A 117,628-nucleotide genomic window follows, 5' to 3' on the forward strand; every position below is an offset into this window, starting at 1 on the left:
TTTAAATAATTATAAAGAACTGGGCATTGCTCCAGAACTGGGATGAGGCCCAGTCCAAGCTTCCTGGTCCTCTGCAGTTTGGTTTCTGCTGAGCCTAGGATCTGCAAGGTGACTTCTAGGCTACACTGGCTGTAGACATGATAGTGAAAGAAGATTCCTAGTCCTTTTCCTCGGAGTGGAAAGATAAAAAAGGAGTGGCCACGCCCAGCAGCAGCTTCAGGGAAGAAAAAAGGCAGGTGCTAGGAGACATTAACTGCCATCTTCTTTACAAAGAAAACTGGTTGAGGAGCTACTTCCTGAACTGTGCCGTTTTTCCTTTTCTTTTTTTCTTTGTTTTTCCAGACAGGGTTTCCCTTTGTAGCTCTGGCTGTCCTGGAACTTGCTGTGTAGGCCCGGTAGGCCTCAAACTCCCTGTCTCTTTCTCCTGAGTTCTGGGATTGAAAGTATGCACCACCACAGCAGGCTGTGGACCGTGCATTTCTGAAAACAGGTGATGGCGACCATAGTAACCACCTCTTCCTCCAGCAGCAGCAAATTTAAAACTCAGATATTCAGCCTTGGGTAGAAAATGGCTAGTATAATTTAACACTTCAAAATTCCTAAGACCTTCTGCTTCAGTGGTGAAGGATGGGTCTCTGGGCTGTGGATAGTTAACGTCCGTGGCCCCGTTCTGAAATAGCACTTCTACTGTTTCTCCCAAATACCAAACAAATCCAAGACCTATAGGGAGCTCTCTTTCCACTGGGGGAAAAAAAATCCTGGTTGTTGGTTGGTTTTCTAATGAGTGGCCAGGATAACAGTATCCTCAGGCTCCTCCTCACCCACCCACCCTGTTCTCATCTGGCACAAGAAGTGAGCCATGGAAAAGCCATTCCTCATGGCTTCTCTTGTTGCTCCCCTCCCTCCTCCCTCCCATCAGTTTCAGCACATGCCTCACTGTTCTGCGTGGGGATGGGGAAGGGATGCTGCAGATGATAACCTGGTTTTCATAAGAGAACTTCAGAGGGAGGAAATAAAGCAGCAGCCCAGCATGACAGCTCGGTTCGCTCCCGGTTCTTGGCCACGCCTCTCCTGGCCTCCTTACAAGCAGTGAGTCCGAGTGAATTCTAAGGCTCTCTTGATTACTGCAGTCCCTAAGACTTAAAGCTCTAGCTAGCCCTGGCCCCCTGTTCAAAAGGTCTGTTGTTGGATGGGGAAATGTGCTAATTGTTACTTGTCTACTTCTTTTACCGGTCTTGCACTCTCCAAAGTTCAAATCAAGTGCTTGTGTTAGTTTTTCCTCCCTGTCAAGCTGATTGGGAAGGGTCATGCCAAGAAAATGGCTCTCCAGATCCGCAGGAGCAGAGTTGGCAGGCCAGTCACACAAGTCTTCCAAACATCGTGACTATGTGAAACCTAAGGGCATTATGCTAAGTGAAAGGAGCCAGACAGAAGGATCAATATTAGATGATTCTGCTTACCTTACAATCAGCAACTGCTGAGTCTGAGATGGGAAAGGGCCAGTTTCCATCTTGGACTAGAGAGAAAGTTCCGGCAATCTGGACTGGGCACTTGTAAACATATTCTACCACGTAAACTATTATGTGTGCTGTATGGAGGTCAGAGGACAACCTGCACTGTTGGTCCTCCTTCTGCCTTGTGGATTCTGGGGTTTAAACACAGGCTTGATGGCATTTACCTTTACCTGCAGAGCCATCCTGGAGTACTGGGATTAATGGCATGTAAACTTTTTGTTGTTTAAGATAAGGTCTCATGCTGTGACCTAGTCTATCTATTCTGGAGCTCATGGCAATTCTCCTGCTTCAGCTGCTTCAGTGTTGTGATTGCAGGAGGTGGTACCATCATGATTTCCTGCTAAACACTGTTTAAGAGTTTCATAAGCCATGTCAAACCTCAAAATCAGTGTTAGCTTTCCATTCTCTAGAGAATAGTCTAATGATGGCGTAGTCATTCCAGAACTAGAGAAGCATGTACCGTTCCCTGCCCCTCGACACTGGTTCTCACTGCATCTCTCTATGCACCTATTTACCTGCTTCAAAAGCATAGGACTAGCTGGGATGTTGTCAGCAGCTCTTGAAGAAGCTCATGAACTTCTTATAGGAGAAGCCCAGGTTCATTCTCAGCATTACAGATCAATGCCAACCATCTGCCTCAAAGCAGTCCAAAGTATGTTCTTGCTTTTCCAATCCTTTGATTTAAAAAAAAAAGTTTTATGTGTATGAGTGATTTTCTTACACTATGTTCATGCCTAGTGCCCTTGGAGGCTAGAAAAGGGCACTGGATCTTCTGAAACTGGAATTACAGTTGTGAAACTCAAGGGTGCTGGGAACTAAACGTGGGTCCTCTGCAATAGCAAGTGCTCTTAACTGCTGAGGCACCTCTCCGGCCCCTAAATGGGCATTATGTAATAAGGGAAGCCTGGCAATCCTTAGGCACTATGGGTAAGCCTGTTACAATGGGTGTTTTTGCAAGTACATCACATTACTAGAAGCCCAGAGCCTGTCTGCTTTCTGTAGATCCACAGGACATCCAGTAAGTTCATTAAGTGTGGCAGAGAAAAGGGAAAATTAGTCATGTGTGACAGACATGAGCAGCTCTGTGGCTCATTGTCCCAGCACTGAGGGATGTCTAAACTTCATTATGTCACTGCAACTATCAACAGAATTTGTCGCGCATGCGTGTGTGAGTGTGTGTGTGTTTGTGGGTGTGTGTGTGAGTGTGTGTTTGTGGGTATGTGTGTGTGTGTGTGTGTGTGTGTGTGGGTGTGTATGTGTTTGTGTGTGTGTGTGTGTGTGTGTGTGTGTGTATGTGTGTGTGTTTGTGGGTGTGTGTGTGTGTGTGTTTGTGGGTTGTGAGTGTTTGTGTATGTGAGTGTGTGTGTGTGTGTTTGTGTGTGTGAGTGCGTGCACGCGCGGTGTGGTTCCAAGGCTGAAAGAGTGCACGAAGGCTGGAACTCTGCTCTGGAATTTCAGCACATCATCGGATCTGAACTAAGATAGTACAGGACAATGCATGACAAAAGTTTGAGCACTCAGCCCAAGAAATGAGGGCGAGGTGCGGTGGAAGCAGGCAGATGAGTGACGACCCGAGCTGTGGAGAGAACGTAGCTTGTAGCATCCCGTGGCCAAGAATCCGATGCGCGTGTGGAGCTACCGTGATCAGCTGCTGGGTCATGGTTCCTGAGCCTACACCATCAGTGGGTATCAAAACCCAGCCTTCCGATGATCGTCTTTGTTCTCGTTGGAGTCTCTGTCAGGATAACCAGCATCAAATGACAAACACCAAGACGACCGATCACATTAAAGGAAGAATATTAAATTGCTCTAAGGGGTCTTCTTCAGATAGGGAGATGCCCGTGCAAGACTCACAACGTCAGTTCGAGCCCCAGAACCCATGCGAAAAAAGAGAAGTAGAAAATGGACTCCACAAAGCTGTCCTCTGATCTCCAAATGTATGCTGCGTGAGACCACATGTTATGTTTTTCTTTTTTTTTTTTTTTTTTTGGTTCTTTTTTTTCGGAGCTGGGGACTGAACCCAGGGCCTTGCGCTTCCTAGGCAAGCGCTCTACCACTGAGCTAAATCCCCAACCCCTATGTTTTTCTTTTTAAGGTCATTTTTACACTGTGGTAAAAATAAAAAGGGCTAGAGACATGGGTCAGTAGTTAAGAGCATTTGGTTTCCAGCACTCACGTGGTGGCTCCTGCACAGCTGTTACTTGAATTCCAGGGGATCTGATATCCCCTTCTAACTTCACCAGGTACCAAGCATGTTCACAGACAGACAGACAGACACTCATGAGTTACATGAGACCAGGGAGTCATACACTTTGAACATACAATCCACTAAACCAGACTGCTGGCTGCCAGGGACTTTCCATATCTCCTCATGCCCTGCCCCATTTAAGAGATGTAGTGTTTTTTTAAGGGTTTATCTTTTTTAAGATTTATCTATTCGTTAGGAGTACACTGTTGCTGTCTTTGAACTAAACCGAGGGCTCTGATACCCAGAGATGTAGTCCTAGCCAGTGGCACATGCCCTCAATCCCAGTACTGGGGAGGAAGAGGTAGATGGATCTCTTGAGTTTGAGACCATTTTAGATTGCATAGTGAGTACAGCCAGAGCTACACAGAGAAGCCCTGTCTCAAACAAACAGCAGCAATGCAGAGGACAGTGGCACTATGGCATAAAAAGCCTGTAGTCCCAGTTGGAGGTTGGAGGCATAAGGACCAGGAAAGTTCAAGCCCATCTTCCAATATGAAAAGAAGCTTGAAGCCAGCCTGGACTATGAGAGATCCAGTGATAAAGAGAGAGAGACAGGCACAAGACAGTGCCTTGTGTAGCCCAGGCTACACCAAACTCCTGGGATGAGGCAATCCTTTTCAGCCTCCCCAGCAGGCTGGACTTCAGTACATGTTTATACCCTAACCAACACTATGTGTTTGAGACAGAGTCTGACTGACTGTGTAGCCCAGCTTCGCCTAGTACTCGTTATGTTGTCCAGGCAGACCTTGCTGTCTGTCTCAGCCCTCCTCTCAGCTACCTCAGTGTTGGGGCCATCTACATGCACCACCACTCCCAGCTTCTCATTTATTTCTGACAGAGGAACTTGTCTGCATTTAGAATGTCACATATATACTCAGCAACAATGCTGATAGGGTGGAGAGTCACAGCTCCATGGGGTCCTGTTTAGTGGCTCTGCGGACTGAACTGCACAACTTGAGTGGGCCCGTTCATTTAGGTTTCCAGTTATGAACAGGCCAATCTTCTAGAGTAGTAGAGAGTAGTAGTGTCCAGAGGAATGCCTTTCTGAAGCCTGCACAGCCTCCACTTGCTGACTGAAGAAGGTTTGGCCCATCCACTTTTTTATCCTAAAGTCAGTATATCCCACCCTGTTCCCTGCCACGGACTGTGGGAAACAGATGTCATCAGCAAGGCTTAGGTAGACAGGAAGAGCAAGTGGCAGGAGGCTATGAGGACATCATTCTCTGTGGGTCCTGCCGGGCAGCCTGCAGGTGAGGGAGACGAGTTCTAGGACATACAAGGTGAGACTCTACCCAGAATCTGCCACCAGACACACTGTGAAGACTGCAGCAACAATTCCGTTGTTCTGTGAATGGAGGTGTGCAGTTAAGTAAGGGGATACAAAACAAAAATGAATGCTGTCCAGTCACCTGACACAAGTGATCACGCTCTTCTGTAACATTAGCAGACTAAAATATTCTCTCATCTCTTCCTGGGGAAGGGCACTGCAGCTGGAGCCCAAGGTCTCCTGCACATTAGGTATTGCTATAACCTCACCCTACACCTCCTGCCAGTTCAGTCAGTTCCTGGAACGTCATTTTAAAAGGGGGGATGACACAAAACCAATTTTTCCAAGATGAAGGTCAAGAAGATACAGAGGAAGAGACATATATTCCATATCTAGTCCTGTACACAGTCATGTCCATGTGATTTACACACACAGTTCATACATGGGACACAGATAATATCGAGGTAAGCACATATTAGCACAGGATTTTAAAAAATTCAAGCTTTATTACTTCTTTGGGAACTCTAGTCCACTACTGAAATGCTTATGTCATTCAAGAGCACTAATGAGAACGCCTGCCACACGAGGCTTGCATGACTCGAGCTGATGCTTGGCTTCTGCAACCCAGAGTTAATGTGTTCATAGAGCAAATGCCAGCTTCCGTCTGAGACAGCCAGCTCCTCCTAAATGGCAGGGTGGGGCACTCACTGCCGATCACCTTCAGCCTCCAGTGGAAGCCAACAGAAAGGTACCTCATCTAGCACAGCATCCTCAGCCATCCAGGAACCAAATTCCAAATCAAGAAGACAGAGTACTCTGGCTGCATGTCCCCAGTCATGATCCATATACCCAGTACCTGATGCACTCAGGTTCAGTCCATAACAACGTCATACATGTCTTCTGAATATACATACATATACTCCACAAGCCACACAGTGTGAAGTACTGTACCTAATCCCCAGACTGCAAACATTACCTGATTCTTTAAAGTGACTCTCAGGAGATTTACTCTAAGTACGTGCATGAACAGGAGTGGGGCAGTGTGGCAGGGAGAATGGTGGACTCAGTTAAGCACATAGAGGATCACCAATTTCCTGAAAGACACTAGAGACGAAGGGTGCAGCCAAGCGCTAAGTGCTTCTCACCTCTTCCGGTAACTTGTGAAAATTAAAGGCCAGTTCTGTATCTATCCGTGACACCTAGAGAACTACAAACCTGACAAGAGACTAACAAAAGGCTGTGAACTAGAAAGCCTCATTCACATGGTACAAATATATAAAACACACTGACGAATTTCTCAGTCTGACATGATTCTTCCAAACCCGCTGTCTCAGTTGCTTTATTGTTGCCCCTTCTGCCACACAACATGATGGAGGACATCAAGAGCGCCAGAAGGAGGGCGTCAGAAAGCCTTTAGGGACAGGGATCTCCCTGCGTTGCAGACATTTCTGGACATGAAAGATAAAGAAAACAGGATGAGTTTATGACGAAACTGCTTCTAGCACTTGACAATGGGGAGATCCTGAGGAACAAGGCCCAGACCAAGGAAAGAACAGACAAAAGGAGATGCTGAGGGACAAAAAGAAAAAACTGATGGGTCTGTGGAACTCTAAAATAAAATAGATTGTTATCAGGCCTGCCCACCCCTGTTTCCCCAGAGCATGGCCTCACCTGCCATCACTACCACTTTATAGGCTCCTAGACGCTGACTGTCAATGGACCACCTCACAGCCCTACGACAAAGCCCTAGATGACCTGTTAAAAATCAACCTTCTAAAATATCTTAGTAGCCACCCTCAATGGTTCCCTGCACCTGAGACAGACAGGAGAGCCTTGGCTGACAAGGAAAAGTAAATTTGTTAGAGACTTATTGTCTACAGCTTATTATTCCTTTAGAACAGCTCCTGAAAGGTGATGTGGAGAGTGGTATGTGGGGATGAAATGACAAAACACAAAGGAATTACAGACAAAAGTCAGTGTATGGGAACACAGGAGACAGCTATCAGGTCTGGAGGCCCGAGACTACAGGACGCAAGTGTGTCTCAGGCTACAGTTAGGACATGCTGGAATAAAACATCTTACCTCCAAGAACTGCTTCAGACGTATGAAGGAACCCATCTGTCCTGAGCTCGTGATGGCTTCAATTCTATGGGGGAGAGACAGAGAGACTTGTGAGAAGTCCCCCATGATGCATCACAACACTCCATCAGGTAAGGACCAGATCCACTGACTTCTAAAGAGTGTTGGCCGCTCTTTCACGTGGTCCTCGCTGTTCTTCCAAAGGGACAAAGGAGGAGGACAACTGCTCTTGCCTGAGGTCAGAGCAGGCAGGATGAGTGCTGACAAAGCCTTCCTACCTGGAGCCCCAGTGAGTTTATTAGAGTTCTTCACAGTGGCTAGGTGAGAACACAGAACAGTCAGGCAGTGCGGCAGGCATACCAATCCCCCAACTGACTTACTGATCAACTCACCATCTCAGTGGGCCAGGTCAGTCCATGACTACTTGCAATCATGATCCCAGATAATATGGAGAATTTAGATAAAACATTTAAACACACTGGACCTGGGCGTGGGATTGTATGGTAATCTTTAGCACATAGGAGGCAGGAGCAGCAAGAATTCAGTGTCACCTTTGGCTACAGAGTATGTTGCAAGTTTGGCCTAGGCTAGAGAATGAGACCCTCTCTCAAACAAAACAAAACAAAACAAAACAAAACAAAACAAAACAAAACAAAACGGGTCAGAGAACGGCTTGACTGTCGAAGTGCACCGCGCTGCATGAGCATGGAGCATGGAGTCCTAGCCCAAATGGACATAAAGGGCCAGAAGTAGGGGATGCACCAGGAAGCCTACAGCTTGAAGACAGCAACAAAAGGATCCCTGGGGCTGGTGGCCAGCCAGTGTGACCAAATCAGAGAGTTCTGGGTTCATAAGACATTGTCCCAAAAAATGGTTAAGAGTGATAGAAAACCCAATGTTTACTTCTGACTTACATGTGCATGTGTGCCCCAACATATACACACATGAACATGAGCATATGTGTATATGAATATGTGTACACACACATTCTGGCCTACAGAGTGAGTTCTTTCAACCACTCCTCAAAAAAAAAAAAAAGAGCCAATATATTTTGACCATGAGTGAGCAAGCGTGTGTGCGTGTCTGTGTACACATGCATACTACTTTGACCAGAACCTGGAATGTACTAGGTAAGTGCTCAACCACCAATACTCACCATCAAATTCCTTATTTCAACATCTTCCTAATTTATACTTTTCCTTAAGAAACAGTACTTAGGGCATGGAGAGATGGCTTAGCGATTAAGAGCACTGGCTTCTCTCTTCCAGAGGATCCGGGTTCAATTCCCAATAGTAGTTCACAACTGTCTATAACTCTAGTACAGGAGATCTGACACCCTCACACAGATATACACACAGTCAAAACAAGAGTGCAGGGGTTGGGGATTTAGCTCAGTGGTAGAGCGTTTGCCTAGCAAGCACAAGGCCCTGGGTTCGGTCCCCAGCTCTGAAAAATAAAAAAAAAAACAAAAAACAAAAAAACAACAGTGCACACCAAATGAAAATCAATTATTTAAAATAATATTTAACAAATATTTCCTTTGAATTTCAAAATAATTTACGCATCCAGGTATGGTAGTGTACACCTTACTCCCAGCACTCGGGATGCAGATGCAGACACATCTCTGAGTGTGAGGCCAGCCTGGTCTACAAAGCAAAGGCAAAACAGCAGGGCTGCACAGAGGACCCTGTCTCACAGAACACAAAACAAAGTAACCCCCCCTCAAAAAAAAAAAAAAACTCATCCCCAAACCCAAAACTATTTACTCAAACATTAAAGCCAAGAAAAAGATGGAGGGATGGCTCGGTGGTTAAGAGCACTGACTAGTCTTGCAGAGGACCCAAGTTCAAGGCCCACACCATGAAGGGCTGTTCACAATGGCCTGTAACTCTCTAGCTCTGGGGGTTTCAACTCTTCTAGCTTCTGAGGCACTTGCATACACTGTGTGTATATTTGTGTGTCTGTTTCTGAACATTGTCAAATGCTCACACAATTGAAAATAAGTCTTTTTAAAATAATTCATTTTCTGTGTATAGGTATTCTGCCTGCATGCACATACGTGTGCACCACATATCTGTTGTCATGGATCCCCTGAACTGGAGTTACAGACAGTTGTAACCTGCCATGTGGGTGCTGGGAATTGAACTCCGGTCCTTAGAGGGCCATCCAGTGCTTCCAACCACTGGGCCATTTCTCTGAAAATAAATGTTTACAAAGAACAGGAAAGGGAAGGGTGAGTTGAAATATCTTGTTTGTTTTTGTTTTCCAGACAGGGTTTCTATGTAGCCCCAGCCATCCTGGAACTTGCTCTGTAGACCAGGCTGGCTCCAGCTTCCCAAATGCTGGGATTAAAGGTATGCACCACCACCACCTGGCAATATTTAAACAGATCCCCATACCCATCACGAGGATCAAACCTAGGCCCTTGCTCATGCTAGACACACATTCAACCACTAACATTATCTCATTTTTCACTTAAGTCAAAAATGCCCACTGGTCTGGTAAGATAGCTGAGTAGGGGTCAAGGCTCTTGTCATCAAGCTTGACATAACCTGAGTTTGATTCCACATGACGGAGGGAAACCACAGTTACTATGTGCACACCATGGTATGTGCGTGCCCCACCCTCTCAGCCCCCTAATAAACAAACAAACAAATATAACTTTAAAATATAGCATGTTAAAATATAGCAAGACCTGCAGCCAAACATTAGGCAGAGACAGAGCCCAGGTTGGAGGTCTTTCCCTTCAGAGCTCAGGAAACCCCACAGAAGAGGAGGAGGAGGAGGAATTGTAGGATTCAGAGTAGTCAAAGACGCTGTGAGAGAGCACGGCCCAAGTGATCAAGTAAGCAGGGCTCAGGGGGCTCCCAGAAACGCAAACACAATCATGGAGCCTACATGGGTCTGCACTAGGCCCTCTGCGTATACATGCCATGCTTGCTGAGGGAGCTTTGGAGACTCCTGACAGAGGGACTGAGGACATCTGGCTCCTTTGCTTGCTCTTGGGACTCTTTTCCTACTGGGTTGCCTCATCCAACCTTGATAAAAAGGTTTCTGCCTGTTTTTTTCTATCTTGTGTGTGTCTTTTTTTTTTTTTTTTTTTTTCCCGGGGCTGGGGACCGAACCCAGGGCCTTGTGCTTGCTAGGCAAGTGCCCTACCACCGAGCTAAATCCCCAACCCCTTTTTCTATCTTGTTATACCATGTTCAGTTGATGTCCCTGGAAGGCATGCTCTTCTCTGGATCCAAGGAAAGAGGGGAGGTGGGGGGACTAAGAGGAGTGAAGGAAGGGGAAGTTGCAGTGGGGATATATTGTATGAGGGCAGAATAAATAAAAATTAAAAACAAGAAAAGAGCCAAGACGGGAAGGCTGAGAAGAGCCCTGGGACAGTCTGGGCTACAAAGACTCTCTCACAAAACAAAAGAACAAGAGAAAAGTCAAAAACAAAGGCTGAGCCAAGAAAAAAAATAATTGCGTGTGCACACGCGCGCACACACACACACATATTCTCTCTCTCTCTCTCTCTCTCTCTCTCATTGCACGAGTACTTTAGAATTAATGGTGCCTGGCTTCTAGGCATTACCTACAAACTCCCCAGTGGTCTGCTCAACAAGTCTATACCTGGGGAAGTAGTCCTCTTTGATGAGAAGGATCATCTTCCAGAACTGGACCTGGTACTGCTTCATGAGGGCATTCCCACACACCTAGAGGGAAAGTAAGAACTGTGGGAGCAGAAAACAAACATCGACTCAAGAGAGAAAGACAATCACTCCTTTGCCTGTCCCTCCTATGGAAATATTGTAGCCAGTGTTACTTAGCTGACTAGGGAATAGATGGAAAAGACCCAACTTTCTATGAACAGAGAAGTCATTCACTTGTGAGCACTGTCTTCATGTATAAGGCCCCAAGTCCATCTGTGAAAGAAAAATCTAGCTGGGCAGTGGTGCATGCCTTTAATCCCAGCTGTGGAGGTAGAGGCCAGTGGATCTCTGAGTTCGAAACCAAGATGATCTACAGAGTGAGTTCCAGGATAACCAGAGCTACAGAAAAACCCTGTCTCGAAAAACCAAAACAAAAAAATATCTAACTTTCTTCTAGGTCAGAGGTCAAGATTTAACAAAGACTTCTTTTACCATACTGAACATGTCTTTCTGGAGGGATGGCATTCCACCGAGCCTTAGTTAAGAATCTAGAATGCTACTGTCAAAGAGTCAGGATCTGTACTAATGTACCATAATGTCAGGAGCTATAAGGTAACTAGACTATTAGAATTACAGACTGAAGGGCCTCAGATTTGTCAGGGCATAAACCCTCACCATTCATTAACTCGTGGCAAGGTCTTATTGGGTAGCCCAGGCTGGTCTCAGCCTTATGGCCCTCCTGCTAAGGCTCCTTTTGCTGGTGTTACTCCATGGAGCAGCATGCCTAGCTCCTGAAGCTTATTCAGGAGCTGCTCTTTCAGCTGGCTGTGGCGGGGCATGCCTTGGATCCTGTTACTCAGGAGGCAAAGAGAAGTGGATCTCTTAGTTCCCAGACAGCCTTATCCACATAAAAGTTCCAGCCCAAAGTTATAGTAGTGGTTCCTTAAGGGTAGAAATGTATGACACTTCCAGGGAGGGAGGTACCTCACCCAAGCTTGCATTTTCTTCCTGAAAAACATGAATGAGATTGGATACTGACCCCAGCACACTGGGTAAGAAACACACAGAGTGACAGCCTGGGACAGGTAGCATCTTCACAGTACACAAAGCAAGGAAAGTGGCTCACAAAGCAAGAACATTTATGAAAGATGAGCCAGGGAGACTGCTGGTGCCTGGTGATCTAGTTCCTGTTTCCAGGGTCTCGGAGATTCACCTGCGCAGTCTACCATGCTCCACTACTCACTTCTTTTTTTTTTTTAAAGATTTATTCATTTATTATATATATCACTGTTGCTGTCTTCAGACACACCAGAAGAGGGCATTGGATTCCATTACAGATAGTTGTGAGCCACCATGTGGTTGCTAGGAATTGAACTCATGACCTCTGGAAGAACAGTTGGGTGCTCTTAACCGCTGAGCCATCTCTCCAGCCCCACTACTCACTTCTATATCCCTAAAGTGCAGCCTGCTTTTTGCTTAGGCTGGAATGCACATTCTTATAGAGGGCAAAAGGTGCTTGTCCACACAGATATGGACAGGAGAAGCCAGGAAAGTTAAAATTGCAGGCGCCATTCAAAGGAAAGAGATGTTTAGCCTGTCTTCTGCCTAGAGTGCTGGCTGTCTGATGCACCAGGCTCAGGCTGTATCTTCAGAACTTACGTTTTACTTATCCTGGACCCTTTCCCTGTAAACCTCATTACTTTTAGGCCATAAAACTTATCCTTGTGAGAACTGTCAACAGCTTAAGTGACTTCGGGACTCCCACAGGGAGTATCTTTGCCTCAGTCATATCTCCCCAGAGCTTATCTTGAGCATTGTTTCTGTGTCAATGACAATCCATCTATGGATGAAGCCACACGTACTCTATAAAGAGTTTCTATGTAAACATGTCTTAAGCTTTCTTGTACTCCCAGGGCTGTGGTAACTGTTATCTGAAAACTTTTTTCCAGAATTGTGCTATACTCAAATATGGCCAAAAAAAAACAAAAAAAAAACAAAAAAAAAACCAAAAAAAACCCACAGCAGCTGATGTCAGACTCTGAAGTCTTGGCCCAGTACCAGTTACCTAAATTGGGCTGAACCAGTTTCCTTCTTCCCTCACCTGGATCGATGGAAGCCTGCAGGGACCTGACGAACACAAAGAGGGAAAAAAAGGGCACATCCTAGCCTGAGGGAGAGAGAAGTCAAGGCCGTGAGAGATGAAGGCAGACACCAGGTCCGTCTCCAGGCTCAGGAGAAGCTGGGTGGCAGGAGCTCAGTCTTGCTCAGTACCCGGCTCCACTGCTGGGCTGGGTCCCATTCACTGCACCCTGTGACCCAAGACCACCTCAACCACCGCCTTCTCTCGTTTAATAATGGAATTACCTCCAAGAAGTCAAACAGGAGAGTGGCTGTCACATCTGAGAGAGGCTCCATGTTTAAGATCTGCGCCAACCAGCGCCAGCCATGATTTAAGCCGTGAGGATGAGCCTGGAAGCAAAGCAGCTGCGTCAGGACGCCATCTTGTTTACTCACGGCGTGAACTTTCAAGGGAACCACCCAGCCCGGAACACGAACCCCAAGACCACCTGACCCATGCATACAAGACAAGGACCAAAAGCTGAGGAAACTTCTGATCTACTGCCCGGCTCTCACAGCAACTCTACAAGGTTCCTGTGAAATAGTCATGGTATCGATGTCCTGCTCTGGGCAGGGGTGGGAGGTGGGGGTGGGGGTGGAAGGTGGTGCTGGCAGTGTCCTCAGCCAATATCATTAACTGGTTTTTTGTTGGTTTTTTTTTTTTTTTTTTCAGATGGAGTCCTGTCTTTGTAGCCCAAGCTGACCGCAAACAGACTGACAGCAATCCTCCCTGGCCCACTCTCCCAAGATGGAACCTTGGTAGTAAACCACCTCACCTGACTTCATTCGCGTTGATTTTGATTTTGTGGTTTTGTTTTTGTTTTGAGACAGGGTTTCACTGGCAATGGCTGGCCTTGAACTCACTGCCTGTTTCCTGAGTGCTGGGATTAAAGCTGTGTCACTCTGCCTCCCCATGGCACACTTGTTGGCAGTGACAGGGTCTCACTGTGCAATCCAGAGTGATCTAGAACTTGCAATCCTTCCGCCACAGCTTCCTGAGTGTTGGGCTATAGGCTGCACATCCCAGCTGGCTGAAACTTTTATAAAGGTCGTGACACGCAGAATCTGTTCTAAGTTAGTTCTTTATGACTTTTGCTGATTCAAAAGAGTAGCCCAGGAATCAACATCTACTTCTTTAAGCAGAGCCATGAGGCTGCCATTCTCTTTGGCCCACTATTCCATAGCACAGCCTTGCTAAATGACAGCTTAAAGAGCTCTCAAAGGCTGAGTTACAGGCTTGGTTTCAAGTCTGTGACACTATCTCAAACCTTTAGGATGTTGAGCCCAGCTGGAAGAAGTTAGGTCACTGAGGATACTGGTGATGCCCCCAACCCCTTTTTGGAAAAGCCTTTTGCACCTTTCATGTGCCTGTTGTCATAAGCAGCTTTGCACACTGCACATGCTTCTGCCATGATGCTCTGCCTCACTGTGGCTCCAAAAGAAACTGCACCAAGGGGAGTAAGATCTGAAAGCTCTCACAACTGTGCTAGCCCACCAAGCCGTAGATGCTTCCCCCATGAAAACTGTCTCCGTTAACAGAGAGCTGACTAACAAAGGCTGCACTTGTTGTGGGTGCTAGACAACCATTCCTCATCCCAGCAGGCCTGTTCTACCTACCTCCTGCCGGCTTCCATATGGCCACTGGAGCTGGATGATGGCGGCATACAAACGGATCATCCCAGACATTCGTTTTAGAAAGTTGTCCTGTTGCTCAACCTTGGAATCCGTCACTTGGTAGCCAAGCATCCTATGTGTGAAGATAAGATTCAGAACACCACCACCAAAATGAGGGTGACAGAGAGGTCCCTTTCTTCCTCTGGCTAAAGGGACTGCTAGTCACACTTTGTATCATTACTACATATTATTAATGTCTGTACAAAGCACTTCTATGCATGCCAAATCTCTGCAAAGCAAACTCACCAGTGAATACAAATTACAAAAGTGCTTCAGGGGCTGGAGAGACGGCTCTGCAGTTAAGTGCACTGTCTGCTCTTCCAGAGATCCCGAGTTCAATTGCCAGCAACCACATAGTGGCTCACACTATCTATAATGTGACTGATGCCCTCTTCTGCATGCAGGGGTACATACAGATAGAGAACTCATACACATAAAATGAACAAACGAACGAACAAATGAATGAATGAAGACTGCTTAAGTCTGGATAATTTTACATTCACCTGACCAAGCCAGTCATCTTAGAAGGGAGCCTCAGTTGAGAAATGCTTGCATAAAATAGCTATAGGCAGGCACACACAGCATGTTCCTAATTACTGACTGATGAGAAAGGGCCCAGCCCATTGTGGCTGCTGCCACCCCTGTGCTAGTAGTCCTGGGTATTGTGACAAAGCAGGCTGAGCAAGTCGTGAGGAGTATGTCAGGAAGCAGCACTCCTCCATGGCCTCTGTATCAGTTTCTGCCTCCAGGTTCCTGCTCAGCTTGAGTTCCTGCCCTGCCTACTTGCCACGGTGGACTGTGATATGGAATTGTGAGTGAAGGAAACTCTTCCATGCCCTGGTCACTTACGGTTATGGAGTTTCATCACAGCAAAAATAACCCTAAGAGCTTCTCAGTGAGAGTTAAATGGCTTAAGCTATTTTGTGAAGCCATTAGATAAATAAATTCTAAGACTCCTGGATGCCAGATCTAGCATTCTTTCCAGTAAGCCATGGGGATTAAGAACTATCATTCCTAAATCTACAAATCCTAAAAGATCTCCAATTTGCATGAAAAACATTATGTTTTTACCCTTTTTTGTGAGACAGAGTCCTTGCTATGTAGCCCAGGCTAACCTGAACCTCACTTGACAGGACATTTAACAGTATAGAGAAGGAGCTGTAGGAAAGAGTGAGAACGCATTCTGATTCTTATGCTACCACTTTCCCCAGAGTGAGTGAGAGGAGAAAACCACTTCACCGTTGATAATCCTCCAGAGGCATCCCTTCCTTGAAAGCTGGGTAGAAAGGAACGGAGTACGGACACTTCTTGTGGAGGTGGGCAAGAATGAGGTCTCCCACTTTGGGGTGGAGCATCCAGATACCAGAGGCCACCACTGCAATGGGGAAGGCCGCTTCGTGGTGAGAGGCCACTTCCTCCTCCCCTTGTTTCTAGGAATACAAAGATGGGCACAATTTCAAATTAGTGTCACAGCCAGGCTAGTACTGTCTACCAGCTTCTTCTACCCATACCTCTGAAACAAGGTTTCTCACCACAAATTTCTCGGCCAGTTTGTACTGGACAAAGTCCAACCCCTGTGGGTTAAGAGTGACGCACACAGAACGTCCACCAGACTGGACAGGCTTTCCAGAGAGCAGGCTGTGGATCTTGTCAAAAACCTCCTTCAGCTTGGAACCTGGGCAGGAAAGGACACGTGATAAAGAGACGAAGCTGCGGCTGGCGGTGGTAGTGCACACCCACTCTAACTGCAGCACTGGGAATGGGGCAGGAAGATCAGGAATACAGAGCTAGCCTGGGCATGGAGTGAGTTTAAGACCAACTTAGTTGACATGAGACACACAACTGCATGTCAATCTATTTCTAAATGCAGTGACAAAGCAGAGCCCCTACAGAAACCCATTTGTATAGTAGTTTAGAATCTAAGCCCCAACATATTATATATAAAATATTTATATATTGTATAAATTATAATTATATAAATTAATATTATATATACATATATATAAATACACACACACACACACACACACACACACACACACACACACACACACACACACAGAGGGCTGGGGGAGATGGCTCAGTGGGTAGAGCACTTGCTGCACAAGCATGAACTGGGCTTGAACCCCAAGCACCCACGTAAACTCGAGTGTGACAACACAGGCTTGTAACCCCACTGCTAAGAGGGTGGAGACAGGCAGATCCTGCAGACCCACTGACCAGCCAGTCTAGCCAAAATGTTAATCTGCAGGCTCAGTGAGACGCTTTGTCTCACTGAACAAGGTGGAGGAACTAGAGAGATGGTTTAGCAATTCCAAGTACACACTGCTTTTGTGGAGGGCCTGAATTTGATTCCCAGCACCCATGGCGGTGTCTCACAACCACCCATAACTCCAGCTCCAGGAAGAGCTGATGCCTCTGGCCTTAGAGGACATTTCACTTACTCCCACATACCTACACATAATTAAAAATAAATCTTTAAAGATAAATAAATGTAGGTTAGAGAGATGACTCTGGTTATAAAAAGTGGCTGCTTTTCCACAGGACCCAGGTTCAGTTCCCAGCATCAACAAGGCAGTTCACAACTGCGTCACTCCATTTCCAGGGCATTCAATACCCTGTTCCAGCCTCCTGGGCACCAGACACAGACATGGTACATAGACATATGCAGGCAAACACGCCCACACACAACGCAAATAAAGGAAGGAAGGAAGGAAGGAAGGAAGGAAGGAAGCAAGGAAGCAAGGAAGCAAGGAAGCAAGCAAGCAAGGAAGCAAGCAAGCAAGGAAGCAAGCAAGCAAGCAAGCAGAGTACTATAGAGGAAGCTACAGTCAAGCTCTGGTCTGCACACACGCATGCTCTGGTGAGCACGTGAGACAGTTAAGGGTCTTTCTGCTCTGGCTGATGTCCTTCTTTCTCTGGGACGGGCGTTCCTTCACCCTTAAAGACCCAGAAGTAAACTCCTGCTATGGTTTGGATTTTAATTGCTCATTAACTGGTGGACAATTTAATTATCACCAAAGCTCCATGAGGTACAGGCTAGACCTTCAGCTTGGCTCTAGTGGAAGGTAATGTCTATGAGGTGGGACCTAGAATGAGGTCTTCAGAGGAGTAGGGACAGACCCTTGGAGGAAGAGGCTAAAGGACCTGTGCCCATTTGTTTTCACGTCCCAGCTTCCAGGTCCATGCTCCTGCCCAGTGTTCCCAACCATGATGTGCCAAAGGCAACAGGGCCAACAGCATAAACCAAAGCCTCTAACACTGCAGGCAAAAACAGCCCTATAAACCTTACAGCTCACCAGTCAGCAGGGCTGACACCACATGAACTAATGTGTATGCAGAGCAAAGAAGCCCTGGGCTCCAAACCCCTCAGCAGCCACGGGTAGATGATGGGGTCTCTGAAGTGGCTGTTCCTGCAACACTGCCTTCTGGGCCTTTGACCTGTGAAATGAGGCTGGAGATAAACAGCTCCAATAGGGACAGTAACTACAGTTTCTCCTTCCTGTCACTGTCATTGGCTCTGTGATACAGTGCTGTGAACTACTGGCAGGACAAACACTGCTTTTCCCTGTGCTTAAGCAGATCTGAATTTGTTTTCATTACTCTAGTACCTATAACCAAAGGTTTAATTAACCAGCACTCCAACTGAAGAATACTTTACGAAGTTCCTAAGGCCTTCAGAATGATACTTTTACTAATGACTCAAAAACAGCCCTTAAAACAGAGGTATAGGAGGAAACCAAACCGAATTAAGAAGACGTCACAGAAACGACAGGCAGAGTAATTCCAGAATACAAGCACTCACTTGGATGTTAAATGTGCCCACTTCTATACACGTCTCCCCAGTGCACCCCTGCTACTACAGCTACCAAGCTTCCCAGGGCCATAACAAGTCTGGATCTCACAACCTGCCCCGTCTACCCATCCCATGTCAGATGCGGCTACTATACCCTAGCCCATGTCCACTTAGAGATCTTCCCTACACTGTTATCAGCCACCCTCAGTGAGAGAGTCAAAGTTCTTTCTCTCTTATTGAGCACCAATTCTAGAGCATGCTGGATCTCAGCAGGCTCCCAGCAGAACAGGCATGGACAAGCTGACTGTTTCTAGTTCCCAGGTAAAATGTCTGAGGTCTATCAGACTACTGGCTACTCAAAGGAAAGAGAAGGAAAAGAGGCACAGAGAAGATAAACTGGTCAGGAGGGAGGGAAACACATCCAAGCAGAGAGGTTCCTAATATGACTGCTGGAGACTCTGAAGCTTGGGAAAAAGGGACCAACCAGGGATGAGTTAGGAGTCACTGGTAGAAAAGTAACATTTGACACCAGGGGGATTACAAGGGATAAACAGAACTGTGGGGTGACAGCAGGACCCTAAGAAGCACTACAATCGAGGCAGAGCCAGGAGACTGAAGAACTCACAAAGGAGGAGTGTCGTGCAGCAGTCAGGAGGTGTCTCAGAGAAGCTTGTAGTCCACAGGCCAAATGCAAACACTGGCTGGATTAGAGACTGATCAGAAGACCAGGGGAGTCAAGGCTAGGACATGAGCAACTCAAGTACATTAAAAGGCTGAGGGAAAGGAACTGCAAAAGGAACCAAGCTCAAGAAGGGGACAAAAATGAACAGAGTCTACAAGTGACAGAATGAGAAAAAAGGCAGATTTTTACAAGAGCCGACTAGGGCAGGAAGGTCACCTCAGTCTCTAAAACATACTAATTAGAAAACACAGCCTGAGGAGGAGCTCATGCTGCTTCTGTTTCCTGGTTGCGGCTGAACTAAGACTGTGGTGACAAGGGGAAGGTATGAGGATAAGCAGGAGACAGCAGTCAACCCCTCTGCTGTCACTGACAAACAGCACATTAAACCACCAGCATGCAGGGTTGGGGATTTGGCTCAGTGGTAGAGCGCTTGCCTAGCAAGCACAAGGCCCTGGGTTCAGTCCCCAGCTCCGAAAAAAAGAAAAGAAAAGAAAAAAAAACAAAAAAAAACAAAAAACCAACAACAACAACAACAACAACAAAAACCCAGCATGCTATGTGTTTATTTATACTCTGCCCTGTTCCACAAAGAATTTCAGGCAACAAAGGGTAGGAAGGGAACTTGGATAAACTGCCTCGAGGGCACAATCTCCAACATTCCTGTGCCTTTTTTGGCAACAAGTTGAGAGGGCACTGGGGCACAGTGAGCGAGAGGGCACTGGGGCACAGTGAGCGAGAGGGCTCTCCAGCTGTTCTCCTGTTTCTTGTTGGTACAGTCTGAATCTAGAGGCCTCCTCATCTATGGCTGTGTGAAACTGAGCCCCGGCTCTAAAGGTCTTTCTTTGTCTGGCTTTATTCTCTACATTTCTGCTAAGAGAGAGTCAATCTTGGAGTTTGGAGAAGCTAAAACAGGACAAAGCAGGAAAAAAGCAAAGATATAAGTGACTTCCTAGGTGGGTGTTCACCAGTTTCCTTCCCAAGTTCTCTTCATGAGAACTTAAAAGCCACTGAGGGGCTGGGGGCCAGGTGTGCTTACTGGTAAAGTGTTTGCCTAGCACGTCAATACAAAGCCAGCACCACCTCAAAAACACAAATAAACAAAACCAGGCATGGTGATGCACACCTTTAATCCTAGATGATCTACAGAGTAAGATCCAGAACATATAAGGCGATGTAGTAAGACCCTACTCCAAAACAACCACCCAGTGATTATTTAAATCATTATAAATAATTTACTATCCTGAGAGGTGGCTCAGTGGCTAAGAGCACTGACTGCTCTTCCAGAGGTCCTAAGTTCAAATCCCAGCAACCACATGGTGGCTCACAGCCATCTGTAATGGGATCCGATGCCCTCGTCTGGTGTCTGAAGACAGCTACAGTGTACTTATATGTAATAAATAAATCTTTAAAAAAAAATAAAATAAATAATTTACTATTAATCCCTAACTTATGAAAAAATGAATCAAGGCTGAAAGATGGCTCAGTGGTTAAGAGCATGAGGGCCAGAGCTCATTCCCAGCACCCACATGAGGCAGCTCATAGACTCCATGGGATCAGCGCCCTCTTCTGGCCTCCCCAGGCACCTGCACTCACACTCAGTCACACACAGACTTCACAGAAGCCCAGTGTGATGGCACATGTCTGAACTCAAGAACACCCAGAAGGGGGTTGGGGATTTAGCTCAGTGGTAGAGCGCTTGCCTAGCAAGCCCAAGGCCCGGTTCGGTCCCTAGCTCGAGGGAAAAAAAAAAAAAAAAGAACACCCAGAAGGCTAAGATGAATTCAAGGAAAGCCTGAGCTACAGTGGTCTACTACCTCAATAACACACAGATCAGAATTAGTAGTTGGGTGGTAGAAGACACTAGGCCAAATCTTCAACCTCTAAAGCCAAAAAAAAAAAAAAAAAAAAATTGGTCAATGGCCTTTGCATGTGGTTTCTTTGTCCCCTCAGTACTTCCTCAGCACCTCCCGCAGCACCCCAACCTACAGCTGCTCAATAAAATTATTTGAGCTCGGGCTGGAGAGATGGCTCAGAGGTTAAGAGCATTGACTGCTCTTCTGAGTTCAATTCCCAGCAACCACATGGTCCCTCACAACCATCTGTAATGGATCCGATGCCCTCTTCTGGTGTGTCTGCCGACAGCGACAATGTATTCATATATAATAAATAAATAAATCTTTTAAACCCTTTTTCCTTTTCTGTGGTACTGAGGATTCAGTTAGCTAGGCCTAGCATGCACCTGAGTGTTCAATAGCTCCAGCCCAGGGGCTTCTGGCCTTCTCCTTTTAAGATAGTGTCTCACTGAGTTGCACTTCACACAGGCTGTACTTGAACGTGTGACACCACAGCCTCTGCCTTCCCTCAACCAGCTGGGATTAAGGGCCTGTACTACTAGACCCAGCTCTGTTTAAAGAAGAAAAACAAAACAGTAGGAATGTAACATACATTTGAAATGTGTGTGTGTGTGTGTGTGTGTGTGTGTGTGTGTGTGTGTTAGTGGAGATGGAACCCGGGCCCTTGCACATACTTGTCAATTGCCACACCACTAAGTCACATTCTCCAGCCCTGAACAAACACTGTAAGAACTTCACAGCTATCGAAGGTTGCAAAACTAAGACAACCAAGTGAAGGACAATATTCTCACCCATCTGACCCACCTGCGATGGTGGAGATCTGGCTCACTGGGATGGTGGCTGCCTTCTGCAGGTCCATCTTTATCTTTTTGATCTACCAAGAGAATGGCTACTTGTTAAGTGGGCTTGTGCAGAGCTGAGCACTTGCTTAGAATGAGGGAATATGACAGACCAAGTACATTGTTAGAACATCAGGCTGCCGGGCACACCACCAAAATTTTGGCCACCCGATTTCTCCTGTACCTGACTGTCCTTGCTGCTGGTCAGGTCCTCAAAGGCCAACACGCATTTGGCAGAAGCATCCTGAAGTTGCTGGTACCACTGCATCGTACTATCCTGTACCTTCACCTGCAGGTCTGAGAACAAAGACAGGCCTTAGTGGCAGGGAGCTTATGCAACATGGTGTCTGAACTAGGACTACACTATGCACCGGCTGCTTCGGTGTCACGGCCACCCTACAGAGCAGACACTAACACTCTTTCCACTTAACAAGAAACAGGCACAGAAAGACACACTGCTCTGTCCATTTCTGTGGCCAGACTTTTGCTACATTGGGGGTGTGGGGGTGGTTCTTTCTTCCATTCTTCCAACCCCTAACAATAGATAGGATAAAAAAAGGATAGAGTGGAAAGGAAAGAGATCCCTGAATAAAGTCAGGGGCCAGAAAGAGGGGATGTTATCATTAGACTACTTCGTGCTGATAAGGAGTGTTGAGTTCTTTGGGGCAAGTTTGATCTTCACCAGCAAGAGATCTAATTTGGGACACAACTACTTAACAAACCATAGCCAACAACAACCAGAACCTCCCCACCTCAGGGCCCTAGCAGTTATGAACCCTTAGAAAAAAGTCCCCAGAACCCCAGACATTACACAGTCACAGAAACTATCTGTAGCTGGCAAAATCATAGTCAGCTGCTGTGGACGATATGAAGCAGTCCTATATTCCACACCTGGGATTAGAACAAAAACCTATTTTTGTGTTTTAAAGAAACCAAAACTCCAAAACTGTCACTACAGATCCTCGAACATATTAAACAGGGGTAGCTGCACTATTATTTAAAGTACATAGAAGTGGGGTTGGAGAGATTGAAGTTCAGCAGATTCACACATTACATACAATCCTCTGAAACTCTTTTTAAAGAACAGTTGCTATTCTTATTGAAGAAAGAGCGTAGCTACTGGATCCCAGCAGCCACAAGGTGGCTCAAAACTCCCTGTACCTTCAGTGCTCTCTTCTGGCCTCTGTGAGTACCGGGCACACATGTAGTACACATAGATACACGCAGGCAAACACTCATGCACATAAGACAAAAACGAGTAAATCTTAAGCAATTCTTTCAAAATAAAATATGGCGGTGTATACCTTTAATCCTTGCACTCAGGGGTCACAAGCAGGGGATCTCTGTGAGTTCAAGGCCAGCCTAGTCACAAAGTAAGTTCCAGGATAGTCAGGGCTACACACCAAAAATACCCTGTCCCAAAAACCCGAACCAAACAAACAAATGCTCAGCAGTAGTGATATTTATAACACCACTCTCACTAGATGTAGACAGGCTTTCTGAGTCCTGGGGAACATGGCAGAATCTAGAATTGGCTCCAGATCAACCAAAACTGTATGTAACACATTAGGCAAGAGTTCTGATGAACTGGGTGGTCCTGTAGTGTGACACCTTCACGTTTGTCACATTTGCTTTTGCTTTTTTTTTTTTTTTTTTTTTTTAATATCCTAACACCTAGCCCAGTTAAGGACTGCATCCACACCACAACCCACCTTCACTCTGTGTCCCTACTGGGCTTGGGCTGGGTGCAGAGGTCTTGGTGGGAGCCCCTGGCCCCTGCTGCACCTGTGACTCCTGCAGCTTGACCCGGGCCTCTTCTTCATCCTTCTTCTTCATTTCAGAGGCTCTGGTGATCTCCTGCTCCAAATTTGAGAGGAGGTCCCGCATTTCCTGCAGGACTCGCTCAGCCTCAGCTTGGTTCTCTGCTGTGGGATAGCCACTCTGTCAGAGTGAGAGACAATAGTTACCACTGACTTCCTAGATAGATCCTGTGGGGCTAAGTCATACCACACACAGTCCATTTCTAAAGTGGGCCAGCTGAGTCAGTGAGTACACAGGGTCAAACGTTGGCACCTACTAATTTCCTGTTCTCTGAAGGAGTCACTGTTAAAGAGCTGGGAGTGAGCAGTGGCTCATGCCGCAATCCTAGCCCCTGAGAGGCAGAGGCAGGAAGATTGCTGCAATTCCGAGACCAGCCAGGGCTAGTGAGTCTCGGTTGAGAGAGAGAGAGAGAGAGAGAGAGAGAGAGAGAGAGAGAGAGAGAGAGAGAGACAGAGAGAGACAGACAGACTTCACAACCCTTATGACATTATGACACCCTGAATTTGATACCTGGAACCCCCCCCATAGAGAGAGGAGAGCACTGACCCTACAAAATTCTCTGATTTCTAAACATGCACACATACAACATAACATCAGAAGGTTTAGCACAGTCACCACCCCCACAGCAGCCACCCAGGACGTTTCTTCAGCAACACTGCTCAGAGCAGTCTTTTTTAAAAAACCTGTGACAAATATACTGTGTCATATACCAGTAATAGCAGCTAGCAATCCTTGGAACAACGCCTTAAGTCCCAAGTCATGTTGAGCTACACAGTAAGATCCTATAACAAAACAACAACAAAAATACAAATCAAAAAACAAACAAAAAACCCAACAGTGGGCTAGAGAAATGGCTCAGCAGTGAGAAGCATGTGCTGATTTTGCAGAGGGCCTGAGTTCGAATCTCAGATAATGGCTCACAACCATCTGTAATGAGAGCTGATGCCCTCTTCTGGTGTGTACTTATATATAATAAAGAAAGAAATCCTTTTTTTTTTTTTTTTTTTTTAAAGAAAGTTGTCATTTTAAAGCTTCTATTAGTATAAATCATTCATAAGTATTTGAAAGTTGTATTTCAGGTTTTTTGGTAAAAGGGTGTGGTTAGTGTGTGTGTGTGTGTGTGTGTGTGTGTGTGTGTGTGTGTGTGTGTGTGTATGCATGTGTGTGGGTGAGTGTGTGTTCGTAGGCACAGCTTTGAAATGTCAGCTCCTGTAAGTTAGCTCCTTCCTGCCACCTTGTGAGGGTGGGAGCTCGGGTTCAGCAGGCCTAGGTGCAAGGCCCCTAAGTGCTGGCCATCCTGTCAGCAAGTCCTGCTTCGGCTGTTAGAGCCACCTGTCCAGGGCTTCGCTCATGTTTTCTTGTAGGAGGAAAGAGAGAGCGACAGTAGTTTATCCTTCTGCACAAACAGCAGGAGTACTTTTTGAATCAAGAACATCAAATTTTAGTGTGACCAATATAAAAAATAGTGGCCAGTATTTCCTAATTTGTAATTTCTTCAAATTTTTCATGTGCTCAGATAAATGGACACTTTCCTTTATATATCAGTTTATCTTGTGCTCACTGTCAAATACTTCATTTTTCCAGTCTACTTAATACTCTTCTGAATCTGGATTTACAGTTAAATATAAAATATAGAATAAAATGACGATATGAAGATAAAATAAATTTAATATTTATTTTAATGTATTTATATATTTGCTATTACCCGGAAGCTGTGTGAGCTCGGCAAACGCTTCACCAATGAGCAACGGTTTCGGCTCTTACCCAGCTGATCAAGTGACGACTGCTGTTTTCTTTTCTTTTTTCTTTTTCAAAGATTTATTCATTTATTATATATAAGTACACTGTAGCTGTCTTCAGACACACCAGAAGAGGGCATCGGATCTCTTTACAGATGGTTGGGAGCCACCATGTGGTTGCTGGGAATTGAACTCAGGACCTCGGGAAGAGCAGTCAGTGCTCTTAACCACTGAGCCATCTCTCCAGCCCGACTGCTGTTTTCTCCAGCCATTAGACATTACTTAGGTATTTTCATCTTCTTTGTTTGTTCTTAGCAACAGGGTCTCTCTGTGTAGCCCTGGCTGGCCTGGAACTTGCTCTGTAGACCAACCTGGCCTCAAACTCAGAGATCTGCCTGCCTCTGCACCCCAAGTCCTGTGTGCCAGAACAACGCAGCAGAACACCTCAGAGTGTAAGGCCTTAACCTTAACAGTCATTCTGTAATCCGTTACCTCCAGGGTGGTGCGGATGATGCCAGAGATGAGGCCACACAGCTGGTTGCCCCGCGTCTGGAAGGCAGCCAGGTCCACACTCAGCAGGTCTCTGTGCTGACTGGAAGCATCCAGCTGCTGGTTGAGCTGCAGGACCTCCTCTTGCAGGGTGTACAGGCTGCGCAGACGGACCTGGCCTTCCTCCTTCCGCAGCTGCTCCTGCTCTGCCTGCTTCACACGCTGCTGCTCTGCCTCTCGAAGCTTTAGGTTGAGAATCTACTAAAAGGGCCACTGAATCACTGGGGGTGGGGGTGGGGGTGGGGGTGGGGTTTCCCTTTCCACACTGCTCAAATCCTAACCGAGCTACATCTTTTCACAGGTGAGCTCAGGAAATAAACTCCCCAGGGTCAATATATGTGAATTGCAGCTTTCAGCTTTATTGGCTGGAAAAGAACCTATGAGAGTAGCAAATCACACCTCTCCAGCTCTCTGAGGACATTTTTAAGATTTATTTATTTTTTATTTATATATTAGTACACTGTAGTTCTCTTCAGACACTTCAGAAGAGAGCATCCCATTACAGATGGTTGTGAGCCACCATGTGGTTGCTGGGAATTGAACTCAGGACCTCTGGAAGAGCAGTCAGTGCTCTTAACCGCTGAGCCATCTCTCCAGCCCTTTCTGAGGACATTTTTAGGTAGCATCAACAAAGGGGGAGGACCTGCTTGAATGTGGATGGTACTACCCTACAGGCTAAGCTCTGAGAGCAGAGGCTTTCTGAGCCCCGTAAAACCAGGAGGTGAGACAATCCCTGTTCCCGTCCTCTCGGGTGCTTGGCCACCCTGATGAAGGAGTAACTACAAGAGCCACTACCCAGGAGCACAGTCATGGGCCAGGGTCTCCTGAAGGACTCTGCTGATGGACTGATGAACCCTCAGGAGGCAGAGACAGTCACCAACACAATCACACTGAGTGTCCCAGGCACTGACCTTGGCTCTGTGGCGATGCTCAGCTTTCAGCTTCTCCTGATGGCCCAGGGCTTCTCTGGTACTGATAAACAAGGCAGGATCAGGGCTGTTTCCTGAGACCTTTCCCGCCTCCCTCGCTGTCACATTAGGCCTCCTCCAAGGCTGGACACTTCTCCAGGCTGGAAGCCTCTTTGCCTATTTTACTTTGGTATTTAAGTACTGTCGACTCTTTCACCTCAGATTTCTCTGGGAAAGCATCGAGCTGAGCGCGCACACACACACACACACACACACACACACACATCACACATCACACATCACACACACACTCAGGAAGACTCACCTCTTCTCCATCACTTCCTGTAAGTCCCGGAACTCCTTATGCAGCTTCAGCTCCTTCAGCTCGTCAAACCTCTTCAGCTGTTCGGACGCCATCTCTGAGAGGGCTTGCACCTTCCTCTCTTGCTCCTCCTGCCACTGCCTCAGGCCCTCCTGGAAAGGGACAGTACCTGTTTCTGCAAGGCCACAGCCCCTGGCTCCTCTGCTCCTGGACCTCCACCCTCAGTCCTTAAGAGCACAGAAGACTCCAGTGCATGGAAGCACCTGCTTGCTCATCAAGCTCTATGACCTGCACTTGTCCTTGAACCAATTTTATGTCTTTGTTTTTTTTTTTGAGACAGGATTTCATGTATCCCCTGCTGGTCTCAAACTTGTTCTGTACCTAAGGTTGACCTTAAACTTCTACCTGCCAGAAAATGGAACCAGATTTCCCTTAGAGTGCACTGTCCCACTAACTCCCACAGTGAGCTGTCCATGGGTGGCAAATCCTGATTAGCATTCGGTGAGCATCCTCCCACAGAGAATCTACAGAAAGCTGGCTCTTTAGAGTCAAGCCTTCCTTGATTCATGGTCTCACTTACTGTTCCTCTCATTCTGTGCGCCAATTCATACATTCGGATACAACCTTCCACTTTGATCGCTCGGGAGGACTGAAGTGCAATAGGTTCTGTGAACGGGGACTCATGTGCGCTCTAAATAGAAGATGAAAAAATAAATAAGCTTTGAACATGGTAAATTTACGTTGTCTTTTACAAAGATCACATCTTTGTTGGCTTTCTGTCGGCAGGCTGGAAAGCAGGAGAGTGGAAAGGGCCCGAGATTAGATTTAGCAGATGAGGACCTAGTCCCTGTAGCTTAATGCTATCTATATGTTTCTTTCCATCCCTGATAAACTATGAGATTCCGATCCATCAGTGTATCTCTCTGAAGATAATGATCCACTTCTCCAAAAGCTTCATCTTTTGGAGAAGAATGTTACATGAGGGGCAAAGTTCAACACAGAATCCTTTGAGTGACACCTGAGGTCCAAACGCTTTTGGGTTTTTTTTTTTAAAGATTTATTTATTATATATAAGTACACTCTAGCTGTCTTCAGACACACCAGAAGAGGGCACCAGATCTCATTACAGATGGTTGTGAGCCACCATGTGGTTGCTGGGAATTGAACTCAGGACCCCTGGAAGAGCAGTCAGTGCTCTTAACCACTGGGCCATCTCTCCAGCCCAAGATCCAAACTCTTAACACACCCAACTTAGGAACCAATATTAAATTTATAAGCCACCAATGATGAAGATAATTTAGTTTAATGTCAGAATACAGTCTAAGAATGGAGTTGTGCGAGAATTCTAAGTACTTGTGAGAAAACTCCAAGAAAACAAGAGCCTTATGACCTCGGTTTCTTCAAACACAGAAGTGTTCTCGGAATATGTTTCTGTTCCCCTCCTACATGTAGCAGACAGGGGTGTGTTTAATTTAGGTTATTCATTACATTCGTCTATGGAAAAACATCTCTTGTCACCCGGGTTTGTCCTTGTGACTAAATACTGTAGGAAAAAGGTGACTTTTCCCTCAGCGCATAAATTATCTGACGCTCTGAATAAAGCTAACTCTTGTATGAGACTTTAGTCTACCTTGTCTTTAGGCCCTGCTCTCCCAGGTTTGTGCTGCCAATGAGAGCAGCGAACGGGGAACAGTGCATTTATTATGACATCCACTTTGGCCTCCTCCTCACCATTCCTGGCCCTAACTGATTTACATTTGATCTTCCCCCAAGGCCACAAAGCACAACACTTTTTTTTTTTTTTTTTTTTTTTAAGACAGTCTTATTATGTAGCCCTGGCTAGCCTAGAAGTTGCTCTATAGACCAGGCTGGCCTTGAATTCACAGGGACACACTTGGCTCTGCCTTACAAGTGTGGCAATTAGAGGTGTGCACTGCCACACCTGGTGCTACACAGATTCTCTTTAATAAACTGGGGTTTCTTCTTGTTGTTGGGGAGATAGCTTAATGGGCAATGTACAGGCAGGAAGGCCTAAGGTTTGATGCCCACAATCCATTGAAAAATGGCATGGTGGCATGGACTGGAGAAGAGGAGGCAGGAGGATTTCTGGGATTGCTGGCCAGTTAATCCTAATTGATGAGCCCCAGGCCAATGAGGGACACTGCCTCACAACCCAAGATGAAGGCCTCTGAGAATCAAGTCCCAAAGTTGATCTCTGGCCTCCACACACATGTGCATACACACATACTCACAGTGGGTGACACAGTAAATGCCTTCCCTACAGTCATCTGGAATGGGAAACAATTGTTTCCCCAAGTCACTGTCAAGTGACTAAACATTTCAACTTTGCAGCAGACAGATCTTTTGTCTTAAGCAAGTTAAACCTTACCTGGGTTCCACTTGGTGTTGAGGGTGAAGGAGATTGTGGGCTACTTCTGACAGGAGACTTAAGTGTGGATTGGTACAGGCCTGAAGCAGATCCAGAGGATGGTGAATTATCAGAGGAAGGAGCATTCTCTTGCGTGTGGTGTGAGGTGTTGGGTAGGATGTGATCCACCACCCATCCAGAGTAAGAAGATAGTTTGGGAAGAGACATACATTCTTCCAAAACATCCTAAAGAGAAGAAAAGTAAACCTATTTGTGTATCCACTGGTAAGTCTAAGACATTATTACAAGTAATGCTCAACAGCTGAGGATCCAAGCAAATAAGTTAATGCACAAAGGAAGAAAGAAAGAAGGAAGGAAAGGAAAGGAAAGAAAGAAGGAAGAAAGGAAGAAAAAGGAAGAAAGGAAGAAAGAAAGAGGAAGCGGCCCGTCACCACGTCCGGTCCTCCACCGCGGTCTCTAGGGAGCCTGTTAAACGCGGGCCGCCGCTCACCTCGTAGCGCAGTAACCACTCGCGGTCGTAGCGCAGGCGGCCTTTGCTGGAGTTGCGGAGCGCCCTCAGTGTTTCCCAGCAGCGACCGTCAGACGGCATGGCAGGCCACCAGCTGATACTACTGACAACAAACCCTCGAATCCGCCGCCGAGGAGGCGCCGCCTTCCGCTTCCGGGGTGTCCGCCCCACATCCGGCGCAGCCTCGTCCGTAACGGTCGCAGACACCGCCCGTCAGCAGCGCCCCGCCCACTCGCGAGCGCCTCCTCCTGGCCAGAGCAAGAATGCGGGATTGAGGCCAAGCTCCTAGGGACCGCATATGGGTGAATCTTAATGTAATTTCTCTCAGTCACAATTTAATCCCAGCACTTGGGAGCAGATGTCTTGAGTTTGAGGACTGCCTCATCTACAGACTGAGTTCCAGGACAGTCAGGGAAAGGCCTGGCTAGAAAAAAAAATTCCCAGGAATGAACTCCAAGTTACTTCCATCAAAACAGTTATACAGCTCAGTCTGTGGTGCTGAGGTGATTACACTAGTGTGGCAAATGAAAGAGGAATTACATAAGCACACATGCATGTGGTGGTCTAAGTTTGACAAGTGTTTTTATTGAGAAATTGTTTAGGAGCCAGGGCTTATTATGGTGCATGCCTTCAATCTCAGTACAGAAGAGGCAAGGGGCAGGGGATCTGAGTTGAAGTCCAGCCTGATCTACAGTAGTTTCAGGCCACCCAGAGCTATATAGTAGGACCCTGTCTCTAAGAAAAAGGTATATTTGTTTTCAACATGTAAAGGTGCACGTGATTGTGGTGCGTGCCTTCTAAGGCCATAGGAATTGAATGTCAAAGGAACTGAATTGAGTTACTGGTGTTGTGAGCTCTTTTAACTGCATTTCTCTAGCCCACCTTGATAACTTCAAGGTTCTTTCCTTGGCCTTCTAGGTGGGTGCTCCATCTCACACAACCAGTGTTTAGTCACTGGACTCTCTCCAGCCCCAATCTCTGGAATTTTGGAATCGGGTTAGAATGACTGAGATGCCATAGTTATTTGAATGAGAATGGCCCCCATAGGTTCGAGTATTTAACTATAAGGTTCCCAGGTGTTGAACCTGCTTGAAAAGAATTGTGTCTTCACTAATGGAGGTGTTCATCGGTGCAGGAGGGGGGGTTTCAAAGGACTCGTGATTCCTGGTGCTCCTTCAGTGCCTCCCAGTGTGAATCCAGACATGAGCTCTGTGCTGTGAGGTTGACAATTATGAACTCTAACCCCCTAGATTAAATTCGTTTCTTTTTAAATTGCCTTGGTCATGATGTTTTTTCACAGGAACAGGAAAGCAAGAGAAGAATCAAGGCCAGAGCTCAGCCGATGCCAGCTAGGAGGCGACCCCTCTGAAGAGCAAGCTTTGTTTTGTACTCATTGGTGGGTTTTGGTTGGCAATGGTGGATGAATACTGCAGATCAAACCCAGGGTCTTGAGGCTGGAGAGATGAGTTGGGTCAGCAGTGGAGCACATGCTGCTCTGAGAACATGAGTTCCCAGCACTCGTGGTGGTTCCCAACCATCCACAACTTCAGTAGGGACTCTGATGCCCTCCTCCACCTTCAGAAAGCACCAAGTGGTACTCTATGCAATTCATTCCCTCAACACAGGAAAAGACGAAAAACGGCCCCAAATCTTACCACACAAAAAGCAGGCAGCATTTAACACATGACATAGGCACATCCCACACCTATCCTCATAAATGGTCCTCCCCAAACCCTAAGTAGTGAGGCCTATGGAGTGTCTTACCCCCAGCCGTCAGGTGCTTCATCTTCAGAAACCAACCCAAGGAGCCACTGCCTATCTGGTCCACAATGAAATGAACTCAAAGACTCTCCAAACTAATGTTCTCCAACTCTGACTCTATTCAGTCATTTAAAAATGATTGTCTGAATAAAGACATGCTCTCATGAAGCACAGGCTGGCCTCAACCACTCTGTAGCTGTGGCTAACACTGAACCGATCCTTTTGCCTCCAACTCCCAAGTGATTATGACAGGTGTGTGTGTCACCTCCCTCAGCTTCATCATTTTTAAAATAAGGAGAGGGTGATAAGGGAAATCAGAGGAGTCTGACATAACTGACTATAAAAACTTTATTTCCTGTAAAACCACACAAAAATGTCAAAAATCAATGAATCCCAGAGATGCAAAGAAAGGATAAACAATGAGATAGGAATTTGAATGTCAGGCTGCATGGCCATGAGCGTCTGTGACGAGCTTGAGGACCAGTGGCCTATAGGAAACGCAGACATGGGAGGTTTCCATTGGCACTGTGGAAAACACTGCTTCCTGCCCTGCTCACCAAGGAGAGAAAAGCAGACTCCCCTTCAGTAGCATATCCATCAATGCTGGAACAACACAGATCACCACGGCCTCTGTGATGGGATGATGGGCGGATTCCTGCACTGCTCTATACTTTACTTGCAGTAAGAGGTGGTCAGTTAGTGTTACCAGAACTGTGAAACCAGAACATACGGTTACAAGCACACGTGCCACACAGTTCGGTCTGTGTTCAAACATTTCACTGTGAACACACCTGCTGTAGCTCTGACATGCCAGTTGCTATGTAATGAGGGACTTATTACAACAACATATTTTCATGACATTTGTAGCTACAGGTTTCACGGGAGCTAGGAGCTGTGAGCCTCTTACCTCCATGAGCTCTAACAAACGTTGCATCTCTCTCTCTGTCATATTTTTATGCTGATAAAAGCACAGGCTTAGTTACTAATTTACATGTTTTCACTATTTTTTTTTCCTTTTCTTTTTTTCGGAGCTGGGGACCAAACCCAGGGCCTTGCGCTTGCTAGGCAAGCGCTCTACTACTGAGCTAAATCCCCAACCCCTCACTATTTCTTAATACAAATAAAGTTCTATTTTTATTAAAAATAAAAAATAAATAAATAAAAAGGAAAGAAAAAGCAATGTAGGCCTTCACAGTCAGAGAAGGACTCCTGCAACTTCAGCTCAAAGAAACCCAAGACAGAGATGCTTCAAAAGAGAAGGGCATCTCTGCAGGAACAGTCTGTACAAACATTCCCTGAGGAAAGGAAGAAGACTCTGTAAAGTCACAGGGATTTAAAAATCTAGTACCTAATATAGCAAATATAAGGCTGTGAAGATCATTAGAGAATTCCACCAGGTTCCCAGATCAGGAAAGAGAACCAGAGCCCTCCTGATTCATCCCTGGCTGCTCTAGGGTCTTTGCTGGCATTAGTTGAGGAACAGACCCCTGATCACATCTGAGACCCAGTGGGCTTGCTAGCTATGGTTTGGTAACGCCACAGTTGTCTGGCATCCTGCAAGGGCTTCAGACCCTGGATAGGTGGCCTCAGGCAGGAGGAGACCGAGAGCGGATGGGTGAGCTGGTCAGGTAGGAGGATGTATAGGGCCCATCCCCAAACACATTTGCATAGGAGGACTTGAGGAATTGGACGTAATTCTGCATGCTGCGGTTGGTGCTTTCAGACTGCTCCAGGCGATCTTTCAGATCCTGCAGACGGCTCTGGTATCTTCGATCCACCTAACAGAAGGAAGAGAACAAGAGTAAGAAGGCAACAATGGGCAATCGGACAAAGGCGCCCACTTCTAGGGAGCCAACACTGGGAGAGGGACATAGGGCCTGCGGTTGAGATGGTTTTTATCCCCCTTGAGGATAGTGGAGGGAGATAGTTGCTTGGTTTTGATTTTCTCTGTAATTTTTTTTTTAAGATTTATTTATTATATGTAAGTACACTGTAGCTGTCTTCAGATCTCATTACAGATGGCTGTGAGCCACCATGTGGTTGTTGGGATTTGAACTCAGGACCTCTGGAAGAGCAGTCAGTGCTGTTAACCACTGAGCCATCTCTCCAGCCCTTCTCTGTGATTTTTACTGTTGTTTCTCTATAGTCCTGGCTGTCCCAGAACTCACTCTACAGATTAGGCTGGCCTCAAACTCTCAGAGATCTTCCTCCCTCTGCCTCTGAAGTGCTGGGATTAAAGGCATACACAACCACCAACCAGCTATTTTACTGTTTTGAGCCAAGGCCTCAGCAAGCTGCCCAGACAATTCAGAACATGGCCTTGAATTAGCTCTAATTTTCCTGACTTAACCTCCTGAATGCTATAATTCTGGCAACACACACTGAGTCAACATACCTGTTGTTTTTATTTTATTATTGGACAAAAAGTCTCACTATGTAGTTACAGGTGATTTCAAGGAATGAGGTGGGGTTGGGGATTTAGCTCAGTGGTAGAGCGCTGCCTAGGAAGGCATAAGGCCCTGAGTTCGGTCCCAGCTCCAAAAAAAAAAAAAAAAAAAAAAAAAAAAAAACAAGGAATGAGGTGCTTCTAGCCTCCACAGAGACACACACACACACACACACACACACACACACACACACACACACTAAGAAAGAGTAACTCGATCTCTCCGAGTTCAAGGCCAGCCTGGTGTGCAGAGTGAGTTATATATAGTACAACCAGGGCTACACAGAAAGGTCCTGTCTCTAAATAAATAAATAAATAAATAAATAAATAAATAAATAAATACCTAGCAAGCAAGAGAAGCAAAAAAGCAAGCAAGCAGAATGGTGTGAACTAGAGCCGAGCAAGCATGGTGTGAACTAGAGCCGAGCAAGCATGGTGTGACTAGAGCCGAGCAAGCATGGTGTGAACTAGAGCCGAGCAAGCATGGTGTGAACTAGAGCCGAGCAAGCATGGTGTGAACTAGAGCCGAGCAAGCATGGTGTGAACTAGAGCCGAGCAAGCATGGTGTGAACTAGAGCCGAGCAAGCATGGTCTGAACTAGACATCTTGATGGGTGAACTAGAGCCGAGCAAGCATGGTGTGAACTAGAGCCGAGCAAGCATGGTGTGAACTAGAGCCGAGCAAGCATGGTGTGACTAGAGCCGAGCAAGCATGGTGTGAACTAGAGCCGAGCAAGCATGGTGTGAACTAGAGCCGAGCAAGCATGGTGTGAACTAGAGCCGAGCAAGCATGGTGTGAACTAGAGCCGAGCAAGCATGGTGTGAACTAGAGCCGAGCAAGCATGGTGTGAACTAGAGCCGAGCAAGCATGGTGTGAACTAGAGCCGAGCAAGCATGGTGTGAACTAGAGCCGAGCAAGCATGGTGTGAACTAGAGCTGGGTGTGAACTAAGCCCGAGCAAGCATGGTGTGAACTAGAGCCGAGCAAGCATGGTGTGAACTAGAGCCGAGCAAGCATGGTGTGAACTAGAGCCGAGCAAGCATGGTGTGAACTAGAGCCGAGCAAGCATGGTGTGAATAGAGGCGAGGAAGCAAGGTGGGAAGTAGAGCCGAGCAAGCATGGTGTGAAGCTAGAGCCGAGCAAGCATGGTGTGACTAGAGCCGAGCAAGCATGGTGTGGACTAGAGCCGAGCAAGCATGGTGTGGACTAGAGCCGAGCAAGCATGGTGTGGACTAGAGCCGAGCAAGCATGGTGTGGACTAGAGCCGAGCAAGCATGGTGTGGACTAGAGCCGAGCAAGCATGGTGTGAACTAGAGCCGAGCAAGCATGGTGTGAACTAGAGCCGAGCAAGCATGGTGTGAACTAGAGCCGAGCAAGCATGGTGTGAACTAGAGCCGAGCAAGCATGGTGTGAACTAGAGCCGAGCAAGCATGGTGCTGCTCCCACAGCAATGGGAAGGACTGAAGGGTGCTCTTCTCCAGCACCCTCAGCAGCACATGCTCTCATTTGCCTCTGAGTCGTGTGTGTGTGTGTGTGCGTGTGCGTGTGCGTGTGTGTGTGTGTTTCCCATTCACCTTAAGGGTTCTGAAGGTCAGACTCAGCAGCTTGTCAGCCTTGGTGGCAAGTGTGTTACCCAGTGAGCTATTTCTTCAATAAAGACACTGTATTGGACTGGGCCTGGGAGTGCACATCATTAATCCTGGCACTCAGGAGGCAGACCAAGGCAGAGCAATATGAGTTTGAGGCCATCCTAGTCTACACTGAGTTCCAGACCAGCCATGGATACTTAGTGAGACACTGTTTTGAAAACAAACTAAATTGAGGAAATACTCATTTTCTTCACACTTAGGATAATATCAGCTATAGATGGAAAAAAAAAAAAAAAAGAACAAAACAAGCCCCAACAAACTTCTACAGCTGGGTGGTGATGGCACGGGCAGGTACATCTCTGAGTTTGAGGCCAGCCTGATGTAGACAGTGAATTCCAGGACAGCCAGGGATACACAGAGAAACCCCATTTTGAAAAACAAACAAACACAAAACAAAGCAAAACAAAGCCTTTATCAGGTTAAGGTATGTTCCTTCTATTATGAGTTTCCACAGAGCCTTTATCATGAAGGGCTGCTAAAGAGCTTTTCTGAGTGATCGTGGTCATGTGACTTGTCCTTATGCTGTAGTCACTGATGGGCATGTGCTCAACTAATCTCGCATCCCTGCAATGAGCCCGGCGTGGTCAGTTAGCCATCTTCTCCCTGTGTACTTAACCTCTCCTGAGAGTCTGGAGGACTTGGGCACCTTGTCATCAAAGCGACACTTGAGAGTTGCCTTTCCCATTGGCTCCTCTACGTCAGGCTTCACAGAACTAGCTCAGTGGTGTGCGCTGACTGTATATCCTGTGGCATTATTTTACATGCCTAGCAATTCTACGTTCTTGCAGTCTACAGTTTCAGAAGTGTTGCTGTTCTTTAAAAACGAAAGGCCAGATGCAGCGGTGTGCATCGTTAATCATAGCAACCAGGAAGGCAGGGGCCTTCTACAAGTTGAAGGCAGACTGATTTAGAGCGTTCCAAGACACTTAGGACTGCACAAAAGGACTCTGTCTCTTAAAAAAATAAAATAAAGTCACACCGAGGTACTTTATGAAATTCGTAGGCAAATGGTCGGAACTGGAAAATATCATCCTGAGTGAGGTAACCCAATCACAGAAAGACACACATGGTATGCACTCATTGATAAGTGGCTATTAGCCCAAATGCTTGAATTACCCTAGATGCCTAGAACAAATGAAACTCAAGACGGATGATCAAAATGTGAATGCTTCACTCCTTCTTTAAAAGGGGAACAAAAATACCCTTGGCAGGGAATAGAGAGGCAAAGATTAAAACAGACACAGAAGGAACACCCATTCAGAGCCTGCCCCACATGTGGCCCATACATATACAGCCACCCAATTAGACAAGATGGATGAAGCAAAGAAGTGCAGGCTGACAGGAGCCGGATGTAGATCGCTCCTGAGAGACACAGCCAGAATACAGCAAATACAGAGGCGAATGCCAGCAGCAACCCACTGAACTGAGAATAGGACCCCCGTTGAAGGAATCAGAGAAAGAACTGGAAGAGCTTGAAGGGGCTCGAGACCCCATATGTACAACAATGCCAAGCAACCAGAGTTTCCAGGGACTAAGCCACTACCTAAAGACTGTACATGGAATGACCCTGGACTCTGACCTCATAGGTAGCAATGAATATCTTAGTAAAAGTACCAGTGGAAGGGGAAGCCCTGGGTCCTGCTAAGACTGAACCCCCAGTGAACTAGATTGTTGGGGGGAGGGCGGCAATGGGGGGGAGAATGGGGAGGGGAACACCCATAAAGAAGGGGAGGGGGAGGGATTAGGGGGATGTTTGCCCGGAAACCGGGAAAGGGAATAACACTCGAAATGTATATAAGAAATACTCAAAAAAATAAAATAAAATAAAATAAAATAAAATAAAATAAAATAAATGTTAGGCAGAGTTCAACAATGAGTGCATTTGAGCTTTTCTTTTTTTCGGAGACTCGATTGCTTTTTTGAAATAGGGTCTCACAACGTAGGCCTGGCTGCCCTCCGGTTTAGAGATTTGTCTGGCTTTGCCTCCCAAGTGCTGGGACTGAAGCATGTGCCACCATGCCTGACATTTTAGGAAAGATTTTCAATGGCAGGGACTTGTGTACCTGTACCATAGGAGCCAGAAGTAGAACCTTTGATTTTCCTGTTTCTCTGTTTCTGTGTTTATTTATTTTCATTCTGTGTGTGTGTTGTCTCTACGTATGTCTGGGCATCATATGTGTGTCTGGTGCCCTTGGACTCACAACAGGGCAATGAGTAACCTGGAACTGGGGACAGCTATGATCTGCATGGTAATACAGAGGTCATGGCTCTTAACAGCTGAGCCATCTTCTCTTGAAGCTGTCATGGTAGGCAAGCACTCTACCAACTGAGGACAACTCCCAGAGTGGGGAGTAGGATGTAGACCCAGCATGTTATTTTTTCAGGACACCCCTGACCTGTGCTAGCAGATGTCTGAGACCCCCAACACTTGGCACATATATCTTGGTTTTTGTTTTTCGACTCAGGCTGTATATCCCTGGCTGTCCTGAAATTTGCCCAGTAGTCCAGAATGGCATCAAACTCACAGATCTGTCTGTCTTCTTCCTTCTCCTCTTCCTCCTACATGTTGGGATGAAAGGTGTGTACCTTCACACCCGGCATGTCCCATCTTCCTTCATCACCCCTGTATTAGTCTAGACTGACTTTGATTCTCTTTTGCTTTTGAAGTTTGCTTCTCAGACATGAGAATATATCTCCAGTTCGTTTTAGGCCCCCATTGGCATAGCACATTGGTTATCTTTTGTGTCTGTCTGTCTGTACACCAGCGAAGTGCGTTTCTTGGACACAGTTGCTGGGTCTTCTCTTTTAAGCCCCCACCAGTCAGTCTAAGGGGTCCGCAGAGGCCATCTGTATTTAAGGCTACTATTTGCCAAGTCGTCTATTTTGTCAGTTGCTTTTTGAGTTAGTTGCATCATCTAGTTTTTACATCCTTCTTTATTAGTGTTAGAGGCTTGCTTATTTACTGTGTGGGACATGCCACATTCCTTCCTAGACCTCTTGTAAAATTTATCCCCGTCCTGTGACCTACTGATTGAAGCTTTCTTCCCTGTGCTATAGTCTTCCTTTACATATCTTCTGAAATAAATGGAAATCATCAACTGCCTTACTTTGTATTTATCTTGGTTTCCTTGTACTTCAGAGCATTTTAAAAGATAAAATTGTTGAATATAGCAATCTTGATTGAAAATTATTTATTTTCAAGATCTGAAATGCATTTTTCCATTCTAACCTGGCTTTTTAGGTAGCTGAGAGATATGCTGTTAGTTTTGCAGCATTTGGCTTTGTGATATATTTTTTCCCTTATATCCTTTAAAACATCTGTCTGTATGTGCTCGGGGTATGTACACATAAACACAGTGTCTGGGGCCAGAGCTGTCCCATCCCCTGGAACTGGTGTCACTGTAAGCCACCTGATATGGGTGCACAGCAGCAGACCTGGGTCCTCTTCTGGGTCCTGTGCAGTTGTGGCTCTAAATGCCTTACATTTGAGAGTTGATCCCTTTTAAAAAATAAAAGTGTGTGTGTTCTCATCAACTTGCCTCTCTACCTTCGGAGTTCCAGTGCTTCTGTCCTGACAGTTCTGAGGTTTGGTCTCTTAGTGGTATCACAGAAGTCTCTGATACTGTGGTCATGTTTGGTTATTTTGCTGTTGTTGGTTGGTTGGTTGGTTGGTTGGTTGGTTTTGTTTTTTGAGAGAGGGTCACTCTATTATACAGTCCTGCTACCTTAAACTATGCTGGCATCAAATTCAGACATCCACCTGCTGCTGCCTCCCAGCCCCCACTTGAAAAATAAAGCAATGAGGCAGCACACAGGGCTGCTTGTTTCTTCATGCTCATTTCTGAATGGGCTTTTTGTTGACTACTTTTCAACTTCTCAGCTTCTTTCTTAGGCTTGGTTTGGTCTTTGCTGGTGCTTTCTCCTGTTTCTCCTGTCCAGTCATCTGATCACTTCCAACATTTCTGGTTCTCCTATAATCACAATTCTTTTCTGAACTTTCCATCCTTGTGACTTTCCCTTCCATATTTCCTCGACTCTAGACTCTAGACCACCTGATAGCTGGTCTCCGATCTCGGCCCACTCATGCTTTCTACCCCTGAACTTTTGAGAACTTTACCTGGCATATCACCTACTTCCTTGCCTTTGAGTTAACATTCTTCGGGATGACCACCCTACCTGTATTTTCGTGTTTGCAGAGATGCACAGAGGCAAAAGAGGGCAGCAGATTCCTCAGACTAGAGTCACAGCGTTTGTGTAATGCCTGGCCTATTATGTGGATACAAACTCCAGGCCTTATGACCAAGGAGCAGGACCTTTAACCAGTGTGCCAAAAGAGGGTATCAGATACCCTGGAACCGTAGTTACCGACTAAGCCACCACATGGGTGCTGGGAACAAAACCCAGGTCTTACCCAAGTGCAATGACTGCTGAGCCAGCCCTCCAGCCCCACTTGGGAGTCTTCTCTCATTGGACAGCCTACTCTACAAGGCTCCGCCCCCAGCATCACTAGGCAAGAAGACACAGACCTGCACTGTGAGTGGCTTTAGCTTCCTCTTTGCACCAGAGCTGGTGCTGGTCTGTCTGCTCAGGGAGTTGCACTCTTTTCCTCTACACTTCTCAGGCTCTCTTTACATTTTCATAATCTCCCAAAACTCTTCCTTGCTTTAGAGTACAAGTTATTTTTTGCTTATTTTGACTCTCTCATGCAGTCACGTGGAATCAGCCTCTGCCCCGCCATTTGACCCCTAAGAGGAATCTGAAAATCTCACAAGTCTATGGATACACTAAAAACTGTTCAGCTATGCAATCAGTGTTTATGGGTCTAAATGACATCTTGTAACTCTATTTTAAGAAGTGATGTAACAGGAGCCATAGCTCAGTAGTAGCAGCTTGCCTAACGTAGTCAAGGCCCTGTGTTCAATCCCTAGTACCAAAAAAGGGGAAGGAGGTCTACCCAGAATATCCTTAAAGGACAGTAAGGTGACTGGGGATAATAACCTAAGTTAGACTCACGAAAACACTAGCAGACAGCTGTACCTGCAGCCGAGAAAGCGCTGCCCACTGGCCCAACTCACATCATCACGAGTCCGGCGTAGCTGGCCAAGTTCTGTCTTGGTCCTACTCAGCTGGGTCTCAAGGTCCAGGATTTTGCTCTGGGCTGCTCGTTCCTTGGAGAGCGCCTGTTCCTTGGTTTGCTCCACCTACACACAAAGTACAGAGGCAGGGTTAGCTGACCTGGCAGAGAGACAGCTGGCCACTCCCACTGACCAGTCACTGCCCACTGGCACATCAGCATGCAAAATATTCTGGAGCTTTGGAGCAGAAGCTAACAGAGGAAGTCAGTGTCGTCCCCCGCCCTCTTCTCTCTCTCTCTTTTTGGAGACTGGCCTGCTTGTATGTCTGTGTAGGTGCCAGATTCCTTGGAATTGGAGTCACAGACAGCTGTGAGCTGCCATGTGGGTGCAGGGAATTGAACCTGGGTCTTCAGGAAGAGCAGCCAGTGCTGTAAGCGATCTCTCTAGCCCCAAGGGAAGCTCACTCTCCACCTTTGCCTGCCTTTTCCCAGCATTCCTATAATGTGAAAAGCCTTCTGGAATCTCGAGAGAGAGCAACACACAAGAGCAACAGCACAAAGGGCCAACCCTCTACAACAGACACCTACTTTATCCTCACAACACATTCAGGAGGAAGGTACTACTGTACCCACTCTCCAGATGGAAGAGTAGGCCAAGAAAAGGTTAGGACACAGAGCAAACTAGCAGTACAATGTCTGACCTGTCGCCTGGCATCTTCAATGGCACTCTCCAACTGCCTCGCCAAGGACCCACACTCCCTCGTTTTCTCCTCCAGCCGCAGCTGAGCCTGGTGGATTGCCTCCTCCCTCTTGGCAATCACCTGTAGGAACTCGACATTCTGGGTGCTGGTGGCCTCCAGTTTCCTAGGTGAGAGCACTCCATTAGACCCTGCAGTGACCTACCTGCCTTGATCCACTGCCAGGGGGCTTCCGCCTCCTCTGAACTGGGAATCTTGTCACTTGAAGAATCTCCAAGGAGCCACGGGAAGAAGCAGAAAGCATTCTCAGATCAGCAAGGTGGCTGCTGGACTGTGCAACTGCACCAGCTGGTCACAGAGCAGTGGGGAGAGCGGGAAGGACGAGAAGTGCAGCACAGTGCACAGTGCCCCTTGCACAGTCACAGAGAACAGCAACCTGAGGCTCACAGAGGAAGAGCCTGCCATCATCAACCCATTCCAGGAATAAGGGAGCAGAGCCTGAGAGAACCAGAGAAACAGGACTGAGGGCAGCACAGCTGGCTCAACTCAGCAGACTTCAGCTGAGCCAGAGCACCTTATGTGACAGACACAGGACAGCTGTGGCTACCCTACTTTACACACTGTCTCCTGAGCTTCCAGAACACTGTCGTTCGTCTCACTGAACCTAGCTACATCTGCCGGTCAGGTTGGCAGAGCAGAGGTGGACACAGGTTGCCTTCTGTTTCAGCCCCAATGCAGGCTGTCATAACCTTTAGGGCAATTAAGACCCAAAGACCCTTAGCCCTCCAACATGTTTTTTAAAGATTTATTTATTTTATGTATGAGTACACTGTAGCTGTCTGCAGACACACTGGAAGAGGGCATCGGATCCCATCACAGATGGTTGTGAGTCACCATGTGGTTGCTGGGAATTGAACTCAAGAAAGACCTCTGGAAGAGCAGTCAGTGCTCTTAACCAATGAGCCATCTCTCCCAAGACAGGGTCTTATAGCACAGCCCAGGCTGGCCTCTAGCTGGCAGCAATCCAGCTAAACTAGTGGTGTGCCACTACTCTGGGATCCCAGTCCTCTGCTTACAGATGCTAACATGGTTCTGGAAGAAGAGTTCCCAAGTTAAGGAACACTGTTCGTAGGAACCAGCTGTGTGCATCTGGGCAAGTTACAATCATTCCCCGAACCATTCCCTGAGCTTAGTTTCCTTATAGATAACATTTGGGTCCTCCACATCCACATCTCAGTACTCAGGAGGCTAAGGCAAGATGAGCTGCAGGCCACAAGCTTACACTCTGACTCAGAGGCAAAATACAGGGCAGGCAAAATATGGTTCAGAGGGTGAAGGTGCTTACTGAAAGGCACCATGACCTGAGCTCAATCCCCAGGACCCACATGATAGGAGAGAACAGATTCCCTCAAGTTGTCCTCTGACAGCCACACCCATGCAGTTGCCCATGCTGGGTATAAATATATATTAATAAATAAAAATAGGTCTAAAAAAGGACGGGAGTACAAAGATGGCTGATGGTTAAGAGCACACACTGCTCTTGCAGAGGACCCAAGTCCCAGCACTCCCATCAGGCAGCTCACAACTGCCTGTGACTCCAGCTGCAGAGACTCTGCCCCTCTGGGCATCTGTACTCACATGCACATACTCCCAGACACTCAGGAATAGGGACAATTAAAAAAGGAAGTACAGCTTTAAAGTACTAGCTGGCAAGCGTGCAACTAGCTTGCAAGTGAGTATTAGACCCCTTTAAGAGGCCCCTCTTACTGAGGACTGCTGTGTCCGTCAGCTGGCATAGTCCTCCTACACTGATCCTTCCTCGGCCTAGGAAACAGGTCCAGAAGAGTTAAAGGCTCTACTCAACGACACAAGGGAGGTTAAATGTCTGAACGGGACCCAAGGCCAGGGCTTCCGATCCAAGTGCTGTAAGTCAGGGAGGTTGTAGGGATGCTGGTCAGCACACACTGGTGTTCTGGTTGCTTCACTCAAAGCAAGCCTGCTGGTCTGCTTGACCTAAGGGTGCCTTTGAGACAATGGCACCTACCAGAAGACTGTCCTTGGATCATATGGTCACACAGCATCTCTCCAGGCTGACACCCGCCCTTCCTCTCATCCACAAGGCTTACCACTGAAATGCAAGCAGCTCTTCTTTGTGTCCTGCCTAGTACCTTCCAGGACCTTGAGTCCCTCAAATACTTCAGCACACTAAGCACAAAGCAGCTAAGCGGCAGAAAGTCTCAGGTCCTAGGAAGAGGACAAACATGGGACCAAGTGCCTCTAACCTCTCCAGTTCATCCACCTTCTGACTCAGTTGTTTATTTTCCTTCTGGGAAGCCTGATGTTTCTCTCTCGCCAACTCCAGCTTGTCCCCCTGATGTTCGATCTAAAATGACAGGAACGCAGACTGGTTTATGAGGGCATTTCTAGTAAAGGCAAGTAGTGAAGGGATCCCCGTTCTCCTGCGACAGCATCCAGACCCAGAAAGGAAGCCGACTGCCCTCGGCAGGTGTCCCATAATCCAACAACCTGGAAGAGAGAAGGGAACGGGTAGGGCAGACCCTCTGCACCTCCCACACCAGGACAACACAGGTTAAATGCTGAAGAGCCACAACTGATACTGGTTCCTGATGGAGAGGCCCCCAGAAGCCCCGCTGGTTCTGTAGTAGACACAGGGTGTTAGCAGCGCATTGTACAACAAACCCCCCGAGCTTTCCTGATTGTGTGGTCACCACTGATTTCAGCTCCCTTAATAGGCCTCAGCTCGGATACATTTAGGCCAGCAGGTCTGAGATGTTACCCTGAACGCTGTGTTGTGAGACCTCAAGAGACCCCTAAGACGTTCAACAGTCTGAAAGCCATGGGTTCAAATCCCTGTGGATATTGAGCATCTCTGTGACATAGGGACTCTCGTGTCCCCTCTATTTCTCAGGCTGTCACTGGAGGAAGAACCCAGAGTGCCTCAGGTTCCTGGGGGGTGAAACTACAGCACGCTGGGGCGGGGCGGGGCGGGTGGTCAGAAGCTGAGATCACACATCGCGAGAGGAGTGGGAGGGACACAGCGGTGCACAACTCCAGCATTTTCCGAGGTAGAGGCAGAGTTAGGAGTTTAAGACCACCCTTGGCTACCCAGTAATTTCAAAGTAGTCTGTTTTAAAAAACAAAAATAAAAAGATAACAAACAAAAGACAGACTTTGAGGAGAAAGGGTAAGAGACCTGTCCAGGTCAGATTTAAGTGGGTGCTGTGTCATGTCTTGGACAGGACAGGGCATGGCTCCAGTAATTGAGACAGACTGGTTCTGTACAAACAGGCTGCTTGCTTCTGTCTCTCAGAACAGAATCTCAGGTTAAGTGGATCTGTGGAAAACAAGGACAGGCGGTTAAAGCTTGAGAAAGATGGAACCATGGGCAAGCAGTGGGTGCGACGGATTTGCTGGGTCTCCTCTGTGGCTGCGAGTCGGATCATGGCGGCAGGACATGCGAGGCGGAAGCAGGCAGAGCGTGAAGGCCGTGGCAGGGCAGTGGCGAGTCTATAGCTACAATCACTCTGTGCGACACACAGGGTTTGGCACACCAGACTTTTATTTCACAGCACTGATGATAGCTCACTCCTTTCAGAAATCGGCAGCCAAGAAAAAGGAAGTGGTCCTCCCTTGGGGGGCGTGCAGCTCATCTCGGTAAGCGGGCCCCTGCTCGGGCCAGTTCGTGGGATCCCTTCTGCCAGTCCCTTACCCGGCTGCGCAGGTCTGAAATGATGGCTGTGAGGTCGATGTTCTTCCTCTCGTAGCCCTGCAGCTGGTCTTGACACTCAGCCAGCTTGGCCTCCGTGATCTTGAGGATGTCAGGCAGCTGTTGTAGGTCAGCCAGCTGTGACTGGAACTGCCGACGGGCCTGAAGCAGAAAGAGAAGCCCAACATTGGTAGGATCCCTACTGAGAATGGTATGGGACTTCCTCTGGAGTACAGCAGGGCTGCCCCAGTCCCACTGGCAGGAGTAGGTCTGCTCTCCCAGCTGAGCAGGCTGATCTATGCAAGGCACATTGGGCCTGTCTTGCCACTTGCAGTGGCCACTCACTGAGTCAGCAAATATCAGTCGTGACCCCAGGATTCAGCACCATTCTGAGGGCTCTCTGCAGTCACTTTATTTGAATAATAAAAAAAAGGACAATTTAGGGGGCTGCAGAGATGGCTCAGCGGTTAAGAGCACTGACTGCTCTTCCAAAGGTCCTGAGTTCAAATCCCAGCAACCACATGGTGGCTCACAACCATCTGTAATGAGATCCGATGCCCTCTTCTGGTGTCTGAAGACAGCTACAGTGTACGCAAACACAAAGTTTTTAAAAAAGGACAATTAAAAAAAAAAAAAAACACAAAAGAAAGTAAGGGGGCAAGGATCAAACTTAGCTAAAACCTGGAAAAGCCCCTAGGAAGGCAGCCATGAGGCTACAAAGATCAGCGAGGATTAGAAATAGCTGGCCCTGCTGCATCCTTAACTTTAAGGCTGGGACCAAAGGCAAGAAGTGAGCTGCTCCAGAAACTCGTGGCTGAGCCCAACTCAAATTAAAGCAATTAAAGCAATTACTACACACCAACCAGCCAGCAGCTCTGAAGAATAAGCTCCTTCCAGAGAAGATGCTAGGCACATTTACAGATGCTACAGTCCAGGCATCCAAATACCTGCCCACCAGGTAGGCCTGAGTCCACCCTGCTGCTCCCAGCAAAGGGGCTTTTTATCAAACCACAGGGGAAACAGAACTAGAAAAGACAGCACAGAGGAAGAGCAGAGAGGGAACAACAAACAGAAAAGCAGAGTGCGATGGGAGCCAGACAGAAGTCAGCTACTCTTGTGAGCCACATCAGGCAGGGAAAGGTGCCCAGGGCAGTGAGGAGGGAAGGAAGGGCCAGTACCGCCTCGATTTCTTTGTTCATCTCGTCTTTAAGCATCTTGTTCTCTTTGTCGCAGCGCTCTAGCTGCGCAGCCACTTCATCAGCCTCCAATCTTGTTTTCATCACCTAGGGAACAAAGCCACAGTGGATGCTCTTGGCAGAACCTCCTCCTCCCATCTCGCCCCAACCCAGAGGCCTAGCTGTAAGCAACGACGAGTAGGGGATCAGGCCGCCCAAGGTGTCTACCTGGCTCTTGTAGTTGTCGATCATCCCCTCGTAGTTCTTCACTGATGCCTTCAGTTGCTGGACCTCCAAATGAGCCTGATTGAGCTTGTCCTCCATAGGGGCAAAGCTAGCCTAAAGGAGGGGGCACTAGTGAGCAACGCAAATGACGGTGCAGGAGCAGGAGGGGGCGCTAGTGAGCAACAAAAATGACGGTGCAAGAGCAGGGCTCCTTGCCCTCAGTCTACTTCCAGAAGACAGCAAAGAACAAGCTCCTATATATATATGTAGATAGATAGATAGATAGATAGATAGATAGATAGATAGATAGATAGATAGATAGATAGATAGATATAGAGATATAGAGATAGATATACAGTCTTTGCATCAGCGAATAAATGTGACCCCGAATGTGGACAGAGATAATGACTAAATAATTTCTCATCCCAAAAGCAATACACAATCTCTAAAGGGAAAAGAGGGCTTGGTGCATATACATGAATGTAACACAGAGGACCATGTGACCAAGGCTCAAGAGTTGGCCACATAGCTATTGTTCTCTAACTTGTTTCTGACATAAACAAATTTCAAAACATTTAAGATACTTTTAAAATTAATATGTTGTAAACACATTTTCAAGACAGTAAATTCCATCGCCTCTCACTCTCAGTTACCTGCTACTTAACTGGTTTTGCAATACAGATAGGCAGGGAACGGGAGGAGGAGAGTGAACACAGAGGGAGTGGTGCTCAGGTTCAGTCCCAGCTCCCAACGGGTTGGGGCGGGACTGTTCCAAGTTTGAGGCTAGTTAAGGAAAAATAAATAGAAAAAAGAAGAGGGCAGAGGTAGGGAGGGAAAGGAAGAGAAGAGATAAGCTTTAAGACACTGCCCTAAAGAAAGGAAAGGGTTGGAGCACAGCCTCATGGTACAGTGCTGACCTAGCATGCACAAGGCTCTGTCCTCTGACCTCAGCATCGCAGAGAGAGATGGGAAGCAGCACAACAAGAAGGGAAAGGAAGCTGAGGAGCATCAGCTGGGTGAGGGAAGTAAATGCGCTCACTGTTACCATTAGGACAAACACACTCACTACGACAGGAGACCTGTGTCTGGGGCCTTAGTACATGTCAAGTGCTTCCTCTACCCCAGCCTCAGTGATGAACATACCTGACTGCCTAAGGGGATAGAATTCTATAGACAACACTTTCAATGGCTACAGTGTTTACTGAACACAGATACACCAGGCTGTAATTCCTAAGTGTTGGATTTGAAGGCTATTAATATTATTTGAAATGAGGTCATCTCTGCATCCTAAGCTGACCTGAAATTCACTATAGATACAGTTCTCTCAAGCTAGCCTTCAGTTTATGTGACTCCTGTCTCCTTGGAAGATATTTTCAATGTGTCTAAAAATGCAGTACAGCAAAGACTGTACCACCAAAGCAGTAAAAACACCAGAGACTGGCAATATCCCTCATTGCCAACGGACACAGACCAACTGTTGACCCTGATAAGTCACAGGTGGAAACAATGTATACAACCGCTTTGCACTTGTTACCATCTGCTATGGACGACCTGGCAAGTCTGTTACAAGTATAACCAACTATATGCACCCCAGACATGTCAACAGCACCAGAAGCACAAGGCAAATGGCCACTACCCGTAAAATATAGAAGTGCTGGGGGAGCCGGCTCCCAGCTCCCACCTACAGCACTGTGCCAAGTGAAAGGCTCCCGTCAGTACACAGCCTCTAGAAGTGTCAGTGAGGTCCATGGCCACAGAAGGACTTGTGATGCAATCAGCAGCTGCCTCTACAAGGGGTCTGATGTGGGTCCTTGTAACTTTTAGAGTGAGTGAAAAGTGTTCACTTTGTGAAAATTTAAGGGTTTGCATACTTTTCCATGTCATACTTTCTTAAAACTGTCTTGCCTAACACAAACTAATCAGAAGGGGAAAACAGCCACCATATCCAGTATTTAGAGCAGTCAATAGCTGGGTCTGCAGAATCAATCCCAATCTCAGTCTCAAACCTCAACTCCAAATATTTCTTTGGGCAAATCCTGTGTAAAACTTAAGTCCTTCATGACTCTGTAAACCTTGCTTTCTTTATCTTTGGTGGGTTAGGGATTAAAGCCTCAGGGCCTGCTGGCCAAGCACTCTACAAATGAGTGACACCCCAGCCTAATTGCCTTACTGACCAAAAACAGTCAACATATATTCGAATGAGAATGTGTGAAATGAGAATGTACGGAGTACCCAAAGTCCTCCTAGAGAGCCATGGTTAGAGCCAAAGTCAATTCTGCCCTGCATGTAAGTGTTCACTGAATGCATACGTTAGCATTTCAGGGTCATCACATTCTTAGCAGCAATCATCTCCCCACACAGGGAGCTGCAGCAATAAACTGACTAGATGCCACCTCGGCCCTCCAGTTAGTGTGAGGCAGCAGTGAGGCTATGCCACACTCCCTGGCACCAGGGCACTCCCTTTTTATCAGGGCACGCCCAGGCCTCTGAGAAACCCTGGCTCATCATGCCACCGAGGCCAGCATGCCCCTGGCCCGGCAGCTCCCCGTGTATACAGACCTTGAGCCTCTCGTTCTCTAGCTTGAAGGCAGAATACTCAGCAGTCTGCCGGTGCAGTCTCTCTACCAAGCTGTCCCGGTCTTCCCGCATCTTCTCCTCCAAGCTCTGTTGTTGGTTTACAAGATCTGTCACCCGGCTGGAAGATCAGCAGACAGGATCAATTCCTAGATCTTTAAAGGAATGGAGTCCACCCCCAACAAAGACCATTTCCCCCCTCACAGCACGCTGCCTACCTGCCCCAGTCTCTACACCAAGAAGTCATCCCACCACCCCACACCAGTGTCCCATCTGCACATGACGCCTTTTGAAAACATTCCCTTGACACCTTCTCTGGAAGTTGTCTACCATTTAGCCAGGGTAACTGTAAGTGTGTAAGGCTGAGACCCAATCCCTCCCAACTCAGCGCAGCAGACACACCTCCTGTCCCTCCTTAGTGTTACAACGCATCCCTTTGCGATCTTTCCCTCGTTTTCCAGGTTGGTGGTCAGTAAGGGCTACTCAGGCAGTCCTCACCCCAAGGCACTGGGCACATGTGGCTTTTGTCCCCATGTTCCTATGGCTAGCCAAAGGAAGAAGCTCGGCGACTATGCTCAAGTGACAGTGAGGGAGCCAAGCAGCTAGTGTGAGGCTTCCTGCTCACTTTCCCTTCTTTGTGGCCACTCAGCAGGACTGGCGCTGAGGTCAATGGACCTCACTCGAGTCCCACGGCTCAGATGCTCACTCACCAACTTCACACCACCACGACCTGTGCACAGTCTTTACTCTGAGGAGTTTGTTTGCTTGGAGGATTAGGTTTTTGTTTTGTTTTGTTTTGTTTTTTTGAGACAAGTTTCCTCTGTGTAGCCCTGGCTGACTGGAACTTGCTGTATAGCCCAGACTAGCCTCAAACTAGAGATCCACCTGCCTCTGCCTCTCTAGTGCTGGGAGTAAAGGTGTGCCACCATTGCTCAGCTGCTTGGAGGTTTAAAAATTATTATAATCACTTGGGGTCTTGGAGTTCAGGAGACATAGTCCAGAGCTTCTCACATACTAGCCAAGTGTTCCACTGAGCTGTGACCCAGCTGTGTTCTCAAAGATGGCAATTTAGCACACGTTGGGTGAAGCACTGACTGGGCCAAGCCAGTGCACAGCATCTCACCTGGCAATATGTTACTCACCCTTTAGAGCCCACTCCAGACGCCTATAAAATGTTTTTCCTCTTTCCTACTCCTGCTTCCAAAATGACATCTCTAAGACTAATTATTAAAATATGCCTAAGCCATAAGCTCTGGCTCTTTCCCTGACGAGCTCATAACTTATTTAACCCATTCAAACTATTCTGTCTTCCACATAACTAGTTACCCCTCCTTAACTTCAGGCCTCCATTTCCAGGGTGAATCTTTTTTAAAGATTTATTTATTTATTGTATATATATAAGTACACTGTAGCTGTCTTCACACACACCAGAAGAGGGCATCAGATCCCATTACAGATGGTTGTGAGCCACCATGTGGTTGCTGGGAATTGAACTCAGGACCTCTGGAAGAGCAGTCAGCGCTCTTAACCACTGAGCCATCTCTCCAGCCCGTGAATTTCCCCTTTATTCTCTCCTGACATCAGTTACCTGCTGGTTTATGTCCATCTCCAGGATGAATCTCCTCAACCTCACATTATTTCCCAGAATCCTCTCTTCCTGCCAGTGTCCTATCTCCTGTTTGCTGCCTCAACTCATTGGACATAGGCTTTCTTATTGACAGGTGATGCGTACAGACTGCCCTCCTGAGGATGTTACTTCTTTACCCCTCATCTGTTCCATGCACCCTTACACCTTCCCTCTCCCCTCTTCTCCCACTAAACTTCGTTGTGAACAGCACACAGTGCATGGCGGGTTCTCGGCCTGTGCATGGTGAACTGGTCTGAAGGCTTGCAAGTTCCCTGTGAGCCCCATCTCTTGCCAAAGAAGCCTGTGCATCTTGCAGCCCCAGGAGCTCGCATGGAGCTCAGGACAGGAAATACACGTGTCCTCTTGCAGCTGAATCCTCCGAGCTAGCACACAGCTGCTGTATGAGAGTCACTCCAGGTGCACTCTCATAGCACAGAACCAGACAACTGAGTTCTGCCTTCACTTTGACCTGCTGGCAGGAAGCTCGGGGCAGACACTGGAGAGCACACTGGGACTCCATGATCAAGCATGACAACTGTGTCCCCATGTCCTGCTACAGAAACTAGGGCCAAGTATAACTAGGGTCAGGCTTGGGCCTCTATGATGGGGAAGCTTCTCCCTTGAGCATACTTACGGTTGTTTCAAGTTCAAGGGATGGAGACCAGGGCCTCTCACATGCTAGGCAAGTGGAGTAGAATCCCAGAGGTAGAGCCAGAATTTGGCACAGAGCTGCCACATCTTAGTGTAGTTTACAACTCCAACTTGAGGAGACCGTAAGAGCCTCCTGAGCGTTGTGACCTCGGGGCACCATGTTCCTTCCACCCACTCCTCAAGCCCTTCCCTCATTCTGTCTTCTCTCTTAACACAAAGACATACTCATTTAGGACGATGATCTCCAACTCAAGGTCTCCTTTGTCTTTCACAACTTGGTTGTAACGGCTCCTCCATGACTCCAGAGTAGATAAAGCTTCAGCAACATAAAGGTCCTGGGAACACAGGACAGCAGTTTGTCAGCAGGTATCAATACTCAGGCTGAGGGGAGGGAAGGTGGGCTAAGTCACATCATGCTACCTCCCTCTGCTGCCTCCCTCAAGGTGTGAGGATACTGGGACTGGTACAGAAAGCTCCCAGGCAACGTCACATTGCATCCTGCGGGCAGATTCTGAGGCATCCGTCCCCCAAGACTGAGGTACTGCTTAGTCCTAGATCTTCAGCCCTCATTCCCCAGCCAGACCCCTTCCAGCTCACTCACCCACACCCACTACAGGGCATCCCTCAGGCGGCCGCAGGCCGGTCTGTTACCTTGTCGGCCAGCTGCACATGTAGCTGCTCGGCATACTCCTCACTCTTCTCAGCTCGCTCCTTCTGGGCTCGGATGGCCTTCTTCAGGGTCTCTTTGTCTCGGTCTCCCTTTTGCTTCAGTTCCTTTAGCTGCTCCATGATGGCCTCTACTTCCGCCTTGTGCTGGTTCCCACTGCGCTCTAAATTCTGGGAGGAGAATGAGGAAGGTAAGAGGCAGAGAAGACCACAAGTAAGAGGAAAGAAGAGAAGGAAAAATTTTTAACAACTCAGACTTCTGGGACAGAGCAGAGCCATGGAGAGCCTTCAAAATCATCAGATACCCAAGTGACTCAGCAGAGCAGCCAACTTGGGAGCCTGGAAAGCATGGGAGACACCTAAGGGAGTGACAGCCTCGTCCCACCCCACCGGGAGCCAGTCAGCACCTTGATCTGCATGCACAGGCGGCTGTTCTCAGCCTCTTTGCAGCGAAGCTGTGCCTGCAAATGCCCCCGCATGGACTCCATGGACTTGGAAAGCTCAGACGCTGTCTTTGCTTGAGCCTTGGGAGACAGAGAAAACGCTGGAGCCGGCTGGGGCACAGCAGTGCTGCGCAGGCTCCTCCCAGTGCAGGTGCGGGCACAGTACCTTCTCACATTGTATCTCCTGGAGGAGTTCTTCCACTTCCTTGTCCTTGTCTTGCAGTAGTAACAGCAGGCGCTAGGAGAAAACAGTCATAGATGCCTCTGGTCAGAGGGACTTCACCACTCAACACAGAAACCCACTGGCAAATGTAGGACGCACTTAACCTGTATTAACTTTTTTTTTTTTTCTTTTTTCTTTTTCTTTTTTTCGGAGCTGGGGACCGAACCCAGGGCCTTGCGCTCTACCACTGAGCTAAATCCCCAACCCCTAACTTTTTAAAAGCAATGAATATATACATATACACACACACATATCTGTTTTGTTTTTTTAAGTAACGTTGACTGGAAAGTACAGGAAAGCACAAAATCTCAAAGAATTCCTAAACACTCCTGCCTAGTGATAACCACACATCATTCAAATTGAGGCTTAAATGCATTTTTTTCTATCCAACTACAAGAGTCACATTTGACTAAAGCTCACAATATGACTACACCTTCCAAATCTTTGAAACAGCTGCTGGTGTTTCAAAAGCTGCATCATAGCTTTTCTCCAACTTCTAGGTTGGGAGTGTGGCAGAAGCAACGTCAGTACCTCGACTTCCACTCCCTCCTCAAATCCCCAGTCTCGGTCCTTTCTCTCTCTTACTTTCTAGAGATGGTTTATTAAGCAAAGCACTCTGAGAACTCCAGGGCTGGCAGCTGGGAAGAGGAAGGCACAGACTGGTACTTTTCACAGTGGTCACTAGTCAGCCTACACGGCCTTTCGTCTATGGCCTTCCCTCGCATCAAGTAATATAAAGTCATAAATACCAGTGGTGAACTTTAAGTGCAGGCCGGCCAACAGCTTCCTAAATTATTTGGCCACAAGACTTCCCCATTTGTATCTTGCCCTCATGAACTAACATCTTGAACAGCTTCAAGTTCCATGGAACATGCAAGCCTTGGGGAAGACAGTGAAGTGGGGGTTGTGAAGCAAAAAGGCATGTACTACCTTTTGTTTTCCTTTTTGAGACAGGTCTCTCTCTAGTCTGTATCCTTGGCTGTCCTGGAACTCACTTTGTAGACCAGGGTGGCCTCAAACTCAGAGATCTACCTGCCCCTGCCTCTGCCTCCTGCCTCCTGAGATTAGAGGAGTGCACCACCACACCTGGCAGTGTGTACTCTGACTGTTGGGAATCCAAAAAACAAATTCAGTTCTAAGAGACCAGAGAACTAATGATCCCTCATGCTGGAGTGTCATTGTGCCTTGAACCCTCCTCCAGTGATCAGCTATCAGGAAGTAGGAGAGTAGGCAGCAAAGCACGCCAACCCATTCCATAGATCACAGGATACTGTCCCGGACTGCTCTCTATTTGCCGTCTCTCCTGTGGCAAGGGGTGTTGTAATTACCGCTTTCTCTGAGTCGGCCTCTGCCAGACGTTTCAGTAATGCACCTTGTTGCTCCATTAGTCTCTCGGAATCCTTCAGTAGGGTTGAAATTGAAAAACATAATTTAAATAAATACCAGAGTACTATATCTCACTGATTCCTTTCTTTTCTCTAGATACTATACATACATACATATATACAAACATACATACATACACACACACATACATACACATATCATATAAACATATATACACACACATACATACATAAACACACAAACAGATGAATACACACAAATACATACATATACACATAAACACACACTCATAGATACATACATACATACATATATACATTTTTTTAGGACTTTTATGTATATGGGTACTTTTGTCTACATATACTCTGCATACCAGAATACCACACCAGACACTTGTGAGCCACCATGTGGTTGCTGGGAGTTGAACTCAGGACCTTGGAAGAGCAGTCAGTGCTCATAACTACTGAGCCATCTCTCCAGCCCCTCCAAACTTTATTTCTAACCATAAGTCATGAATGTTAATAAAAGTTCAATCCATATGCCCCCAACCACCTTCTAGATCTCAATCTAAAGCTAAAACTTTGTCAGTTGGCCTTCCCAACTCTTTCCTAGTCATTACATTTAAATTTTGATTCATTTTACTTTTTCCTCTCTTCTCTTGGTTTTTCAAGACAGGGTCCTTCTGTGCAGTGCTGGCTGTCCCGAAGCTCACTCTGTAGACCAGGCTAGCCTTGGATTTAAGAGATCTGCTTCCTCAGCCTCCTGAGTACTGGGATTAAAGTCATGTACCACCACACCTGACTCATTTTACTTCTAATATTTTTAAAGAATTGGCCCTTCACATGTACATGGGTGTTGTGCCTTTGTGCCAATGTGATAGGTTTGTGTACCACATTGTGCAGTGCCCACAGAGGTCAGAAGAGGCCATCAGATCCCTTGGAACCAGAGTTACAGAGCAGCTAGGATAGGACTCTGGACCCCGGCACCATCTCTCCATCCTCGATGTGTACGACTATTTAACCTGAATACAGGTATATGTACCAAATGCTTGTCTGGTGCCCACAGAGGTCAAAAAACAGCATCAGGTCCCGGTAAGCCATTGTTACAGATGGTGGTGCCCCTTCATTTTTTGGGGTTGGGGATTTAGCTCAGTGATAGAGCGCTTGCCTAGCAAGCACAAGGCCCTGGGTTCAGTCCTCAGCTCCAAAAAAAAAAAAAAAAAAAAAAAAAAAAAAAAAAAAAAAAAAAGAATGTTTTGCCTGCATGTACGCATGGGCCTCACTTGCATGTAGTGCCTACAGAGGCCAGAAGAGGGCATCAGATGGTTGTAAGCCACCATGTTAGTTCTGGGAACCAACAGGATCCTCTGGAAGAGCAGCCATTGTGCTAAGCACTGAGCCATCTCTCCAGCCCCACCCTGTCATTACATTTAGATTCTCTTACAGACACTTATCTTTCCTCAAGGGAGCAGTAAGGGACTAACATGTAATTTTTAAATAATGGTATCATTTATGTCTTACAGCCTTAAGCTGTGGTGGGGGTGGGGGGTTGATTTTGGGATTTTCTGTTTGTTTTGTTTGAACACTGCCTCATTCTGTAACCTGGGCTTGCCTAGAACCCACTATGTAGCTCAGGTTGGCATTGAACTCCTTGATCTTTCTGCCTCCGTCCAAGAGTTGCAATTACCCATTAGAGTACAGGCCACTATGCCAGCCTTGTAGTCCTAGAATTTGTTCTATGTGTATGACTGCTTTGCCTACATGTGTGTTTCCTGAGGAAGTCAGGAGTCACCAGATCCCGTGGACCTGTGGTTACAGACGGTTGTGATTCACCATGTGGGTGCTGTCCTCAGCACAAACAGCACGTACTCTTATCTGTTCAATCTCTCCGGCGCCACCTTGATTTTTTTTTAAATAAGACCTCATGGACACGAATGTTTATGTCCTACAATTAATATTCAAGTGTCAATCACAGTGACTGACAATGATACTGCACTGGGTGCAACACACCACTCTATAAGAGTCCATGTGTTCTCATCACAAAGTCACTGAATTTACTGTGCTGACCGTTCCCGAAACATAATCATCTACCCAACAGCTGCAAATACTGACTGTCCTTATTGGTCAAGTACTCCTTTCTCAAGCTGGCAAAAGTAAAAATAGTAGGTCCTAAGTTCAGTTCCCAGCACCAGGGAAAGAAGATTAATGCCTTTTGGGAACATTGTTAACTATGGTAAAATATGAAACATAAAACTTGCCTCTTTACTTGTTAGGCATACAGCAGTGACAATACACTCACAGAAAGCAGTCAGCAACACCTCATCTCCACAGAAACCCTGATCCTGGCAGCGTCTACGGCAGCTTCCCTCTAACCCTTGGCAACCTGACACTGCTTTCTTTCCCTGGTGCTGGGAACTGAACTTAGGACCTGCTACATGCTAGATGTGCCAAGAAGAGTGCTCAGCCGCTGCATTTCAACCTCTCCGTGTCATTAGCATCCCGTAACTATTTTGATTTATGTGTGTGTATGTAGGTGCATATCAGGTATGGAGGTGCACACAGAGGCCAGAAGGGGGCGCTGGATGCCCTCAAGCAGGAATTATAGGCTGTGAAGAATGGCTGGTCAGAATCAAATCAGATCACAGACCTGAACGCTGGGAATCAGACTCCAGCTCTCTGAGAGAGCAACAAATAGTCTTACGGATGGAGTCACTGCCCTCGCCCCTAGCTTTGTATTTACTCTTGCATTTCCTATGCAGGCCAGCCTCATGGAGATCCTTCCAACCCTCTTGCCCCTGTCTCCCAGGGTGCTAGAACTTACAAGTCTCTGTTGCCACCTGACTTCTAAAATTTAAACCTGTCTCCCATGTTCCTGAACATGCACATTTGCATACAATGGTTGTGAACATGGATATGTATGCACACACTCATGTATGTGAAGGCAGAGTATGTATGCCATGCATGTGTGCAGAGATCAGGACAACCTTGGATATTTTTCCTCATCTCCTACCTTCAGACTCAACCTAGCTGGTTCTCAAGTTACCAGGATTCCCCGTTGTAGACAACAGCTCTCCCCAGAAGCTTCTCCATCAGCTGTGGGCACTTGAATCCATACCTTCTCAAGCATTTTCCATCTGCGCTACCTCCCTGCCCACTCTATCTATAGTCTTCCATTACATTAACACCTCCTACAGTCTGGGCAATCATTGTCTAGACATGCGGACAATGAGGCAGCAGACACTGCTGGCATGGGCCACAGTCTCCAGGTGATACCAGGAAGAGGGGTGCAGCACCTCGCATGGCTCTCAGAGGAGCTGAGCGCTCACTACCACTCTTGCCAGCCCCAGGCAGCCGGCAGCAGGTGTGCTGCTCTAACTTACACTTCCCTGGCCACAGGGAGCCTCTGCATCTTAGACACCAACGAGTCACCTGCCTGTCCTCTGATGACTTTCTGCTCTCCCTTGCTCAAGTCCCCAGTTCATTGCATCTATGACTGCACCCCCAAGTCTGCGTCTTGACACCTAGATGGAGCAGCCCTTGCAGGAGGCTCGAACTCGTATGCCCTCTAATTTCCCAGGTCCCCTGAAGCCTAAGTCTGCTAAGGACCTAGGAGCTGGCAAGGGATGCACTAAGCACATGGAAAGCCCGAGTAGGAGGATGGAGCATTCTTTTTTTTTGTTTTGTTTTTTTTTTTTTTTCCGAAGTTGGGGACTGAACCCAGGGCCTTGCGGTTGCTAGGCAAGCGCTCTACCACTGAGCTAAATCCCCAACCCCAGGATGGAGCATTCTGAAGACAGAATGTACTCATAGACACAAGATAAATAAACCTTTAAAACAACAACATGAAACCCTCCCATGTTCTCCACAAAAGAGAAAAAAAAAATCGCAATGGCTATAGAAAGGCTTTCTGAAAGTGTCACACCCTCCCAGGACAAGAAGCAGCAGCCACAATTTAGCAGGCACTTGTTCCATGCCAGGAAGGATGTCAGCCTGTCAGTTCTCATACATAAACTCTCTCATCTTTGCACAATCCCCAGTGGAGGATATTTGTTCTCCCATTTTATGGGGATACTGGGTATGAATTACCTGCATGAGATTACCAGGCCAGAAATTAAACAAGTGTTACTACTTTAGAGAAGAACTTAGCTATAATTAGCAATGTTAATAGAAAAATATTCTAGAATACCAATCATCCATCTATCTATCTATCATCTATTTATTTGAGACAGGCTCTCATTGTGTAGCTTGTAAATCACTGTATTGAAGGCTGGGCACAAACCTGACAATCCTCCTGCCTCTCCCTCCCAGGCCTGTGCTGCCTCGCACATTCAGGAACTTTCAGGCACAGCTGGATGACAGACATGAATACAACATGGCATGAACAGAATGGCAAAGCAAATGTCTGTCAACAGAAGGGTCCCTTCCAATGAGGATGTACTCATGAAACCTGTATTAGGTCTTAAGGAGAGGTAATGTCACAAAAGTATTAGGAGGACATGGTGACTGACACAAGCAATCCTAGCACTTCAGAGGCAGGATTGCTATGGGTCTAAGGCCACAGACTGAGTTCCAGGCAAGCCCAGACGATAGAATGTAACCCTTGTTTCAACCAACATGTTGTACAGACACACGCAGGGAAATACACACACATAAAAAGAAAAAAATAAATAAAAATGAGAATACAGTTTTTCTTTAAGGAGGTTATCACAAGTAGACACAAGGGACTTGACATTGAAAGCTGGGCAATGAGTATACCACTTTTTATTAATTATTATGTGGCCTCTGTGTATGTATGTGCATGTATGAGACAAAAAGCATCTGATAAATATCATTTCTCAAGAATGTTCGTTCAGCTGGGGATGTAAGTTGGTAATAAAGGTCTTGTCTAACATGCATGTGCCCCTTCCTCAATCCTCAGAACCATGGAAAATACAAATGTCTGCTAAGCTAGCAATACTCACATCCCCAGACTCAACTTTATTGGAAAGGCCCTGAGGAACAAGTGTGTACACAGTGGGCCGTCCACTATATTCTGTGAGCAGTGGAGGGTGGGGGTGGTTGCCATTGGTGCAGAGCACAGCTGGACCTGAGGAATACAGGATTACATATAAGGAAGGCACAGACAGACAAAGGCAACATCGCCTCATCCACATACGGAATCTGCAAGACTCAAACACAAGCAGAGACAGGAGGTACAACCGGTAAGATATTAGGCAAGGACTCAAGATTTCCGTTACAGGGCTGAAAGACAGCTCAGTAGTTAACTGCATATGCTACTTTTGCAGAGGACCGGAGTTCAGTTCCCACCACCCAATAGCAACTCACAAACTGCCTCTAACTCCATCTCTAAGGGAGATGCTCTCTTCTGGCCTCTGTTGGCACTGCATTCATGTGCACGCGTACGTGTGCACACACACACACACACACACACACACACACACACACACATACAAACACATACACACACACACACAGAGAGAGAGAGAGAGAGAGAGAGAGAGAGAGAGAGAGAGAGAGAGAGAGAGAGAGAGAGAATAAATAAATCTTAAAATATTTTTTCGGCTAGAGAGATGGCTCAGTGGTTAAGAACACTGGTTGCTCTCCCAGAAGTCCTGAGTTCAAATCCCAGCAACCACATGGTGGCTCACAACCATCTGTCATGAGATCTGATGCCCTCTTCTGGTGTATCTGAAAACAGCTACAGTGTATATAATAAAATAAATCTTGAAAGAAAGAAAGAAAAGAGAGAAAGAGAGAAAAGAAAGAATCAATCAATCCCACATAATTAAAAAAAAATTTAAAAAAATATTTTTCAACTACAAAATAGTAAGTTCAAAAGACCCACCATGCAACAGAATGAGATTGGTTTCTAAGTGTTGTTCCCACAAATGTGCAATGTATGTCCTACATACAATTACCCTCTTGAGTCCATAAAGTGCACCTATCTATTACAGAAGAGCATGCTGAAGCCAGGCATGACAGTTCAAGGCTGGGACTCCAGCACTCAGGAAGCACAGGTAGCATGACAACCTTGAGTCCCAGGTCAGCCATAAAAGGAGATACTTTCCTCCCCTAAAAAACCCTGCTACTGCCTTTTTGTCACTCTCCTATTCTCTCAAAGTCCATGTTTCAGGGCTGGGTGTGGGGGCACACATTGTTAATTCTGCCACTCAGGAGGCAGAGGCCAAGGGACATCAAAGCCAGGAGTAGGGCACTTTGAGAGGTGCACACAGGACAGAGCCAGGTGTGGGGGTACATTGGGAGGTGCACACAGAAGGACCAAGAGTTTGAGCTTACCCTCAGCTAGAGGTTAAGCTCTAGCCAAGCAGGAGCTGCATGAGACCCTTCTCAGAATTAAATAAAGAGGACTCCAAGATGACTCGGCTTACTATGTAAGCCTGGTAACCTGAGTTTGGTCCCTGACCCACATAAAGGTAAGAAAATCAACTCCACAAAATTATCCTCTGATCTCCCTACTTGTCATGATATGCGTGTACATATACATGCACCATATACACGAGTGTAGGGATTTGACCTACAGGCCTGTGTGAGAGGCGAGGCTCCAACGCTGAGCAATGATCCCAGCTTTTCTGTCCCCTCTAATTTCCCTCTGCCCTTGTCAAGTTATTTAGAACACAGTCTCACTATACAGGCCAAATGGGCTTCAAACTTCCAAACGTCCCTCAGACTCTAAGGGGTTGACATAACATGCACAATCCACTTGTGTTTACTTGGAATTAAGAAAATCAGGTGAAACCATTCAATTTGTGGGCAGCAGCCAGCTTAGGCTACAACATTAATATACAAGGAGAGAGAGGAAGGAGGTAGAGGAAGAAGAGGGAGAGAAGAAACTTTAGGTCTGGGACTGCCCCCTCCCGACTCCTAGAAGCGCCTTCCGACTGCTCTGGTCCTTCTGCTTCCAGACCCACTGGGACATGTGACAGTACCAAACACTTGTGTCTCCCAGTCCTTTCAGGCCAGGCCTTACAGAGTTTAGAGACAATCCAGCAGGGTTCAAAGAGTGAGCAGGTAGGAGAGAAGGGTGAACGGAATCACCCTAGTTCAGATACTCACCTCTTTGCAGTGCTGCTCCCTCAACAGATCTCGGAGGGTGCGGTTGGTCTCTTCAAAGGTGCTCAGCTTCTGCAGGAGAAGTTCCTTCTGCCTCGTTAAGGTGTTGATGTCGGTGCAAGTCATCTGTTTCTCCTGGAGGAGAAGCGTGTGTTACACAGTGCAGGACAGGCAGGCCCCATGTATGTTACACAACAGGGGAAGACAGGCAGAGTGCTTCAAGAGTTGGAGATGCCAAGAAGCAAGACACGAGGTACTGAGGCACAGGGGTGGAGGAGAGGTGTCCTGAAGTGGGTGTGGGGAAGGGGAGTGGAGAGGGGGATGGGAGTACTCCGTGTAAATGAGGCTTCCTGCAGGCGGCAAGAGAGATGGCAATATTTGGTGGCTGACACTCGCAGGAATCAACCACATGCCTTGACTCACTGTGATCCCAAGTGGCCCATGATTTGGTCTCCTTAGATGCCCTGATCAACAGAGGTCATCTTCAAGGGACCAAGGCCCAGGAAGTGAGAGAGTGGGGGGGTTGGGACTGAGCAGTTAGGTGTGCCCTCCCCCAGCCTAGAGATGTCATAAAGTCAGTCTGATGACTTCGTGAAAGCCCCCACCCCACCCCACCCCACCCCATCCTATGGCTCCACCTACGGTTTTCAGCTTCCCGATGGTATCCTTCAAGGCCATGACTTGTTTGGCAGCAGCCGCCCCATCCATTTCAGCCTCCACCAGTTTGGACATGAGGCATTCCTTCTCCTGCTGGAGGTGTTTCTTTTGAAGCCTGGGGCCAGAAAAAAAACAGGATTCCTGAGATCTAGCAGGACCCAGCCTACCCAGAGCTCTGATATCCACCTCACAATGGCCCGAGAGACTCCCTTCCAGCCAGGAGACAATGAGGAAGAGGTACAGACAGCCCTTCCAGGCAGAGACCTACCTGCTTCAATATTAGAACAGAGGCTCTACCCTGGGGTCCCATGGCATAACCTATGGCCTTGACTGCCAAGACTGCCTCCATGTTCTTGAGCTTACTCGCCCCTTCTTGTCAGCAGCTCTGGCTCAGTCTGGGTCTCTTGTAGCCATGGCTGGCTTTAAAAGTTACTATGCCACAAGGATTGGGCTTCAATTCACAATCCTGCTGGATCTACATCCTGGTACTGTGTCTACAGGCATGTGCCGCCACGCCTGGTCACTGCTCAGCTTTTAAAAGTGTCCCTCACATCCTACAAGTGTTACCCAACAGGCTCGGGGGTTGTGGCTCAGAGGTCAAGCGCTGAGCATGCCCAGGCCTTGGATTCTATACCTACAAGTATATACATAAAAAACATGCCAACTCCACACGCCTGGGACTTCTGTGGCTGCTTTCACCCTCTGCAGCCAGCCCTGACCTACTCTCTATTGCTCAGGGTAAATGATGGCTACCCTGGGTCTCCCCACAAAATGTTCTCCACATTTCTTCCAATGCCCCCTGCCTAACCCTACAGTCCTGCCTCCCCAACATCCTGTTTAAAGGAGTTCTCTGTCCACTATCCACACCGCCACCGCTGGGGCTTCCTTTGCCCCCGGAGCCAGCCGCATGATACGCTGGCTCCCTGACTGGCACTCCTAGAGCTGCCTCCCTCCACTGTCTTCATTTTGCTTCTAGGGCTCTGGGCCAGCCGGAAGGCGTGAACCCCGCCTGGGTCCCTTACATGGTGAAGTCCTTCTCCTCCTTGATGCGCTCGATGTTGTGTCTGAGCACTGTGTTCTCATGCTCCGTCTCTGCAAGCTCATGTGCTACCTCCTCCAGTTCTTCCTTCCTCTCCTCCAGGAACCTTTTGGCCATTTGGCGTTCACCTTTCTGCATCTTGACCTGGGGAAGGGGACACAGGAAAGGGAAACCAAAAGGATGGCTCGTCCCTGAAGACCCACTGTTCCATGTCACCCCACCAAGAAAAGTGATAGGGCTCTGTGCCTGGGAGCTTCCAGACATTGTCCCGTAAACAGTCACACAAACATTGACTGTCCTCTTCCTCCAGGCATACAGTCTACCCTGTCTGTACATGAAAAACCTGAGTACAAAGAAGCTGAGTGATGCGTGCTAGCCAGGGGTGGGGCCAGGCAGCAACAGTAGTACAGTTGGCATGCCACAGGAGGGAAGATGTCACAAAAAAAGCACAGTGAGCTATGGAGGTCAGAGGGCCTGTTGCCAGAAAGGTCTTAGAACCTCCAGTAGAGTGGAGAGTTAAAAAGAAACAGGTCGGGGTTGGGGATTTAGCTCAGTGGTAGAGCGCTTGCCTAGCAAGAGCAAGGCCTTGGGTTCGGTCCCCAGCTCCGGAAAAAAAAAAAAACAAACAGGTCCCTTAAGCAGTCAAGACCTGGCTTTTAATGCCAGTCTTCCCTGCTTCCTGGTCAGGGTCCACATAGGGGCTATTTCCAGCCCCATTCCCATCTCCCTCCTCACAAGTGTCCCTGCCACATGCGAAGAGAGATTTCCTCTGTCTTCTCTATTCCTGTTCAGCCTTTCTAAGCAGCAAAGGCTGTGCTCTCTGTTTTACAGACACTTTATCCAGGTGGAAGCCGTGAGCCAGAGAGCGGCACACTCCTGAAACTGCAGCCCTCAGCAGGCACTAGAGGATGGCTTAAGTCTGAGGCCAGCCAGAGCTATGTAATGATGCCTCACACAACAAATGAATAAGGGCTAACACAGGACCTTCACCGATGATGTGAACCAAATCTGGCCACCCACTCAGAGTGCCAGAAAAGCTAAGTATTCAGAGAGGGCTCCCAGCATGGTGGAAACTCAAGCTGCCCACTGACCACTCCAAACAGATGCCATGCGAAGAAGGCTTGCTGAGGACAGGCAGGAGATCCACGGAGGCAGCCTGTGGGAAGGATCCACTAGCTAAGCAGCTTAGCCCAAACTAGTTGTTCTCAGGGTGCCAGCTTCCAACTCCGTAGCCCCTCACCTCAGATTTGAGACAACCGACCGCGTTCATTAGACTGTCAATCTTCTTATCGTAACGGTTCATCTTACAGTGACCAGAATCGTCGTCTTCTGTAGAAAGGTCACTCAATCGCATCACCGAGACCAGCTTTTCTGAAGATGGTGGTGTGATCTCCAGGCAATGAGGTGGATTCTGAGGCAAAGGAGGGAGAGACACATAAGCCGCTAAGGCCAAGCCTCTGACAGAATTCCATTGTAGTTATTTGCTCACTGGAGGCTTGCTGACTGCTAAAGTGGTGGGCAGAGCCAACACAAGCCAGTGGCAACCCAGAGGTCCTGCCCAGGAACCAACCACTCCAGACCCTCCCGAAGTAAACATTACCTACCCAAGTCTAAAGGATGGTTTTGAAGAATTTCTAACATTGAAAAAAAAGGCATGGGTTAGAATGCTGAGATAAGAAGGCCAGGTCTGCGGGCTGTGTGCCTGAATAGTCCCAGCTACTTGGGAGGCTAAGACTTCTGCAAGAGGAGTTCAAGACCAGATCAGGCAACATAAAGAAACATTCTACCTTTTAAAAAAGAGAAAATGAGAGAAACAGACACATGCTGGTTGTGGCACACGCCTTTAATCCCAGCACTTGGGAGGCAGAGACAGATGGATTTCTGAGTTTGAGGCCAGCCTGGTCTACAGAGTTCCAGGACAGCCAGGGCTACACAGAGAAGCCCTGCCTCCAAAAGTTGAAGAGATGTGACACATCTCCTCTGGCGTCCAAGACATACATGCAGTGCTTTATGGACACTCAGGCAAAACACCTACACAATAAAACAGATGGCTAACAAGAGCTAGAGAGGCGGCTCAGCAGTTAAGGGTGTGCACTGATCGTGCAGAGGACAAAGTCTGCTCCCAGGACATCAGGTTGCTCCCAACTACCTTGTTAGTCCCTTCCAGGGAGCCTGAAGCCCTCTTCTGGTGTCCCTGAAATATCTGCAGACACTCACAAGTACATACTCTGCCATCTGACCACTGAGGAGGTAGAGGCAGGTGCATCTCCATGAACTCAAGGCCAGGCTGGTCTACGGAGTGAGTTCCAGGCCAGCCATAAGTAGACATAGAAGCCGAATTAGATAAATGTAACTTAAAGCTAGCTCAATGCCTACCGCCATACACACGGCCCTAGGCTCCAGCCCTAGCACAAAGCAAGCAGCTGGGAGGGGTGGCTCACATCTGTATTCTCACTCGAGAGGTGAGACAGGAGGATCATATAAATTCCACTACACAGCAAGTTCAAGGTCAGCCCTGTCTCAGAAACAAAATAAAATAAAAATTAACACTACATCTTTAGTACCAGTTACTGCAAAATTTGAGGCAGGAGAATCACTTGAGCCTATAGATTTGGGCCAGCCTGGGCAACATAGCAAGAGCTCATCAAAGGAAGTGTTTTAACCCCTAGTAATGCAAAAACAAAAAAGTTACAGAAACAGCTTCTGTGGTCCTAAGAAAAATGTGCCTTAATTCTTAATGACAGCAAAGGAACGAGTCCACTTCTGAGAAGATAAGGAAAGAATTCAGAGTATGAATACAACTCTGTTTTTAAAGGAGCGAGAGCCTGGAAGGGTAGGTCAGTGGGTAGAACACTGGCCTAGTTCACACAGGCCTTTTATTTAATCCTGAGCAAAGCAGGGGGGCTGGAGAGATGGCTCAGTGGTTAAGAGCACTGACTGCTCTTCCTGAGGTCCTGAGTTCAATTCCCAGTAACCACACGGTGGCTCACAACCATCTGTAATGGGATCCGATGCCCTCTTCCGGTGCGTCTGAAGACAGCTACAGTGTACTCACATAAATAAAATAAATCTTAAAAAAAAAAAAAACAAAGGAGGGCCAGAGACTGGCTCAGGGGTTTAGAGTATTTGATGACATGGGCTGCTCACACCTCTCTGTACCTCCAGTCCTAGGGGACCTGACACCCTCTCTGGCCTCTGCTGGCACTGCATGCACATGGGTACAAGGACACACAAATAGGCACTCATGCACATGAAATAAATAATAAAAAATTCATGCAAAAGTGAAACTGTGATGGGAAAGGCCAGGGCAAAGGTTACTCTGGTAAAGAGGTGATGATGAGAATAGGCCAGAGACAAACTGGAAGCTGGGCCGGTGGCCTGCATCTGTACTCCCAGCACTGAGGAGTTCCCCGTGAACTAGAGGTCAGCCTGATCTACACAGGGAGTTTCACATCAGCTATGCAATGACAACCTATCTTTTAAAAATTTAAAAAGGGGGGTTGGGGATTTAGCTCAGCGGTAGAGCACTTGCCTAGCAAGCGCAAGGCCCTGGGTTCGGTCCCCAGCTCCGGAAAAAAGAAAAGAAAAAAAAAAAATTTTAAAAAGGGGGGTTGGGGATTTAGCTCAGTGGTAGAGCGCTTGCCTAGGAAGCGCAAGGCCCTGGGTTCGATCCCCAGCTCCAAAAAAAAGAACCAAGAAAAAAAAATTTAAAAAGGGCTGGTTTAGAGCACTGACTGTTCTTCCAAAGGTCCTGAGTTCAATTCCCAGCAACCACATGGTGACTCACAACCATCTGTAATGGGATCTGATGCCCTCTTCTGGTGTGTCTGAAGACTGACTAGTCATATATATAAAAATAAATATTAAAAAAAAATGTTAAGGGGTTGGGGATTTAGCTCAGTGGTAGAGCGCTTGCCTAGCAACCGCAAGGCCCTGGGTTCAGTCCCCAGCTCCAAAAAAAAAAAAAAAAAAAAAGTTAAAAGACTGAGAAAACTTAGATCTTCTTTCTTCTACAGACAAATAATGGGGAAGGGGTCCAATATGGTGAGGGATGTAGCTCGGTGGTAGGGTGCATGCCTCACTGAGACTGAGTCATTCCCCAGTACCAACAAAAACAACAGATCAACAATACCACCTCAGGTAGGGCTGGAGCAGCGGTTCAGTGGTTAAGAGCATTTGTTGCTCTTGCAGAGGACCCAGGTTTGACTCCCAGCATTCACAGGATGGTTCATAACTGCCTGTCAATCTCATTTCTTTCCTGAGCTCCATGGACACTGCATGTCCCTGGAACTGGAATGCTGGTCAATTCTGGGAACTGAGCCTGGAGCCTCTGCCGAGCACAGATGATGCACAATTCCTAACATCAATATGGTGGCTCACAGCCATCGACCCGGGGATCTAACGCCCTCTTCTGACCTGTGTGACACCAAGCACACACATGATGCACATGCATGCAATGCAAACAAAGCACTCACACATGTAAATAATGTGCCCTCAGGAATTATGACGGCCTCTGCTCTCTGATTGTGGCTCTATCCCAAATGTGAACTTCCCGGGACCTTTCCCTTCTGCTCAAAATGTAAAGCATGCATCAGGGCTTTCCAGGCAGCACCAGGAAGGGGATGGAGGCCAAGCTAAGACAGAGCAGGAAAACAGCTGCAGTTTGAACTCCTGGGAGAGCTTAGACAAATCGCCTCTCCGGGGAATCGTTACAATTAAGCTTCCAGGCAAGGGACAGGACTATATCTCCCAGCAACCTACAGCAACCGGAAGAGTACTTTCCGCAGCATCTCTCTTTTTTTAACTAAAATTAATGTGTGCATGTGTGTGTGTGTGTGTGTGTGTGTGTGTGTGTGTGTGTGTGTGTGTGTGAGCGCGCGCGCGTGCGTGCGTGTACTTGTGCATGCCATGGTATACATGTGCAGGTCAGAGGAAAACTTTTTGAGGCTGGTGCTTGACATCTACCCCTCCATGATTTATAGAAATTTAGATCAGGTCACCAGACTTGATTAAGACTATACCTTGACCAGCCACTCTCAGCAACATTTCTTTCCTTTAACCATGTGGATCCCAGGGACTAAACTCTGGATCATCAGACTTGGCTGCTGCAAGTTCTTTTACACACAGAGCATCTTGTTGCCAGCCCCACCCCCACCCTTCTTGTGTTTTGTGTTTTGGTTTTTCGAGAGACATGGTTTCTCTGTGAAGCCCTGGTTCCTGGAATTCCTGGCTCTGTGGACCAGGATGGCCTCAAACTCAGATCTACCTCCCTCTGCCTCCCGAGTGCTGAGACTAAAGGCTCTTTGTTTTTTGTTTTTTTTTCTTTTCTTTTCTTTTTTCGGAGCTGGGGACCGAACCCAGGGCCTTGTGCTTGCTAGGCAAGCGCTCTACCACTGAGCTAAATCCCCAACCCCGAGACTAAAGGCTCTTGTTATGTGTTTAATAGTCTCACATAGTAGCCTAGGCTATCTAGTGCTATCCAGTGCTAAGATTACAAGCATAACCCACCATTTAGCAGAGGAGGTGGGTGGGTGGATCCAGGCTGGCCTGACTTGACTGTATAGACTAGAATGGCCTCAAGCTTTTGACAATTCTCCTATCTCATACTTCTGCATGCTGACAGCACAGCTGTGAGTGACAATGTCTCACATGCTTTGACTTTTTTCTGACTGACACAGGGTCCTGTAGCCTGGTTGGCCTCACGTACAGCAACCTTCTTGCCTCGGCCTTCTCAGTGCTTCGATTACAGATCTTTACCATCACAGTAGGCCTCTTCACTTTCTGGAAGGGTTTTTTGGTTTTTCTTTTGTTTTTTGTTTTTCAAAACTCGCTTTCTCTCTGTAGCCCTGGCTGTCCTGGAACTCACTCTGTAGACCTAGCTGTCCTCGACCTCACTCGATCTGCCTGTCTCTGCCTCTCAAGTGCTGGGATTAAAGGTGTGAGTCCCCACTGCCCAGCTAGAAAGATGTTGGTAGGCATGGTGGCAAACACCTTCAATCCCAGCACTCAGCAGACAGAGGCAGGTGATCGAAACAGTTCCGGGAGAGCCACGACTACAGAGAGACCCTGTCTCAAAGAGCCAAACCAACAGAGGAAAAGTGGTATAATATGAAGCTTACTAACAGAAACTCTGCCATACATAGCGGGTGCATCACCAAGTTCAAGTTAACTAGAGTAGTATAGTGAGACTGGCTCAAAATAACTAAAACAGAATTTGAAACAACAACAATAGCAGTAAGAATATACAGTATAATGAAGCACCGCAGAGCTGGGAGCTGGAAGCCGGGTGTGCTGGCAGGTCCCTGGCATCCTAGCAACCTGGATGTGAGGGCAAAAAGATCAGTTCTAGGCCAGTCTCAGCTATACAGAGGCTTCCAGGCCAGCTGGGACAACATGAGGCTGTCTCATAAAACAAAAGGAAACAGCAGTAACACACTCCATGCTGGGAGGCAAGCAGTGCTGCTCTCCACAGCCTACAGATCTTCTGAGCACCAGTCAATCAGCTGTGCCTGCACAGAAGTTACAGACACATCACTTCTGTGCAGAGAGGCCAACTCTATCCGTATGGTCGAAGGCCAGAACCAACTCTCCAGGTTACCCTCTGACCTGCATGCACACACAAATAAATGAATGCGATTTTTAAACCATCTATTAATAGGCTAGAGATGTAGCTCAGTTGATAAGAGGGTTTGCTGAGAGTGTGAAGCCCTGGGCTCAATCCCCAGGAACACAGAAAACCAGGGGCAGTGGTGTGTGCCTCTAGGTCCAGCACTTGAGGAGTAGAGACAGGAAGATCACAAGTTAAAGTTAGGGCTGGAAACAGCTCAATCAGGAAAGTGTTTGCCACACAAGCATGAAGACCTGAGTTCCTACACAGAACTCCTAGGCTTGGTGGCAATGCCTACGACTCCAGCTCTGGGGAGCAAGGCAGCAGGATCCATGGGGCTTAATGGCCAGCCAGCCTCACCTACTTGGCAAGTTTCAGGTTCTGTGAGACCCTGTCCCCAAAAAACAAGTTGAAATCTCCCGAGTAACAACACTAAAGGCTGTCCTTCCTTTTTTTTTTTTTTTTTTTGTTTTTTTTAAGATCTATTTATTCACTATATACACAGTGTTTTTTTCATGTATGTCTGCATGTCAGGAAAGGGCACCAGATCCCATTCTAGATGGTTGTGAGTCACCATGTGGTTGCTGGGAATTGAACTCAGGACCTTTGGAAGAGCAGTGCTCTCAAGCTCTGAGCCATCTCTCCAGCCCAAGGCTGTCCTTTCGCCACCTTGAGTACATGCATCTGCACATGTATCCACACACACCTTTTTAATTTGTAAAAAGGGCAGCAGCTGGGTGTGGCAGCACAGGCATTTAATCTCAGCACTCTAGAGGCAAAGGGCAGGTGGACTTCTGGGAGTTCAAGGCCAGAATGGTCTGCATTGTGCATTTCAGGACAGCCAGAGAGCTACATAATAGAGACACTGTCTCAAAAAAGGTGTACGGGGGCTGGAAGGCTGGACATGATGGTACAGATCTCAGCAGAGGCAGGCAGAGCTCTGAGTGTGAGGCCAGTGGAAGGTACACGGTGAGTTTCAGACCAGCTAGGAATAAACAATAATACCCTGTCTCAAAAAGTAAAAACAGGAACGATCTGATGGAGTAAGAAACAGCTCAGCACTAAGAGGACGGGGGTTCAGTTGTTGGTACCCATGTCCAGTGATTCAGAGCAACTGCCATTTACAACCGACTCCAGGGCAATGCAAAGCCTCGAGAACCTGAGGCACCGCACTGACGTCGGCTCCCACAAACACCTAGATAAACACAGATGCTGAGGCCGGAGCGAGGATCCTCTGCCTCAGAGTACTGGCTGCTTCATACGTACAAAAATACTGGGGCTGGCACAATAGTCCCCTAGTGAAGAGCACTGGCTCATCTTCCCCAGGGACCTTTTGATTCCAGCACCCACAAGCCAGCTCACAAGCTGGCATGTTACCATCTACCAAGTTAGTTATCATCTGTAACCCCAGTTCCAAGAAATCTGATGCCTTCGCAGGCCTCCAGGGGCATGAGGCCCACAGTGGTACATCCTCAGCTAAGTATAAAGTTTGAAGCCAGCCTAAGATACCTGAGATCCTGTTTCAACGGCAACAATGTCTTATGAACTTCTTGACTTAGTGTGCCTGACCACATGGGACCACTGTACTCTTGTACATCTTTCTCTTCTTTTTTTAGTATCAAAACGAGTTTATTCAGGGTATGGGGAAAGGCCTTGAGAGAGAGGCAGAGAAAGACCATAGACTAGAGGGTGACCATGAGCATGTAGGATGGGGAAGGGAATGGAGAGGGGAAAGAGGGTAAAGGAGCAAGGGCAGGAGAGCAAGAGCTCATCCTTTCTCTTCTGAAATTTTTATTTTTATGGTTTTCATTTTTTAAAGATGTTTGTTTGTTCACTTACTTACTACTTATTTAGAAGCAGGGTTCTCTGTGTAGCCCTGGCTATCCTGGAACTGGCTCTGTAGACCAGGCTGGCCTCAAACGCAGATCCACCTGCCTCTGCCTCCTGAGTGCTGGGATTAAAGGTGTGGACACCACTGCCTGGCTGTTTTACTCTCTTTTACTTATGTGCATGCATGTTTTGCCTGTTTATGTCTGCTCAACGTGTGTGCCTCGTACATGCAGAGGCCAGGAGGAGGGAATGTGAAGGAAAGCAGAATAGCTTGAGTGAGGGACATGAGGTTCCATGTGGGTGCTAGGACTGAATCCTGGTCTTCTGCAAGAGCAGTTGGTGATCTTAACCTCAGCATCTCTCTAGCTTTAAACTCCTTTCTAGTCAATAAAAATGATACCTTCCTTTTTTATTCCACTTTATTTTTTTTTTTCTTTTCTTTTTTTTTCGGAGCTGGGGACCAAACCCAGGGCCTTGCGCTTGCTAGGCAAGCGCTCTACCACTGAGCTAAATCCCCAACCCCCTATTCCAATTTATTTTTAATTTTAAGACAAAGCCTCACTAAGTCCCAGCTGGCCTCTAACTGTTAGCAATCCTCCTGCTTCAGCCTCCCAAAAACTGGGATTATAGGCACTCACCATGACATCTGGTATGCCCTGTAAATTAATATTTCAATTTTTTTTTTCTTTTGGTTGGTTGGTAGGTTGGTTTTTTTGAAAAGGGTTTTTCTGTGTAACTAGTTCTGGCTCCCCTGGACTTGCTTTGTAGACTAGGCTGGCCTCACACTCACAGAGATCCACCTGCCTCTGCCTCCTGAGTGTGGGAATTCAAGAAGTATACAGCCACACTCATCAAGAGTTTACTTTTCAATGGTTACTACTAAGGCAGTAAAACATGGTAAGGGACCATTTTTATTTCAGTCTCCTTCTGAGGGAGCAGGACCTTTCAGGAAGGCAGTACCAGGGCACGGAACCCAGGGCCTCAGACATACTAAGCATGCACTCAAGCGAGCTACCCCCCCAGCCAGAAATGCCCATCTTCCTCGTGTTTTTAAACTGTTCATAACACTTTCTGTGCATTCCAGAGGATACCCAGATTCCCTGTGAGTAAACTGGCAAAGAGTCAAACCCATGTGGTATGATTATGAATGTCACAATTACATCCACTTTGGGGGTTTCTCATTTTCAGAGTAACAAAGTGTAAGAAAAAGACTAACTCTGAAAGATCAGGCAGAGCAAGTTTTGTTTTGTGTGAGTCAAGGTTATCACCATGTAACCCTGGCTGGTCTGGAATTTACTAAGTAGACTAGGCTGGCTTCAAACTCAGAAAGCCACCTGCTTGCTTCTGCTTCCCCAAGTGCTGTGTGCTGGAATTAAAGGTGGCAGCTCGGGCTGGAGAGCTGGCTCAGTGGTTAAGAGCACTGACTGCTCTTCCATAGGTCCTGAGTTCAATTCCCAGCAACCACATGGTGGCTCATGACCATCTGTAATGGAATCCGATGTCCTCTTCTAGTGTACCTGAAGACAGCTACAGTGTATTCATACATAGAATAAAATAAATTAAAAAAAAAAAAAAGGTGGTAGCTTACCTAAGCATTATTTTGAAGTCTTTACTTCTACTGGTAATGAGGAGTTTGTTCAGAACATAAATGAAACTATCTTAGCCTTTTCTTATCACTAAGTTCTTCACTGCAATGCGCTTAAGAGGAATAATAAAGCGCATCTTGCCAGGTTCATAGCTAGATCCATGCGGACAACTCATAGTGCAAGTCTCGGGAAGTGCACCACATATGAGCCATTGAATGGACGGCTGATTAGAGCTGGTGGTAGATGGATGGATGGGTTGGTGGATGGATGGATGGATGGATGGATGGATGGATGGATGGATGGATGGATAGAGAGATGGGTGGATGAGCGGATGGATGGGTAGGTGGATGGATGAGTGGATGGATGGACGGTTGGATGGACGGATGGACGGACGGATGGACAAGTGGGTGGATGAATTGATGGACGGACGGATGGACGGATGGATGGACAGATGGGTGGGTGGATAGACGGATGGATGGATGGGTGGATGGACGGATCAGTGGGTTGGTGGATGGACGGATGGACGGATGGATGGATGGACAGATCAGTGGGTTGGTGGATGGATGGATGGACGGATGGACAGATGGATGAGTGGGTGGGTGGGTGGATGAGTGGACAGATGGGTGGATGGATGGATCAGTGAGTTGGTGGATAGATGGATGGATGGGTGGATGGACGGATCAGTGGGTTGGTGGATGGACAGACGGATGGATGGATAGACAGATGGACGGATGGACGGATGAGTGGGTGGGTGATTGAGCGGGTACATGGATAAGCACTGCTAAGGTAAGACATATTCTCTTGGCTACAAACACTGAAGAAAATTCATTTGTTCCGAAGCTGTCTGGATGAGACCCTTGTATCATCTGTATGGCCATTTTTTTTGCTATTTTATAGGCTGGTGTATGCACACATCCCCAACCTCAGTGTTAATTATACTTCAGACACTATGACAGACACGTAAATCCATGTGGCAAAGCAGAGACCGAGTTCAGTCTCCAGAATGAGACAGAGTCCTAACTCCAGTTCTGCTGCTCTCTCTGTAGGACTCTGGGCAGGTTAGCTCCCACCTGTTTCATCTCTACAGCAGAACAGCAAGACCTACCACACAGCAAAGCTGCAAGGGTCTAAGTGGTGCCTAAGCTTTCAGGGTTTACAAAGACACCCAGTAAATGAGGCTCACGGGAATTCTGCAATCATACCAAGTCTGAGGCCTGCTAGAATCTGACTGACCAGTCCAAGAAGAGAAGAAGCCTGAACAAGACTGAGCCTACCTCCCACTTGCATCCCACATGCCGGGCAGATGATTTTCCAGGGGGCATCCAAGGTACCTTGGTTTTCACCCGGACACTCCGCCGTACATTCACGGTGTCCCCTTTCATTCCGCGCTTATGAGATTTCTGTGGAGAGGGACAAAACTAGAATCATTGCCAGACCCAGCTGCCCAGTGTCACTCTGGTAGCATATGCCACCTTTGCAGAGAGGTCTCTTCTGAGTCATGCTGTTGCTGCGGCTGCTGCTGCTGGTGCTGCTGGAGACCAGAGGCCTACCTTCTAACCAGGCAACTGACCTCCAGAAAAAAATGTGTCTCCCAAACCTTTGGAGTCAGAAGTGCGAGGCGGCTGGGCCGGGAAGAGAGCGCCCTGATCCACAGCTGTGACCTCGCCCCACTGCCATGCTCCTACCTGGCTGCTGGCTGCTGATGGTTTCGGGAGTTTTTTTATGTGGACGTGGACAGGAGTGTTCTCATCCACATGAACATGTAAGGGGGGAGTTGAAGATCGGTCCTTCATGGTTCACTTCTGGCAGGCAGGGGAGGGCAACACAAAAAAGATCGATCTGTGGATGAGTAAACTAGGCATAAAAACAGAGCTCAGAGGCTTCTAGGAGGACACCTGAAAGCTCAGCCACCAAGTGAGCAGGACAGCCACCAACTACTGGCATGCAGGCGGGAAGCAAGGCAGGCAAGTCACTTGGGCAGACTCTGCAGAGGTCTCAGCTGAAAGCCTCCAGGCCAGCTCAGGACAAGGTTCTCTAAAAGCACAAGCAGGGTCCTCAGAGCTGCAGCTCTGCCCAAGCCAGAGGGATTGGGCAGCTCCTCCTTGGACTTAGTGTAGGTCAGCTGCAAAGCTGTATCTTCCAACCAGGCATGCGAATTAGTATGGGAAACACTCAAAATGGTTAAGGCATAGATGCATGCAGGCCACATGCAAGTAAGAACCTAGGGCACAGAGGCTAATCGGGATGCCAAGAGTGAGAAGGTTGTACAGACTCCAGAGAAAGCATGAGCAGAGCTGTACCCAGGAACGGCCTTGCCCACCAACAGCTCCCATCCCATGTCTCTCATGATTTTCAATTTTTTTTCTTTTTCTTTTTAAAAACAGCTGTTCTAAAGATGTTGGGATTTCCCTGGAAGGACATCAGGACAACCTCCTCACAGTTTGCTCCATCAGCAAGCAGGCTATGTTTAACAGCTCTGTACAGAGCCCCTGGGCAGTCCCAGCAAAGGATGGCAAAAGCGGTTCTGAGGGTGCTGTTGTGAGGGTCACCTACCGTCACAGTTACACTGGGTGCGCCACAAGGTGTTCTCAAGACTTTTTTCTGTGTGAGACTCGTTACTCCGTTCTTCCCACACGATGGAAACCTGCACCCGGGCACAAGAACCAGATTATGAGCAGAAAACCAGGGCTCTCCTATTTCTCAGCTCTGGGGAAATGACAAACTGCATGTGGTGGCTACTGAGTTGGCAGTCACGAGAACCAGTCTTGAATCCCTTGGCTCCTTGTAGATGAGCACAAGGCACGCATGGTGTGCCCAGCAGGGGGATGGATACAAGGTGAAGGGGGTCTGCAGTCTGGCCTTTTAAACCTGCCATCGCATCACATGTATTGTGACCTTGTGCTGTCATCCTATCAGGTGACAAAAAAAAAAAAAAAAAAAAAAAAAAAAAAAAAAAAAAGCTGCCAAGGCACCAGTCTCAACAAGGGTTCCCGTCCCCAAGTTCCTCTGGGGAAGCATTCAGTGAAAGGCTAATCTAAGAGACGTTCAGCTCCAGAGCAGAGCCACTGTGACACAAGCTTATAAAAGGAAGGCTCACACGTTTGCTGGAGCACATGAAGACCCCACTTCCAACGCAGTCCGAGCACTACCCACACAAAAGCCTTGCTTTTACATATGCAGCCCAACATGGAGTGCAAAACAGCCAGAGTGTACTCCAGAGTTAGCCAGAGTCCAGGCATGGGGGGAGAAGGGGCTGGGATGATCAGAGCTAACCTATCCACTGCCTCCTTACAGTCCCCAGATAGCTTTAGCCGACCTCACCAACTCTGTGGGGGGCAGGGGGGAGATACTAAAACCTAAAGCAACAGCACTGTGGTATGCACTTTGCTCAGTTCGCTTACAAACTACTACTGACTGAGCCGGACTGTCACTCGGAAGAAGAATGTTCAAGCTTAGAAACTCAGTTTTCCCCCCTTCTACTTACTAGTAACATCTCTGCTCACTTCCACACTAGTTTAGAGGTGGCATGGTGGAAAATGCTTTTAAGCCACCACATGGGACAGGGAGGCAGGAGAGTCAGGAATTCAAGGACAACTTGGCTACCTAGTGAGTCTGAAGCCAAGCTGAACTCAGAGTGTAATACTCAGTTAAGAGTGATCTTGTTGCTATTAGGAGGCTGTAGGGGAGTGAGCCTGTATGACTTTACTCCTCTCCTTTCAAAGTCACTTTTAAGTGTTTTTGGTCCAGACGTTCAGTACCTGGGAAACTTAAAAAGTTTCCATTGAGCCTGGCCTGGGGAGCCCTGACCACCTTTCCCTGCCCTAATGCAAAGGCGCCCCCCACATTGGCTGTACCTGGGGGAGCCGCCTGAGGATGAGGCAGACATGGCTAAGCATCAAAGCCGCAAAGTTGGGCAATTGGATCGGCAGGCTCTGCTCAGGGGGACCCAGAGGGGCTTGCCAATGAGAATCTCAGGGGCCGGGCATCAAACGTCCTCTCTCTGAGGGGAGGAGGGTGGAAGCTTTGGGGGTGGCAGTTGGATGAAAACTTGGGAGGCGCTCCTCTACTGTCCAAGTCGCACAGCAACTGTCCTGCCAAAGTGGGAGGGAGGGAGACAGGAGAGGCTGAGCGACCTGCGGGGTGCCGAGTGCGCCGCCAGGAGGCAGGTGGAGGGCGCGGCAGGACAGTGAGGGGGCACGTCACTGAAAGGAGGACAACGACCAGCATGCCCAGGCCCCACCCGGGAAGAATAGCGGGCCGAAGACTACTAGGGTTTAAACCTGAGGGCTGCCTGGCGTGCGAAGAAGGTGAGAACTGCTAGGCCCCAAGTGGGCCCCCCAGGGGCGGGAACCCGCGCAGGGAGCAGGAGGGATATTCGGGACGATGCCGGGGCAACTGTCTCCCAGGTGAAGGGGCGTTCCCGGCAGAATAGCTACCAGGGAGAACCAATAGGTGGAGGGGGAGGAGTGGCGGCCTGGGAGAGGCGACCTGGGCCGCTAGACCGCTCCTGGATCACCCGCATCCCCGGAGTTGGCCAGGAGGGTCCCCGGAGGCCTGCCCACCCCGAGCGCATATAACTGCTGCGGCCCAGCCCGCAGAGAGCAGGGAAGGCCTCCGGGGAGGATGGAGCGCATGGCCACCCACCAGCGGGCAAGAGGGAACGGGGTTCTGCCCATAGAAGGGCGCAGCCCTGCCCGAGGGCAGCAGAGGAGGGAAAGAGCGCTGCCGATGGCCCGGAGAGGACGGAGGCGGCCGGCCCGCCCGTTAGCGGGAGGAGGAAGGGCCCGCGCCCAACGAGGAGCGGGGCGGGCCAGGTTCGGACGCAGGAAGGAGCGCGCCTAGACGCGGGGACGGTGCCCAGTCGAGCCAGCCCCGGGACGGGAGCGCGGGGCTTGAACCCGAGACGCTCTACGCCCTGCCCCGCCGCGTGGCCTCTCACCAAGAGCGGCACGGCTGCGCCCAGAACCGTCTCCTTATGAAGTCGTTGAAGTCGGAGGCCAGGGTCGTGCCATGGAGACGCCGCGGCGGATGCAGTCCGGCTCCCGCGGCGGCTCCTCCCCGCTTCCGCCTCCTTTTCCGACAACCGGTCGGCAGCTCGCCCATTGGCCAGTTCAAACCCCCCCCAGAGCCTCTCGGGTTTCGCCATTTAGGCCCAGCCCCCAGCGTCACAGAGATGCCCCGCCCACGAGGGACGCTCCGCCCACTTCCGGGTCACGAGGCTAGTCCACCGCCCCGTCGCCAGGGAGACACGACGCCTCCCTCGCTGGCCAGCCTGGTCTTGCCCCACCGTTCAGGGCACCGCGTCCCCTCCGCCATTTTGCCCTGGTCCTCCTGATTCCTGAGCCCTAACGCGCTCCCCTCGAAACACAATAGGAAGCTGGACGCAGAGGGAGTCTGAACAAGCGACAGGCTGGGGCTTCCGGAAAGCCATCCCTGTGCCTACTCGACTCAGTGCAGACAACTTGTGCACATTACCCAAACTGTGCCCCTCTCCCACATGGCCCAAACAGAAGGAAGAGGCCGCACTCCCCTTGCTCCTGCTGCCCTCCTGCACACCGCCCGCCGCTTCTATACGGACCTACTCTGCTGAGGTTCTCTCTGCTGAGCCGCCATCTTCTCAACTATGCTTCCCTGTTAGCGGATCGTGGGGGACTGTCACGAGGCTCACGTTCCCGCCTTGGATTCTGAGACTTTTAACAACCTCAGGGCTGGGTAGACCTCTTTTCCTTGACACCTTAACTCCAACACAGTAGTCGGTCATGCTCCCATCAGGTCCTCCCTGGAGCCTGAACCGTAACTACCTTCCCACCTTCACACCGGGCAGGGCAGTCTTACCATGTCATATTTGTTCGTCAATCCTTGACGGCTCATTTGGTGCGTGCAACCCTGGCTGGTGTAGAACCTGCTGTGCTTGAGCAGAAATCTGCCTGTCTTCCTGAGCCCTGGGATTATAGGAGTGCACCACCAAACTGAGCCTTTTTTTTTTTTTTTCCATGCCAGTAATCTCAACAATGAAGCAGGAAGATGGCCTTGAGTTGAAATCCAGTCTGGATCCCTCGGTCCTAACTATCCCTACCATCCTGAGGTTCCGCAAGAGCATACAGCTGGGAATAGGAATAGTTAGAGCCCTTGCCTGACCTGAGCAAAAACCTAGATCAGTACATTTTATAATCGCCACGAATAATTGTTTCCACACTGCCCAGCAACTGTTCTCTCTAGACAATTACCAACAGTGGCTTTTCCAAACTTTTGTCTCTTCTGCATTCCATACAGGATTTCATAGAGAAAAATCGACAAAATGAAATTCCCTTAACATCAACATGCTTTCCCATCCTTAGCTGCCTTTCAGTTCTGCCTTCGGATGTATGCGAGCTTCTAGCTGCCTAAGATAAACCTGCTTCAAGATCCAGGTCAAACATGTCTGTAAAGTGTCTCCTTTGTAAGCATGGTGGTACACACCTATAATCTCAGAATTCAGGATGCTGACGCAAAGTGATCTGGCCAGGAATTTGAGGCCAGCTTGGTCTACATAGCAAGACCTCTTTACAATTAGTTGAAATAATGAAATGTCCTTTTGCTACCTCCAAGTGGAATTGTTGCTCATTCCTTAGCATGCCTTCATTCATTGAAGTAAGCCCATGCTACATTCAAGGCACATCAGCACCTCCCATTCAGTCTCAAAAGAGTACATGACCTACCATCCTAATGAAACCGGACAAGTAAAGTTTTTATGCTGTCTAATCCTTACTGAACAATCTAATTAGTCTAAACAGTCCTCCCTGACAGTCGCTGTTTCTGACTTTTGTTAGAAAGGGTCTGAGAATGGTGACAGATGCCTTTGATCCCAGCACTTGGGAGACAGAGGCAGGCAGCAATCTGTGAGTTTGAGGCCAACCTGTTCTACAGAGGTAGTTGTAGGACAGCCAAGGTTAAAAACACAAAGAAACACTGTCTCCAAGAGCCAAAAAAAAAAAAAAAAAGGAAGAAAGAAAAGAAAAGAAGTCTTTCCTAACACACAAACTGTAAAGAGGAAACATTCCTAGGGTGCTAGAAATGGGGAGGTGTGGGAGATGCTGAGAGAGCCTCAAGGACACCCGTAGTAAGGTGAGAAGGGGAAGGAAGCAGACGGTTTATTTTTGTACGCAGGGACTGGAGAAATGGCTCAGCGGTTAAGAGCACTGGCTGCTCCTGCAAAGTGCCTCACTTTGGTTCCCAGCACCCACAGGGTGGCTCACAACTATCTGTGACTCCAGTTCTGGATGATCTAATGCCCCTTCTGACCCCTACAGGGGACTAATCATTCAGCTAGTGGGCATACACACACGCAGAGAAAGCATTCATACACATAAGTGAAACTTAAAGTGTACTTATGACCTTCCGGGGGTGATATTCAGCCAGTGGTTCAGGGAGATGTACCTTCCACCTTAGACCATGGCCAAGTTCATCCATAACTTTGAGGAGAAGGCACCTCACTATCGATGGTGGCGGCTGCTGTGACTTACTCAAAGACTCTATTGGTCACATTTTGGCACTAGGCCAAAGTTGAGCTGGCTCCCCCAACCCCTGGAGAAATCCCTACAGCTCTTCAGTGTGTGAACAAGATAATTCACAGTGCTAAAGCTGGTGGCTTCCAACACCTCACAGTGAAGGAAGCTGTGTTATTGGTTTGGTGGCCACTGAGGCGTGGATGTGGTTTTATATCAGAGAGATCATAGGCAAACGTGGCATTGTTGGCTATGATGTTTGAAGATCAATCTTTAACTTCCTGTTTGAATTCTTATTTGAATGTTCTTGGACCATGCATAATGAATGAGACTGCTATCTGAATAAAATACTAGCTGTCGAATAAAAAAAAAAGAATACAGGCGAAGCACATGCTAGTATTTTGAATGGCAGGATGTCCTCTGGGTGCAAACCACTCTGAGATGCTAGGTGATAGCTTTCAAAGAGCTGCAACGATCTTTCAGTTACTGTAATAGAGGGCAGACAGGGATTAGAGGAGGTGGGGGAGGAGGGAGGAAGGAACAGGACCTAGGACAGGCAGGAGTTAGTCTCAGAGGTAATGGTTTTGGAGATGCTAAGGCCTTGAGAGTTGTGTGCAAGTGTGACTGAGAGGGGGATGGGGTGTTCTAAGCAGAGAGCAACAGGTATGGAATTAGCGCATCCAGGTCTCACGTTCTATAGGGCAACACCACGGAGTGTTCAGTCCTCTGAAGTGTGATGATCCTGGTGGTAATATCTGCCCAGGTCAGCAGAACTAGGCCATAAAGTGCCAAACAAGCCAGGTGTTGGTGTCAGTTCTTGGACCCTCAGCTCCTGGAGTGAGGATTAATGGTGGGGTCCTGTCTTTCACTGTCCCACACTGGAGAGCTGTGGAAGGGTTTGAGTAAAGGATAACATCTTAGACTCTCCACTCTGGCAATAAACAACAAAACAGGAAGTAAGGAGGGAAGGAAGGAAGGAAGGAAGGAAGGAAGGAAGAAAGAAAGAAAGAAAGAAAGAAAGAAAGAAAGAAAGAAAGAGGAAAAGAGAAAAAGCAATTCTGCTCTGGTTGCACAAGAATGGAAGACGAGAAGGCATGTGGAGAGATAGCTCAGTAGTTAACACATGTACTCCCTTTGCAGCGGACCCAAGTTCCTTCCTTCCTTCCTTTCTTCCTCTTTCTTCTCATTCCTCCCTCTCTCTCTCTCTCTCTCTCTCTCTCTCTCTCTCTCTCTCTCTCTCTCTCTCTCTCTCTCTCTCTCTCTCCTGATAGCTTCATTATATAGCTCTGGCTGGCCTGGACTCATGGAGACTTGCCTGTCTCTTTTGTGCACTAGATCACCTTGTGTCCCACCATGCCTGTTTTGTTGTTTATTGCCAGAGTGGAGAGTCTAAGAGTGTTGACCATTAAGTGTGTGCTGGGAATTGAACCCAGGTATTGAACCCAGGTCCTCTGAAGGAAGATGGTGCTCTTGGCTGCTGAGGCATCTCTCCAGTCCCCACCACCAGGCTTCCATTGTTTTGTGATCTCTGCTGTCCTCAGTACTGGTAATGGAAGACACCTTGTGTGTGCTGGATGGGGGTTCCACACCCAGGGCCACCTGACACCTCATTTTCGTCAGTTTCATTTACTGATGAATCCTTAGGACCTACCCCCACCCCCACCCCCACCCCACCCTGGGAAGTCAATCAAATTTTACAGGATGAATGAACCTCTCTCCCCTGGAATGGAACACAACTGGCAGCCCAGCCTCAGGAAGTACCAGGGGGACTCTGCCAGGACTGGGTGCTCACATAACTCATGTTCAACGGCTGCTGTGGTAGACAAGTGGAAAGGAGCTCCTCTGAGGGAAGGAGCCTGTCTGCACTGGCAGAGGCTAAGGCAGCCACAATCAAGACAAGGGATTCCCCTCTCCCTCACTCTTCCAGCCATCTGAGTACAAGCATTTGACAGCTGCTAGGCCCGGAACCTGGTCCTTTGTGACTAGTGGGGGGAGGGAGGGTCCCGTTTCTTAAGTAGAAGGGCAGAAGCATGTGGAGTAGCCCCTAACATCTCTGCTACCTCAGATTGGTGCACCCATAGCATCTGGATTGTGATGGAAACTTCTGGTTACTTTGGAAAGTCAAAGTTATGTCAAAGGAGATGTTTTGCTGGAGCAGACATGTGAAAGGACCTGGGATGAAGGAGTATAAATATGACCCCACAGATAGTGGGAGAGGGAGCATTGGTTTGGTCTGCACAGCCCCACTCTTCCTAAACAACACCCATGCATTGGTTCACCTTACATAGCATTGTTGAGCTCAACTTGTGGTGATGCCACCACTGGGAGAAACTCACCCAAGGACTGCTCATGAGGTTTCTGAGGAAGCTTACTGCAGCCTCGCCTCAGGCTGGCTGGCAAACCTGGGGGTCTCTTCAGGACTGAACTACAGCTGCCTGGTGTCTGCCTGCCTAGAGGACTGGTCTGCAGCCGCTGAGTCGTGTTTGGTGTTTGCTACGGGACTGAACTGCTGCCCAAGGAGATCAAGCTCACCCACAAAGAACTACTGCTGAAATGTATCCTAATAAATTTTCTCTTCCACTGCCCCTGCTGAGCGGTGGAGTAGAAGGGAGGTTGAACCCTTATTAAAAGTAGTTTGCAAAGAACTTATGTCTACAGGATTGGGTCTAAATTCCCCAAACTCTTTTCTCCATTTGGGTCCAGAAGTAACAAAGAGTACTCTGACCCACAAGGTTAACGCTCTACCACTGGGTGCCTTCTGCTGGGACTGTTTTTTAGGGTCAGAGCAGAACCCTGGCTGTCCAGACCCAGCTCTTGGCTTCTTACAGAACTAGAATTGCAGACACAGGGCAGAAAAGCAAAGGGCAGGAGTGAGAGTGTGAGACCCCGGGCTGGACCGTGTCCAGGCCCAAACTGAGAGCAGAGAACAGGAGCCCCTTCTTCTCAGGAGCTACATCCTCCATCCAACAAAAGGGACCAACCAGGAAGCAACTGCCTGCTAGCCTGACCCCCTCCTCCTCCGCCCTTCCTCTGTCCCTGGCTCAGAGGGTGTCCTGCCCAGGCCTGGAGAGACAAAAAGAGGCACAGCTGTTAGTAAAAAATAAAGTGCTAATGCAGACAGCTTTTATTGAAGGCCTACTGTGTGTTGAGCACCAGGTATGCCTCCCATCTTCCTGCACTTTCCACCAGCCAGGAAAGAGGTGCTAATGAGCCCTAGATGGGAAGCGGGGAGGGAGCCGAGGCGGAGGTAGATGGAGGCAAAGTAGCTGAGTCCTCAGAGAGGCCAGGGTTCTGGGCTCTGACCAACTTGAAACCCCCAAGGCTGAGGCCCCCCTGTCCCTGAGCCAACTGGGCTCTAAATTTACATGCAGAGTCAAGAGCCTTGGGGTCTTAGTCTCTTCAATGTGACCTTCAGGAACGGACTCTGTCTATGAGTGGTTCTCCCACCCTGGAATGGGTCCAGAGGGTAGAAGACGGGCTGAGCCCAGGCTAGCAGTCAGGTTTCCGATGGCTCTGTCAACTCTTCCTCTCCGCTCTCATTGCTCCTTTGGAGTTCCTGCTGGGACCTCCTGGGCTAGGGGCCAAGGAGCCAAGGGAGGGAAAAGGAAAGTCAGACAAAGATGTCAACAGCTGTAGAGACAGACAAGACAGGTAGAGAGACAGACACAAAACCAAAAAGGAGACAAAGCTAGAGAAATCAGAGAGAATGAGAGAGAAGAGGTGGGTTGAGGATAGGGGAGAAGCAGGAGGAAGGAGAGCTGAGAAGAAAAGTCGGGGCCATGGGCTGGTTCTCTTCTAGGTTCAGCCTCACCTACAGTTCATCCCTAGGGTGAGGGTGGAGGCTATGTCCACTGCTGCCAGCCAGGTGCAGGTAGGGGCCACGAAGGGTCTTTTGAGAGCCAGTCCAGCTAATGAGGCGGCCACTGTCGTCATCCCAAGGGGAGGATGTCTCCGTGTCACTGAGCCACTCGGTGTCTCCCGCATAGTGGGTGGGAGAAGCAAGCAGAGGCCTGGCTGAGAAGGCTTGGAGATCCCGAGGCCAGAAGTGTGCTTTGTACTGGTCACTGTGAAGTGGGAGAAGAAGTCTTAAGTGAACTCACACAGCCTCTCCCTGACTCCCACCTGGAGCTGGGGCCTTGGCTATCTGTAGTACCTCTGACCAGCCCACTAGTCCCCACAGCTACTTGGGAAGTGACATTTTTAATATCCCATGATGAGAACAAGCAGGCTCAGTACAGGGACGTCATGGAGTTCAAAACCACAGGGACAGGGGCTGAGGAGATGTCTAGGCCCGTAGGAACAGTCACTACTAGTTCAGGGTTCCTGCACCCACATCAAGTGGCTCTCTACTGCCTGTGACTTCAGTTCTAAGGGATCTGATGCCCTCTGCTGGCCTCTTTGGACACCTGCACTCACATGCAAATATATACACAGACACATGTAATAAAAATTTAAAATAAATCTAAAAATAAAACCCATGGGCTGTGGGGAGGGGAAGGGAGGGAATGGGGGCTTATGGACAGGAAACCGGGAAGGGGAATAACATTTGAAATGCAAGTAAAGAAATATATCTAATTTTAAAAAATGGGCTGGAGAGATGGCTCAACGGTTAAGAGCACTGACTGCTCTTCCAGAGGTCCTGAGTTCAATTCCCAGCAACCACATGGTGGCTCACAACCATCTGTAATGAGCATCCGGTGCCCTCTTCTGGTGTGTCTGAAGACAGAGACAGTGTACTCACGTACAATAAACAAACTAACTTTAGTTTAGTTAAACTAAAGCCCACATGGACATGGAGAACACTGTGCCCACATCTAGCTGAGCCTGGCCCCTGGGCAGCTCTTGGGTGACCGAGACCATGTGGGTGAACATTGAACATCTGCCCAGTAAGGGGTTTTGCTTTGGGCTCCTGGCTAGGTTGACCCTGCCCTATCTAACCCAGGTCTCACTTTGGGTGACGATCAAACATGACAGGCAGGAACTCATCCACCGGTAGCATTCTGTGCAGAGGCTGAGAGGCCAACAGTTTGCGAGCGCCCGCCAGGCTTAAGGTGTATGCGAGTGTCCAGTAAGAGTACCCGGCCACCACGAGACCAGGCAGTCCCTCCACAGCCACCTCCTCCTCAGGGTTCACCTGCTTCCGGCCAAGGTAGCTGCAAATGACAGCAAAAGTGGCAGGAGTCCCTATAGAGGCCGGGGTCTCCTGGCCCTTTCCCAGATATGACAAGGTCAGTCTCTGTAGGAAGGGCTAGCTAGGACCCCGGCATAAAGAAGCAGGCCCCAGAGGCATATCCCATCTCCCTTGTCCTGAGAGGTAGCCTGCCTACATCAAGTCCCATGACAGCTTCTGAGTCAGCACATCCTCCATCAGCCGTTCCAGACGCTTCCGGAAGTTGTCCTCAAAGCGCACATCATCCTCGAACACCACCACCCGGGCCAGGCCCTTGGCAACCACCTGCAGCACACATGGCAGGGGAGAGCGCTTTGCAGCTTTGAGCTGTCCTGTTCCTCCCTGCCTAGGCCAGCAGACTCTTCTTGGCTATGTGCCACATACCAAATCCTCACCGTATCATGGAGCTCCCCAAAGCATGCTGGGGCTCCCACTGCCTAGAGACTGAAATCCATCTCGCCGTGGCATTCAAGGCCCTTGAGCTGGTGTGCCACAGTCGAGCTGATAGAATCCTGCGACAGTCCTGACTTTTGCTACAGACGCTGAGTACTAAAGCGCTCTCAGGGCCAGTGTGATTGCTCGGCCTCAGGGGAGGTCCTTGCTCTGTCATCTGAAGCCAGGGGTGGGTGGGGGTTATGAGAGGAGACTTCACAAAATTACTCCTAAGATTATGAAGGAAAGCGACTCTCTGTAACTGTGGACGACAACATGGAAAGAATGTGTAATCAGCTGGTAAACGGCCAGCTGAGTCATCCCCTCCGTCAGTCCACACACGGGAACCAGAAAAAAGATGGTGCGCACACACATTCGCTTCCTGACGAGGAAGAAAGGGAAAGCTAGGTAATGCACTCTGTCTCCTGAAGGGGGCACCCTCGGGCACCCAGGGCCCTCCAGTTCTCCTGCAGTGCCCCAGCCAGGGACTGAGGCTGAGTGCCCCAGGGCTCCCAGCTTTCCCCTCCTGTCACACCTTCCCACCTGCAGGAATGTGCCCATTTCCTTTTGTCTGGAAGGTTCACTGCTCATCTGCGCCACCAAGCACGGACAAACTTGTACATGTGTCAGAAACACCTCCACCTCCCCAACAAAGCGCAGCCTGGGGTCCCTCTTTTGATCTGTGTCACCCTCTAGAACCCCATGACGTCCCCCTCCTTTTACCGGTATACATTACACTTACATCTAGAGGGCAGAGGTCAATGTCGGGGATCTATTCTCTACTGCTAAACACCTTCTTGTTTGCCTCGTTTGATTTTTTGGACAGGGTTTCTCTGTGTAGCCCTGGCTGTCCCGACCTCACTCTGTAGACCAGGCTGGCCTCAAACACCCACCTGCCTCTGCCTCCCGAGTGCTGGGATTAAAGGCTGAGCCACCACTGCCCATCTCTTTTTTTTCCCCTCAATGAAGCGAGTTGGAGTTTATTAAATATAGTTTTTAAAATATTTTTAAGAACCTGGAGGTTTGGGGCTGGGGATTTAGCTCAGTGGTAGAGCGCTTACCTAGGAAGCGCAAGGCCCTGGGTTCGGTCCCCAGCTCCGAAAAAAAGAACCAAAAAAAAAAAAGAACCTGGAGGTTCTAGTTCTCAGCTGTTAAGAGCACGTGACGCAGCAGGTTTGAGTCCCAGCGCCAACATGGCAGCTCACAACCATCTGTAACTCCAGGTCCAGGGGATCTGACACCTTGCAAGGGCACTGTACACATGCGATGTACAGACATACACACAGGCTAAACACCCACACACACATAAAATACAAATAAATATTCTAAAAACTAATCTAAAAAATAGTTTAAGCATGAGGGTTAAGAGAATGTGGTTTTTGGGGAGAAGTAAGGCACCCGGTGTGTGAGCTTCAGAGAAGTCTCACGCCTTATTTTTGAGGCAGGGTCACTCACTGAACCGGGACCTTTCATCTCATCTAGACTGGCTTGCCCAGCAAACCCACAGGATCTGTCCCACAATACCGGGGTTACAGATGTGACCCACTGTACTCAGATTTTTGTGGGCACTGAACTCTATATTCAGGTCTTCACGCTTTCCCAGCAAGCATGTTACCACTGAGCCATTTCCCCACCCATGGGATCTCTCTCTTACAGGAGTGAGACAGATATAGTTTCCTTGTCCCCCGTGTTACCAGGGAAGAATCCCCTCTAGGGAACAGGGACAGTGGGATAAACAACGTCATCCACCACTCAGTGGTGTCAGGGAAGTGTTGAACATGAAGGTTCAAAGGACACGCTCGCCCCTCATTCATGCAATCACTTGTGTGCCAGGCAACCAACTGAATAAGACAACCAGTCATGGGCTGGAGAGATGGCTCAGTGGTTAAGAGCACTGACTGCTCTTCCAGAGGTCCTGAGTTCAAATCCCAGCAACCACATGGTGGCTTACCACCAACTGTAATGAGAACTGATGCCCTCTTCTGGCGTGTCTGAAGACGGCTAAAGTGTACTCATACATAATAAATAAATCTTGAGGAAAAAGGTCAATCAGTCTCTCGGCCATCCCTAAAAGGGCAGGCATCCTCACCTCTTCCCAGATGGAGTAGTGGCTGAGGAAGCAGCCCACCTCACCCTTGGTCAGGGTGCGGCCTGAGTAGGGGTCCTGGTAGCCAGGGAGCAGGTCCACACCAAGGTGCTTGAGGATACTGCTGTTGAGTGTCCTATGAGACAAGCATACGTGGGTGACAAGCACCAACCAGAGGGGCCTCGCCTGCTGAAGAGAATCACACAGGAGCCTGGTTTAAAGGACGACCCAGCTTTGTAACCCCTTCATGTGGCCTGGGCTTAGAGAACTCTGGCCCCTTAAGGAAGCCTCAGGAGGATGGACAGGGAGGCACCGCAGGATGAGCAGACAACACGTTAGAGACTTTCTGCATCAAGGCCCAGTAAGGACAGATACCCCGCAGGGTAGGCAGCCATAATGGTGCAGGTTTATAATCCAAGCTCTTGGGAGGCAGAAGCAGGCAGATCTTTGGGAGTTTGAGGGCCCGCCCAGTCTACATAGTGAGTTCCAGAGCTATGTGAGACCCTGTATTGAGAGGGTAGGAAGGGAAGAAAGAAAGAGGCTGACAGAACAAAGCAACCCCTGGTGCACCTGTGTAATCCTAGCTCTTGGGAGGCAGAAGCAGAAGGATCAGGAATTTAAGGTCATTCTCTTTGACACAGCCAATCCAAAGACAAACTTAGCTACGTGAGAACCTGTCTTAAAAAACAAAACCAAGGCAAGGACCAGTGGGATACCAGTGGGTCAGCAGGATACAGTGTTTGATTAGAAATCCTGAGAATGTGAATTCACCCCACAGTGAAAGGAGAGAATGACTCCTAAAACATGCCCTCTGATCTCCACCTGTGTGCCTTCATATATGTAAAACAACACCATACACACACACACACACACACACACACACACTCAGAAACACACACACAGACACACACAAACACACAAAGACACACACACACAGAGACACACACACATACACACACACAAATAAACTTGAAATTTTCTAAATAAACCCCAAAAGAATAATGGGGAAATTATATATATATATTTTATATAGGGCTTGAAGCAAACAGCAGCTGGCATCTGGGACATGTGACCCTGGCAGCAGTTGTAGCTTGGCCACTGAATCCCTGTGGAACACAGACTTCCCCCATGCTCTCCACACTCCAGTCCCTCAGGGACCTAACTCTAGCATGGAGCTTCCCTGAGGCCACCTCCCCCTGGCCAGGAGTTGGGTCTGGATAACTTCTCACCAGACTCTCAGGGACCACAGACACCGAGCACGCTTATGTACCAAGGAGAAGTGAGGCTGAGAGATGGGGCGGTTTCTCAGAGTTTGCATAGCGGCAGTGAGAGCCCTCAACCCAGGGCCTGGGGGTGGGCTGAGGGAGGACATCCTGTCCTGTTGGCCTGCTCTGGCATTCCTGAGACAGCAGGACTCAGGTCCCATGTGGCTACCTCCTGGATCTATAGGAAGCTATTCAACTGGTCTGCGTGTCCACTCCGAGGATCCCAAGATGGCTGTCCTGATCCCCAAGCCACATCCCTGGGAGCCTCACCTGCCATCCACAGCATCTACCACCCGGGCAGAGATCTCCATCTCCCAGAGAGAGCTCAGCATTCGAGCCCGGCGCTGGGGTCTGCGGGCCAGGCTGATGACAAAGACCTGGAGAGAGTAGACATGAGTCCAAGGAGGGGAGATGTGAGTCCAAAGAAGGGTTTCTTATCCATCCCACCCCAGTTCTGTAGGTCAGAGACTTACTTCATCAAACCCCATTTTGCTGGGCTTCTTTGGGGGCCGAGATACATGAGCTGAGGCCATCATGGGGGGCCCGTCCACTGCAAAAGGAAACAACATCCCCCAAGCCCCAGGCATGAGTCCTTACTGACTCCTGGTCACAGACCCCTGGGGTCCAACCTCAGCTTCAACCTGGGGTCCAGCTTCAGCTTCATGACTGAAGGCTCCAGCAGGACACCTGGCAGGACAGGCTCCCTGAGCTCCTGTCCCACTGTATAGATCAGAACACTGAGGAAAGGGCTTGCTCGTTGCCATAGTTCAGACCAAGGCTGGCACCCAAATGTGCTTAAGTCTATGCCTAGGAACGGAGCATTGTGGGAAGACAGGAAACCTCAGCCCTCACCTAGTGCTTCCAAAATCAGGTGGATAAAGTTGGTCTTCTCTTCCTCCAGCCCCTGGTGGGGTTTCACGCCCACATTCATGTATCCGTAACGATGGTCGTTGCACACGTGCACTGAGACCCCTGCAAAGAGGCTGTGTGAGTGCTGGAGCTGGAGCGAGGCTCTCACTAGACATTGTCAGTGACCCCAGTTTTCTCTGAGACTCAGTTGTGCCACAGGGGCTAGAACACTGGGCCAAACTTCCAGTAGTTCTCCTCTTGCTTGCCTACACACTGCAGACTTCACCAGTACCTCATAAACAAAACAATCAGTGCCCTTCCCTCCCTGACAATCAGGAAAGTTCTCCCCTCTCCAGATAGTCTCATAGCCTAGCCAAGCTTCCGTCCAGGTCCAAATCCCACTGCCACAGCCTTCTCTGGCAGGGCACCCCTCATCACGGCCTTAATTTCATCCTTGGCTCTTCCTTGGGGTTGTTGGGAGTTTTTGGTAAGGGAAGGGAGATTGAGATAGGGTCTTACTTTGTAGCCCTGGATAGCCTGGAACTCCTCATGTAGACCAGGCTGGTTTTGAACCCACGGAGATCAGGAGTGCCAGAATTAAAGACATGTGCCACTATGCCCAATGCTCTTGGGATTGAAGTTCTCTCACTCACAGCCAAACATTTTCTTTCTAAGTAATTTTCTTCTTAAGAATAATTATGGGCTGGAGAGATGGCTCAGCAACTAAAAGCACTTGTTACTCTTGCAGAAGACCTGAGTTCAATCGCAACCACCTGTAAGTCTGGTTCCAGGGCATCCAGCATCCTCTTCGGCCTTCTCAGGCCCTACGCCCAAGTGGTACACATACATACAAATCACTCGAACACAAAATAAAAATACATCATAATGCTAGGTGTAGTTGCACACGTGTTTAATCCCAGCACTGGAGAGGCAGAGGCAAGTGGATTTCTGAGTTCAGCACCAGCCTGGTCTATATAGTAAGTTCTGGGCTAGCCATGGTTACATAGTGAGTCCTTGTCTAAATAGAATACTGGCAAGTTGGGGGTGTGGCTCGGTGGTCAAATGGCATGCACCAAAAAGTAAAAACTGGGGTGTAGCCTGGGTTCCATTCCTAACACCACACACACACACACACACACACACACACACACACACACACACACAGAGGCTGGTCTTAAACTTGGAGATCCACCTGCCTCTGCCTCCAGAGTGCTGGGATTAAAGGTGTACACCACCTCCACCCAGCACGAAGATATACATTAAATAAAAAATCAACATCATGGGTGAGAAGATGGCTCAGCGCAGTGGATCTGAGTTTGAATCTAACACACATGCAAAACAGCAACAACGACAAAATAGAAAGGAAGAAGCCCTGGACATGTGCGTGCCTGTAAACCCGGTCGGGGTTGTAGGGATAGACGGAAGGATTGTTAGGGCTGAATGGCCACCAGCTTTAGCTCCAGGCTCTGCGAGAGACCCTGCCTCAAAGGAATAAGAGGGAGGGAGAGCGATGGAGCAGACACAGCCACTCCACCAGTGTGATCTCACTGTGCCAGTCTGACCCTCTAGGGCAACAGAGCACTGGCAGGCTAAAGACCAGGTCTGCGCCCATCAGGATCCCAGGGCTGGCCCTGTCTTCCTGTCCTGCCTCGCCTGCACTGTGCACCCTCACTGCACTCCACCACCTGCCTTCTTATGCTCCTTCCTATCATGGGGTCTTCACGTACTGGCCTTTCTGGTTCAAAATACTTCTTCCTGGGGAATGGAGGGTTGGTGCGGTGGTTAAGAGCACTTGCTGCCAAGGTTCAGTTGCCAGAACCCCCATGGAAATTCACCACTTCCTGGAGGCCCCAAGCATGCAAGTCTCTGTACAGAGACATACATGCAGGCAAAACACTCGTACACAAAATCAAGTAAATCTAAAAAAAGGAAACACCTTTTCTTGCTGTTTGCTTCACTATCGCCTGCCACACTTTAGGTCTCAGCTCAAGGGTTTACTTCCTTCATGAGATCTTCTCTGACTAAATCAACCCTAGGCTGAGCTGCCAGAACACCTATAATCAAGGTCTCCTTCCTGTCAGTGATGACTAACTGGACTGCAGGCTCCAGGAGGGCAGGGACTCCCTGATTACCACTATCCCCCTGCCCCCCAGTGCCTGTCACACAGTGGGTGCTGTCACACAGTAGGTGTTCCTGACAATGACAAATAGGAACGGCCAGTAGCCCATCTCCTCCACTAGGCGGTAGATTTAAGAAAGGCAGTGACCCAAAGGACCAGCAGGAGTTGACAGGATGAAATCTAGGGTGTAGACTGGCATGCTAAGCGGGTGCAAAGGCCCAGGGGTCTCCAAGGACTGCTGAAGGAGGCCTGGTCCTCACCAGCAGCCTGGCAGGCATAGGCGAAGACAATGATGTCATCAAAAGGCCAAGTATAGTTGGGATGAGGTGGGTAGAAGGCAAGTCGGGCTGTTTCCTCCGTCTGCAAGGATACCAGGAAGGTGGAGGGACCATTGGAACCCGGAAGCAGCCCTGGCGCTGGCGGTTCTTAGTAGGGAAGTATTCAGCTGTACGGCGATAGTAGCCCTAAAGGAGAGAATGTTTTAGGCTGAGGCCCAAGCCTATCCTGGCCCAAAGGCCTTGATGCCTCAGGACCTATCCTCCCAAGACCTTGGGGCTCCTGAGGCCGCACCCAGTCTCACCTGTGGAGTGATCCCACACCAAAAGTTGGAATAATAGGTCTGGGAGTCCAGCATCGGGGCCACCACTGGCAATTGCCGATCTATGAGAAGCCTCAGTGTTTGGTTATTGGTAAGAATGTTGTCTGTGTCTGCGAACTTTGGAGAAGGACAATGTCACAGGGAATCCTGTTTGAGACTCAGGACCAAAGAGTTCATGAGTGGGAATTCCTTCAGGGTGGCTCTGGGTATCTACAGAGAGATCTAACCGGGGCCAGACAGAGGTGGCTAGAAAGGTAAGGCACTTGCTGCCAAGTCTGACTACCTGAATTCAGTCTCTGGGATCCACACAGAAGAAACCAACTCTGGAAGGCCGTCCTCTGACATGCACACATATATTGTAGCATGTGCACATATACATACAGACATGCATACATATATACATACATGCATGCATGCATATATACATATATACAGGATACAGATAAAGGGGGGGGCTAACCATTTCTGACAAGGGGCCATTCTGAGACGCTGGCTTAGAATTCTGAGTAGAAGGCCCTGGGTTCAGTCCCCAGCTCCGAAAAAAAAAAAGAAAAAAAAAAAGAATTCTGAGTAGAGCAAGTAGCAGATCTAAGTAGCTTATCTGAGATCTAGCTGAGACAGTAGCTCCAAAGTAGTATCTGAGGGGTCTGACTAAAAGGACTGGTGGCTCTAGCAGAGGACCTGGGTGGAAACCCATCGACTATGTGGAGCTCATAGGCCCTCTTCTGCCCTCTGTGGGCTTCATGCACACGATACACAGACATACATGCAGGCCCAACACCCACCTTCAAAAATAACAAAAACAAGGGGCTGGGGATTTAGCTCAGTGGTAGAGCGCTTACCTAGGAAGCGCAATGCCCTGGGTTTGGTCCCCAGCTCCGAAAAAAAGAACCAAAAAAAAAAAATAATAATAACAAAAACAAGACTAAACCAGGTGGTTGCGGACCATGCTTTTTATTCCAGCACTTGGGAGGCGGAGGCAGATGGAGCTCTGAGACCAGCCTGTTCTACAGAGTGAGTTCCGGCACGGCTGGGATTACACAGAGAAACCCTGTCTTGAAAAACCCAATGAGCAAACAAAACAAAAATAAATATTGAAAAAAAATCTAATCTGAGCTCTACTCCAGGGATCCAGGCTCGGTTTATACTCTAGGTATACAAAAGCTCAGGAATCTAGGCACAGCACATAAGCTAGGACTGTCAAGGAGCCAGCCTTAGTCTCTAGTATGAGCTTAAATACAGGGGTCTCAGCTCAGTCTCCAAAAGACCCAGCCTGTGGATGGTTTGGGTGTAAGCAGACTTTACTAATGCCTCATCCCCAGCCAGGCTTCCTTACCAGGATGTAGTCAGCTCCCCAGTCCCTGGCAAAAGCCAGTGCTTCCTGCTTCAGCTCCATCAAAAACTGATGCCTTTCTCTGGTCCAGTGCTTGGGCCCCTGCTCATCTGGATAGGACCTGAAAGGGGGGAGGGAGATACTCTCATAAGAGAGGGACTTCTCCTTCTCTGGGGGCTGTGCCCTGGGGAATGGCTGTTCTCCATCCTCCAGCACCCTCCGTTAACCACCTGGCCTCATCCTCAGGCTTCCAGACCACAGTCGCATAGTCACGGCCCACGGCAGCCAGCCATTCCTGGAGCATCCCTGTGGTGTTGTCCACGTTGTGATCTGTGGCACACCTGCGAGCACAACACAGAGTGACTGTCATGAGAGCAATGAAGGAGAGTTGTGTGCTACCCTGGAGGTGTTGGAGGATATGCTGTGTGACCTCAGGCACAGTCCATGACTCTCTGTGCTTCACGTCCTCCCTTCTAATTCTGTGCAGTGTATTGTGAACCTAGAAATTTGTACATGCCAAGCAAGCCCCTGACCACTGAGCCACATCCTCGGCCTGTGTGCACTGGGAAAGACGGAAAGCCCCTTAACCTTAAGGATTGCACCTGCCACGTCCCCTCACTTCCGTCTCTCTTCATGGCTCCACAACTCAGGCCCTTTCCAGCCCAGAATCAGACAAAACACTCATTGCCCTTCTCTCCTTACCTAATTACCCTGAGCTGAAGTTAGGATCGCACCATGCTCTGAACACCCCTGAGAAGTGCCGGTGGTCCAAGCTCTGTTACCATGGAACACAGCTTTCTCTCTGCTGGGGAAGGGGCTCTAGTAATGGAGGCGGAAGGCTTAGCCAAGAGCCCAGGTTTTAGAGGATGCTGTTCCTTTAAGCCAATTCCCCAGATGTGAAGACTAACTACGTGTCAAGTCCTACAGGGGTGGGAACTAACTAACTCCCCAAGTGTGGTGACTGTGGGCAGCCTCCCCAGGCCACAGCTCCACCCCCAGCCCAACTTTGGTGTGCTATGAGGAGTAGTCTATCTCCAGCCTCTGCTCGGGCTCCTCCCTGTTTTGGCTTTTTTAGACAGGGTGCTGTAATCTCTGATCCTAGCGTCCTATGAGACCACACCCTTGGCTGTCAGAACCAGACAGCCCCTCTACCCAGAGAAGCTAGCAGTACCACTCCGGAGGGGATTCAGCCTGACGCCCCTGCTCAGCATGCCGCCTGGAGCTGAGGGTTCCCCTCCACCTGCTCTCTAGAAACCTCCAGTCTGACTGGTCCTTTCTATGCTGGGCCCCAGGGGATTCCAGAGGTTCAGTCTGTTCTATGCCACATCAGGCAGACCACAGGTCTTCACCGCGATGTACTGCTAGCCCCAAAGGCTGGGTCAGAAAGGACAGGCCTAACTGAAACCCAAGGGAAGCCCGGGAAGCCTAGGAAGTCCAGGATGAGTAGAGAGCCCAAAGGAGTGGTGGTTGTCCCTGGGCTGTACCCTGGCCTCAGAGGTCTGTTCTTGCCCCTCGGGGGTTTAGGAATCCTGCTGAGGGGCTTGAGGCAAGTCTGGGAGGGAGGAGCTTGTCCAGAGAGTGTCTGGGCAGGAGGGAAGAGGCCTCCAGGTCAATAGCCGTCCTGGGTCCTGGGGCTTGATGCCCAGATGTACCCACCCCTGATCTCTCACCAGAGGGCCAGCCTGGCCCGGGGGTAGTCCAGGCGCTCCAGCGCACCCAGGTAGTGGGGCAGAGAGTGTTCAGCATTGCGGGCCAAGATGGCAAGGACCACGGTGGGTAGCGTCGGCTCAGAGCCACTGGCAGCCCGGAGCCGCGGCCCTAGCAGGAGCAGGAGCAGGAGCAGCAGAGGTAGGAGCAGTGCAATACGCATGGCGGGACTCCGTGGCTGTGGAGGGCCCCGGGTCTCCCACCTCAGCAGGGAGGGGGCGGGACAGGCGGGGCATGGGGGCGGGGTCTAAGAGGGGCGTGGCTACTGCAGTGGGGCCCTTGCACCCTTCTTGGGCTCCTGTACGCTCTGCTGCTGTCCTCTTTTCCGCCCAGGCCCTAGATATCCAGTGGCAGACACCTGCTCCAGACGCGGCCTGGGGTCCGCCTTCTCCGTGTGGACCTCAAAAGCCGTGGGCACAGAAGGGAGTATCCGGGGGCCATGGTGGATCGCTTGCACCATGAGCATTCATCTCACTCCTGGAATACTGACACCCAGGATTCGGGGCTCCCTGACCCTCAGCTGTGGACCCGGGAGACTACAGGGAGCCCTGTTCCCGCCCCCTGCTCTGTCTGAGGCGCCCTCTGGCGGCCCCAGGCAGTAACTCCACATACCCTGCAGATGACGCGATGAGCTGGAGAGGAAGACTCAGATTGGGGAAGAGGATTGGGCGCAGTTGATCTGGCTGCTTCCGTGACCTCGCATCACCTCCACATGCTCTGGCCCTTAAAGAAAGCAAAGCCCTTCTTTCAACTGTTTTCTAATACAATAAAATTAGAAATTACATCTTTAATCTTCTAAATAAGATCTAACCAACATCATCACATTGCTTGTCAGTTTGACTCTGAGGAAGATTTAGTTTGATATAATGTATGTTTGTTTTTTTCTTTTGAAAGAAGGGCTATTTGGGAGGGGATGCACTTGGTCCTGAGGAGACTTATGCGCCAGAGAAGGAGGATATTAGAGGGGTGAGGTGGGAGCGGGTTGGTGGGTGGTTGAGTACCCTTTTAGAGGCGAAAGGGAGGGGGATGGGATGGGGGCTCCTGGAGGAAGGACTGGGAAGAGGGGCATTGAAATTAAATAAATAGGGGTTGGGGATTTAGCTCAGTGGTAGAGCGCTTGCCTAGCAAGCACAAGGCCCTGGGTTCGGGTCCTCAGCTCCAAAAAAAAAAAAAAAAAAAAAAAGAAAAGAAAATAAATAAAAAAATAATTAATAATTAATAATAATAGTAATAATAAAGAAAGCAAAGTCCACTCCAACTGAGGGTAGGACTTGGAGGTCAACACAGAACCTCTGATAGTGACCCATTCCCCCCTCAAAAATAGGAGATATAGCCTCCTTTGGGACAGAGTAAGTTTTAGGTTCCTGTTAGAATGAAAAGGAATCTCCAACCTTTCTTAGGAGAGAAAAAAGGGGAGGGAAAGGGGCTTAAGAAGTTCCAGCTGGGGGTTGGGGATTTAGCTCAGTGGTAGAGCACTTGCCTAGGAAGCGCAAGGCCCTGGGTTCGGTCCCCAGCTCTAAAAAAAAAAAAAAGAAGTTCCAGCTGAGTATCTATCACCAACGTCTGACAGTCACTATCCCCGAGTCTCCGGATTCACACAGATAAAACCTGACTGATGACAGATAACTTGAGGGTTTGAGAATGAATGACCTTGAGAATGAATGCACTTGAGGCTCTCTCTCTGCAGGGAGCCTGAACCAGGTTGAAAGAGAGGCCTCTACATCCACCCTCCCTCTGCCTGAATGGTCTGCTTTTGGCCTCTTCAGAACACTAGGAAAGGGAAAGTACACACTACCTGTATCAAGAGGGGATGGAAGGAGCAGGTTCAGCAAAGAAAGGGCTTACCTGATGATGAACAGCATCCCAGGGGCTGAACCTTGGACTCAGATCTCGTGCTTGGCTTCCTGTTGGGCTATGGCCAATGGCCCAACAATGAGAAGGGCCCACGGAAACATCCTGAAGGGAAGGTAGAGTCCTCTCTTTTGCATTGCAGTCTCTGGCACAGGGATTCCCTTTCCGCATCCTACACATCTAGAGCCACTGCCCATTAGCGATAGGGGTGCTTTGGTCAGAGTGCTTATGACTCCTCCCACTGGCCCTGAAACATTCAGAGGCCAAAACCTAGTCACCAGTGTCATGATATTGAGAGAGAGGAGAAGCTGGAGAGATGGCTCAGAGGTTAAGAGCAGTGGCTGCTCTTACAAAGGACTTGAGTTCAATTCCCAGAACCCATTTGTCACCTAACAACCATCTGTAATTCTAGTTCCAGGGGAGTATGAGAATTAAATTTTTTTTTTTTAAAAAAGGGAGACACTGAGCCTGGTAGACCACACTTGTAATTCTAGCCTGGGAACCTGAGCCAGGAGGATGCCCAGGCTGGGCTATAGTAAGGCCTTGTCTCAAAAATAATCAATTAATTAAAAAGTGGGGCTGAAAAAAAGGCTCAGCACTGACTATTGTTCTGGAGGACCCGGGTTCAATTCCCAGCACTCACATGGAGGCTCACAACCATCTGTAACTCCAGCTCCAGGGGATCCGACTGCATCTTCTGGCCTCTTCGGGCAATAGGCAATCGCAGGGTGCATATACATACAAGCAGGCAAAATAGTCAAATACATAAAATAAAAGATATCTTTGGGTTTTTTTTCCTTTTTTTTTTTTTTTTTTTTTTTTTTTTTTTTTTGAGCTGGGGACTGAACCCAGGGCCTTGCACTTGGCAAGCGCTCTACCACTGAGCTAAATCCCCAACCCCATTGTTTGTTTTAAGACATGGTTTCCCTGGTTGTCCTGCAACTCTCTCTGTAGATCTCTGGCCTTGAGCTCAGAGATCTGTCTACCTTTGCCTGCCATGTGCTGAGATTAAAGGGTTACTTCCCCTCCCCACCTCTCTCTCAAGTAAAAATAAAAGGGACCTGAGAAAGGTCCTCAAAACACAAGATGCCAACTGTGAGGAACTGTGAGGAACAGGTTCTCACCAGACACCAGATCTTCTGGATCTTGACCTTGGTTTTTACAGCCTCAAAAATTGCGAGCAAAAGCTTTCTTGAGCTAGGTACCAGGGAGCATACCTGCACCTTGGAACTGGATAGCTGGAGGCAGGGGAACCTGAGTTCTACGTAGCAAGACCAGTTTGGGTCAGGCATAATGGTGCACATCTATTTTCCTGACGCTTGGGCTTATCTCAGGAAAACAAACAAAACAGGCATGGACTGGGGGGTAGCTCAGTTGGTAACCTGACTGTCAGACAAGCATTGGAACCTTTGTTCACATTCCCAGAACTCAAATAAAAACTGGGCACAGGCACACGTCAGTAACCCAGATCTGAGGGGTTCAGGAGGATCCCTGAAGACCTGAACATTGCTCGCCAGGTGATGTAGCCAACTCATGAACCCCGGGTTCAGTAAGACTCAAAAGCTAAGGTGGAGAGGCTGAGGAGATAATTCTAGGGATAAACGCTTGCCAGGCGGGCATGAGAACCAGAGTTCGTAGTCCGAGGATACAGTTAAAGCTGGATGCCCAGCTGTGGTCCCAGAACTACAGGGATGTGGAAGACAAGAGAACCACAAGTTCCTGGGCCAGGAAGCCTGGTGCGTGCTGAGGCAAACAAGAGACACTGCCTCAGATGAGATGCAGGGTGGAGCCGACACCTGAGGTGGTCTTGCTGCGCTGAGATATTACCAGCCCCCAAGCCCTGTGTGTTTTGTTTGTTTTCCTGAGACAGGCCTGAATGTCAGGATTACCAACCTGTACCATGCCTGGCCCAAGCTGGTCTTGCTAGGTAGCTGCAGAATATCATAGAACTCAGATCCCCCTGCCTCTAGCTACCCAGTACACTATGGCATACATGTGCCCGCATACACATGAACACGCACAAACCTGCGAACACACACACATTTTAAAAGCAGAGATGGAGCAGGTCTTTAATCCCGGCACTCAGGAAGTTGAGGCAGGCAGATCTCTGTGACTTAGAGGCCAGCTTGGTCTAAAAGTGAGTTGCAGGGCAGCTAGGATTACACAGAGAAACCCTGTCTCAAAATAACAACTACAATAATGTGGACGGAAATCAAGGAAGACACAAATACATACCCCCCTCTCTTACACAGATATTCTATATCTATCATATATATCTAGATAGATATAAGAAAGGAGAAGAGGAGAAGGAAGGAAAGAAGGAAGGCCTCTGAGAAAAGTAAACAAATATAAGTTTAAATTTCTGCGGGTCGCTAGTCCAAACAAACTAAGATGTTGATTCTTCGCTTGCCTTCAGTCCCCCCACCCAGCACATCAACAATCCCAGCTGCTTCCCTCCTCCTGCCCGCCCCCACCTCCTGGGCCATCCGCTCCTGTCTGGCATTGCTCCTGTTCCCCACAGCTTTCCCCATCAATCCTGCCAGAGACCTTGTAGAGCCCAGCAAACATCCAGGCATCCACCCAGCCCTGGAACCCTGTACCCTGTTCCCCGGCTCCTGCTCTCTGTCCTCCGTGTCATTTCAAATGTCCTCAACTCTATCCCTGACCAAGGAGCTCCAAGCTGTGTTTGGGAGAAAAGAGGTGGCTATGGGCCAGCAGCCCCCAAAGGCTGCACCCCTTCCCCAAGCTTCTGTTGTCTTTTACGATTTAAGAGGTACCCCCTCCTCCCAATGTAGAGCCCCAGCCTCCTCCATCCCTTTCCCTACCCACAACCTCTGCTCAAGTCCTCCTTCCAAATTCCAAAGGACTTTCGTCTTTCCCAACAGTGAGATGTCTGTGAGGCCTGTGCAGCAACCGCTCTCCCTCTAAGCTTCTAGAATGGAAAAATCTTTCATTTCCATTCACTACTTGACCGACACAACAAGGCTGGCCCTGAGAACAGCGCTCTCCAGCTGCCCCAAGTGGATTCTTCCTCCTCCAAAAGAACTAACAGAGAGCCACACACTTTCCGAACCCCTAACTTGTACAACTGACTCTCCACTTGTGTACAAACACAACTGTCTCAAGATAGAACCCAGTCTTCTGCGAAATCTAATGTCCCTGCCCTTCTAGGAAAGGGCACATCTGTGCACCTAGTCCCTGGAAGAGGACACCTGAGTGTCTGTCCTTGACAGTGTCTCCTGAATGGCCACCCTCCTTCTGCATTCCACTAGGTTCACTCACGTGGACACTGTACCTCTCAGTGCCACCATGACACACGGACACTGACACGTGGACACTGTACCATTCAGTGCCACCATGACACATGGACACTGACACACAGACACTGTACCGTTCAGTGCCACCATGACACACGGACACTGACACACAGACACTGTACCTCTCAGTGCCACCATGACACACGGACACTGACACACAGACACTGTACCATTCAGTGCCACCATGACACATGGACACTGACACACAGACACTGTACCGTTCAGTGCCACCATGACACATGGACACTGACACACAGACGCTGTACCGTTCAGTGCCACCATGACATACGGACACTGACACACAGACACTGTACCATTCAGTGCCACCATGACATACGGACACTGACACACAGACACTGTACCTCTCAGTGCCACCATGACACACGGACACTGACACACAGACACTGTACCATTCAGTGCCACCATGACACACGGACACTGACACACAGACACTGTACCGTTCAGTGCCACCATGACACATGGACACTGTACCTCTCGGTGCCACCATGACTAGGCTTTCTCTCTGGCACTTACCCTGTCCACAGCCCTTTCTGAAATGACAGCTGGTGCGACTGGGATACCTGTAACTCAGCTCTCAGGAGGCAACATCGGGCAGGAAGCAGGAGTTCAAAGCCACCCTGAGCTAGAGTGGAGCAAGATCTCGTCACAAAGAAACAGTCCAAACCCAGTGCTCTGCCTTGTCTAACTCCAGAATCTTCTTTTGTTCACAGCTGTGGAAGCTAGCAAGTCTAACACGGTGTCTGCGGAGGGCCTGTTTCTCACGGATGGCGGGGGCCGCTGAGGTGGCTGAGTGGGTGAAGGGGCTTGCCACTGAGCATGACCACCTACGTTTGACCCCCAGGAGCCACGTGGTGAAAGGACAGATCCAAATCCTGAAAGCTGTCCCCTGACCTTGCATGGGCATGCATATTCACACACAAAATCAATCAATAAAGACAATAAAGAATGCATTAAAACAAACAAACAAACAGCCAGGCAGTGGTGGTGCACACCTTTGACCTCAGCACTCAGGAGGCAGAGGCGGGTGGATCTCTGTGAGTTCGAGGCCAGCCTGGTCTACAGAGCAAGTTCTAGGACAGCCAGGCTACACAGGGAAACCCTGTTTCAAACAAACAAACAAACAAACAAACAAACAAACAAATACAATGGTTGGACAAAGAGTTGCCTATCTTGTGAGGCTCTGGGTTTGCTTAAGGGCACTGGAAAATCAAGTTGGCACTGCCCTCAGCATAGATGTCAGGTCCTGTGTTGTCTGTCTGTGACTTTCAACCTGCCCCAATCTTCTGCCCCGTCCAAACTAGACAGTTCCCAGAAGCCTTCACGCTTTGGGCTTTTGCACGTGGTTTTCCTCCTTGCTTTTCTGGCCCCTCTGCCTGAATTCATTCCCTTCCTGAAGAGCTGGGGTCTCAGTTTGGGTTCCCTTCCTGACAAGCTCTTCCTCACGTCCTTATCTGGGGGATGCAGTTCTGCACGGTATCCTTCGAGGGCCTGTCCAGTCAGAGGGTAAGTAGCCAGCACAGGCTCCTAGAGGTGTGTCCTCTAGGGTGAGGACACACGGGTGCAAAGGCCCCGAGTGCTGGTGAGCAGAAAATGGAAGGAAGCAGGCAAACCCACGAATGTGTAATTTCAAGGCATGGCGAGTACTTGAAAGAAAGAATGTCAATTAAGGTCTAGCGACGGGTGGGCAAAAGGTCCTGTGATAGGACGGGCAAGAGGGCCAAAGTAGCCAAAGCAAAGGGAAGATGGAGAGGTGGGACTTGGATAGGCCATCATGGTCTTCTCAGCCAGAGCTGGGAAGAAGCAGGGCAAGATTTTATTTTATCTTATTTAATTTTATTTTACTTTATTTTAGATAGGGTCTTACTATGCAGCCTTGGCTGTCCTGGAACTGTAGACCGGCTGACCTTGAACTCAGAGATCTGCCTGCCTCTGTCTCCCCAGTGCTGGGATAGATGTGTGATATTATGCCTGTTTTATTTTTGAACTTAATGTTGCTGCTGTTGTTGTTCAGCACGTGCATGGGAGCATGCATGCTACAGTGCCTCTGGCTACACAGGGCACTCTACACACACTGTACACAAACACACAAGTAGGTAGAGGGCTTATATACAAACAATAAAAATAAACAAATCTAGAAATGAAAGTCACTGAGACAGATAGGCTGTCTCAGACAGGAGGATTGCTTTGAATGTGATGCTATCCTGGGCTACATTGTAAGTTCCAGGAAAACCTAAGCTACAGTGTAGCCTGAGCTACAGTGTGAGACAGAATCAAAAGAAGGGAGGGTGGGAGGGAGGGACCGAGGGAGGAGGAGGTGGAGACTGATCTACCTGGGGCTCTACCTCAATGGCAGCAATGCTTGCACAAGGCCCTGGGTTCAGTCTCCAGTCTAGGTGTAAGCAGACTCCTAGTATAGAGATGAGGATTAATCTCCAGAGTTCGGGGCCATCCTTGACAACATAAAGAGTTTCAAGTCGGGGGTTGGGGATTTGGCTCAGTGGTAGAGCGCTTGCCTAGGAAGCGCAAGGTCCTGGGTTCAGTCCCCAGCCCCGAAAAAAAGAAAAAAGAAAAAAGAAAAAAAAAAAAAAAGAGTTTCAAGTCAGCCTAGACTACATGAGATCTTGTCTTTAAAAAAGGAAAAAGAAAAAACCAGGTATTGTGGCACCATTTGTATTCCTAGCAGCTGACTTGGGAGGCAGAGGCAGGGTAACCACAAGTTCAAGAACAGCCTGGTCTACAGGTTATCAAGTGCTGGGCCCACCAACGATACATGCTAAGACTCTGCCTCCAGACAAACAAAACGTTTACATGGTAGTTCATGCCTGTAATCCTAGAGGTCCAAAAGAAGAGGCAGGAGAGCTTTTGAAGCCTGCCTGGTGTACATTGTCATTGGTGTGTGGTGTTGCTATATTAAAAAAAGGAAAAAAAAAAAAAAAAAAACTAGGGCCAAGGCCAAGGACATGGCTCAGCATGTAAAGACACACATCGCTAACCCTGATGACCTGAATTGGAGTCCCAGGATCCATTTGTTAGAAGTAGAGTGACAGGTACAGATCTTCACATCACTGTACACTGTACACACACACACACACACACACACACACACACACACACACACACACACACACACCATGAAATTCTTTAAAAATAACTGAAACAAGTTGAGCAGTGGCGGACATGCCTTTAATCCCAGAATTTGGGAGGCAAATCTCTCTGAGTTTGAGGACAGCCTGGTCTGCCTAGTGAGCTCTAAGACAGCCAGGCCATTGTGAGACCCTGTCTCAAAAAAACAGGGAAGGGCTGGAGAGATGGCTCAGTGGTTAAGAGCACTGATTGCTCTTCCAGAGGTCCTGAGTTCAATTCCAGCAACCACAAGGTGGCTCACAACCATCTGTAATGGGATCTGGTGCCCTCTTCTGGTGTCTGAAGACAGAAACAGTGTACTCACATACATGAAATAAATAAATAAATCTTTAAAAAAAACCCAAACAAACAGGGGAAAAGAGGTAAAACAAAACAAAAAATTGACCTTCCTGAGCATGGCAGTACACCCCTCTTGATCCCAGCACTCAGGAGGCAGAGGCAAGCAGATCTCTGTGAATTTGAGACCAGCTTGGTCTACAGAGTGAGTTCCAGAACAGCCAGGGTCCCTCGTGAGATCCTGTCTCAAAGAAAGTGTGTGTGTGTGTGTGTGTGTGTGTGTGTGTGTGTGTGTGTGTGTGTGTGTGTATTCTGGCTAAGGGCTATACAGTAAGACCCTGTCTCAATAAATAATAACAATAACACAATTTTTTTTTTTTGGTTCTTTTTTTTGGAGCTGGGGACCGAACCCAGGGCCTTGCGCTTCCTAGGCAAGCGCTCTACCACTGAGCTAAATCCCCAACCCCACAATAACACAATTTTAATAGCGGATTTTGGGTTCCCTGCTTGGGAGAAACAGGTCTGCCAAACAGCAGTGAGGTGGGGAATCCCATGGACCTGGTAGGTTGGATGCAGGAGACTGAGGACAAAAGATGGCCCCCTTACATGGGGCAGGCTAGGTACTGAGTGGGGAAGATGGAAGGAAAATCAGGCCAAATGGGAAAACTATTCCTCTGACCTTATTTAGAGCTGCCAGTTAGAAAGCATGCACGAGACCCTTCTGCTCTGACTTCCACCACAGAGACCCATTTCCCCATCCACCTTTCTAGTCCCAGGCTAAGCAGAGCCTAAGGACTATGTGGCCCCTCCACAGATGTATGTGGGGTCTCTAATGGAGGCGAGATCACCAAGTGGCAATCGCTACGGTCTTTTGGCTCCTACAATGATCATGAGCTATGGTCTTCTGGGGAGGGGAAGTTAAGGCAGAGTCTTATCATGTAATTCTGGGTATTCTGAAACTCACAATGTAGGTCAGACTGGCCTGGAATTCTTAGATATCCACCTGCTTCTGCCTCCTGAGAGCTGGGATTAAAGGTGCCCAGCTATGAGACGTATTCTTAAAAGTGGTGTAGGCTAAGCTCACAGAAGTTTGGAATTACGGTGCTCACCAAGGTAAAATTCTTAGACCAGTAGCTTAGGCCTCACCTGTGCAAATACCAGCTGGGCAGGGCAGCTCACACTTATAATCCCAGCAGCAGTTTGGATGCTTAAGGACACAAGACTGTCACAAGTTCAAGGCCAATCAGGGTTAGGAGTAAAACCCTGTCTCAAGCATTGGTTCTTCTCCCTTCTCTCTTTTGTACCTCAACGTACAAAAGCTAGGATTTGTGGTAGAGGCTAAAGCAGGAGGATCATGTGTCTGAGGGCAGTATGGCCTGCATGGCTCCACCATCTTCATAACAACCCTACTTTATTTAAAAAAAAAAGCAAACATCACCCCCATCCCCCAGCCTAGGAAGTCTGAAACTCTGGGAGTGGAATAAAATGAATTCTTTCCTTTTAAAAATCAGTCTTTTTTTGGAAACAGTCTTATCATGTAATGTAGAATGGTCAGGAGCCCTGGACCCTTCTACCTTAGACTCAAGAGTTCTGGAATTCCGGTTTTACCACCAGGTCAGAGATCCATGCTGGTTCTATCACTGACCTACCCACTAAGCCATCTGCTTTAGTGGAAAGTTCCAGGTCATTCTGACACAGGCTGAGTTGGAAACTGCTGCTGCATGCATGCTGAGCCCCCATGCTTCTCTAGAAAATAGTCACTCCTGGAGCCCAACAGGTTAAGAAGATGCAACTGATGCTCTCAGGGTTTCTGCCTCTCAGCAGTTTTGTGCCCCTCAGCCACTGTAATTCTGCACAAAACCATGTGGTGGCGCCAGTACCCCAGGGCTTGATTCAGTTGGCTATCCTGAACTGGAGACCCTGGAAGAACTGTCCCCTTCCCATTGGGAACTTGAGCTTTAAGACCTTTAAGATGTGGTGCCAAGGGGCAGGTCCTTTGCCAGGGAGAAAAGCTGATACCAGAAAAGTGTACCAGCCAGAAGCTGATACACTCAAATTGAAGGGGATAACTCTGGCGCAGTAGGGCGCTGAGCTAGAGGATAACCCCTTGATCACAGAAGAGGTAGGGGTGCCAGGCCTCTGGGACTTGGAGGTAAAAGCTCAGATGGGTAACTCTGGCCCAATGGAGTCTTGCCACATGCCACTTTAACCTTCTGCCTATCCTGTTCAACCTGTCTATCCTGGTTCCAAGTCCTGCTTCCCCGCCAAGGGTAGATACAGGCAGCCCGAAGGTAGACCAGGGCTTTAGTCAGAGCTCAGGCTGGAGTTCTCACAGCCTAGCAGCCAGGTAGGCTGGAAATGGGGACTCAAAGCAGGAAGGGTCCTTGGATGGAGCTCTTACCAGCTGTCAGCTTCCCGTCTCTTGGGTCGGAGGCTCCCTGGGCCCCTGTCCTGCTCTGTGGTCACGGAAGCCCACGATCCTGGCCAGAGGATGAGCCTTCACCCTGCTCTGGATACAGTTCCACAGACCAGGAGACCAGCCTGGACACCATCCTCACCTTTGGTTCCAAGCCCACTTCCAAGAACACCCAGGGAAAAGCAGATACTTGTACACCCTAGTCTCCCCTGTCCTCATCTGTTCTATTTGAGGGAAGACTGAGACCTCAGATCCCAACTGGAGACACTCTTGCCCAGTCTGTTTAAACTTAACATACTCTGGATTCTGTTCTCGAAATTAGCCCACACCCCTCCTGTCTCCTGGGTACCCACCCAACACCCACACGCTCTGAAGACCCACCCTCTCCCTCTTAACTATGCTTTCCTCTTCGAGGACCCCAGATGTGGTGCTGTCCTCTGAGGTTCTGCCTCTGCTCTTAGGAGGCTGAAACTAGGCCAGCTGTTTTCCCTAAGTGGCCAGCTGTTTTGCCCATCGGAAAGTAGTCTGACTCCTCTGCTAAAGTCGTTCGTTTCTAGGTTGCAGCGTGGCAGCCCTACTGGGCCAGGGCCTGGGAGTGGTTAACTCCTCTGGTCCAGGCTGCAGCTTCTGCCTCCCAGCTTTCTGCATTCCCCAGACTCAGTGGGGACTTCTAGAGACCTGCAAGAAGGCTAAGTATGACTTTCCTCAACTCCTTCAACGATTGCCATCTCCCTCCCCGCAGAGCCTTGTCCCCAGGTGAATCTTAGTGAGGTCCAAAGGGATAAATGTTACCAACCCCTGTTGGGAATGATTATACCAATGATAGCTGTCCTCAGCTGTTAGCCTTAAAGCCACCATGAGTTTAACTAGGTGCCTCAGTGGCTCATCTGACAACTTCGTTTTGATGACTCTGTGGCATAAGTTATTATTTATTGACTAGAAAAGCAGGAAAGGGGGACTGGAGAGATGGCTCAGTGGTTAAGAGCACCGACTGCTCTTCCAGAGATCCTGAGTTCAAATCCCAGCAACCACATGATGGCTCACAACCATCTGTAATAAGATCTAGTGCTCTCTTCTGGTGTGTCTGAAGACAGCTACAGTGTACTCATATACAATAAATAAAATCTTTAAAAAAAAAAAAAAAGAAAAGAAAAGCAGGAAAGCCAGTGCGAGTAATCTCAGTCACCAAGAGTTGGTTGGCGCAGCCCTAGAACAGCCTCTGCACTACCATTTAAGTTTTCCTGAGCCCTCTTCCCAAGGAGGTCTGGACTTGGGAACCCCATCTGTGAAATAGAGAAACTGACAAGAGTTAACACCGCTAGCCCCGGATAGAGAGTTGGGCCAAGACACCTTCCAAGTATTTATTAGTGATCACTCCTCCTGGTGGCTGCGGTTGGCTTGGGCGAAGATCCCAGCTTCCCTGCCTCCTGGCTGCCAGCACTGGGGTTGGTGAACACCTCCCAGCCTCTCTGTCTCCACAGCTGGAAAACAGAGACAGGAATAACTGCCCTTGGTTCTGGTGATACAGGTAACGTTCTGCCCACCACCCAACTAAGGATTGGTGTGAAATATCCTATCTTGCCAGTATGACTGTTGACCACAATCAGTAAGGGACAGAGAAGGCCACTGTGGGTACCTCCAGGCTCAAAGTGGAGCTGGACAGGTAGGAGAGCTACTGGCTCAGGAGTCGCTAGGCAGAGAAAGCAGGCTGGGTAGGAGGGTTCTGCTGTCTCTGGATCCCCAAGACCTCCTGTTTTAAGCCTGCATCCCTGTACCTTTTCTCCAGAGACTGGAACCTGGTCTAGGGAAGGAGCCAAGGAGTAGGGACAACCCCAAGGCTAACATGGCTCAGAAGGTGACTCGGCTGAGGCTGGGTGGGATCTCAGGGTCTGGGAATGACCTCTCGGGATGCAGTGACCCGTGTTCTCCTCTATTGTCCCATCCTCCCTGCCCACCATGGGTCAGGTCCCTGGTCCCAGCCTAGACATCTGGAACTGGGGCAGACAAAGGGCTGCGGGAAGGGACAATAACCTTCTGTCCGTTTTCAGAGGCTGGGCCAGGCCTGGCCAGGGCTGGGGGCCGGAGCCCCGGCGAGGCGGTGCCAGGCCCCCCGCGGGCAGCGGACAATGTTGGCAGTGATGGAGAGGAGGCATTTCAAAGCGTTTTGTTCCTCCTGACCCCCTCCCCTCCACACATCTAGCCTCAGCTCCGGGTGAGGCCCCAGCCCCACCCCCAGCCACCCAGGCCTTGCTCTGGGCTGCTTGGGGACTGGCCACATTCTTGACCTCAGGGGAAAAGTTTAGACTCTTTGCGCCCTGGGCGACAATAACAGTGTCACAGACCTGATTTAGGAGCAGCACTTACCATCACAAAGCCACAGACAAAGGGCGGAGGCTGAGAGCGCAGGATGGCCTCGGAGGAGCCTACTCCATTGCCAGACTCTGCCTTCTCTTCTAGGTTCTGCCCCGGGCCCATGCGGTGCCAGGCATGACACGCCTGGGAGGACAGGAGCAGAGGGAGGGAAGGGACAGCACCCAAGTAGGAATGAAGGAGTTTTGTGTCACTTCTTACTCTCCGGGGAAACTGTTAAGTGACCCTGGATAGGTCCTTCCCCACTCCAGGCCTCAGTTTCCCTATCTGTAATGGAGATGCTACATACAGTAGGGTACTGAGAGCAGGAGGCTCTCTGCCCTTGCGGCAAGAGGGTTTCAAGAACAATGGTGGCCAGGCTGGGGATGTACACCTGGAGGAGGCCCATTCACTCAAAAGGCTTAGGCTATGGGTTCTCCTGGGCTCCAGTGGCTCCAGATCAGCCTGGACAACACAGTGAGATCCAGTGTGAGGAGATGTGGTGGAGAGAGGGCTCCCAATGCACCCTGGCACTACCCAGGTGCCGGCTTACTAAACCCTTACTGGATTTCACCGCTTTGATCATGTCAACCCCTATCAACCTTACGAAGTAGGTGTGTCAATAGTTCTGCTTTAAAGCTGACAAACTGAGGCTTAGAGAAGTCGAGTGGCTTGCCCAGGGCCAGGCTGCTACCCTCCTGACTGCCCCTGTGGGAAGGAGTGAGGAGGCAGCTGGCCCAGGCTGAGCTGGGGTGGAAGGGCCTCCCCTCCCAACAGAAGGCCATGAATAAATAAATATTTGATTATCCCCAGGGGGAATTCCATCCCCAGAGCAGGTGCCTTTAAAAATCTAGATTGATTCTTCTCTACGAGCCAGGTTGGCCTGGGTGGACACCCAGATGCAGGGGACTGGACACAATCACACACACACACACACACACACACACACACACACCCGCCCCACCAGGAATCAGAGGCAAGACAAAAGGTCATTTAAAGGTTGTGGCACTCTCTTTGGTTGTGGTCTGTGCAGTGCCCATTTGGTGAACTTCGTTGAAGGCCCAAGAACAGTGCCTGAAGCCCTGAAGGGAGTCCTCCTGGCCAGGACCCATGGCCAGCACCTCTCCCCTCACGGTGGGCACGGCAGGAAAGTATGACATGCCATTACCTTTCCTTTCCATGAAGCAGTTGGGTTTTTAATGCAACCTGAGGGGTTATCTGTTCTCTGGGATCTGTGACAAAAGGCCAACTATGACTTGGGGGGAGAGATGGGAGGCTGCAGTGAGCCGACACCAGCAGGGGTCGTCTGGAGTTCTGACATAAGGGGAAGAGGCTCCCAGTGTTGTCCACACTCCTTACCTCTTACATCCAGAGGAATACACAAAGGTGCTCAGGGAACGAGCCGTGGCTGAGCTGCACGCTGCCACCTCAGGGCTGACCTCTAGCCCCACCAACTGCCACTCACTTGGGCTGAGCAGCCCTTTCTTAACTCACCGCACAAATCATTCATTCATTCATTCATTCGTTCATTCATTCATTCATTCGTTCGTTCGTTCGTTGGCAGGGTCTCATGTAGCCAGTTTAGCATTAAGCATTGTATACAGCCCAGGCTGGCCTTGAACTTTGACCCTCTTCCTGTCTGGGATCACAGGCATAGCCCACCTTATCCCAACAGCTTTTCAAAGGTTAAATGTGATTCTGTTATGCTAGCCAAATAAAATAGTGGGCTGGACTCGGCAGAGTATTTCTTTAGTCCTAACTTGTGGAAGGCAGAAGAAGATGGGTTTCTGCAAGTTCCAGGCCAGCTTCGACAACATAGCAAACTCTAGGCGAGCCAAGGTCACATCATGAGACCTTGTTTCAAAAAGTAGCTTTGGGAAGTTTGATGGCTTGTACCTGAGTTTGAGGCTAGCCCTGGAGACATGATGGTATTTGTCTCAAAAAAAAAAAAAAAAAAAAAAAAAAAAAAAAAAAGGGTTGGCTTGGAATCTGGAATCCAACATCCCAGCCTCCATCAATCCCCCACCGCCATTCCCAGAACAGTTTCTCTAACACCTGCAACTATTCTCCTATCCTTTCAACATCTCTCTCCAAAGTACCACCGACATACATCAGTCACAGGCAGTGGGTAAGACCATCCAAACAGAAACTGCCACAACTCGTGGAGACGACAGTTCATGGAGCTCTAAGGAGCCTTCCCCTCCCCTGCCTGGTCTCAGAATACAGGAGCACTCACCGGGCAGAACATCTCGGGGTCCCCGCAGCCCAGAGGTGGATGGCACTGCTGGGTGCTTAGGTACAAGATGACTGCCTGCCTGTGGGGCTCTTATTTTGGAAGGTTGGCCAGACAGCCCATCCCAGCCTCTGACTTTCTTGGCATCTCTAGGCAGGAAGGGCACTGCCCGGGATTGGGAAGAGCAAGGAAAGACATCGAAGCAAAGGTGTCTCCCAGCGGGCTCAACCCACCCTCAGCTCACTGTCCTCTGGACATTGTGGGATGAGGGTCCAAGAAGCTAGGGGTTCAGAAGAGCCAACAGAGGCTGAGACAGAAGTTGATCTGACCCAGGCCCCTGCCCCACTCCACCCCCACCCCAAGGCCAGGGAGGCCCTCATGGAGGTGTTTGCTTTTCCTGTCTCCACACTGGTTCCATTCAGAGTGGCCCATCCCACCCCAGGCCAGCAGCCAGGGACCAGTGCACCAGGGGGCGAGATCACGGCCCAGCCTCCCTTCCATCCTTATTGCGTGAACAGGAACATGGCATAGCAGGCACACGGGCCTCCCAGTTTCATGGAGCACTGGAAAGGGAAGAAAGAAAAAAGGCCAGGTAGAGGAGGGTCAAAGAATATACAGAAGAGGTTGAAAGAGAAGGGGACGCTCAGAGAGTGATGGAAATGGAGCCTCTGAGGAGGCCCTGGCCATTCAGAGCCAGATGAGGAGACACTGGGCAGACGGCTGGGTCAGGTGTCAGGGTGCTTTGGTCCAGAACCTCACAGCCTTGTTTGGTGCTGAGATACCCACTTGAAAATGAGCATCCTCTTCATCCCTGGGTTCCAGGAGGGGTTGAGACCTGGTCTGGGGCCAGGAGAAAGAGGGTGAAAAGTTTCCCGAAGTCAGAAGGCTATGGGGGAGGTATCTCAGGGGGTCCTGCTCTTTGCTCTGTCTGACTGTCACATTGGTACATAAAGGGGGTAGAAAGGTCAGATGTGCCCTTTCAGGCCCGTGAGAAAAACTCTGCCCATTTCCCTAATCCATATTTATTGGTGTGAGACACTGGGGTGGGAGAAAGCCCCTGCCCCCACCCACTGCCCCAGCCAGGCCAGGTTAGCACTAAGAACAGGCTCCGTGTCACCCACCCAAATCCTACTCTTTGTCTCTAGATTGGCTCCAGAGCGCCCCCCCTCCAATTCCCCGTTGGAGTTGCCAAGCAACCATAGAAGGGTAGCTGAGATATTTTCTTTATTACAAGCAAAGGAAAGACAGAATTGTGGTCCCAGAGGGGGGCATTAGGGTGCTGAGGGAAGAGGGCACCCTGTGCTCTGGAAGGGTAGACTCTTCCCCAGGTACTCTGAGCACTGGAGCATGGGGACAGAACCCCAGAGTCCATCTGAAGCAGGAAGACAGAACAGAGGGGTGGGAGGTAGAAGGGGCTGGCAGACACCATTTCCAGACTGAACGGTGCTACATGACAAGGCCTCCAAGAGACCCAGGCCTTCCTGTTACCACCAGCTGTGCTATCTGCATTAAGTCATTTTCTTTCTTTGGTCCTGCGTTTTCTCCTTGATAAAACGGGAGTGTATTATCTCATTTAACCCTCATGAAAACTTGATGGGACCTCATTTCCCCCTCCCTTTTACTGGTTAGGGAACAGGGGTTTAAGGACCTAGCTGATAAGGCCAAGGTACAACTCCTCGGCCCCAGCTAGTTTTAACTATAACAGCTTTACTGAGATTACGCACTGTACAATTTGCTTATCCAAAGTGTGCATTTCAACATTTGTATCTTCAGTCCTGCACCTAAAACTACAACTTATTTTATTCTTGTTTTGTTTTGTGTTTTAGTTTGTTGTTGTTTTGGGAGCTTTGTTTTTTGTTTGTTTGGTTGTTTGGTTGGTTGGTTGGTTTTTTGTTTTTTGTTTTTTTTTTTTTGGTTCTTTTTTTCGGAGCTGGGGACTGAACCCAGGGCCTTGCACTTCCTAGGCAAGTGCTCTACCACTGAGCTAAATCCCCAACTGGTTGGTTGGTTTTTGAAACAGAGTTTATCTGTGTAACCCCAGATGTCCTCGAATTCACTATGTGGACCAGGCTGGCCTTGAACTCAGAGATCCAATGGCCTCTGCCTTCTGACTGCTGGGACTGAAGATGTGTGCCTTCACTGCCTGGTTTATTTTGTTCCTATATGATTCTAAAAAGTATTTCTTCTCCGTATCCCATCCTTAAGATGAGCATATAGCATAGCAGTAGAATCAGCATTCTACCTCTGCGAGCCTATTGTAATCCTAGTCACACACACACACACACACACACACACACACACACACTCACTCACCCATACACACACTCACACACACACTCACATACACACACACACTCACATTCACACACACAGACATACACACACTCACACACACACACACACTACACACAGATACACACTCACACACACACACACTCACACACACTCACATACACACAGACACACTCACACTCATACACACAAACACACACAGACACATACTCATACACACACACTCACATACACACACACTCATACTCATACAAACACACAGTCATACTCACACTCACACAAACAAACAAAAACAAACAACAAACAAACAAAATTTGTATAAAGCTGGGCATGGTAGCTCCTATTTTTAATCCCAGAATTAAAGAGAATGAGGCAAGAGACTGCTATAAGTCTGGGGTTAGCTCGAGGATATGATGAGTTCCAGGCCAGCCTGGGCTATAAAGTGAGACCTTGCCGCGGGAAGGGGAAGGGAGGGGGGGGGGGAGGGGGAGGGAGGAGGGGGAAGGAGAGGGGAAGGGAGGGGGGGGGGGGGGAAGGGAAGGGAAGGGAAGGGAAGGGAAGGAAGGGAGGGGAAGGAAGGAAGGGGAAGGGAAGGGAAGGGAAGGGAAAGGGAAGGAAGGAAGTGGGGAAGGGAGGGAGGTTGTGGGAAGGAAGGAAGTTGCAGGGAGGGAAGGGAAGTTTGGGGGAGGGAAGGGAGGTTCACAGCCCAGTAGGTCCCACAGCCATTACCCACTAGAGTGCCTCCCCAATACCTTCCACCTTCCCCCACCTCCGGCCTTCATCACCCATGTCTACTTTGTATCTACAGATTTTCCCGCTGTGAATACATGTAGTCCCACAGCATGTCCAAGTCCTAGTACCCTGCAACAGCTCCAACCTCCAGAGGGCATGGGGGTGGCCAAAGTGTTGGGGCAGGCAGAGCCGTTAAGGAAGTGACCTTTGGAGTCTGATAGCTCTACAACCTCTGCCCACCCCAGGTCTGTGCCTAGGGGGAAAGAAGAGCTTACTCTCTCCCAGCTTTGAGCTCTTGGTCTGTAAAATGGAGAGACAACCTTTCTTGCCCAGGGATGTAGCAGTGTGTGACAAATGTCTGCTATTCAGTGTATCATGGTTTACGGATTACAGGGGTCCATGCAATGCTTCTTTGATCCTGACCTTGGTGAAATGCTCTTCTAGGTGCTGGAGTGGTAAACAGGACATGATCCTGTCCATACAAGCCATCCACTCCAGTGCAGAGACAGACAAGATAGCTCATAAACAGGACACATAAAGAATGAGACAGGAAAGGCAACAGTCTAGTGTGATGGAGGAGGCCTGCTAGTCAGATGGTGACAGGTTTTCTGTAATGAGTAGAGTCCAGGGCTTTGCACAAGAGAAGCAAGTGCTCTACGACTGGGCTATCTCCCCAGATCTATCACTGATTTTGAAACAGGCTTCTCTAAGTGGCCTAGGCTGTCTTCAAACTTGGGATTTTCTGTCTTGAACACCTGAGTAGCTGAGGTTGCAAGTGTGCAGTCCCATGTCTGGCTATCACAATGGCTGCTTTGAACTGAAAGGCTTGCTTATACCCTCCCCACAGAGGAGAATATCTTCTGCAAACTGCAACATGAAATACAGAGTGAAGGGCTCTCAGTTCCTAAGTGGGAGCAGGGGACTTAGCATCTATGACTTCATGTGTTATCGATTTATTTCCAAAGTTGGGCCACCTGGCCATCCCCCACCACTAGAGAACACTCTGTCGAGTCCCCAAAGCTCAGAGTGAGCCAGCTTCGGCCCAAGGGGGTGCAGCAAGGAGCAAGAAGACTTTCTTGTATTCCAAACTGGCTTCCAGCCAGATCAGAATGAGACTTGGACTGACAGGAGACAAGACCACAGACTTTAATGCCCAGCAGAGATCTGGGTTTTGATGAGCCTGTAGTCACAGCTGCCCTTGGGTGCACACCATTCCTGCTCTGAGCTTTGGGCTTGCCTCTGAGGCTCAGCATGGAGCCCTTCCAGCTTCCTTAGGCTCCCTACTGCTGTAGCGCCTCTCATTCCACCCCCAGCAGCTCAGCTGATTTGCTAAGAACGTTGACACTCTGCACTGCTTCTGTTTTGTTTATGCTTAGCTTTTTTTTACATTTATTTATTCTGTGTTGGCGGGTGGAGAGAAGTATGCCAGGGCAGATGTGTGTTAGAAGACAGCGTCTAAGAGTCCGCTCTCCCCTTCTACCCTGTAGGTTCCCGGGAACAAACTCGGGATCAGTCTTAGCGACAAACGGTTTTACCAACTGAGCTATCTCGCCTGTTTCCTAGTTTTAAAAAAACTCTATGCTGGGGTTCAAAACTAAGGCCTTGGGAATGCCAGGCAAATGCCAAACGTCCTGCTATTGTGCTACACTCCCTGTCCTCATGTTTTTTTGTTTTGTTTTGTTTGATTTTTGTTTTTCTTTTATTTGGTTTTTTAAGACTAGGTTTCTCTGTGAAGCTCTGGCTGTCCTGGTACTCGATCTGTAGATCAGGCTGTCCTTGAACTTAGAAATTCACTGACCTCTGCCTCCTGAATGCTGATATTACATTAAAGTTATGTACCACTGCCATCCAGCTGCAATATTTTTTTTTTTTTTTTTTTTTTTTTTTTTTGGAGCTGGGGACCGAACCCAGGGCCTTGTGCTTGCTACAAGCGCTCTACCACTGAGCTAAATCCCCAACCCCTAAGCTTTGAATTTTTTAATCCTTCTGCCTCGGTTTCCAAGTGCTAGTCTTACAGGCATGTGCCACCATACCTGGCTTTTGCCCATTCTTAATATTTTGCCCAATTGCCCTAAAGTCAGTTTCTTTTTCATCTACTCATTTATTACACAAGTAAAACATTCATTCAAGCACATTATCTGTTATTCATTCAACCGATATTTCCTGAGCACATCCTTTGTGCTGGGCAGCGTTGGGTCCAGCCCTTGGTAAAATTCCAGTCTTGTGGGAAGTGTGCAAGCATGAACACTGCTGCTTTCTGACAGCTGATCTCTCCTCTCCTCTCCTCTCCTCTCCTCCCCTCCCCTCCCCTCTCCTCCCCTCTCCTCTCCTCTCCTCTCCTCCCCCTTCCCTCCTCGCCCCCCTCTGAGTGATAGTTTGTTTGGGTTGAGACAGAGTTTCTCTGTGTAGTTCTGGCTGTCCTGGAAATTGCTCTGTAGAGCAGGTGGACTCAAACTCAGAGATCTGCCTGCCTCTGCCTCCCGAGTGCTGGGATTAAAGGTGTGCTCTGCCATGCCTGGCTTGTGAATAGAGAACTGGTTTTCAAAAAGGCTAGAAGGGCTGAATGCACACTGAAGCCCAAATATGTATGTGTATAGCTGCATGCACACATGTGTTATCGGTGTTGATAAAGCCTTCCTCATTGGAAGCAGGTGTCAGTGCTTGGATTTCCCCAACACCGCAGGGGGCAGGTATAAGGAGCTCTCGTCACACAAGCTGTAACCAAGGTTCAGCCCCTAAGAATTCCCCTGCCCTAGAAGCCCATGGCAATGCTGCTTCCTCAGGAAGTTTCCTTCTTTCTTCCTGTTGGAATGAATCTCTGTCTTCTACAATCCCAGGGAAATTTGCTAATACTTCAGAACATTCCCTGGCTCTGCTCCTTCCAGTGGGGTTGGTTAGGAAGTTAGATGTCTGTCTGTCCACCTGCCCACTGG

The 117,628-nt window shown here is 48.6% G+C and overlaps 3 protein-coding genes, 1 long non-coding RNA gene and 1 pseudogene across 13 annotated transcripts; 1 reads left to right on the plus strand and 4 right to left on the minus strand.

Annotated features, from left to right (window-relative positions):
* Positions 1 to 5,515: 5,515 nt before the first annotated feature.
* On the minus strand, positions 5,516 to 30,110 carry Gle1 (GLE1 RNA export mediator). The gene is made up of 16 exons (XM_032902914.1): positions 29,930 to 30,110; positions 29,440 to 29,664; positions 27,631 to 27,741; positions 27,054 to 27,202; positions 26,732 to 26,792; positions 25,764 to 26,018; positions 23,424 to 23,652; positions 21,896 to 22,008; positions 21,677 to 21,746; positions 16,074 to 16,216; positions 15,781 to 15,971; positions 14,485 to 14,614; positions 13,114 to 13,218; positions 10,730 to 10,812; positions 7,112 to 7,175; positions 5,516 to 6,477 (listed from the first exon to the last, which is right to left on the minus strand). The coding sequence occupies exons 1-16, from the start codon at positions 30,026 to 30,028 to the stop codon at positions 6,409 to 6,411; spliced, it is 2,097 nt and encodes a 698-aa protein (XP_032758805.1). The 5' UTR covers positions 30,029 to 30,110; the 3' UTR covers positions 5,516 to 6,408.
* A 1,694-nt stretch (positions 30,111 to 31,804) lies between these two features.
* On the minus strand, positions 31,805 to 78,142 carry Odf2 (outer dense fiber of sperm tails 2). Of its 10 annotated transcripts, none has more exons than XM_032902924.1 (21): positions 77,961 to 78,060; positions 76,876 to 77,112; positions 75,575 to 75,665; positions 74,353 to 74,421; positions 64,239 to 64,409; positions 62,982 to 63,142; positions 61,945 to 62,074; positions 61,306 to 61,437; positions 54,214 to 54,285; positions 52,829 to 52,900; positions 52,627 to 52,743; positions 52,205 to 52,390; positions 51,779 to 51,888; positions 49,261 to 49,396; positions 46,705 to 46,815; positions 46,480 to 46,584; positions 45,305 to 45,463; positions 43,857 to 43,957; positions 41,578 to 41,740; positions 40,878 to 41,003; positions 31,805 to 33,486 (listed from the first exon to the last, which is right to left on the minus strand). In XM_032902924.1, the coding sequence occupies exons 2-21, from the start codon at positions 76,905 to 76,907 to the stop codon at positions 33,295 to 33,297; spliced, it is 2,436 nt and encodes an 811-aa protein (XP_032758815.1). In that variant the 5' UTR covers positions 76,908 to 77,112; positions 77,961 to 78,060; the 3' UTR covers positions 31,805 to 33,294. The 10 variants fall into 10 exon arrangements, with proteins under 10 accessions (XP_032758815.1, XP_032758814.1, XP_032758809.1 ...); XM_032902923.1 differs by having other exon boundaries at positions 54,214 to 54,288; XM_032902918.1 differs by having other exon boundaries at positions 74,296 to 74,421.
* A 2,310-nt stretch (positions 78,143 to 80,452) lies between these two features.
* Positions 80,453 to 80,827, plus strand: LOC116900062 (annotated as a pseudogene).
* Positions 80,828 to 83,595: 2,768 nt separating this feature from the next.
* Cercam (cerebral endothelial cell adhesion molecule) lies at positions 83,596 to 96,227 on the minus strand. Its single transcript, XM_032902926.1, is given in 14 exon segments — positions 83,596 to 84,079; positions 84,317 to 84,569; positions 85,455 to 85,658; positions 85,833 to 85,960; positions 88,197 to 88,329; positions 89,729 to 89,835; positions 89,932 to 90,008; positions 90,311 to 90,430; positions 92,687 to 92,812; positions 92,815 to 92,890; positions 93,007 to 93,141; positions 94,361 to 94,478; positions 94,588 to 94,698; positions 96,028 to 96,227. Coding segments are annotated over 13 exon segments (1,788 nt in total). The 3' UTR covers positions 83,596 to 84,079.
* A 12,209-nt stretch (positions 96,228 to 108,436) lies between these two features.
* Positions 108,437 to 109,503, minus strand: LOC116901209. The gene is made up of 2 exons (XR_004387965.1): positions 109,454 to 109,503; positions 108,437 to 108,570 (listed from the first exon to the last, which is right to left on the minus strand). It is a non-coding gene; the product is annotated as an uncharacterized LOC116901209 (long non-coding RNA).
* Between the last annotated feature and the right edge of the window lie 8,125 nt (positions 109,504 to 117,628).

Source organism: Rattus rattus, chromosome 5, assembly GCF_011064425.1.
Source record: "Rattus rattus isolate New Zealand chromosome 5, Rrattus_CSIRO_v1, whole genome shotgun sequence".
NCBI lineage: Eukaryota > Metazoa > Chordata > Mammalia > Rodentia > Muridae > Rattus > Rattus rattus.

Bases quoted from the DNA above. Each gene is read 5' to 3' on its own strand.
- Gle1 (XM_032902914.1), bottom strand. From the start codon at position 30,028: ATGCCGTCTGACGGTCGCTGCTGGGAAACACTGAGGGCGCTCCGCAAC. The intron at 10,813-13,113 runs GTAATTCCATTA...CTTTCCCTCTAG, and splicing joins TCCTGTTTGACTTCTTGGAG to GTGTGTGGGAATGCCCTCAT. The intron at 6,478-7,111 runs GTAAGATGTTTT...TTTCATGTCCAG, and splicing joins GTCTGAAGCAGTTCTTGGAG to AAATGTCTGCAACGCAGGGA.
- Odf2 (XM_032902915.1), bottom strand. From the start codon at position 78,124: ATGGGCGAGCTGCCGACCGGTTGTCGGAAAAGGAGGCGGAAGCGGGGA. The intron at 62,075-62,981 runs GTAAGGGACCCA...TTCTGGCCCCAG, and splicing joins GAGGAGAAGGACTTCACCAT to GCTTCAAAAGAAACACCTCC. The intron at 41,004-41,577 runs GTCAGACATTGT...CTTTGTGTGTAG, and splicing joins TTGAAGATGCCAGGCGACAG to GTGGAGCAAACCAAGGAACA.